The following is a 107,521-nucleotide window of genomic DNA, read 5'->3' as shown; positions in this document are numbered from 1 at the left end:
TGAGCACTAGGAAGGGATTTGCTTCGTTCACGGCAACAAAATAATTTAATTATTAATGTACTTCTTTAATAATTTAGGCTGATCAGGCGCCTTTATTCATGTTTGAAGATTAACGCCTCAGGCTGGAGGACTCTCAGTAGACACACACACCTCTGGTTGGCTGTTTTTTTTTAAACCTCAGGCATAGCAGCTGTGAGGCGTTACCTGTCCTGTCTGGTTATTCGCTGGGATTTAGTGTTGGTGGGCAAGGAGGGTTATTGTTCAGCTTCCACTCCAAGGGGTGTCACCTCTGAATCACAGAGTGACCCAATCCGGCATCATAAATGCTGTCAAAAGGAGAAACTTGTATCCAGAGTTGCAGGACAGTAATAACAGAAAACATGATGGAAAATACTGAAGTCTTACAGTAGCGGTTTTTGACAAGTGCATTCCTTCCTCTGTGAATCTTAAAGGTCTTGTTACGTTATGCTCCATGTGTTATGAGGAGATGGAAGCTGGTTTATCATCTCTTACAGCATTTGCTGTGCTGCTGAGGTCTCCCTTCAGGAGTACCCGTCAGCAGGCGGGACCTGTCCATGGAGGGTGTGTGACAGGTCTCCAGCACAGGTCGGTGGTAGCTGATAGATATCGCTTTGGCTGTTTACTGGAAAAGTTATTTCTCCTAACACAGACCGGCGCGGGGAAGGCAGGCAGCACCGCAGCAGGAGGGACTGCTGCCCATGGCAGGTGAGGCATTGGCATTGGCAGAGAGAAGGCAGCAGCGTGCTGGCCTTCTCCGAAGGAAACTGTCTCTACTGGAAAGCCAAGCAGGAACTGAAGCAGGATGAGAACAGAAATTACCCATGTAAAACTCCTGGGAAGGAAAGAACAGGCAATTCCTTAGATTCCCACAGCAAAGCACTCACTCCTCCTGCTTCCCAGTGTAATACTTCAGTATTTGTAATAGTTCCTTCTCACATTGTTAAATTATGATTGCCTGTTTTCTAAAGCTTAAAGACAATTAGTTAATTGCAAAGACAGTCTTAATTGAGCTTGCAGTAATACAGCTAATTTTACAGGGTTTCTTGCCTCTGTCTATTGCCCATTAAGGTTCTGACTCAATGGAACAGCGCAGAACGTTGAACACCTCACGGTGCTGTTTGGCTATGCCACCCCTTTGTTTCCAGTGCCCAACCTCAGCAGCACCCTGCAGTATGTGCCAAGCTCGCGGCATGGCGCCGCCGCGGTGGAGGTCTGTGTGCTCCAGACCATGAGCTGGTTCCTCCCGCCGTCGGCTAGGTGGGCAGCAAGCAGTGCTGCTGCTTCGGTCCAAACCCCTCTTAGTGCTGGTGTCTGCGAGCAGAGGTGCTGTCCGCTGAGAAGGCTGCCAAGCCGCAGCGTAGTGAATCTGTGGATGAGTTGCTCCTCAAATAAAGGAGGGCAAGACAGCAGCATTAGAATTAGTCTCGCGTTAGAGTGCAACGAAGGCTGGCTCTGGAGTGGCACCTTTGGAGTGCTAAAGCTGCCCTTTCAATGTCAGCCACAGCTTTCAGTTGGAAAACCTTGCTGTCGCTTCACTCCTTTGGCTCACCTTGTGTTCTCCACAGAGAACCATCCCTGTATGGCACTGCTGGTTTGAGAAGTGGAGCTCTGTGTGGATTCAAGGACAAGTACAGCTACGTGAAGAGGTGAGCTGAGGTACTCGAGCTTGCCAAGTCTCCTGTTTCTGTCAGTGATGGGGCAACAACTTACACAAACGCAGAGTCCTCCACTGTCCTTATTAAATAGCTCATGGCTGAGTGTAGCTGAGCCTCGGTTACTCTCTGAATTGTGGCTTTACTGCACCTTTTGAGTGGAAAAAGCATTTGAAAGAGAGTGGAGCAACTTTCCTAAATTAAAAAATTGTAGGTATGACTAATCTGTAATTAAAGCTCTTGGGGAGCTTCCCATCAGAGCCCTGGTGTCTGGGGCGGCTGTGCCCCAGCACAGTGGCAAACTACAGAACTCAAATATTTACAATATGATCACTGGGAATTTTGTATGTTTATTAGCTGATGATAAATTGATTGAGCAATTGTTATTCTTAGTCAACGAAAAGCTTCAGACCTCCCTGCAGTACTTTTTTCCTTTTGTTTCTAAGTAAACAAATTACCCCTTGGAAAGCAACAACCCAATACAAAAATCGTTACTGAGAATATCGCTGGTTTGTGCAATAATAATTTTCTTCCCCCCTCAGCCTCAGAGAGCAGCATTAGCTGTTCCCTCTGGCTACTCTCGGTGTCACTGCGCTCAGCATTACCAAAAGGTATACAGCATTTTTTCCTGCAGGCTGGAAATGGTTCCCTGCAGGTATCATACAGCTTGGTAAGGAATTCTGGAGCGCTAGCAATGACATCATTGTGCCTTTGGGTGGGTCAAAATTCATTCTGTGAAAATTCCTACTAGGAAGCCACATGCACCCTTACAGAGACCTTACGACACTCAGCCTTGCGTGCCCTGTACGCCATCAGCCTCAGCATGACCTGTCGCCATTCCTAAGCAGGGAAAATAGAACAATTAGCAAGGCAAGGCAAGGTGGCTGGTTTGTGAGCTGGTAATGAGCAAGGTGGCTGCGAGCCTTCAGTGGTGCTCAGGTCTGCCATCAGCCCGACGCGGCATGTGCCAGGAGGGATGAGCAGTACTTTGTCTAGTGTGTGGGGAAAGGCTGCTGCGCTTGAAGCCGTGGGGTTACAGAGCAGCGCTACCCCACTGCAATTGCTTTAGATTTCTCCAGGTCTTGGCCAAACTTTGACATTTCTCATTTCTCCTGCCGGCCCTGAGGGGGTCAGCGATACTGCATGGGGCCGTTTTGTTTGGGCTTGTTTGGTTTTTTGGTTGTTGTTGTTTTGGGATTTTTTTGTAGGACTTCAATGTCCCTTTGTCACACATGACTAAAATCAGTCTTTGGATTTAAAATTATTGAGGGAAAGGGGGAAGGAGGTTGCACAGGTAGATAGATACACCATCATCTGGCATGTGAACATCTGGAAATGAGCTTAACAGTCTTTGTTCTTGCCAGATGCCTGTCCACGCTACCTCACAGTAATGGTGGTAAATGCTGCCGCAGCAGGCAGAGTCCATGGCAGGCCCAGAGCCAGCTGAAAGGAGCTCAAGTGGCGCGCGGGGCCCTGCTCCAGCACAGCCATGCTGTGAGTAAAAACGATGCAATAAGAATATAATTTATGATCCTCATCAGTCTGTGCCAGGATACCGCTCTGCCCAGAGCCACTTCTGAACTGAAGTGGGTTGAAGAGGGATGAAGTACTGCACTTGCCCTTTCCTGCACCCCAGGGGGTTTCTTTGCCGGGGCGAAGGAGGCAGCCCGGCTCCGAGACACATGGTGTGTCCTACAGTGAATCAGCAGGGCTCAATTTTGCTCTGCACTCATCAGCGTGGTTTGTCCCTGTGGTTTAAATCACATGGAACTGGTGGAGATGGGCCGTTGCCAGGCTGGGCTGCAGTAAAGGAGGGCTCCTGCAGTAACGCATCTCGAGGCGGCACTGGGAGGATTCCCCCCCTGCAGGGGTGAGAGCCGGGAATTTGTCTGCCACTCAGGGCCAGAGCAGCTGCCAGCTTCAAAGCTTTCCTGCCTCCCTGGATCACGGCAAAGATGAGGAGTGTTTTACTTCACTTAGTGCCAGCTACGAGAAGGCCAAACCAGACCAAACATCTAAATCTAAAGCAAGAGCTGTTCTGAGAACCATCCCTGCTGTCCTCTGGTCTCTCTTGCTGCTTAGATCAACCACCAAGTGCCACAAAAGTGGCTACACCTGCAGTTTGCAGTGGGGACGGTACCCCAGCTGTATCTGCTGGTACTCACCTGTAACTCCTTATCACAAAGAGCTGGGAACCAGCATCCTTTAGCTCCAGCTCTCCTCCTCCCCTCCTCCCCAACAAAGACAGTAGACCTTAGGCAGAAATAGGTCTTTAATGAACTATACAAAAAATAGCCTGGGTGTTCCTTCTCCCCACCAGTTCTGGTGGGCTCAGCAGAAGAGGTGCAAGACTTTGCGGAAGAAGTTCCTGAACTCCGTGTTGAAAACGGTATAAATGATGGGGTTGAGAGCACTGTTGACGTAACCCAGCCAAGTGACAGTGCTGGTGACTTGAGTGGGAATGGTGCAGGACTTGCAGAGCGCCCTGGTAATATGGACCACAAAAAAAGGAGTCCAGCAGAAGAGGAAAGCACCTGCCAGAAGGACATGAAAGAGAGAAGGTGATGTGAATGTTAAAAGAGGGTTTAATTTAAGAAACACAGTCTGGGCCAAACGAGAAGGGAGACAGCTCGGAGTGCTTAGGGAAAAAGCAGCAGATGATGTGCTTACACCCAGACAAAAAAAATTACAATGTTTTTCTTGTTCTAAACGTTGATGTAAAGGGAGTTATGTATTGTTTTGGATTCGCATTTAAGATATCAAGAGTCACAGGTTTACCTTTGAAGAAAAGGTTGGATTATAAACACAGTATGTATGTTCTTTCCCAAGCGTGGTGTTTGTTGGCACTACTCTGTCGCAAAGGGACACCGAGAGGTTCACTGGATAAACCTCCTCTCAGCGTGACGGCTCTCATCGCTGCCTGAGCACAGGGCAGTGTGGCTCCTGGTAGGGCAGTCAGCAAAGCGTGCGTTCCCTTCGCCAGGTTCAAACAAGTCCTGCCAGACCGACCCCTGCTGCAGGACAACGCAGCATGTTTCCACCCTTCCCCAGCCGTCACCGACTGCTACTCACCGACAACGACAGGCAGCACCCGCATGGCCTTCCGCTCCCGGCCGTTGATCTTGGCCCGCTTCCGCCTGTGTCCTGGGTGTGGGTACTTGAGGTGTGGGTAGGAGACAGTCTGGATCCCATTGTTCATCACACAGTCCCCAGGGTGGTCAGAGCGGGCGTAAGGGTTGCACTCCTCTGGCTCCAGTCCAGTCTGCTCTCGGTCAACGAAGGTAGAGGGGTGATAGAGCTTCCTGTTGGCCCCATAGATGCTGCCCCTCAGCTTGGATTTCCTGGCTTCTTCCCAACGCTTGAGTCCTTGGAACATGGCGCAGTAGAGCACCAGCATGACGGGGCAAGGGATGAAGAAGGAGCAGATGGAGGAGTACACGATGTAGTTGTCATCCTCCAGCTGACACAAGCTGGGGTCCCGGTTTGGGACGTTGTTGAGGCCAAATATGACTGGGGATGCTACAGCAAAGGCGAATATCCAGGTGGTGGATATAAGGATCAACGGCCGCAGGTCGACTTGTCGCCGGTTGTAGTTCAGTGGGATTGAAACAGCGATAAACCTGCCAATACAGGCCCCAGGTGAGTCAGTCCTAGTGGTCTCAAAACTGCTTGCCACTGTCCTTCCCCCTTATTAATTTACTGACATGGCCAAGGCCAGGGCTACAATCAGACTCCCCCCCCCCCCCAAAGAGCACCCAAAGGGACAGCTGAGACCCAACTGTCACACAACTGTGCTTTCAGCTTGGCCACCGTGAGCGTACTGATGGGACACACAAAGGCGATGATGGGGGAGGACAGTAGGGCAGAACACCCTCCTGAGAGGGAGCAGGATCCGGCCTCCCTGCACAGGAGCCTTGTGAGGGCATGTGTGGAAGCAGCTTGATGCCAGGACAGAGTGCTCCCTCCTCTGGCACGAGGAGGAGGAAGGCACTTACCGATCCACGCTGATAGCACAGAGGTTGAAGATGGAGGCCGTGCACAGCATCACGTCCATGGTCATCAGGGCATCGCACAGCACCGTGCTGAGGGACCACACACCTCCCTGGAACTGAAAAGATGCACACGGTAAGCAGATGCCATCTCCCACTGCCTTTAAGATGATGCGGAACAACACCATGCCTGGGAGCCTCAGCCACTTGCGTTTCCCTCCAAACAAGCAGCCTGAGTCGAGCAGTCCTGCCCATGACATGCTACTCCCCTCCCAGCAAAGCAGTGGCACATGGGAATTAGCCCCACGCAAGTGCTCACAGCTTGCCTGGGGCTTTGTGGTTCTTGCCTGGCTGAAGAACTGACCCCACCAACCATCCGCATCGCCAAGCAAGTCATGCTGGGCAGAATAACAGCCGCAAGGCAGCCCGCTGCCTTGGTTAGTGCAGAGTGACAGCCAGCAGGCACCAAACCCCCAAACTCATCAAACTCACCGCCCCAAAACCTCCTCAGTAACTCAGGGCTGAGCATTTGTGGCGCAGCATCGCTCACTGTTGGTCACTGCAGTGACAGAGCATGAAGCTCCTCTTCCATTTTTCATGTCTGAACTGCTCAATGTCCTGTTTGCAGACACTGTGACTAGTTTCTGTGTGTTATACAACTGTTTCATTTGGTCACGCTAAGCACAAGGCCAGCCTCTTCAGACTGTGTTCAACCTACTTGGGTATAATCTCTTGTTCGCTCTCTCTACAATTGCAGGCACCCAGGGCAAAGCAGAAACGCTGCCAGCAAGAGGACGTGACCAGACATGTGTCATTGGTCTGTATTACTTGGACGTGCTGACCCTGCTATACAAAAAATATCAGTTAAAAATCTACGCTACTGCATCCCAAATAATGCTCAGAAAAAAAAAAAAACAGCAAAGCCAGAAAATGCCCACGGGTTTGCGGTTTGTCAATATCAGCTTGTGGAACAGGAACATTTGCTCAGCAGTGTGCTGTGAACCTGGCTGTTGGAAAATGGAAATGGAAGGAAAAGCTCAAGGAGCACAGAAAAAAGTGAGGATTCATTAAAACCTTCTTCAGCACATGGCACCAAACACTTGGCCCGACCCCCGCGAATCCAAAGCTGCTGCACTGGATTCAGCTTCCTTTCCTCAAACCAGGACAACTACCTCTAGGACAAGACCATAAACAATTTTTATAAAAATTTTAATTTTAGTGCAACAGGAGAGGGTGCCTTTTTGTTTTTCCCTGACAGTAAAAGAGGACTCAAAACCCCGTTCAGCTCAAGCTGACCCCCTCCATCCCAGTTCAGCAGTTGAGAGGAAGAACGTCTCCCTTGCTCCCGCATATCAAACTCCTATAAAGCTCCATCATCCCACACTGCTGTGTGCGCTCTGCAAGCACTGACTCCAAATTAAGTTCCTGTAAAAACCACTCAGTTCCAGGCACAGCAAACCGAGCCTCTTGTATCTGTTGCAACCATGTCTTGGGCCTGCGTGCTCCTCCTGTAAGGAGCAGGGCACAGAGCGGTAGGGCTGCCAGGGAAGGGGGAGAGGTTATGATTCTGGCTTGAAAACGAGCAGTCAGTAGCAGAGGCCACTCGTCATGTCTGACTCCAACACAGGGCTTTTACTAGCAGCTTGCAGATCTGTTCTTGATTACACTAATTCTTTGCCATTCAGCTATTTTATATGGATTTTATACACATACATACCTATATGTATTTTTCCTTTAGCTCATACTCCTTCACAGTCATACTAACCCAGAAGCTTGTGGTCATCCCCTAAACAGGCCTACAGCAGAATTCAAGGAGCTGAGCTGTTGTACAAAGCACCACCGGCTTGCAGGAACACCTCTGCCCAGGGCCAGGAGCACCCCAGCTCTCGTTCCTGTCCCCTCCCAGCAGCCCCGTTATCTCCAGCCTTACCCAACAGCTCAGCGCTGCTTCCCGGGGGAGAAGAGCCACACTGGTGTCACCGAACCACTGCCAGGTAGGGTCAGAGCACAGCCGCAGAGCTCAGTCCCGTTGCAAACTCCCATATACATAGAATATGTGTATATTCTTTACATATTATATAGAATACACACATGTATAAAATTATATATACTATACATATATTATACTACTAATAAGCTATATATTATATATTGCTCTAATATAAGATATAGAATATTGTAAACATTTATACATGTGGATAAATGGGGCTTTGAAATGTTTTTCTATAGTACGTATTATATATCAATGCAATATGTAACATTTTATACATTATATATAACTTATAGAGCATATATTATATAGACATATATTGGATATGTAATATATGTATATTTATAAATTAAAGTTATTATATTTATTATTAAAATTAGATTGTATCTAAATAAATATAAATATAAGATCCCCCTGGGACTTTGCAAAATATCAAACACTATATATACACTTACTATTATAATTATATATATTTTATATATAGTAAATATTACTATAATATATATTGCTACATGTAATATATATAATTTAGGATATATTTATATCTATATATAATGTGCTATATTAAAATTATTTATATAGATAGAAATCTATATAAATCCCAGGGACTATTTTATATACATATGTTTTTACCCATATAATTTATCAATGTATTAATATTATGTATTATACAGTGCATTAATATATAACAATATAATATAGAACATATATAAATAATGTCTATATTACATATCCTATATTATGGTAATACGTAGTAAAATACATAAGCCATATGTAATATATTATTATATACTATGTATTCATGTTTACGAAATAGCTGTTACACACATACAGGTGAAGCTGCTCGGAGGCCGCGCAGGATGTCCCCAGCCCAGGATGTCCCCAGCACACCACAGGGCTGTGGGCAGAGCCGTCCCCAGGGGCTGCCCTGGTCTCCCGTCACGACCCCACTGTGGAGCACAACCACCACCACCCCCTCCTGAGTCAGCTCCCTAACAACCGCTTTGGTATCAGCAAAACACTGACCAGCCGGGGAGGCGGTGGTTAAGAAATGAGAGCGGGGAGCCAAAAAAAGCAATTCAGCACCTCAGGAGAGCGAGCGAAATGCCTGGGACCCACATGGGGACAGCGGAGGAGCTGCCAAGGGTGCGGAGAGGAGTTCGACCCATATGCCAGTGCAAAGTAAGGAGCAATGGGATGAAGGTGAGACAAGAAATAATTAGACCAGGAGAAACTGGAAAAAGGGATTAGTTTAGTCTAACCCAAAAGAAAGGCACCCAGGGAAGCAGGTGTCACCTCCCAGCACCTACATGTGAGTAACATGACTGAGGCTGAAGAGCAGATGAGGCACATCTTCGGTGCCACGCATGGAGGCAGCCAGCCAGGGCACTCCAGGGGTGAGCCAGGCACCTCCACGGCTGTGCCACAGCCACTCTCCAGGCCCCACGCTGCCCTACAGCAACAGTCAGCCGGTGCTCACACAGCCTCGCTGCGTGGCCCTGGTGCACGGTCCAGGGAGTGGGTATAGATTTGTTCATGAACAGATGCTAAACAGCGGGGTCTGGTTTTATTCATCCCAGCACCCAAAATGTAGGTAACGCTTGCCACGTAACGCTGGGCAGGTGCAGAAAGCCCTGCCAGGAACAGGGGCAGGCAGCTCTGCAAGGATTATTATCAGGCAGTAATGATGTCACGCATGGGATTATGATTAGTGGAGCTGTAAAGCCAAAGTAGACTGAAGAAACTGGCTATTTTTATATAGCCATCTCCTTGAGAGGTAGCCCGAACCTCCAGGGGAGGGCTGGACTCAGACCGGAATGCTTCATTCACCCTTTAGCACAGATCAGCCATCCCAAACTGAATTTGGGATCCAAATCGGAAAAAACAACCCTCAAAATTTTGCCAAGCTCACTGGGATCCTGACAAGTTCAGTTCAGATTATGAGAGAAAAAATTTGATTCTGGGCTACAGTTTTCAAAACCTGTTTGTGATTTTAGGGAATTAATTGATTCTGAAAAGGACAAGAGCTCTCAGGCTGCAGCACCTTCACAGGACACAGCCTTTGCCATGAGATTCAAGTTGGGCACTCAGAAAATGCTACAAACTCTTCCCTTTCCCCACCAACCCCCAAGACTCTGACTCTGGGGAAAATGCTGGGAGAGGACTTGCCATTATACCATGTTTTTGCCCACCCACTGTAACAAAATGTGCCAAGAACCTCTCTGATGGGTGAGTGACTTTGGATTAGAGGCATAGCTGGTTTTGCTGGGTCATGTGATTAAGCGGTACCTAATTACAGGAGGTTGCAGAAGATTAGCCCATCAAGGTACAACAGTGTAAAGCTTTAGGGATCATAAACAGCTCAAGCTGCCTTTAAGAAGTGCTCCAGAGCAACTCCCATCGGCTTTTTTGCGTTCTCTGCTTTTTCAGCACAAGGCCCCATGTTTTCCTACAGCGATGTGCGACCAGTGGTGCTGGTGCTGAGGACACAGACAGCTATAGCTGCACAGCAAAACAGATGCTCTCCAGGTAAACTGTCTCCCTTAACAAAATAAAACAAACAAAGCTGCAAATATAACCCCACAAGCCAGCCTACCTGCTAACCACTTTTCTAAGGCTGATGATCTGCTCTGCACAGCTCTGGCAAGAGTATAGTCAGCCTTCGGTACGTGAGTTTGGGCATGTTAACCACCACGCTCAAAACATCCAGGCATTACCTCTTGGAAGAAGATGGAAAACTCTGTGTGTGTGGCAGGGAGGGTCATGCTCTGCCCTTCTCTCAGCACTCTGTGGCAGACAAGGAGGGTTTATAGGAAGGTGATAATGATCGCTCCTCTGGCCACAAGCCAGACCCCTTCCAAAGCAATATTCCAGGTGCAGTCTGGCTGCTTTGTTTAACTGACCAAGGTTGGCAACGCCAGTAAATTTACATGCGGCCACTGTGGTCTCTTACAAGATACCAGTATCTCACTACAAATGGCACTTGCTTTCGGGATCAACCACTATGTGCAAAGGAGAAACAAATCCAACTGCTTCCTACAAAGAACACAGAGATGTTATTGAAAAGATTTTATAGGCTGGTGGATGGTGGGAGACAGACATGACTTCTCAAACACCCTTTCAGGCTGCCTTTCTTGTCAGGTCATTCTGATGTCCTTATTCCTAAGAACAGCTGATTTGTAAGAAAAAATCTGCTTTCTCGCAAACATGCATGATGCTAGAAGAGCTCTTACACCACCAGTGCTCCTGAGGGCACGAGCCAGGACAGGGACAAAGGTTTCGGTGTCATTCCCTATGATAACAGCTCTTGTCTCAGTCCTGCCACATGCTTCTGCGCAGCACCACATGGCAGCTTCGTACCCGCCTCTCTTGCCAGCCCTGCAAACAGGCTCGCTAAGAAGCACAGCGCACAAAGCGATCCTTCGGTCTTTGGTGGTGATGGCATCTGAAATAAGATACCCAGGCAACAGCAGCCCAAAGGTGAGTTAGGAGATGCCCAGGTGAATTTCTGAACAAGCCCTCTGCAAGGCCACAGCTCAAGTGCATAGTACAGAGAAACTGAAAGAGCTAATCCAAAGAGTCCAGGCCTGCTAAGAAGGCTACAACACCAATCAGAAGAGTAATAATCCTTGCAAGTGGGCAAAGTCCAGCATCAGAGTCAAAGAATTGTCCAAATGCCCGCAAGCTGACTCTGGGCCTTTTTTCATGAGCCGTGACGACTGCTGCGTTCTCCAGAAGACAATGCAGCCTGCAAGGGAAGAGGGAGTGGGACGCAAGACAAAGGTGGCCTCACGTCTGCTTTAATGTCCTTTCTTCACTTAAATCATTGAGGTCAAGGTTTTTCAGAAATCACAAGCAAGTCTGAAACACTACGAGGGCCCGAAGACACTTTCCCATGGTTACTGGTCACTGAAAATGAGGTCCTTAGCACTGGTATCTAATTGCCTGTTTCGCCTCCCCAGTGTTCTGTGCAGAAACTCTGTGGCTCAACCTTCAGTCAGGCCTAGAAGAACATCTATTTCCAGTTAAGCTGTAAGATTCCAGGAAAGGCTAATCTTGAATACTGCTGCAAAAAGGATGACAGGCGTTCACAGAGAGCCACAGAAAATGTGGAGGAGGATAGAGGTCTCTCATCAGAAGAGCCCCATTGCAGGCACACAACACGCTGCAAAAAAGAGATCTTTCTATACCAGGGGTACACTGACAGCCTGAAAGTTTTCTGCAGAACAGCATCATCCCCACCAAGAAAACAGCTTGTGTCATTCGTACTGGCTGCTCTATCACTCTGAGGATCTGTGAGGCAGAGTGCCTGCTTGGAAAGACTCATCTTCCCTGACCTGTAGAAGGAGCCAGGTAAACACGCAGATCTGCTAAAACTGTTTTCCTCTTTTTCGTAATGAATTACACAGATCTTAGAGGCAAAGATGTTTACGTAACGATGCCTTCCATGGCTCCTGCCCGCAGCTCAGCGCCCTTTCACAGCTCGGGCACTCAGCCTGGATTAAGGAGAGCTGATCAGAGAAGCAGTTTGCAGAGCAAGGCAGGTCGGAGGTGTGCTCTACAACAGAGTACAAGAGTGGAAGTTGCTCAGCCTGGCGCCTGCCCTAATTGCTGAGAATGCCTCCAGTTAATGAGGACTATATAACCTGCTGCAGCAGGTTATATAGTGGCTCCTGCCATTGTCACAGTCTTTGGTTAAACACAAAGACAAGCCTTTGTAGCCACGCCGCTCCCTCCCTCCCTCCAGATTTCTAGTGGGCAAAGCCACTCGGAGACTAAAGATATCTGCAGTACCTCCACGGCATCTTGTAGCTCTGCTTTCTCATGTGTCCTCACTGCCTCAGGGGAGCGATAACCCCCCTTTTCAGTGCTATCGATGCTCCAGGCAGATTCTGGTATCTTCTCCTGGCCTCTCTTCACACAAAAGTAAGTCTTTGCTCCTGGGGAATTATCGTGGACCCCTGGGAGTGCCCCAGGCCACCTCCTTCCCCTTGCTTCCCATCATCCTTGCTTTACTGGCACTGGATTGATTGCCAGGAGAGAGCGTCACACTCTCATCCGAGAGACAAGGCTGCTGAAGAGCAGTCTACCTTCCCCATGGATTTTTACCTCTCCCTGTCATACAGCTAGGAGCTGAGATTCCTGAGCAAGTTGGAAGATAAATGCCTTCTGCATATGAGGGCAGCCTGCTGTGTGACAACCAGTAAACACGAAAACATGTCTTTGTTCTGTGTTTGAACATGTTCAGTGGAAAGCGCTGGGCACATCTTCATCACCACGCTAAGATTTGGCACATGATTGCCTGTGTACATACTGATACCTGCATCTGGCTCAGTCACCACTGTGTAGCAGCAGCTAACAAGACAAATGGCAAACAGCACTAATCCACCTCCAACCTCAAACCAGCACTCCAAACAGAATGAGGAATGATCAGGGTACAGAAGTTCATCTGGTTTTCTTTAAAGATGGCGTATTTCTGCAAAAGAGGAACTGGCTGTAAACACTGCCCTGTCAGGAATTCACTTCACGTCCACAGTCCCAGGAGCTGTTCAGCTTGGAAACAGATGCTCTAAGCCAGTGAAAAGCGGATGTTTCTTCCCTTCCCATCCACAGGGTGCTTCTTGGTTACATCAGGTTGTGGAGGACCAGAACTGACAAATGACAGCAACAGTTGCGTTTATGGAAGGCCAGCTTTATCCCATCAGTTTTAACGCTCTTTCTCATTAAGGCTCCAAGCATTAATTTGAGCTGCTAAGGTAGGTAAATTTGACAGGACAAATTAATGAGGAAAGACATACAGCCTGAAGAACTCCCAACAATGCACAGTGAACACTAGAGAGAGATTTAGGCCAGGGCAGGACGCAGGGGAAAATATCCATCTCGCAGAGAGAAGGCTGGTCTGTGGGGAGAAGAGGTCTACAGGCTTTCCCACACGCCTGGAGAGAGCCACAGTTCAGTGGGAGATACTGATTTCCTACAACAATGCCCTATTTCCAAAGAAAGTCCGCTCAGCCAAGGACTGTCTGGTTTTATATTGGTTGAGGGAGCCTAACGCAATAGGACCACAACTGGCCAGGAGTAATAGACACCATCTCCTGCTCATCGTCAGAAAGCCATCGCACCACTGTGGTGCTTCTCCCCTAAGCTGCACGTGCAAGGAGAGGGCTACGGGAGGTTTGGAGGGGGTGGCCCTATTTCCCTGCCCTTCTGCCAAGCTCTGGTTCCAGTCAAGACCGCAGGGATTGTGAAATAGTACAGGAAAGAGAGTTGTGACCGTACACGCCAATTTCCTCCTCGTCTAGCACCTGCTTTCAGCAATCCTGCAACCCTGCAGGTACAAACAAGGGACATCCAGCGAGAACTAACACACTATCTGGCTTCCTACAGCCAAGACCTCCAAATCCTCACCATGGAGTAAGAGTTTAGCTATGACAAAAAAGTTGTGCTGGCTCTTTCAGAAGTACAAAAGGAGAGTATGTGTCAACAAATGCTGCTAACACATCAGAATAAGCTTTCTTAACAACTAGAAATAACAGTCAAGATCAAGGCCTCTCCCACTGTGCTCAGGCTTCTGTGAACAGCAGCAAAAGATAATCCACATCTCAACAGGAAGGAATCCCATCCCCACTGAAGCTTGTGGGAGACCTGTTGTTTTGTGGGGATGTTAGATGTCACCTCGAAAGTTAAATCACTCCAGCTGTCTTCTAAAGCCCTAACTAGGAGGGATGTTTCTAAAAACCTTTTAGAACAAAATGAGCTGCAAATCCTGCACCAACATACAGGAGATTATTAAAAATGAGCATGGGCACTAGGGACTGAGCCCACACAGAAACTTCCAGGCACAAAGTGGGTACTTCTTCAACACAAACCACCTCAGCTGCCCTACGTTTCCACACGCCGTTGTCTGCTTGAGGAGGCTGACTGCTGCACAGTGCTGCCTTCCTCTCCGTACCTGCACAGCACCTTCCACACCCACGCTGTGCGTGACCGCAGTGGGTGGAATGCAGACCCTGCTGCATACTCTTTTTACAGGGTCTCATGCCTCTGAAACCCTTCCTTCTTGCAGGACCTGCAGAAGTTGGAGCGAAAGACAATTCTATCATATGCCACTTTCATTCCCTGTTGTTTAATACCCTGGGGGTAGAGACACAGAATTTTACCACTTAACTGATGTTTATGAACAGCCTTGGAAGCAAATGCACGAAGTATGATGCTAGCTAAGGCACAGGCTGGACAGCCCAGCTTTTCAAAGCTCGTACAGGGCTGAATACCCATTGCCTGAGCATCCAAAATTTATGGGATGTCTGTGGTACCCAAGGAAAGCCCTGCAATGCTCATGCCCAATTGGAAACATTTTCAGAGGTGTCCCAGAGTATGTTAAACTGCATTTTACATATGCCAGCAAAACTCAAGCCTGCAGGCTAGAGGAAACCACATGGGAGTGTGTGTGTCTGCCCACAGAATCAGGAACTGGAGGCCTGGAGATTAAACAGAAAGAGCAAAAAAAAAAAGGGAATGCCAATTAACAAGAAGTAGCAGAGAAGAATCATGAAGACAGAGGCTTTCTAACCACCAAAACTGATTTAACAAGGGAAAAGCAAAACCACTAAATCCAAACAGCACGAGAGGGCTCCTGTCAGCGCAGTGGGAAGAGTGGGGAATCTAATGCTCCTCTTCTTCACTGGTTCTTCTTATGGCAACCCAGATGAACCCGTCCCTCCAGAATACCTCTGTCTCCAGAGAGGTCACAGTGTCCTGCAAAATCCTAGGACCAGGTAGAGAGGCTAAAAGCATCCTAAGCTCTAATCCGCAGCCTGCAGTGCTTAAGAAAGCATAGGCCCATCCCAGTCAGGCGCTGAGCGGCAGCCCGGGCACTGGAGAGAAGGGGAGATGCTGAGGCCTGAACACTGCTGGTATGGTCTTGTGTTAGCCTTCAAGGGTGGGAACACCACCCGGACTCACACACGGAGACAGCCACTTTCACTCCCCAAGGAAGCGCTTAAGCCACCACCTTACAAATCATGGGGCTATCAGAAAACGCAAGGTCTGTCTGACACACCCCCCAAGTCCCCAGACTGCAGCTTGCTGGGGCTGCTCACTGCGCACAAGGCTGCATCCTGGCTCTCCCCACATCTGGGAAGAGAACTCCTCTTTCTTCCACACCACCAGCTACCACTAGGGCAGGTCCAACACAGCTGCTATTTTGGCCTGTGGGTGCTTTCATCCACTTGAGCAGGGAAAGAGCCACTGCCTGGTACTAACGGGCAGGCTCTAGTGAGCCTCCTCACCCCAGTCCAACAAATCCCCCCGCAATCTCAAGGTGTTATCAATCCCTTGGCAGTAAACATTTATCTCCCTTTTACAGAGAGGCAGAGAAACATGCAAAACCAGTCAACCTCAGGAGCTCCTGTTTTGCTTTCCCTCAGCTGTCACAGTCTCAGAGGTGAACAGGTTTTGGAGGTAAACAGAAAGCGTGATCCAAAGTCCCCCAAGGTGGCTCTCCATGACCACCATTGCACGTAGGGTCAGGTCTGTGAGAACCTGAGAACCTGCCAGGAGGAGCCCTGCCAAGCCAACCAAAGCCACCTTGATGTAGGCTGACAAAATCCCATCTAGCTCCCTAAGAAAACTGCTTCCCCTACTCAGCTCGACATGGAAACCTGTTTCCCGGCTAAAGATCTCTCTTATCACCAAAGAGCGCAGCACAGGAGCTCTCGGTACCTTTTTAACCATTTGCTGATGGCAACCTGGGAAGTGTGCCACGCAAGGGCTCCCCAGAGTTGCTGACCCAGCCTGGGGCAGACACCCCGGGGCATCATCTCCACTCTCCGTTTGCAGCTCGGTAATCGCCCAGGCCAACGACGGGGGAGCCCCCGAACTTGCACTAAAGCGGCTGCCGCTTCTGTCACTCGCGGTCCTGCAGGGGTTTTGCGCCGCAGACAGCAGCGATGCCACGGGGGACTAAGAAGGAAAAGCCGCGGTGGTTTGAAAGGCGCATCCCTGCAGCGGAGCGGGGGGCCGGGGCAGGAGCTGCCCCGAGGGCAAGGATCCCGGATGGGAGGGATGGAGGTGGGGAACAAACCCGCAGAGGGGCATTAAACCCTCGATACCAGGTCTCTTGCCGATCGCACCCCGCAGCCTTGGAGCTTTCAGGATCCCCGGGCACAAAAGCCACAACCCTCAGTCCCACCGGTGACCCCCGCCGCCCTCCCGGGCAGCCTCACCTCGGAGTAGACGTAGAGGGGCAGGACGAGGAGGGCGAGCAGCAGGTCGGCGACGGCCAGGCTGACGATGAAGTAGTTGGTGGTGGTCTTCAGCGCCCGCTCCGTGCAGACGCTGAGGCACACCAGCCCGTTGCCTCCCACGATGAGCAGGATGAGGACGATACCCAGCACCAGGGCGGCGATGTTGTGGCCTCCCACGGCCGGCGGCGGTGGCGGCGGCGGCGGCGGCGGCAGCGCGGTGCCGTTGCAGGGCGCGGGCCCGGCGCTGCCGTTCCCCATGGCGCCGCGCCGCTGCCCCGGCAGCCCGGCGCATGGGAGCTGCCCCGGCCCCGGCCGCCCGGCTCAGCTCCCGGCGCCGCCGGCCCTGCTCAGCCCCGCGGCGAGGCTCCGGCGACGGGCCGGCCGGCCCCAAACTTTCCGCCGAGCGGGGAGGAGTCTCCGCCGCTCGCCCGTCCGTCCGCCCGCCCCACCCGGCGGCGGCCCCCGCGGCTCCAACTGGGTCACCAAGCGGCTTATGGGGCGGCGACGAGGAGGGGGGGGATGGAGGGGGCAATGCTCCCGGTGTCCCCTCCTCGTTCCCCCCCCGCCGAGCCCCGGGGGGAGCTGCCGCCACGGGGGAGACCCACCCTCACACACTCGCCCCCGGCCCGGAGGTGAGGGGCGCGTCGTGGTGGCACGTCTAGCCTCGGAGGACCCCCCCTTTCCTCCCCCTTGGGGGATGCTCTTCGTGGGACCCACCCCTGCTCGTAACCGAGCTCTCCCCGTGGCCAAGGTGAGTGCTGTCAGTCCGGGGCTTTACCTTAAAAAAAAAACCCAACCGGGGATTAACGCCTCGAAGTCAGCCCAGCCCCCACCTCCCGTTCGGGAGGCTCCTTCTCTCGGGGTAGGGCTCGGTGCCGTCTCTGGAGCAGCAGGAAAAGAACAGCTCTGCACTGACACAGTTAGCATCTCCTCCTTGATTAGCCACCTGCTTCCAGGTACCGCAGCAATCGGTTGGTATTCTGTATTCGGTGCTTCCCACCCCAAAGCAGCGGTCGGTGGCTCTGTGAGTGAGAAAGAAACAAAACATTTAATTCAAAGCTAAAAATTACAATAAAACCAAAAGACTTTGCAGTGGCATGGTTTAGGGTTGGTTTGGGTTTTTTGGGTTTTTTTTTTGGTTTTATGTTTTGTTCTTTTATTTGGGCTTACGATTTGCTTGACTTATTTGCATGGCACATATGGGGCCATTGAGTGACTCCTGTTGTAAAAGTGGCATAGTAGGAAGATAAAAACAAGGACCGGGTCTCCTACAGTGAGATTGCTGTATGTTGGACATAATGTCTTTCTCCGTGTGAGCCTGACCACGTGTATGTGACTCAGAAATAGCAGAGGCACTGGCCCCACAAGCGCTGTATTGCAAATGTTGTGGTAGAGCAAAGGACTCAGGTCTTGGCTGGGCCCTCATGAAGAGGGAAGAATCCCTCTTTGTGAGCAATGTGTTTAGAGTAAGTAAACTTTAGGGTAAGCAAGTGTTTAAAGTAGAAGGTTGTTTTAAGTCAGCTTGACCTGAAGGAGGCTGGGGGAACATGAACAGGGATTAAAGAAATCAGTGCCATTAGCTTTGATCTCCAAGAGCATTTGAAGGACTGTAAAGTCTTCAGAAGTCCAGAAAATGGCAAACACTGCCTATTTTTAAATAGAGACAAAAAATCAGGGCACTAAAGAGCAACCTGAGTTGCTTCAATCCCTAGAAAGTAACAGAGCTTGTTTGTTTCTGTGTTAGACCTAGGAGCACTTGTAGATATGGGGAGAAATAGTAAATATCACGTATCTCGACTTTAGCTCTAGCTGCAGTCTCACATGGCATTCTCTTAAGCAATGTAAGAGGAAAGACTAGGTGAAATTATTACAGGTTGGGTGACTAACTGGAAAGCTGTATTCCAAGATCTGTGCAGCATCTGGTAATATTTAGTGTTTACATAATTGACCTGAGTGAGGGTCCAGTGAGCTCATTAATTAAATTTGAAGATACTACCAAGACCGGAGAGGCTGTGAGCATCTTGGAGCACAGAGTTAGAATTCAAAATGGTCTTGATAAGTTGGAGAAACTGTCTGGCAACTGCAGGATGCATTTCAAAAGGAATTTTGCATCTGCCCTGTGCTTGGTCAGGAATAATCAACTGCAAAAATGCAGGATTGAGGATGCAAGTGGATAGGCAGCAGGTGTTGGAGCAAAGGTGGTGCAGCAGGTCACAAGCTGAACACAGGGTTAGGATGTCTTACTGTTGAAAATGAAAGAACAAAAATAAGTCAATGGTCCACTGGGATGCTGCTGTTTGTGAGGTACCTGTGCACCTGCTGTTCCAGGCAGCCTTCACTCCGTTAGCCACACTCAGGGTCGCTTTTCACATTATTTATCATAGTTATGTCAACTAAAATAAGAGACTTTATTATTATTCCTAAAGGTAGGGTTTAGGGTAGCATTTCTCATTCCCTGGGACAAACGCTTCCCCACTGCAATGCTATAAGCAGCAAGGCAGACACTGCATCTGCTTTGCTGATGCTGCTTACTGTGCCTTTTTTACTGATTAACAACTGGTGCGACTGGTATGGGGAACCATGGTGCCACTACCTGACCCCTTTGTATGTGGCCCCTGCCATGGTGAAGGCACGTCACTGCATTCGCACCTGCACAGATGGAAATGAGCTCGGTGCAGTCTAGCAGAGACGGATCCTGAGGCTTAGGAAGGACAGGGGAGCTGTGACCCCCCATTTCTAGCCCAGATGGCTTGGGAGATAGTGGGACCTGATCCGGACTCAGTGGGTGCCTTTCCAGACATGCCATCAAACCTCAGATCAGACTTTAAGGGCCAGCTAACCATTCAGATCAGCCTGGTGTTTATGGAAGGCAGTGGGAAGAGAAGGCTTAGCAGGAAAGGATCATTTACACTATGCGGAGGGGGAAAACTACATTATTGGCAGCTTTTTATAAGACAAGAAGCTTTTCAGAGCTGCTTATAGGCTCCAGCTATCAGTGTTTCATCTAATCTATTAAGAGACTGGTGGAAGAAAACGTCCCTCCACCCCCCTCCTCTCCCTGCTCCCCCCAATTCCCTTACTCTTTTTTGAAAAAGGACATGATTAATCCTCAGCATGCACGGCATGGTAAAGCCAGAGCTCTGCTTTCAGCCTTGGGGACGTAGTCAGATCTAGGTACCATCCTTTCCCCAGAGTGGATTAACAGCAGTTGATCCACACAGTCTGTTTTATGCAGCTGCCTTGGGCTCCACAATTTCATACGTGAGTAGGAAAAAATTACCTTGGTTTAAGCACTTGTCTGGCAATCTGGTTTGCCAAATATTGATTCCAGAGATGCAGCTTCCAAGTCTTTTCTAAAGCCAGCAGGAATGCCATCCCTTTAGTAGCTACTGAGTTGTATTACCCCTCTCTCCCATCCCCAGCATATGTTTGCCATCCTCACATTGATCCCAATACCCATGGTTTTGTCTACTCATTTCCCTCTTCCCAGCAGACCCAGCTTTGACATGCACTTAAATCACTATGCAAAGACAAAGCTCTGTCCTACACAGCACAGGAGAGACACTTCCATCTGCTCTGAATGGGACCAATCAAGTCTTTTTCCAAATCTGGCGCTCTCAGCCACCAGCACAAGAGTGGGTACTCACACGCCTTCGGCTCTGTCTGTACTTAATTCCTTCGGAAACAGTTTGGGTTGGACTCAGGTGGGCACAAGCACGGCTGTGCGTCTGTGAGGTTAAGGAGAGCTGGTTTGGCCATACCTTCATCTGCTGGGAAGTTCAGACAAGGAAGATACATGTTACCCAGCACAGCAAACTAGGACAAAACTACCCCACGAGTGTTTTTAAGCCCTTATGTCTTGGCAGTGCGACTTTGCTCAGTGGTTTCTATCACCTGGTCACAGCTTTTATGGTCTGGCGGTTGGTCCCTAAAACCTAACTGCTGTCACAGCCTTTACTCAGTGAGGAGCTGGTACAGTGGAACCACTTTTACTAGAGCCCTTTTACTCCAAGAAAACAACTCAAATTAGTCAAAGGAGGCCCTGAAGTGCATTAATGAAACTGCACTGAAATCCTGTGTGGACAGGATATCCTTAATTTATTTATGTTTAAACTATCTGAGCCGCAAAGAGAGCAGGATTGAATTGGGGCTGCAGGCCTTCTGCCTTCCCACAAGGATTAATGCCATTTATCTAATCCACTTAACAGTTAATTTATGTTCATTATCTTGATTTTCCCTGTGGGTTAGTGCAGAATGACTCTTAATTCTCAGTGTGAAAACCCTTATTCCAGACTAACAGTGCCTTAATCCAAAACTAGTTTAATCCTGGGGTGGATTAAACTAACGTGAAATAAGGCTTTTGACTTCCAAAAAAGAGCAGCCATGCAAAGCACTAATTAGGACAGCTCTTCAATTGCAAACTCACAGGCTACAGTAATTCTTGCTCAGTGTTGCTGAATCCTATGGTTCCTCTCTGCCTGCCTGCTGCCACTCTGCCCGTAGTGCATCCCTCGGCAGATACAGCCGTTGTAAACCACATCCTGCTAGGCCAGCTCCTAGCTGGCCAACTAACATGGGCTGACTCATTTGGCTTTGCTGTGCGACAGCATCTCCAGGAGAGCAGTGAATCCTGGACAGCAAAGGCTAGCAGAAAAGCACCTTTTTTTTTTTCTGTTGGCAGGTATAAACATTAGACACAATCCCTTTCTTGGATAAGAGGAACTGTCCTCCTAGCAAAGGAGAAGGAAGTTCTGTAATACATCAGCATATCCAAAGAAATCATCTCATTTCACTGCAAGAAAGAAAAGATGACAAGGGACAGAGTCATTTGTCACCCCTGTGGAAAGCAAGAAGAATTATGTGTCAAAGTGATGGAGTACCTTTGGAGAGTGATGTGGTCAGTGGTTTTGAACAACCCTTTTTTGCTTGGATGCGCAGCTTGCAGAGTGTCCTGGTTCCCCTGTCACACTGACAGCCTGCTGGCTCAGGGCAGGTGGGTGGAGAGGCTGTGAAAGCCTCCTGCAGCTGCTCTTTTTGTCAGAAAAAAATGTTTTATTCTGTCCTAAGTAGGTGCTATGAAGGACACAATGTATGAAGTGCAGCACCTTCTGCCAGCATGCACACCCCAGCCTCACATAAGACCGTGCCTCAGTTTCCCCCTTATAAACTGGCACAGTGGTCCCCCAGCCACTTCATCAAAGAAACGTCTGTCCGTACACCAGGGATGGAGTCTGTATATAAACCCACATCAGTGCTTCTCAAATACGGGGAAATGAGACTCTGGTACCCAGTACCTCTCAGGACCTGTGCCTTGCCTTCTATGCCGAGCATCTGTGACTGCAGCCTGTGGCATGCAAAGACTTTGCTTGCGAGCGCTGTCATCGTCATTGCCCTCCAGCCACCTACAAACTCAGCTGCCAGACCAGCTCATGGCAGCACCAGGAAAGCACCGATTTCTTATGCAAACCAACAAGAGAGTGGGAGATCTGCCTTTTAGATTGTTTTGGAGTGTGTTTTTAATAGAAACTTAGGAAAATGAGCAGTGCGGTTGGGTTAGTTTTCAGCAAGCCTCTGCTTGCTGAAAGTGGCTGTGGTGGAGCTGGTCCCCAACAGCCAGCCAAGGAGCAGGGAGGAGTCCCCCAGAGAGTCCCCCAGGGTAAGTTAATGGAGGATTTGATTGCAAGCCAGTTCAAAGGACCAAGAAAGTCGAAAAGTGAGACATCTGTCAGAGTCTCCCAAAAGACGCCGAACTTTTATCACTGTGGTTTTTCACACTTCAGGTACTGAATTTTTAAATAGAAAAGGAGAACAAAATTACCTGCCAAAGTTTCAGCACAAATGTGCCTAAACTCAACTGTTGAATAGTACCCTGATAGCTGGGCAACAGATCACTGGGGCTATCTTCAGGTTCAGAACAAAAGGAGGAAAATAAAGAGCTTTTAAAGCCAATCCTGTTCCTTTTATTTGACATATTTAGCTGAGCAATTCTCTGTGAAAGAATCATCCCTGGCAAAGCCGTTCTGCTTTACAATCTGCCTGTAATGCATTTCCGAGAAAAGAGACAGAGGCAGCATCCTGCCTTTGAGGTTAACCTTTGCAAGAGAGGGAAGGGGATGGCACGGCTCTCTTGGCTTTCCAGACTCTCTGAGTTCCCCTCCAATAAGCTGCAGGGATTTATGTACACACTGAATAGATCTTTTGACATTTAACATTCTGGCAAGTCATGATAAATCCATGTAAGATGTAAAAACTCATGCATTTTTAATGGTGATTAGCTGTGGGGATGAAACTACAGAGAAAATGTCTGGATTTTCTGTCTCTGTTAGTTTAGAGTCAAAACTAGATGTTTTTGTGGATGCCTGGTTTCAGACTAAGCCACTTAATTGATCTCACGCAGGGGTAACCTGGTGAAATACAAGGGTTTGTGTCATAGGGCAGATCAAATTAATATGCTTCAAGAGCCCCTACTGGTTTTACAACATCAGTGAGCTTATTAGAGCCACTTGCTATGAAAAACCTCCTGGGGAGGAGAAGTGCAAGGCAACGCAGGCAGGGAAAGGCATGTCTGTGAGCAGCAAGCACCTATAAGTGCACCTCCTTCCACTCTCATCTTTACAAAGCCTGTTCTTTTTCACCTGGAAGGGATGTCCTTTCAGGTCCCTGACAAAGTCCAAAGAGGGACACAGCCAAAATGAAGCTCAAGCAGCTGCGTAGCTCTCAGGAGCTGCTGTGTTCATTGCTGGCACTGCACACCTGGAACAGCTGGGCCAAGCCTGCCTGCCAGCCAGGACACAAAGCATGTCGTCCTTATAATTAAAATTAATTCCCTGAAGTGCTTTCTCTTCTTCCCCAGACACAGCAAACAGCTGGAGGCTGAGATTACGGATGCTGATGCCAATTAGAGCTGTGTTAAGGCCAGACGCACGGGGAGCATTAGCACACTGCTCTGCTGTGGAGAGACGGCACTTGGAGCTCCTCTGTGTCAAGGTACAAGGTAATTTCCAGCTGGGCAGAGAGCAATGCTGGGGCAGGAAGGCAAGGATGTCCAGAGCAGCCCCGGGGGAGGAAGCCACCCAGTCCTGTCCCGTCATGTCCCTGCAGTGGTATGTGTATCCCACGCTGTGGAGACTACCTGGAGGCAGGCAGAGTGCACCCGCTTTGGCAGTCCTCAAAGGAGATTTGGAAGAAGGCCCATAGGGTGCAAAAAACCAGCAAGTCATTGGTGGAGGTAGCAGCTTGTCTTTGCAGGTCGTTAAAAAGCTCTTTGTGTTTCCTTTGTGACAGAGAGACAGCCACAACATGCGTATCAGTTGGGAAAACAGAGTTCCCCTCTTTCCCTGAAAACTAGACTGTGCCCCAAGCCTGGATTTTGCGTTTCTGGGTCACAGTGCCAGCCATGGTAAAACCAACCCTTGTTTCTCTCCACCATGTCCATTCCCAAGCAGGGAGGAAGATGTGCTCACAGGAGAGAAGTGCCTCATTGTAGCCTTTCCAAATTCAAGGCTGTCTTCTGCTTGCCACAGGTGTACCTGCCTCTGCAGGACGAGCCTGGCTCAATCTCAACATCCCAAGGCAGAGTATCTCTGGGGAGGCAAACTCACACCTTTGGGGACCCTCTGGCTTAGCAGCCGTCCCTACTCCATAGCAGGGGGATAAGGGATGTTCTGGCTTGCTTCCAAAGCGCCTCTCTCATCCCATACCATGGAGAACCAAGGCACTCTGCCAGCACCCAAGGTACCACTCACGCACCAATGGAGTCCTTTTCCCCCTTCTCTTCCCAATTCTTAGTGGTTTGGTTTTTTCCAGTGTGAGCCAAACACCTAATATTTTTCTTAATCTCTTCTCTCAAAAGAGCTAGGTTTACTGCAGATTTCACCCAAGGATTTGGCTGGAAGCCAATACAACTTTGATCAAAATGACTGAGGTCTTCTCTAGCACAGCCCAGAGCTTCTAACCCAAAGACTTTGCTGTCCTTGCCCCTGGGTAGTGCTGCCAACCACAGAGATAACTAGCAAGTCCAGCATCTTCCTTTCAGACTTCAGAGTCTTATAGGGAGTGATATAGCCCATTTGCACACATGGAGGCACTGGGAAGCCAGCAAAACAGAGCAAACATGGCTTTTACCTCTGCGTATTGCTTTAAGCACAGACCTCCAAAAGGAACCATGAGGGGCTGGAATGCTTCTGTGACACTGGATTTATTCCAAGATAAGGATTGTTCCCTAGATTGTTCAGGGTTTGAGAATAATATCTGAGTCCACCTTGGGGCTAGGGAGTGGGATAGGTGTTTTTCTGAGGTCCCACGGCCATATGGGACTGTGATTTTCCTTCTCCCTTCCTCTCCCAAGCCCAGCTACAGCTGCCCCTGCTCACCCCTTCTTCCCATCCCACTCTTCCCTTTTGCAGCCAGAATTACAAAATCAGGTGGTAAAGATTAAAACCACTCCTGAAACCATCCTGTGCAAGAAAGGAGCATTTAGAAGGCTAAATCCTCCAATCCCCTTATTCCAATTAGGGTCCTTTCTCTTACAGACCTGGAAGTGGTGGAAAAAAATTCCTCCAATCTGCTCTCAGTAGATAGCAGCGTCACAGCCAGCTCCTTGGCATGGGGAAGGTTCATCTGCAAGCATACAAGAGAAAATCCTCACTATACACATGGACTCACACACATACATATTAAGAAAGGAAAAAAAGAATGGGGGAGGTAGAAGTTCCTGAACACCCCGTAAGCTGATTAAAGGGTATTTTACTTTTACGTAGGAAGGATTTAGCCATGCAGTTCCTAGTACCATCTGACCTCAATAAACTCCCATGCCATCGGCGGGTGCTGCCATTGGATGGGGTCACAGCCTGTGCCTGCGCTCCTCAAAGGTCAGCTGCACCTAGACAGCTTCATCAGAACTTGTGACAGCATTGCTGGACATGTGTGGAGAATGAGATGAACCTGCCCCAACCTTCTCAGCTTGTCCTAACCCTTGTGCACTCAGCCACCTCAAAGACATGGACCTCAAAGACAGCAGTGCAGAGGCTGTAGGAGCATTTCAGGATGCGTGTTTTGGCCAAACAAGGCGTCTCCATGAAGAAGAGCAGCCCCAGCAGATCCTGAGTTGCTGCAGTAACAAGCTGGGATCTGGACAGCGGACAATCTGGTAAGGGATGCTACCTTGTAAGGGTTGCCCTGGATAAACAGCAACCCCAAAGGATGGATGGACTTTCCTGGTCCAAGGCAGGAACAACAATGTCCACATGACACTGTAGGAGCATTTATCCAGCCTGTTCTTAAAGCTGTCTGGAGATGGGGTCTGAATGCATCCACACTACTCCTCCAACCAGAAGGTCTTTTCTGATATCCTGTATCAATTTCTTTGAAGTGTGAATGGGAATTTGTCCCCTTCAAAACTCAGAATGAACCCCCAGAGCTTTGTAGACTGATTTTTGAGAGTCTGCCTGCACCCTTTTTGCGGTGTGGGGTCAGGATACCTAGCTTTGTGATAAAACCCTCTCTTTTTCAAAATGCAATTTCTTGTGTCTTTTCTGCCATCATAGAAAAAGGCCAGGCTCGCGCTCTTCTTAAATATTGCGAAATTTGGGGCTAATAGATTTAACATAGTTCTAAGATGCTGCATTTCACACTGCAGGTTTGGTGACCCCTCCCTCCCACTGTAAAGAGGAGAAAAAAGACCTTCCTCTATGCCACTTGCAGCTTTGATGCCTTCAGGATAGGTCAGCTTGTGCATACTAGCTGTTAGGTACCCTTTAATGCAGAGCCTTGGTGTCGAAGTGGGAATGGTCCCTCTGTTTAACCTTTGCTCACTGCCATGCACAAGGGTGTCCCCAGCCAACAGCGTGGCTGCTGTGAATAGCCCTTGCACCCGTGGCAACTGGATTTACTTAATGCAGCTCACCACAGGTCACTCCATGCTGCGCATGTCAGTCGGTGTCAAGCCTAAGCACAAGTGACCACACAAAGATCCTGCTGGCTTTACACCTGGCGTGTGTCCTCAGGGCAGCTCACCTCCTGCTCAGGGATGGCCCCAAGGCTCACAGACCCCTTTTTCCTCCCACCCTGGGGCGTCTCTCCCTGCCCTCTCCAAGGAGTGTTGATGCACAGCCTCAGCGCTCCTCAGTGTTACCTGTTTGTGGCACTTTGCTATACATCCTGTAAATGCAGTGTTGCATTCTATAAACAGGTAAGTCACTGGCAGCTGGTGGCAAGGATCAGTTCAGCCCTGACTTCTTGCAGCTTCGGGTATGACAGCTGTGCAAGGAGCAGGGATCAGATGAGGGCAATAATTTCCTTTTCCTTTGTCATTCTTAGAGTCAATGATGGGGAGCTTTTCTCTGCAGTGATGATGCACAGAGATGATGGGTTAGATTACAGTGATTAATGGATGATTTAATCACGCTTTGTGCCTGCTGGATGCAGGCAAGGGGAATCTCCACTCCCACTTCGAATGCTCACAGAAATGGAGAATGGGAAAAGCAAGGTGCAAATTCACAAAGCTCCATTCAGCTGATATTGCTAAGCAGTATTGTTTATCACTCCTGTTTCCATAATGTCTCCTGATGAGAGTTTGATGCTAATTCTGGTTAAAGGAGAATCAGATGTTGTTTCAGGACTGGGAATTTGGTTTGAGCTCCAGTTTATTCAGGTATGATTTTCAGCTTGCAAAAGCTTTTGAGTTTCCATGCATGAGTTTCCTCACCGGGGCCTCAGGAGCTGCATTTAAGCTCAAGCCCATGGTTGCCACCTGCATTATATTGCAGCAGCACTTGGCATGGCCACACTCTTTTCTACTGTATCACCTTTTCACTCTCTGACACAGTTGCTGCAAGGCAAACCCAATTTTTTATTGCAAAGTAGATAATTCAGGTTACTTAGTTCATGTTCTTCCAGTCCCAAGAACGTTTTACTCTCCTGTTAATTCACCCTCTGCTGCCATCATGGGGCTACCTCGTCATTGCAACCTCTTCTGTGTACCTCTCATCTACACCCGTTTAGATTCTCATAGCAAACTCAGTTTCCCCCAGAGCTTGTGGGCATTTCAGACCCATTGAGGTTGATTGCAAAGAAAAGGAAATCACATTAGTAATTTTCAGCTCCCTATGTGTTGTTTAGCAGCTTTTTATATAAACTTTTTTTCCTCCTTGCCTTGTTCCTATGTGGTCTTTCTCAGTTGCAGATGTTTGGCAACACCACAAGCCCAAGCTGAAGCCAGCCACCACCGACACAGACATAAAATATGAATACAGAAAATATGAAGATTTAAATGCAAAGAACAAAAATACAAGAATTGCAGATGTCACTAATGTCACTGGGGGCTCTCAAAGCAGGGCTGGGTGCCCAGAAGAGCTTTCAGCTGCCATGGGAGAAGGACGTGACTCACAATGCATCCGCACCTCGTTGTATAGAGAGGAAATGCATTGAATGAGGCCATAACACTACAGCAAGTTGTATCAGAGTGATGGCGGGAGGGCTGCAGGAGGAATGCCAGCACAAACGCAGCTGAAGGAAGGAGTCGTTACAGAAAGGAGAGGAAAATGTTTGGAAAATCCCTGGATATGTGCAGGACTGACCTGCACTGTCTCAAAGGAGGAAATGGGCTCCCCTGTCCAAGCGGTGGCCATGGCACCTCTTGGTCCTCCAGTCCTGGAGTGGGAACTGAAATGTCCCTGCTGTTTCTTCCCCTCCCTTTGCAGGGGTCCGCCTGCAGCCAGCAGTCACATCCAGTAGTGCTGAGGCTTGCTGCCATTACTGTGTTGGTTATCCTTCCAAGGGAAAGATGACAGGGAAAATTAGGACAGTCCCAGCCCTCTAGTCATGGGGATGCCCTCTGCTTTTCCAAAGAAAAAAAGATACGTAGACAAGAAAAAGTGTAATATAGGCTCCTATTTCTCCAGTTGGAAGATAAGAAGATTTATTTATAATGATTAATCCTTCCAAGCTACTTCATACAACATAAAGAAGGAGAGAAAGGACATAATCCTATTTTCTCCCTCCATTTCCATGCCACCTTTAGTATCAGTATTCGAGACCAACCAGCTCCAAACCCCAGCAAAGGCAGGGAATATATTCAGGATGTGTTCTATGCATGTATAAGTATGCTTCTTTCTTTGAAGTTCTGATATAGTCTGTTCTCAGTGGACCCTTCCCAGACACGGCTGTGAAACCACAGCTTGAAAGGCATTGTCCCCTCATGCAAAAGTCAGCCCTCATCCTACTGATCAGACAATGTTGGCCCTAAAAAAGTGACATGTTGTTTAGCCAAATCGCAGGCACACACATACACTCACCGGCAGTTCCTGGCAATTGCAAACAAAACCCAAGCCAGGATTAAAAAAGAAGAACAGAAGATTAAGCTCCTATCAAGAGGTAATTAAAACCAGGAGGAGAGATAATGATGACAATCATAATGAATCAATCTGTACAGGGATGTTTGCCCAACAAATTACTGTCATTATAGACAGAAGCAGGAATTATTACCCATCAGCAGAAATACAGCCCATCAAACTGCTGTGAATGACCTGATCAGGTTTAGAGTAATTAAAGGACATTCCAGCCTAGATGCATTATTTGCTGTTAATCATGATTAGTCATATTCATATCTTTACCCAAATAATTGCTTTCTGATAAGGGCTGCATATTTATAGGGGGCCATGGAGAGGAGCGGGCCAGTGGTACATCGTAGCCAGCTGAGAGCCTGGAGTGACCACGGTTTGGTGAGTACCACTGTGCTGACATGATCAGGCTGCCTCCTCCCCTCTTTCAGTTTTGGGGTGGTAGATTTCAGGCTTCTGTGATGCTTTGCTGAGCCATTGCCATGAAGCCATCCATCTCTTGAACAGCAATGCTGGTAATATGTAGGATTTTCCTCCTCTGGAGCAACCAGAGGAAAGAATGGAGCCCAAACAGCCGCTGGACCAGACGGCTTCCAGAATTACATGGTTTTTAGTTTTAGGTAGAGTACAATGGATGGGCAGGAGCAAGAAGGTGTGCAAACTGGCTGTGTATCAGCCTTTTTGGAAGCTCTCCTAGCGGTAGTGCTCCTGCAGGGTGATGAGAGCCTGGATTCAGCAAAGTCTTTGCATGCAATGTGACATTTTAGCAGTAGGATTTGTCTGCTGGAGAGATCTGAGACGTGCCCAGGTCCTGGGCTGGCTTGGTGCACACTTCTTTCAGCTAAAGGTCCCAGCTAGCTACCTAAGAAGTTTGCATTTATTGAAAGCCAGCATAACTGGGGAGGGCAATAAAAAGCTCAGAAGTATCTTTAAACACCTCTACTGTGATGACACTGAAGACCTACCTTGTTCCTGGGGTCTGACTGATTAAAAAAAACCAATGCAATACATCATTATTGATACACAGAAGTTCCCCACCAGCCATTACTGTCGTAGCAACTTCAGCAAGCAAATATGATCTGCGCAGGGAAGACAAAATTATGTCCAGAAAAGGAGAAACCAAGTTGATCCACTTGATTAGCAGCTAGAAAGGTTATGAAGAGAGGGGAAACTGGAGCTAGGGATGGGGTTTAAAATGGGCTGTTAAGTGTGGTGCTCCAAGACAAACGACAGCCCAGGTTTGGCACAAGGAAGGCCAAAATGCTGTGGTGACATCCTGGCTGGGGGTCAAGGCATTGCATGGCAGGTATTGTGTAGTCTGAAGGACAGGCTCAGGATCCAGGTTTCCCTTCCCTGAAGGGTGGTGTGCTCTGGTTTTGGTGGCTGTTTTCAGCTCTTTCGCATCAATCAGTTGGGAAGCAGTACTGTGGAGTCTGTTTTGTTTGGACTCTACTAAGAAACTGATCTTTGAAGTGTCCTTCTTGTTTTACTTATTCCATCCCCCTCAAAGCCCAAATCAGGCAGGAAAACACAGCACTAAAGCACCAGAAGTGTGTGTGAGATGAAGCTTATGGCTCCTTAATCATGCAAAACTTCTCACCTGTCTGCGCTGCAACCCCCATTAAATATTTGTGTTGTGACTTACAGCGAATAAATTTCTGTATAAATCCCCCACTCTTCTCCTTCCTCCTCTTGTCTCTTCTCATCTTGAGCCATCTCTAGAGTACCAAACAGTCCCAGGCGGCTAGAAAGTGTTCAGGAAACTCTGACAGCCCTTTAATGCTCCTTGTACTGCCTAGTTTCAGACTAAAATAAAACCAAAGTGGGAAGACTTTGATTTTGGGTTAGCGAGAACTATCTGAGAGTTTCCAGGACAGCAACTAAGAAAGCAAGGTTTGCTTCTTTGCAGGAGGAAGGCAGGTATATTATAAATTATAGATATGGCTCCTGTGTAATCCTTGGGGAGATGTGAGCACCCTCTTATAAAGGTACATACGCATCCCTGCAGGCATAGGGCTGCAAAAAGAGCCTGGAGATAAAAGGAGAAAACGTGCAATGGCTTGTGATAAACAAAATGTGCTTTTCATTTCAGTAACAAAACAAAAGACAAGGTTCTGCTGCTACTGAAAATGTGTGTTATTTCTTTTTTCTTTCTTGAAAGATTGGAAAATAGGCAGATATTGGCACACACAAGAGCCCTTCCCTTCCCCTGTGTGTAGATGAACTTTTATTTGGTACATGCAATTTTTTTTGTCTGAAAAAAAACCAAATGGGTTTCTCCTGGGCATCCTCTAGGTATACTAATAACTGGCTATATGGGATGTTTTCATAGGTGCTTTAAATCCTCTCTCTGAGAACTCAGCTCAGAGACTTACAGTGGAATGGGGTTTATTCCACGGTGTTGTGCCACTGATGGATTAACTCACATGATACCTCCCTTTGTATTCAAGGCATATTATACTGACTCACAGCAAAACTCCAGCACAAATGTTTCACACAGCCAACCTCAGAGCTGTGCTCTGGGACTGCATGGTGGTGGTGATGGGATAACAACTACAAACAACTTCCAACTAACTGGCAACATGATGGATTTTAATTGTTCATCTTTTGTATTTTAAAGAAATACTGTCTTTGCTGGCAGGAATTCCTGCCTAATTTAGTTATAGTGGTGGTATTTATATAGCTATGTCTTCTGTGTGGCATGTGAACTGTACCAGACAAAGACCAAGGTCATTTGTTCTGCTGCTCATGAAACCTTGTGCTTTAATTTAGGAGAAAACATGGTTGCCAGGATGACTGGTCTGTGGCAACTAATTCTTCCCATGATTGTCCTATCACACTTCTCAGCATCTCTTCCATCCCGGGAGAGGTAAGCATTTCTTGTGTCTCTGCTTCCTTTTTCTCTGTGGCTTTTTGTTCAAAGAGCCTGCTAGCTGTAAAGTCAGCCTTTTATCTTCCAGAACTTGCATCTGCTTGGCTGTTGGATTTTTTTTTTTTCTGCCCAAAATTGATTTAGTTAAATGAGTGCAAATGTTGTAAACATTTTTCTTGCTTAAGAATGGAAATGTTGATTTGATTTAATTCAGGAGAAAAATCAGGACCCCAAACAGATCAAACTACAGTAAAACAAGACACTCTTGAGTCTGTTTTCCTGGTAGGTACTTATACAGGCTGATAGAGGTAAAAGTTTCAGTTTCAAATAGTCTGATCCCATGAAAACATAACCAAAAATAGTCAGTCTTGTAAGTTTAGCAGTTCACGGTCTTGCATGTAAGACTTCAGCAGGGTCGTCTCTCTTCCCACTTGTACACGGGCAATTAAAGCAGAGAGACTAAAGGACTTAGGTTGGAAGAGGACAGAGCTGAGACTCCCGTGGAGCCCTTCCATGGTCACAACTGGTGCCTGGCCCGGCTTCCTTGACACTGCGCTAGCATAGAGACACATGCATGCGTACACACAGAGTCTCTCTCCAGAAGTTGGACCCCCGACCTTTTATCCTACCCACTGGCTAGTCCGGTTTGAAGTTTTATAGCTCTGGTTGAACCTCACTGAGGCTTTGAGCACTTCTTTTAATGGCTTGTCAATCAGTCACCTGTGAGTGCTGGTCTTTGGTACCACCACCGTTATCTACCTGGTCCTCCAGGTTTGTGTATCCGGGTCTTTATTACTTCTCCAGTCTCTTGTCCTACTATTCTGTGCTGAATCAGTGATAAGCTCACATTCCCATATCCTTATGGTAAGGTGATTATATTAGTAAGAAGCAAGTGCAGGTAGTTTTTCTGTGTGATGGTTAACAAAGATATGTCTTTTAAACTTCTATAAGATTTGCCCTCTTTTGTGAAACTTTGCCAAATTAGCAGAAATTTTTGCCCCTCTTTCTTTGAGGCACTCTCTCCTCGAGGGAGCAGTTTTAAATCCCCATTTTTCTCTGGTCTTAAAATCATGCCTTTTCACCTCTTTTTTCTCTTCTAACCTCCCAGGACTGAGAGACATGCTGATGGGCTCTTCCACAGTGAGCTCAGCAAGATGAATGGCAATGCATACGTGCGGCAGCTAGTCAAACACCTGGTGGGCCTCAAGGAGAGGTAAGGACCAGCCCAAACCACCTTCCTGGGGCATGGAAGTCTCCAGCAGGAGATGGGTCCCCAGCAATGAGGGGGGGATGCCTATGGGGCTGAGCTGTCTGCAGCTTGGCTCCAGAGCCAAGCATTGGTCTCATTCAGAAGATGCCCAAGATGAAAGGAGACAGGAGAAGGGGAGGGATACAGGGCTCCTTGATGGTGGGAAGAGAGAAATTTCTGTGTTTTGTGATAAGTCCCACATCACATGGCTGGGAGGAGCAGCCGTTGTACTCTATTTTCCCTGACACAGGTCCCAGAGGCACTCAGATGGACTGTTTACCAGTGAATACAGCAAGATGAGAGGAAACGCTCAGGTTCAGAAATTCATTCAAAATCTCATGGGCCGCAAGCGCAGGTAAAAGCTCTGCTTCCTGGGGAATGGAAAGGCAGCTTGGGCCATGCAGGCTGCAGAGAGGCAGGTCTCAGCTCCAAGGAAAGGCAGGTGGCATGACCACTGGTTTGGAAAACTCCAGACAAGGGCAAGCAGGCTGGGGCTTGGTCTCCTCCCACTAGGCTGTGCCTGGAGCTGCTCTGCAATAGCAGAGAAATCCCATCAGCCTGCCCTGCCTGTCACAGCAGGCAGAGCAGGACACAAACCTCACTCAGGCCATTTCTAAGCATAGAAAACATTTATTGCATATGCATATCAAGCTTAATCCATAGGACACAAAACTTTACATCAGATCACAGTCTGGGATTTTTTTGTTTGCATTTTGATTTAGCCTTTTGGGGAAAATTGTAGGTGATCTACCTACGTCAAATAAAGCACCAGAGAAAATGTTTGTAGATAAATGGGCTCTGTAGCAGAATGAGGAAGGCTTGTGGGTTTCATAGTCCCCACCCATGGCTCTGACTGCCAAACTGGTCAGAATTTAGACATAATCATGTATATGGCCAATATGAGGTCCTTCATCCAGCCGAAATACAGGGCCACTAGTTTCCACTGAAGCCACGTATATGAGCACATCATCAGTTACAATATGTGGCACACTGTGATACAATTCACAACTGCTGCTGCCCTTGCTGCTGGTATGCTATGAAGGGACAACATTGCCTGGACAGATTTCCTTCAAGCTGGGTACTTTCTTCAAGGCAGAGACATAGCACGTTGATTCTTTCCCATCTGTTCAGGGTGCTTTGATATTTTCTGGGCCACGCACCACTAACAAAATCCTGACAGATGCAATGGATTTTTAATTTCCAAATGCTGGAAAAAGGTATATATCCATGGGCGCAAGGACGTGCTGGTACTGCATAAAGAGGCAGAGTGCAAGTGCATATTAAAACCTGTCCGTTTGCCAGTTAGAAAGCATCTGAGCCTGATTTGAAGAGGATACTTCTTTTTCTTCCTGTACATCTACAGTGACAGCAGATTAACAAAGCATGGACCATGGGGCAGGTCGGTGGGGGGGCGAACCTGCCTTCCAGACAGCAGTGCTGCTTTACAGCTCTGGTGGTTACACTATTTGCTTGGGTTTTTTTTTAATTATTATTATTTATCTAAACCAGCTCTCCAGGCCCAGTCAACACAGACTTGCAGGGGAGAGAGGAAGAAAACAGCCATGAGGAACTTTGCTTTATGTGGTTGTACCAGAGCTTTCTAAACGACAGGTAGGTAGGACAGATTTGTCACCTCTGTGGCCGTGATCAACACAGTCCTGAAGCCGAAAGAGGACTTTTGGTAACTTGTAAATGCCCAGTTCTTACCCCAGGCACAGAAGTCTGATGTAATGCAGCAGATCAGAAGGGCTCAGCTGATATCCTCAAAAATGGAAGGGTGGAAGATTTATTAAATTGTCCATATTAAAATCACTTCTGCCTCATTCCCCACCAGCTTGTGAGGCACTGTCTCGGGGACTGTCATTGCTGAATTGCAGCCCTCCATCACACACTTTTGTACCTCATGTCACTCTGCCAACAACCACACTCCCAGGGCTGGTTTGCAGAGCTTGGAAAACAAATACTTTAGTCTAAACTGCAAGGTGGCATGTGGCTGTGTGCAATCTCAATTGATTTCCATGCCTACGTTCACGGTAATCTCTATTTCTACGTGCCAAGCCCACCTGGCAGTCAGTTTTGCCTTACCTAAAGCAAAGCTGGCATTAAGATTTACAACTAATAAGTGCCATATAAAAGACAGTTATTAAAAATAATAAAAGCCAAGGAAATGAAATAATCTTTTTCTAATCATAGAGTTATCATCCTGGGCTGAAACAATTGTTCATTTCATTAGGAAACCTGATCTAACAGTTAAAATAGAAAGCTTTTGCTACCCTGGCTTAATTCAATTATTGATTCAAACACACACCTCAGGATGGGCTGTCCCAGCATCTGGACATTGTCTCTTGCTAGTGAGCAACCACTTTTAATTAGACATCTCACTGTTAAATCACTAAAATTAGGAGCAATAAGCTGGCCCTTAGTACCTCTTGTCCACATTGCCTAGAATAAATGGGGATGATAACACCAACAGGCTTGCCGGTGCATTTGTGGGGTGCCTGGTTGCAGGCAGCCACGATCTGGGTCCCTCTGGCATTCATCTGCTCCTTGGAGTAATCTTTGAATTTTACAAGGTGGCCTGGTCACACTTCCTGCAGTCTGTGCCCCCAGAAATAACAAACTATCACTAATTTTTTCCCTTTCAACAGCCGCTCGGACAGTGATGCCAGGGAAGCTGCTGCAGTTACCAGCCAATATGTTTGCCCCATCTCTAAGCAGCTCGTTGCAGACATGAAGGAATATACAGACAATTTTGACTGAAGGTGAAGGAAAAGAAATGCCCAAGGAGACAGCTTTGCATGTATATAGCCTTGAAAATAAACAAGGAAGCTATTGAATTTACTTAGGAAAAACTCTTGAGATCAGCAAATAAAAAAAAAAATCTGGAAAGCAGCCAAAACTCAATAAAACATCTTAGATTATCAAGAGTGAAGTACATGTCAGTGTGAATTGTTGTCAGTAGATGGAGCCTGAATGAAGCACATCACTTCCACTTTGTGATAACATCTGGCTGCCTGCTTCTGAAGTTAAATAAAGATTTATTAGCTCCGCCTGTGCTTTGGCTGTTTTTTGGGAAACAGTAATAAGGGTGGTACCATTACTAGGTTTTGGACCACTAAGAATGCAGGGTGAGGGGGAAAAGTATTTTGCCAGTCTTCTCCCACGTGAGGCTTGTTGGGACTAGCTGGAATCCATGGCCACATCTTCTGTGGCTGGGACTCAGGACTGCTCACAATCCAACTGTACAAAGAGGCCAGTATCAGGGCCACCGTTTAGCAGAAATTTAGCCAGGTGCTAGATGTTATTACAAAGAAATGTACTAACAGCTATGCAACATAGACACACACTGTAAATATTATTTCCGATTCATTCTGCCTCTATATTTACTGGCCCAGCTTTCTCACTGCCACTAAAGACAAAGCTCCACTAGGAGGCATTTGTTCCCACCATTTAATGAGGTTTACATGTTATCCCTGCACCACACTGCATGGCAGATTCCCTCCTCTGTTAGAACAGCAGCTCCACCTTTCCTGTAAAACTAACAGATTTTTAAAAGGAGCTCTAAAATAAGGCATCCTTAGCTGCAATCATGTGTGCCTACTGCAAAACTGTTCAGTCCATCCTGTGCCATCAGTTTTCACTGTTTATGATGTACCTGACACCTGCAAAGAAGCAAGTCACTCTCAAATGTTCATCTAAGCACCCATTGCCTTACAGTGATGCTGAAATACTGCTCTTGCAGACCTTGATGTTTGTTTATTTTGGTCCATAGGAAAGTGACCTTTTGGGAGGATTTTTGGAAGGAGTGTTGAGGGTCTGTATTTCGTTAAGCCACTAATGGCCACCTGGCTAAAATACAGCATCTGAGAGCTTTCTGAAATCAATTTGGATTTTAAAAGGAGAAGTCAGAGCAGCTGCCCCCTTTCTCCTACACAATGGGCGAGTTGAAAACAATGGTGTTTCTTTGCATAAGTGGCCAAACACCTTGCCATGTGATTTTAGCTTGGAAAAATTTACACACGCTCAAAAAAAGATAGGACAAGACAGCAGAATAGCATGCTATTGAAGCTTCAGGAAGCCATTGAGATGTAAATAATTGGAGCCTGGATGAAGATTCTGGTGAACATCCCTGCAAAGAACCACGGCTGGCATCTGGTAGAAGGGGCCATGCATTGTCCCTACAAAGTTGTTGGGTAATCACTGGGCTGCAGCTGAGCCCAGTTGCTGTCTCTGGATCCACTCTGCTCACCTCTGCTCACCTTGTGAGGGTACTGTAGGGTGGCTGGGAATAGCAAGATCGTCTCAGAAACACAACTGGTTATCTCAACCCAAGGACTTACACAGAGCCAAGCTCATTCCTTTACCATCCAACCAAAAGAACAGCAAAGATGACTTTGTCTTCACTGAAACCTTTGCATTTTCCAGAAGTAAAGATAAGACATTTGAAAGCTGGCTTTTTAATATATTTTTTAAAAAATCCATTTTTCAGGATCAACACAACAGACTGCACCTAGAAGACAGAAACTGTAAGTCATGGGCTGGAGAACAAAACCTGTTATAAAAGGGAATGTGAGTGTCATGGTTTCAGTTGGGATAGAGTTAACTTTCTTACTAGCAGCTGGTGTAGTGCTATGTTTTGGACTTGGGATGAAAGCAATGTTGGTATCGCACTGATGTTTTTAGTTGTTGCCAAGCAGTCAAGCCCTTTTCTGCTCCTCATGCCACCCCACCAGCGAGTAGGCTGGGGGTGCAAAAGAAGCTGGGATGGGATAAAGCTGGGGCAGCTGACCCCAACTGACCAAAGGGATATTCCATGCCATATGACGTCATGGTCAGTATATAAAGCTGAGAAAAGAAGAAGCAGTAAGGGGGGATGTTTGCAGTGATGGTGTTTGTCTTCCCAAGTAACTTACTCTTGATGGAGCCCTGCTTTCCTGGAGGTGGCTGAACACCTGCCAGATAATTGGCAAGCAGTGAATGAATTCCTTCTTTTGCTTTGCTTGGGTGTGTGGCTTTTGCTTTACTTATTAAACTCTCATTAGCTCAACCCCTGAGTTTCTTCTCACTTTTACTCTTCTAATTCTCTCCCCCAGTCCAACTGAGGAAGTGAGCAAGCGGCTGCATGGTCCTAGCTGCCAGCTGGGGTTAAACCACGAGAGTGGGCGATGATGAAAAAGACTGGCTAAAATAAATAAAATATAGGCGGTATAGTAGCATTGTTATGCCTTTTTCCAGGAAATGATCTGATCAAAACAGCTTCTGGCACATCAGAAACATAAATTTGCCCACTTCCTCCCCACTGGGAGAGGTTGGAGTATACAGACAGCTTCCCAAGTGTCAGCCCTTTTCCTCCTTCATGTTCATGCTCATCTGAGGCGGCTTGGCTCTGAATTCTGAAATGCTTCAAATAAAAAAAAAAAAAAAAAAAAAAAAAGCTTCCTTGTTGCTACAGAGAGTTTAGGATAGGAAAGACCCAGGAACAAAGTAGAAACAGGAATTTATGTGTTATCATGTTCCATGAGTGGTAAATATCCTTCAATAAGTCATCCAATGAGGCAAAGGTTGAACTGCAGCAATCTACTCCAGCCAGCCAGTGCTTTTTGCCTTCATGAAGCAGTGAACGCAGAAGACGGTACTGGGAGAAACAAGGAGAGAAGAGGATCAACTTAACCAGAAATGGATTTTTTCAACAACTGGCAGCTCACTATGGCAGTTTCTCACTGGCTCCTCGCTTCTGTACTCTTTCTGCTGCCCTTCATAACAGAGGTTTCAGCACAGAAACAAGGTAAGATCTTGCAGGAGGTCCATGACCACAGAGGAATAACCCCAGCTGCAGCAGGTTGCACCATTATAGGTGGGAGATTTTTACACTCCTACTCTGAGACAGCTTTGTTCAACGACCTTCTCTCCAACGATAACCAGAGGGGTCTCGGGTCTCACCCAACTCTGTCGCAATGTGAATCCCTGGGCAATTTTGTGTGTCATTTGTGTGTTTTTCCAGGATGTTCTGTCGATAATACCAGACCAAGTGTTTATGAAAATAACCGTCCTGGCTATGTGGTGACTACTATCCATTTGGAACCAGGCTTCACTGTAATGATTAATCCTAATTTGCTCGATGCCAGTTTTTTCACTATACAGGGGACTGACCTGCAGCTGAGCCAAAGTGTGGACTATGAGGTAAGCCTTTAGCTGACAGGCTACAAGGATGAGATGGATAATGCTGGGATGCAATGAGTTTCAAGCTGGGGTCTTGGACTTCCAGGGATTCAGAACCTGCTTCTAAAGGATCTAGGAAATAACTTTGAAAAATAAACCTATTTCAATTGGTTTGGGGTTCATTGCTTGGGGGGTCAGCCTTCCACAAGCAGAGTATAGGGAGGAGGGGGATGCATGGTATGCCTGCTGTCACCTTTCTTCAATGAATCTCTACAAATTAAAGCAAGGGAAAGATTTAAAACCAAAACTGTGACAACTGTAGTGTTCAGAGCTCTCCAGGGACTCATGTAAAATGATCCCTGTTTGCCTGTAGAAAACGCAGCTCTGAGCAGTGAGGTGATATTATGTGAAGCATAAAGGCAGTATAAAAGGTCAGTATGTTTAGTTAGGTTGCTGCTAAATTATTTTGCCTTCCTGTAACACTCTGTACACAGCCACAAGGATCCTTAAGCTGCCTTTCCCCTACTGTAAAAACCCACATTTATTTGAGCAAAGAACAGCAGAGTTAGCACCCTGCAGGTGATACTGTACTAGCTGCATGGTACATTTCTGTTTCATTCAATTAAAAAAGAAATCTCTGTTTGACTTCACCTAAAGTGCAAGAAAATGGCCAATTAGCTCTGCTGACGTGTTGCAGGAATCACAGGGAAAGAAGCTGGAAGACTGGTCTGCTTTGATTCCGTCATAAACAAGATCCCAGCACTGATGGGTGGCTGTATAGGAAACAAAGGAAAAGTTAGATATGCCTGAAAATAAGATAAAGCCCAGCAGCATTTCTGATTCAGCAATGCGTGTATTTGTCTCATTTACTTTAGAAAGAGTTAGTATATTTTGGCTTGTTTCTACAATGGCTGTGGTTTTGTTTTTGCATACAGAAAATCACCTTGCTGATGGTGTCCCTGATTTGTTGGAATGCTACTTGGCAGGTGAGTGCTCTTCCAAACACTCAGCCCTGTTACAAGGTACTGCAGGGCAGCACGTACTTCCCTCTGCTCTTCTAGTTCACAGACCAGGGTGAGGAGATGTCCTTTTCTTTTCAGACATATACACTCCTCTCACAGCCAAAGAGAGTGCCCAAGGCTCTGCGAATGGGGAGGGGGCAGGAACAAACCCAGAAATGCCGCACACAGTATGGGCTAGCTGCAAGCCCCAGCCCCATCCAGTCCCCATCCATCTGTGCTCCTTACACCATCCCCTCTGGTAACTCTGCAACTCAGGATCAGTCCCTAACGATCTTATTTTTGTCTTTGAAACTCTCACTTTACCCTTTCTGCAGAGCGATTTGGAAATTCATGTGTCCATTCTCAACATGAATGACAACAGCCCAGTCTTTATGCAAACAAATCTCACTAAAGTTGTTCCTGAGGTAAGCATTTTATGGAAGTGAAGAAGGCACTGAGCCACCCAGTGCTGTGGGACTAAGGGTTAGCAGGGAGAAGTCTTCAGCCCATTTCACAGAGAGAATAACCACAACAACTTTGTTTCAGGATACAAAAGTGAATGCAACCATATTAGCCCGTGAAAATTTAAGCGCTAGCGATGCTGACCTGGACATCATATTTTACGAACTCACAACAATAGTGCCGGTGAGCATCTTTGCTCTTTGGGGGAAAAAAATGGTAGCTCTGGAGAAGTCTTTGTGTTTCATTCAGAAGAGCTCCAGCTCTCCAGCTAAGGCTAAGGTCACCGTATTGTATTTAGTTCTCTGACAGCTTCTGGAAGAGGTATGTCTTTTGCAAAAACCAACCATTGCTTTGGTTAGCAAAACAGAGCCATCAACATTGCAGGTATTGAATTCTTTTACTGCTCACACTTTTATTACGCTGTACAGATTAAACTTTCATCTAGGATATTCTGAGCCATATGATCCAGGGAAGTCTTGTTGGGATGGTCTGTAAACATATCAGGAGAGACCTTTGTACCTCAGAGTTCAGAATTGCACTGAGTCACATAAGGAAAGAAGGAGTTATTGTCCTGTTTGCCAACAGCGTCCATGCAGAGTGGAAATAAGATGAGCTGCCCAGGACCACACAAAGAGTCTTTGGCAAAGCCAAAGGCAGACTCTACCTTCCCCAGGTCCCAGTTTAGTGCCTTATTTGCTCTTAAGGAGTTTACTTGATAATTAGGGAAGTGAATTGTCTGCACAGTCAAATGGATGCCAGCCTAGAGTGCGAGGGCTAGAAACCAAAAAAAAAAAAAAAAGTAAATTCAAGAGAAAAACAAAATGTGTATTTGCATTTTTAAAAAGCATTGTGGAGTGAGCAGGCAGTGTCAGACATTCTGCTTCCATTACCTCCATAATCCCAGGGATTTTAAGGGTTGTGAAGAGAAACCACAAATTTTTGAATTTCAGCTATGGGACCAAACTTTGCACTTGCATCAGTGTAAATCCAGAAGGATTTAGAAATCCAGAGGAATTATAGTCAAGACATAAGATTAAAGGAGAATCAAAGCAAGTGCAGAAGGTTATAGAGTAAAATGCAACCTATGTTATTTCTATTTAGCTTTACAGTTACTTCCGAAGTTCAGCTGTGCTAGGCTAAGTCAAGTGATCTTGCCAACTCTCAGATGCTGAGACATCTTTGACCTGTTTTGTGCATGGATGTGAGATTGCTTGGCTGTCATGGACCCAAAATCAAGGATTGTTGGCAACCTGTTGAGTGTAGGAAATAAATGAGGTAAAAGATTTCATCCGGTACCTGCTGAGCAGGTGGGCAGGGAAAGCAAGGGACCTTGGAGAAGAAAACTCACAGAAACATGAACAAACCTTCCTGACAAGCCAGGCAACTCCAGCGTGATACCAAAGATTAAATAGATCTGGCATTCTCACACTGTGCCCCCCCCCCCCCCAGGTCCTCAGGCTAAAAGGTCTGATGGGGATGACAAACACAGCAATAAGCAGTATTTTGAACATTGAACGGTCTGTGATTGAGTCTGCTAGTAGAGTTTTTCCTTTTTCCCCCCCAGGACACAAATGGTTATTTTGCCATAAAAGGAGTTAATAACCCAGAAATTTATTTACAAAAAGCATTGAACTATGAGAAATTTAATTCGACAACGTTGGTCTTGTATGCAAGGGTAAGTTCTTTAGGAGGAACAAAATGCCTTGTTTGCCCCAGTCTCTCTTAACTGAAGGGCAAGTGTGAATGGGAGATCTCTAGGATGGCAGGAGGGAGGGTCAATACTGGGGATGGTTATTTCGGAGCAGCCTTCCACCCTCCATAATTACACAGTGACTGTGTCCAGCCTTGCATTCAGTCCACGTTTGTCAGTAGAATGAGATAATTCACTGGTTTAGCTAATCTCACATAAACTGCTAAACGTTAGACAAAATGAAGTTACAAGAGCTAAAAGTCCTTGCGCCAAAGGCTTTTGCAGATCGGTTCTTCTTTTAGCAGTGAAACTTGCATCTCATAAGTATGCTTTGCCTTTGGGAACAGGACAGGCCTGTGGGCAGCACCGACACAACCAACACAGCTACCGCAACAATAAACATATTTATTGAACAAGCTGACAACAGATCACCCAGGTTCCTACCCTGTAACTTCATTAACATGGACAAAAGCATTTGCATCAGCAGCCCCTATATTGGGAGGGTCAATATCTCCGAGATGTCGGTAAGCAGGCATGATCAAACAGTAGTATCCTTGATGCTATTCTCAAACAATATCCAGATGCTATTCCCAGTGGGTAGCGCCTAATAATTTCCATGAGCTCGTGCTGATCTCCAGTCATAAATGCAGATGATTCAGCATGACAGGGAGCCTTCATCATCCTGGAAAGTAGAGGTTCCTCCACCCCAAGCAGCACTGCTTGTCCTTGGTCCTGCAGCACATCACAGGAGAGGCCAGAACTGTAACACCCTTTGCTCTAGGCTGTCTCACCTCTGCCCTGTTACAGCCATCTCCCAGTAATAAATGCCATTCTGCCCAGACAAAACTACCAGAGTCATGCTGGGACCAGAGAATGCTGCAAATGCTAATTTGGTGCTCTAGTGTGGTATGTAACGCTTTGCCTTGTTATTGCAGACGGAACCACTCATCCTGGAGCCAGGGCCTATCTATGCTATTGATCCTGACTACTCTTTAAATGAAAAAATTGTGTACAGTATTGTTGATGGTGAGTAGATGTTAACACCTTCCACAAACTGCATTGCTCATACGTTCCCTACGTTGCCTGCTAAGAGGAGATACCCTCCATGGCACTCGAGACCTGAGAGCCTGGGGATTTCCCCCTCTGTTACTGCCACAGAAACATAACTAGGTCCACAAAACACTGTGGATTAAGTAGAAGAAACAGACTGTACAGAGAGAAAGAAAATGGGAATTACAGTCCCACAAACCGATCTCCATGAAATCTGTTTCAAAAGGGCTTTTTTTGGAAGGAGGTAAGAAATGTTTTATCTTTAAGCTTTTAGACTTAATTTTGCCAGTCTGGTCACACCACTTTCATTCAGTCTTTGAGCGGAAGCTAAAATTCTGACATCATCAGCCTAATTTTCATTCATTGCCAAGAATTATGTTTTTATTCCTCAGCACACTGCCACTACCTAATCTGCCCTATTTTAGTCTTGATTTAAAAAAGATTACTTGAATACAGTCAACTGATTGCCCAGTCATTGACTGGGCTATTTATTTAATTCAAAGGCTTTTTTTTTTTTTTTTATACAATACGGGGAGTTTGAATAACTATCAAGGCAAAGGTAGATCATACTAGTCAGGTGCAGTGATCACTTGTTACCTATGCCAAATGGCACCACATCTATGAATATCCTCCTAATAATAAATACATTAAAGAACCTTAAATTCCAATGGCATTTTGGATGCAATGTGGCCTCCCTACCCCACAGTCAATAGGGAACCCCAGACTGGGGACGCACGGTATCTCGGAGTGAGGAAGAGAATTAAAATTTTTGCTTGTATTTTAACATATATCCAACATAGATGCTTTTATGATTCAAACACAGATTAGAGATGTAGGAAGCTGATTTCTACCCCCACATCAATACAGGAAGGTTTCTGTGTCTAGGCTCCTTTGGTAGTCAGTAGAGAGAAATAAGCATTTCCAGAGCAGAATGCAGCTCACATTGAGGCCAATGTTCACAGTAAGTTGGATAAATCATGCACTGAGATGCCATTTTCTCTTCACAATATAGGTAACAAGGTCAGGTAGAGATGTCTTCCCTTTAGATGCCTAGAGCTATTCGAGACAAATCCCCACCCAACTATTCTTTGTAGATTGGTTTCTTGCCTTTAAAAAAAGGAATAATCCTTCCCTTATCTCTCCTGAAGTGCAGTTTGGATTCAGTTTAGGGTTAGAGAACTGGAGACCTTCAGTCCTCAAATTGCAGCAGAGCCTCTAGGCTCTAGGCATTTAGCAGAATTTAAGACGGCTGTATCTGGGCCTAAGCACTGGACATGCAAAGCTTTGCTGTCCTGCCTCATCTAGTTGGGTTCACGCACATCTTCTCGATGCTTTTTGTCTGTTGAGTCCCTTTGAATCCCTGGCCATCAGTTCCACCCTTGGAGCAACCAGGCAGGCAAGGAAAACAGCATTATGCCCTTGGGGTATTGTCACTAAGATGTGTAAAAATGAGTCAATGAGCTCCAAGTCACTTTATGAAGGTATCTGATGATTTAATAGTTTTTCCTTTTTCTTTAGGGGATGCAGACCAAGTATTCTCAGTGGATGCAGACACAGGGAATCTAACTATGAACAAACCAGCAACTTCCCTAGACTCATACCTACTGCAAGTCATGGTAAGTCTGATAACATTGTAGACAACAACCCGGTATAGCTGGCTTTCTAGGAAACAGCAGTCTGGATGTGACAGGAGTCAATTACATTTATAATTACAGCTAACTTGGTTACACTGTTTCTTTTGGAAGGGCCTAGTATTTAACCAGTCTCTTATACCAGCTTCATACAAAGCTCTTGCAGAAGAGAGCATTTCCCTTATATGTGGATTGCAACATCAAAGCAAGTTAACTGAAAGGGAACATCCTGCTGAGTTGAAAGTATGGAGGAGCATAACTGTAAGGCTTTCTTTAGGCATGACTGGAGCTTGTGTTACCGTAGTTAACCCTAGAAACAAGCTCCTCTTTTGGCTACATCTCAAGAGGAAAGGAATAAGTTGAAAAGCACTCCCTGTACATACATACTCAGGAAGATGTGGACTCTCAGGCAGTAACTGAACTGACCCAAACCCTCATGAAGATGAGCAGACTCTACCTGTTGGTGCTGGAATCTCACTGCTTTGTACTGAAGCATGGCAATTTGTCCAGACGTGGCCCTTACAGAGGGTGATATCTAGACTTCGGAGCTAGACCAAGGCTGTGGAGGGCCAGCAGCAGAAGCAAGCTAAAACACAGGGACTCCAAACCATAAGGCCACTTGTGACTTGTACCTGGCACAAAGCTCACTGAAAATCATGGAAAGAACCCCATGGGTTGCAATGGGCTTCAGATCAAGCCTATCCTTTTACATGTCATCAGTAATAGGAAAAGGCTAAAATCTCTCTCTCTCTTTCTTTCTCTCTCTCCAGGCAACCCAGGTCAATGACATACAGAAATACTCCATAGCCAGTGTACAGATTAAGGTCATCAAGAAAAGTAATTATCCACCGTACTTTGAGAACAGGAGCTACAATGGGAGTGTATTTGCTGGTCTGGATAAAGGAAGCTTTGTCTTCCAAGCTGGTGGTGATCCTTCAACACCCCTGAGGATAACAGCAGTGGATAATGATTTCCCTAATGTAAGAAACTGAAAATGCACTGCATTCTTTCTCACTGTTTCAGGCTTAAAGCAGGATCAGAAACCATGAGGAAGGGGAGGTGGGGAGAGGCAAACACATGTTTTCTTCTAGTGTTCTGTATTATATTTCCCTGGAAATTCCACTTAGAACTGTTTATGGTATGATGTAATGTGGAAAAGCTGTTGGACTCCTTTCTTCCAAAAGACAGTCCCATCTAGATCTACGTAGGTGAGCTGATCTACTTCAAAACAGCACGCTGAGTAAAGTGCAGGGTTAGCAAATGCTGTGGATGAGGGCAGATCTGAATTAGGGCTGGGTGAAGTGTTTCCTTGATGAGTTGAGGGTGGCAGGATCCCAGGCAGAGGTGGCCTTTCTCTGTCAGGTCAAAGAGAGATATTTGTGGACTGGCCTGGGAAGAGGAGCCAGTCCAAAGACAAGAGATTAGCAAGGACCTGCAGTCCTGGACTGGAAATTGTTAACCTCTCTGTAAGGGCTCATTTTGAGAGAGCCATTCCTGAACAGTGTACTGGGGGAAGGAAATTTATTCCCATCCTGCCCTATTAAATAAAGAAAAAAGTGCTAGTTTTACTGATGCCAAAGCTTCCATAACAAGATTAGGTATCTGGTAGAGGACTAACAGCCTAGACATAAAGGAAAAACTTGGGCAGACCTCAGCAGAGGGATTATTCTCCATGCACATCCCCCTTTGGCACTGTATTAAAGGCAAAACTGATCAAATTTACAAGGTCCCTTGCATAGATGTGTTTTGCTTGGGCAAATACTAAAGATACCAACACCAGCTGGGTAAGACTTAGGCTTTTTCTGGAGGCAATGCTTTTAGAATACATTCTTGAACTCTGAGCAACAGGGTTAACACACTTGAGTTCAACACTTCTCACCTCCTCAGTCCAGACTTATTGCACTATACACCTGCTCATACTTCAGGTGTATTTGACAAGCCCTGCCAATGGGTTGTTATGAAGATGCATGCAAAGCACAAACAGTGTAGTTTAATCATTCACTCTTCTGGCTTTTCAGAAAGTCAATCCAAACATTGAGTACTACATAAAAAACAGCACTGATTTCATTGTAACCAGAGATGGACTCATCTTGACAAACGTGATGCTGCAGTCACCAAAAACTGTAACCATTCAGGTAGGACAATCTTCATTATCTTGCCAGGGTCATGTAAGGAAGGAGTAATTTCTAGTAGAGAAGCACCAAGGGTGGAATTCCATTAGGTAAGGGATATAATGAAAGGACAGTCCTTGCCCCAACCATTTGCATCATAAATGTATATGGATGGAGGGAGATGAAGTGATAGCAGATTTACTCTGTGTGATACAGGCTACATCTGGGGCTAGGTGTAAAATTGTTTCTCCGATCCTGTGGAAAACATCACTGGAGACAAGCAAAAAGTCATCTGGGGAGATTTTAGGAGCCCCCATCCCACACTCTGATTCTGATTAACAAAAAAAGGAGGGTGAGCAAGTCGGTAGGAGGTTGATGTGTAGGTAGGGATAGTGTATGATTGCTGACATATATCCCAGCTCTAAAGGCTATAGCCCCAAACTTGGAAATCCTTTGGTAAATCCAGTAGGTATTTTTGCTCAGGTCAAAGGAAGCAGTTGATAACTTTAGACTTTCTAAGAAATTAGATGTTCACTTTGTCCATCTGCCTGCCAGTGACAACTGGCTTCCTAAGACTTGCCTAGCACAATGCCATGCCCTATGGAACTATCTGAACCAGCTTGACTATAGCATTGTTTTAGCTACACAACAGGGCAGAGAGAGGTGCCAACACGGGCTGCTGCCTGCCCCAAACTACCTTGTTATCTGCATACTGCACTGTGCTTCAAAGCTGTACACAAACAATGCACCTGGTTCTGGCCCAGGACAGGGACTCTTCAGACCTCTTCTTCCTCTGACTAGACTGTCCAGCTACAATGTAGTGATATCGAGAGGATGTGGTGAGGATACGGACAAGGTACTTTGTCTACAAAGGGCCCACCACATAGCTTGAGAGTGAGTTGGAGATCTAGGAAGTCCCTAAGCTATCTCTTTCCCATGTTCACATAGGCTATTGGAAAAGATATGGAGAGCCTGCAGGAGGCGAGCACTGTAATCATGGTGAATGTAATCCTTCCCACAGGTAGGCTGGGTGTCTCTTTGTTTTCTGCTTTGGGGAGTCTTTTCGACTTCTGTGGGCAAACTGGCAATGACAGGTCACCCACTGAAGTCTGGGGACCTGGGCTGAGGAGAACCCCATACCTACAGGAGGTTTTACAATGGCTATAAGAGAGAAAACACTCAAATTACATTCTTATGATGTGGTCACAACATGCCTCAAACAGCCTCCTGAGAGTATCCATAAATGGATAAAAATGTATATGGATGGAGAGAGATGAAGCGATAGCAAATTTACTTTGTGTGACACCGGCTATATCTGGGGCTAGCTGTAAAATTGGTTTCTACATGATGATGCATGACTGAAGTTCCCAGTTAGGCTCTTCTGTTACTTCACCCTCTGAACCACAACCATCGTGGGGATTTCTGAAGGAAAAAAAAAAAAAAAGTGGGCTCCTGGGCCTAAATTTGGATTCCCTAAAGGTAGTTCCACTTCACAGCTAAAAACATGGGCTGTGTAAAAACTACCTAAACCAAATTTAAGGGCACAGTCTAGCTCAGCAGAAAGCTAATTCAGGTGTCAGTACACGGAGCTGCGAGCCCTCCAAACATATGTACCAACACTTCAAAGCAACTTTTATTAAATGTTGCCCTTGGTATTTAAACCCCACAAAATAATGATGTTCGTGACTATGCAAAAAAGTAGACTGGAATTACACGGAATGACTCCAAACCTATGGGAGGAATTGTGCTTTATTCTATACTATAGCCAGCACCCAGGAGTGGCCTAAACAGAGCTGAAATTGCCATTTGCCTGGCCAATCTGTAGGGTATTTAACCCTCAACTCTAAAAGGTGGTGTTAAGGGATGTGCATGCAACAGGTTGGAGAGCGCTTTACTGAGCGTTCCGATATCCAGGGAGAAACTAGAGTTGTAACTGTACATTGGCCTCTGGTTTCTGAGACACCAGTGCTGGAGCCACCTCACATGGATCTCAGAGTGAGTCATTCCACCAAGCCAAGCTAGCTTTTACAGAGGCACTGTGCGCTGCACCGCACAGAAGGAGTTAAGGGTAGTGGAGTTTCACATCAGCCCTGTGGGCTGTGGCTCCCGAGACGTGATTAAGAAGCAGCAATTCACTGACGTCCTAAACCCTCACCAGTGTATTAATGATAAACTGAGGATGCAATCAAATGTGGAGGGAATAATCAAAGTCCATTGTCATAAACAGGTCAGCAGGAGAACAAAACTGTGTTTCATTAATCATTAAACTTTAAAGAGACTAATTTACACTACAGAATGAAGCTGGAAAACTTAAAAATAAAGAACCCCCAAAACAACAAGAAGTAAAGCTGCTTAACCTGGAGAAAGTTACTGTCTTTCCACTGTAATGTTGATGTCTATACAAATATGCTTACTCTGACCAGTGGTGAAAGCATAAGCCTCTCCTGAGAAGGCTGGTGTATATTGCTACAGCTACAGAAGGGCAGGAAAGCATTTCCTGTCCTAGGGACCTTCTAATGTTTTTCATATTTCCTATTATACTTTTTTATTTCTTATTTTAATGTGCTCGTTGGTATCAGAGGTGATGTCCCAGCTTTGCATTTTCACGCACATATGTACAAACATACCTCATTTTTGCATGCTGGTGTAAATGGGTGAAGTGTGAAAGTAAAAGCTTTACTTCACCATGTAACATCTGATTGCCTAATACAGTCAGGTATATATTAGCTTAATTAAATCATGGGGTATAAGTCATTGTCCTGTAAATGGATGCTATTTCCACTTCATGTAACTTATTTAAAGTTATAATATTCTGTGAGTGGTCACCTTAAAAAAACCCTCTGCTTTTAGAAGAGCAAACAAATGGCTTTCTGTGACATTAAATATATCGCTGTCACATTCTGCAGCACAGGATGCTTCTTTGCCCTTCAAAAATTGCTTGGAGCTTCTCCCACAATGAAGTATCGCATTAAAAGAGCTAGCTGCCATTTTTAGGCTTCATAACACTGGTTTGTTTTTCTCGTAGTTGTAACCCCCTCTGATAAGATATACACTGCTCAGGATATGGCTATCTTAGGTGGTACATTAGCAGCACTGCTATTAATTGCCTTAGTCTTCCTTGGAGTGATGATATATAAGCAGTATGGAAAACCAGTCAAATACCTAATAAGGAAAAAGGTAAGTGCCTTTTTTGTACCTGAATTTCTTAGAGTTAAAAAGTGGGATCTTAGGAGGTTTTAAAGTATGGATGGGCTGTCCAAATACTACACATGTTTGGGTGAAGGTGATGAATCACTCCTGAGACAAAGTTTGCAAAGGTAGTATCACTTTGGTGGTGTTTGCTGCTGTTCTTTTCTGCCCCCTGAGGCTGGAGCTATATGGTAGATGATGAGCAGACATAGCAAGGAGGGGATTATAGCTCCATGGAGCACAAAGTCTGGGATGAACATGACACATATCACAGGTAGTCTCTGAAAAACATGTGTCTGTAGTATAAACCACTGTTCATCCTCTCTATATAGTCAATGGAGACAAAGGTCTCCTCATATCCTATGCTAAAGCCTGGGCTTAGTTTTCTGCACCTGAGCTATTTGCCTTTTGCTCTGTCAAGACCCTGGCAGTCTGGTTACTTTGAAGTTTAGGATGTAATTAATCATTCAGGTTGGTCTCTGCCTTAGGATGGGACTGTCAGGAGCCTAGACTCCACTGACTACAACATGAGTCCAGAGCACATAGCTCAGGTGAATAACAACAGTCTTTCACCCTGAGTGAGGTAAATCCCACTCCAGAGCAATACCTCAAATGGATGGGTACAAATCAGTATACATTGCTGCTGCTCAGAGCTCCTGGAAAGCATGCCCATGCTTATCTGAAAACATCCAGAAAGGGAGTAAATAGAAAATAGCTGTGCTAAGGAGCTGTATCTTTCCCAGGCTTCAAATAGGCCTAACTCCAAAATAAGCTGAAGCTTTCCTGAGCAGCAGCTCAGTCACTTCAGCCACCCCTTCCCCACCCCCACCCCCCCCGTTTTCCTTTCACTGCAATCACAAGGTATCTCTCCTCCTGTAGTTCTCCAAGAAAGTCTCTGGGGGTTACCAGAACCAATCTTACAATCAAGATGAACATGAAAATCTGAGCACCAAACAGCACAAGACATTAGAAAATGGCAGTGTCCAGTCGCTGACACATGTGCTAGAGCAGCCAGCACCTTCCTTGCCCTCTTCCAATACAGAAGAAATTGATAGCCTCCCAAAGGCTTCTATAGCTTCCACTATCATCTTTGACCAGCAAGAGAAAGAGGAAGAAATGGAAGAAGAGAACGAGCATGAGAAAGAAGTGAAGTCTATCCTCAAGACAGACAGGAACATAGCAGATGATGGCTACAAAGCTGTGTGGTTTAAGACTGATGTGGATCCAGATGCTGGAGAGAGGGTTGAAGTGATTGAGGACAACACAGCAGACGACGATGATGACAGTGACCAAGATCTGCAGAAGAATGAGGAGGAGGAAGAGGAGGAGGAGGAGGAGGAGGAGGAGGAGGAGGAAGAGGAAGATTATGACAAGGACAATCACCACAGAGGGCTGGGAATGCCCTTTGCCTCAGAGAACTCATCACTCCCAGCTGCAGAAGTGATAGTTGACTTTTCTCACACAGATGCAGTGATAGAAGATGAAAGTGGCATATAATAGGAATAGGCCTGCATCTACACCCCAAAAACTGAGAGGATTTCAGCTGCTTTGCTGACATGAAGTCCATCTTTCTGCTCAGGGGGGAAACTGGATTGCAGGAGGATGAGGCTGCCTGTCCTGCTTGTCTAAATGCAGAGATTAAAGCCGGAAGAGATTACAGCTAATTCAAACTTTTAGTGTGACCTTGAAATATCACTTAGGATTTTGAGTGGGGGGAACACATGTCCCATCTCTCCACTTTCCTGCCTGTTCCCCCTGGGGTCCCTCACATCACATTTTCCAAAGTGGCTGCAGGTACAGCAGAGATGTAGCTGAACTGACTTGGAAGCAGGTAGCCCAGCTCACGATAGCAATTTAGTTACAAAACCCAGTGTTCATCTCCTCTTGGTGGGTAAATAAGCCAGCACTGACTGCTTGGCTGTTCCCTTTAGGGTGTTACAGTTTGATGCCAGCTGCAGGCATAAACCAGCGCAAGTCACCCTCACACTGCAGTTCCTCATTTGACTATCCAGGAGCTCGCTTCAGGGCTTGGCTCTGCTCTCCGCTATGCCAGACTGTGCTCCCAGCACAAGCAGCTGGCATGTGCCACTATGGTCCTCGTCCTGCCAGCAGCCAGGAGTTTACATGCTCAGGAGCTGCTGTTTCTTCTATCACTGGTAAGCAAAGACTGACCATATGTTCCTTACTGAAGGACTTTGTCATGAATTTTTCTAGTCATAAACCCACTAATTGTGCAGTACATCTTTAGCTGTCTGTCTCCAATCTGTCAGGGGAAAAAAAAGCTCCTGCCAGGACCTACCTACAAAATGGCAGGGGGATTTCCAGCTCTCTGGGCTTTTGGCAGCAATGGGTATCATTCCAGGGGTGCTGGATGTGTGGTCAGCATGTTGCTTCCCGTTGTTTCCCTTGTCCAACAGGGCTCAAAGTGTCCCTTTTATCATTGCTGCTGAAGGTGGAGGTCAGCATTGCCTCCAAGTGCCAGATGGCACCGCCATTTCTCTGCTCCTCTCGTCTTAGATGCCAACCCCTTTGTATACCACCTTTCTCCACTCATGAGGAGTCCAGCACTGTTTGCTGGTAAAATACTATCTTTCAAGCTTCACCTAGAGCCGAGCTGCAGCCTGAGAGAAGAGGTGGTTCCTCAGCTCTGCTGGCTTGGCTGGAGTCCAGGCTTGAGGTAGAAAGCCTCCTGACCTCTGGATTGAGTTCATGGGGTGACAGCACCATAGCACGTTGGACCCTTCCTCCATCAATCCTCCCTCATCTTTCAGCAATATTGTCTTCAATTATGGTCCTGTCATAAAGCCCCAATTCAGCAAAATGAGCACAAAATTTCCAGGTAGTATGGGGAGTAGTGTTTGATGCTCTGGTCTAGATTTACACCTCCCATCAACCAATCTCTTTGCCCAGCTGGCAACCAAAAGCTGTGGTGATTTCCACTGGCTGAGAATATGGCTGCGTGCAATTGCACCTTCTCATCTACCTGCACAAAATTTGTGCTGCTCCTGGTTTTCTCATTTTGGGGCTAGCTACAGAGCAGACATAGGATGGTGAGTACTTAACTTCCAGTAAAAAGCTCAGGAGTGTCTAAGACAGGGATGCAGCAGAAGGACCTTGGGTCACTAATGTTTATCTCACATTCTCAGCTTAGCACAACAGCACAGGATTGCAACAAGATACATCTCATGGTAGAGAAGCAAACCCAATAATCCTGCCTTTTCCCTACAAGCCCATCTCCACATTGCTGCCATTACTCCAGATAAACCTTTGAGAGAGAGAAAACAAAGTATGGCTTCTGGAATCCATGTGCGCACTAAAGCACAAATGATTTCCAAGCAGCCTTTTATCCTCTTGCTCCATGCTTTATTTCTGTACATTTCCCTGTCCCAGTGTTGCCATCACTCAGTTCTGCTCTCCTTTATCTGTGGAGAGCTGCCCTTGCTGTGTGGACTTCAGGAGCTGCACTTTTGCTGGAGGTGGACACTGAGATGTGGAAAGCTTTCCTCCTTACTGTAATTTGCCCAGAAATTACAACTGTGGTTTGTCTGGTAACAGAGGGTGGGGAGTGTGCCCTGTGTTTGCCATGTAAACATGGTTCCTCCAGTAGCTTAGGGTTATCTCCAGCAAACATTTCCCACAGGACTGTGAGAACTCTCTAGTAGATGCTAATTGCTAGCCCAACACTTTCATCCATCAGCAAGGGTGAGGGTAGAGCCCAGCCTGCCCTCCATGCTGATGCTACCCATAGAAGGATTGCTGATGGGTGGGTGAAGCTAGAGTGTTTCTACTCTGACCTTCTCCAGGCATTTGCTTTTCTGATCTCTGACTAAAGGTCCAAAAATATGCCACCAGCTTGCTGTGCACCAAGAATCAGCGTTTACAGTAGTTCAGGGGTGCTAAGTGCCCAGCTGATTAGGGATCGTTTTGGCAATGCAGGATAGTGTCTCAGGTCAGTGGCTGACATAACCCATCTTACCTGCAACAAGGGATGACCTCTGTGGAAGCAAAGCAGAAAGCTGAACGAAGAAGCAGATGTTGCACTAACACAGCAGCGAGTGCTCCCCATCAGATGGGCAAAGAGAACGGACACAGCACTGTGCTATCTAACCCATGTGGAAAGGACAGAGGAGGTTTGAGAGAAGGAACAAAATGCAGATAAAAGCAATCTGATGTTCACCAGACCCTCTGCCCTAGTTTTCTGCAATTGGGACCAGTGCTTATCAGAACCCAGTTATTGTTACCCACAGGTCTGTTACATGGGTTGCAATTGGCTGTTCCTGCCTCAGGAGCTTTGAGTTATTTTAAAGCATAATGACCTGAAAAGTGACTGACTGGCACTGGGAAGAACAGCTGATTGCCAGGTCCCATCTGCCTTTAATGAACCAGGAAAAATATTTCTGAGAGAAATGCTGACACAGACAGATCTGTTTATTGAAAGCAAGGGACAGGCTCAAACCAGTCCTGGTGCAGCTGGATGCATGCAGTCTGGTAATGTTGGTCTGGTATCTATAGCAGCATGGTGAATTTGGCCCCACCAGCTGTTACCAAAGATGATACCACCACAGTGATGAAGGGACACAGACATTCGCACACACAACTCCCCTAGACCAGCTGCTCCCTACGTGTGCTAGAGCAGAAATACCTCCTCGTTTCCTGCAGCATTTTGCTAGCCTCAGGATTACTTGAGGCACAACTTTCCTCTCGCTTTTACATTTGGAGATTGTTTTCCTGTGGACTATCCTTCTCTAACTCTTCCTTTCTACACACTTGGTGAAAGGAAAAATCCTTTTCTGTTTCTTCAGAAAACTGTTTCATGATACCTGTGACCAATGACTGAACTGAATGGTTTCTAGTAGAAGGCAGTTTGTGTGGGCTGACACAGCGTAGCTGCTCCGTTTCCCTCATTTCTGGGCCATATGTAATCTATTCCTGTTTGTTGGCACACTGTTGTCAGTCTGTCTTCCCTCTGCTGCTGTATTGTTTGGGGTTCTGGGCACATGCTTTGGCACACTGATTTATGAGCTCCCTCGTTTTGCAATCTGTACTCATCTGTTGGTGCTTCACCTTCCCCTCATTGATGTGCTTCTCATGCTTTTGGCCTTTTGTGTTGGCATGCTTTTTGAATCGAGGCACCCTCAGTTTGCAATCTGTTGGCTGTTGGTGCTCTGGCTCCCCTTTGCTGGTGTGCGATTGAAATCCTGTCAACGTGCCACTCACCTGCCAGGCTCCCTGTTGGCAGTTCGTTCTTCTACAGCCCCTGCTGCTCAGTCTGTTCTCCCACAAGCTTTTATGTTCTTGTTCTTTTATCCTGCAAAATTCGTACTGGAAACACCCAGAAGTTTGTGCTTGTTAAGACAAAAGTTAAACTGCAGCACTCGGAAGGGAAAAAGCATGTTCAAATAGTGCCATCACATGGCCAGCAAAGGCATCTGTCTTTTATTCTACACGGCTTGAACAAGAAAACATTAAGTGAAGGCAGCTTCTGCCAACTCCTTCCTGCACTCGACCTTTCCTTCAGAACCTTGTGGTGAATTGGGGTGTCCTGTCACCAGTAAGGTTTCACTGACCCTTCCTCCCTTGGGATAACAGCCCCACAGAAAGACAGCATGCATTTGCGGAACTTAATTATGATTTGTACAGTGAGTATATGAATTACAGGGCTGGCTGCGGCCCTGGAACAAGGGTGTTGAGATGCCACCAGTGCTGTGACTTCACTGATGTGCCATATCAGATCTCACTGGGCATGGCAGGGAGAGGTAAGTGTGGCTGCTGGTCCTCTTTATGTCATTTTTAAGGTACTGAAGCTAGGGCTGCCAAGGCTAGGATGGTGCTGAGAGAGGGGGACAGCAGGAGGTTGGGAGCTGTCTTCCTTTGTCTGTACCTGGATGGGCAGGACTGACCAAGGGAAAATGTTCTTGCGCCATCACTTATGATGCTGATCCTCACCACCACTCCCCTGACCCCACATCTTGTTTCCAAACTTGGGCCTCAAAAGAGTTTTGAGTTCCTCTTTCTTTTGTTCTCTCTGTTGTAATGATGTCCAAGGACCCCTATTCATTCTGCAGCCTCTTCCCTGCAGGTACACTGTAAGCCATCAGTGCCATGCTCAGCTTGAGAGCCATCTTCACACCCTGCCACACGGTTTCTGTTGTTCTATCCCTCCAGGAGACTGTGGGAGACCCTGCTGTTCGGATGGGGTGCAGGCAGGGAATTAGAGTCTTCTTCCCTCTTCCCTTCAATAAGTTCCAAGTATATCTTTAAGATTCATCTTTCAAACACAGAAATTGGACAGGTTCAATTAAACCAGTCTTTTCATTATGTTATTCCATTTCTGACATCAGTACATACAGGCACAGAATTTCGTATTTTTCAGGGTTATGCTTGTATCCATTCAAAGGAGAAGATGTTTTGTAAATATTATGTCTAATGTAGTGGTGGTTGTTGTTGTGAGGAGAGCTAATAGAACTTGGCAGCAGACAGAGCTCAGCCTCTTCAAGCTATTGCCTGTTAAAGCCTCCAGATCCTCTGTTCTTGTCTCCTGTCTTGGGCCTGCCTGGACAGTATTTTTGGTTTGAGAAAATAATTGGAACTGGATGAAAAAATAGCAATAAGTGTGGGAAAATGGCAAGCAAAACCTTTCATTTTTATCTTACTTCTAATGTTTTATGGCTCTTTCTGATTTGTTTGGGTTATTTTTTAATAGAAATAATATACAATAAAGAAAATTACTGATTTTAAAGAGGTAGAATCTTATTGCCCTTTCAATCTCACATTACTTTTGAAAGGAAGAAAAATGTGAAGGAACAAGATGAAAAAGTAATCTCTTAAATTCAAACCCATCTGAGATTACACTAAATCTGGTTGGATTTGTTTGTCTGTTTAGGCTTGGAAGGTTGACTAACTTTTTGCGTTATTGTACAACAATCGTTCATTTATAAACATTTGTATGACAAAGAAAAATATACTAAGGGATATAAATGTTTTTATAAAATTGTTTGGATCAGTTGGAAGACTTGATAACGCAAAGTAAAAAAAAAATGTTTCAGTAAGCTTTTAAATAAATATTGTAGGTTCAGATATGAATATTGGGGGGAGACTTTTAACTTTTCTGAGACAGACATAAAATTTCGTGAACTGGTTTCTACATGGACCTGTCTCTGTGCAGGACTGAAAATCATGTAAGTGCTTAAGCTGAAATGTTTTTTTTTGATGGCAAATAAGCATCTAAGTACCTTTCAAAGCTCATCCTTAAACTCCAAAGACATTAAAATGTTTTTGAAAGTTTAACTCCACAGGTAGATTTCAGAAATCTCTTTCACCCCATCCACTTCTTTACCAGCTTAGAATAATATTTGTTTAATATCTGTAATGCAGATCTATAAAAAGTCAAATCTGGACTTTGACTTGGGCTTTACAGATGACTGCCTTTTTCTACTGATTATTTTATCTGATTGTTTTAGTGATGCAAAGATCAACCAGGGCAGTCTCTCTGATAGACGCAAGCCACTAAGGAACAAATTACACAGAACTAGGAATCTTCAAATGCTTACTTGCTGGAGTTAAAACCTAGAAAAACCAAACCAAACCAAAACAAAACAAAAAACCAACCAAACAAAAAAAAACCCCACCCCAACTTCTAATGATCTTACTGCAGTTTTTCTCCATAGGTTCAAAATATTATCTCACAAACTCACATTAATATTAGCTAAAAGACAGAGAAACAGGAGTGAAAAACTGTCACATAGCTTGCATTATGAAAATAAGCATTAATTCAAGAATCTGTATTCTCTAAACGTGTGTCAGACTTAAAATATACTAACATACTGCATGTAACATGGGAATTTGGCTCAGATAAGTTCTTGTTTTTCTTCTAATCCAATGCCAGTTCTAAGATCTTGGAAAAAATATGTTGCAAGGTAAGATGTGCAATTATTATATTTCTTTTCCCTGCAACAGCCTGGAGTAACACTTTGTGATCTACAATGAATGACCATGCAGGGCACAATTCTAAGGAATTTGGTCCACCGTTAGTATAACTCTGGCTTAACAGGGTCCAGAAATATGTTCACAGTTGCCAACAAATCTGCAGGGGGAAAAATAACACTTTCAGTGTGTCAGTGGTAGGTCTGGATTTGAGATTACAGATGGAAGCTGAAGGGAGACTGAAATGTGTTGCAGAGATGATGCAGCTGCCAAGGGAGATGATGTCCATGATGTTTTTGAGCTTTGAGCACCCTCTTCTGGAGTAATACACACCTAAGAAGTGGCCATTTCATTTTCATTCTTGGCCTCTGCAGAGAAAAGCAACATGTTTCTTGGCTGCCAGGGAAAATTGTAAAGCTGAATTGAGATCAGGAGGAAATCAGCAGGAAATTTGAAAAATCAAGTAAAATACAAGCATTTTACCTTCACAAAGTAACAAAAACAAACAAAAAATTTCCCACGTCTGAAAATTCATTTCTGCTAGCCCCAATTCTGTCCCCATTTAGAACTGAATAACCTCACAGATTTCATCAAGTCTTCATTGGCGTAGCTGACAGCATCCTTTCACCTTTTTTTTTTCTCTCTCCAAGAGAAAAATGGCTTTGGTACATGGCTAATTAGAGTGCAGACGACACCTCTTGGTTTAGTTTTGAAGGGATGGAAGATAACTGGAGACCTGTTCTGTTTGTATGTAGGATAGCAGAAGTATCTAGCATTTATCTGAAGCAATAATGAACCCTGGTCTCTTCAATCAAATAATCCAGAGAAAATTATTCTTGATCTCAAGGAACAACTTCCAAAGGATAAATAGTCAACTGTAGAAAACCTGTTTTAAACTGATTTGCCTTGGATATACAGTATCTTTAGCTCTGAAAGGGATTCGTTTTCCTTTTAAAAAAAGTCAATTCTATTGTATTCTGGTTTGTACAATTTATCTTTTCATTAGTTAGTTACTAATTCCTCATAAAACTGACCTCAGTAGACCCATAAATGGAAACTTAAAGAAATGGGATCAACTCCATCACGTGGACTTTAAGCAAATTATGGCCTTTAGTTTTTATGGACACACATTTTATCCAATCAATAAAAACAAAGCAGTCACCAAACAGATTCAAAGGAACGGATTTGGAACTATAATAAAAACTGAGGCTGCAGAAATGACCCATGGAGAGCAGTGACCCAATAGTAATACTTAGATAGAAATTGTATTTCAGAGACTACAGTCCCATCTTTTGCTCCTAAAAGATGGAACGATCCAAAAGATGGTGGTGTTTACAGCAGCAAAGGCAGTGGCTGAAGCAGAGTGAAAACAAGCACAGTAATCTGGCGGAGGTAGGAAATCTGTATTCCTCAATAGAAATTGCCTGTGTTCTGCATACATGCAAGTTTTCCTCCTAAAGCCTCCTCCCAATGCCTCTTTCCTCTGCTTGTGGCTCAGCACAGTCACATTTTACATTATAAAATCAGGTCACACAAACTCAGTCACTCGCTTTCAAGATTTCACAAGATTTCCTTCACTACTATCTGACTAGACAAAAATACTGTGTTCTAAGACTTGTGTGTATATATGATTAAAAAAAGAAAAGTCAAACTTGGAAGACTGTTGTCCAAGGCAATATTCAACATGTTCAGGGCAATATTCAACAAGTGATTCACCACACAATTCCATAGTTTTATAAACACATGCTGACCACAACATCCTGATACAAAAGTTCTACTTATAACAATGGCAATACTCATCATATGAAAGTCCTACAGAAAAATGTACATGGAAGGATTGAAATTCAGATTTAAATAATAATCTGAAAACAACAAGGATTTAGCATTCAGTCTAAACGTGTTATATTTTAATGTGTTGTACCTTGTCCCCAAGAGCTGCTCAAGATCTCTGCTTTCATTCCTTGTCTTTTCCTCTTCAAACAGCTTAGATAACAGACTGTTCTCGAGCTTGGAAACTGGTTATTATAACATGGGTTAGTCCTCTTTGAAACTCCATGAGATTAAGGTTTTGGAGTGCTCCTGTAACACATCAAACATAAGATGTGTTAGAGAAAAAGAAGTTGCACCCTCACAAAGATCTCAGCACTAGATGGATTTTCCTAGCTCCTGAATGTTGTGAGGCACCCAGCTTAGGCTAAACCTCTGGTGGTCTCTTTTGCACCCAGCAGTGTCAGCTCTGTTACCAGATTCCTACCAGCACCCTACATTGTTCCTTGTGTGTAGAATACTAATGAAGATAGATTAATGGTATTAGGCATCATGTTAAAATACTCCATATTCGTAGAAACAGAAAGGTTAAGAGATTGTGATATGTGTCATCCTCTATTTCTTCACAGGCTGTCAAAGGAGCCCAAGAAGAACGAGAAAGAGGCTTTTGTTATTACTCTGGGCATTTCTGAGTTTTCGTTCATGGACAAGACCTTAGACATTGAAAGTTCAGTTGTGCTGTTGTTGTAAGGGCACAAGCAGTTCCGTGACAACTTATGTACAAGCCATTCATTCCCACAATAGCACACAGCATCTAATTTATGTTAAATAAGGCACAGAGAGGTTGCTGTGATGAATGATAGAGACTGCAGTTCTGTGTTTCACCTTGATATTGTGTAAATTGAGATAAACACTTGTACAGTAAGTCTTACTAGAACAGCTGAAAAATTTAAGAGACCATACTAAATCTGATGTTATGCTTGGATGTATATATCTTTATCCATACATTACGTATTTTATTGTAGATAAGTATGTTAACTGTCCAGGTATATAAGTAACAGATTTATTAGGGAGATGTAAGGCCATCTATTCCTTTTGGGTATGTCATGTATTGCTTGCCCGTGGAGTGAAGAAGCAATCACCCATCAATTACATGATCCCAGTTTACCTTTAATATAGGCGCCTTTTCTCAAAAAAAAAAAAACAAATCCAAACCAACCCAAAACAAATATAGGCTGTGATTATCCTATGTGCTTACTTTGCTTACGTGCAGTCACAAGAGGACTCATGCCTTTTATTGATATTATACAAATGCAATGAAATATCTAAACAGTGAAAGGTGATTATTAAATTTTTTCTGTGGTTGTGGAAGTTTCATAACTCACAGGCATCAAAACGCCTTCAGAGTCTGTGAGGTTAGTTGTGAAGAAAGAAAATCACTTTTTACTCATGAAATATTCCATTTTCTTTGTGAGATTTTTTTTTTATTGATTACCTTTCTGATAACAGCAAGCAGTTAATCTACATTACTTAGAGGAAATTTCTGTCCATGCCTAAGGGAATATTTTCCAGCTGCGTCATATTTCAGTTTTTGCAGATATAGGATGCAGAAGGGAGCAATGCATCTGTACACTTAAGACGCTGAAGATACTGGATTTTATCTAGCTCTCAACTTTCACTTAAAGAGAGGTAAACAACTACTCCTAACTCGTATCAGTTAGCCTACAGGAACACCAGCCAGTGCTGAAGAACAACTTGAAACTAGTGTGGGGAGCTGTAAAGTACTTCATAGAATCACAGAATCATAGAATGGTTAGAGTTGGAAGGGACCTGTCTATGCGCCCTTTTGTTCAAACCAAAGTAGTTACCTGGAGCCAGCCTGGGCAGCTCAAACGCTGCAGTGTATTTGACGCGGAGACCCTAAAAGCGAGGTTTTCTGGGATAACAAAGCCGAGCTAATGGCTAGTTGCATGCCGAAAGGAGTGCTCCCCTCAGAGAAAACAACAGAATTATTTTCTCTCTTTTTTTTTTTCTTTTTTTTTTTCTGGCAGAGAAATAACCTGGAGAAATCAGCAGATTTCGGTCGTCAGCAGAGCTCCTATCAGGTCAGACGAGCACCAGAGCTGGGCGAGTTAAACCGACGGGAATGCATGCCAGCAGGAAAAGGAGGACGCAGGGACAGCTGCCTGTCAGATTAGATCAATTATAAGCTCATTAATCATAAAATTAATCATGCCATTTCCCCCTGTCGGCACGCGGCGGCGCGAGCCCCCTGAGGGAAACCTTATTTCCCATGATGCACCGGGCCGGCCGGGCCGGCTGAGGGGCGGAGCCACTCAGGCAGGGCGTGGTGGCGGGAGCGGCCAATGGGGAGGCGGCTGGCGGCGGTTGGAGTTTAAATTTTTGAAGGGGGCTCACGTGCGGCTGCCGTTGGGGTGTGGGGCTTGCACGCACTCGCTCGCCACGGACCGGGGACCCCTTGCGCTTGGTGCGTGTGGCTGGGGGTTTTGGCGGGCGGCGCGGGCTGAGGGGAGCTCTGCCCTCCGGCCGCTGCCTGGGGAGCGCGGGGCTCGGTGTGAGGGGAGAGCGGCGCGGGCGCGTCCCGGGGTCGAGCAGCCATTCGGGAGCCGCGTAGCCAACGGCTTCTCCTCGCGCTCCGTGGTAGCCTGCTCGCTTGCGGGGGCTGAGGGAGAGGCTCCGCCGCACCCCTCGTCCCCTCCGGGCGTCGCCTCAGGGAGGCAGGGGTCTAGGCTCGCCCGTACTGCTCAGCCCGCTACAGCCCCTCGCGGGTGAGGCGCCGGCGGGGCCCGGCGCAGGTTGCGGTGATGCCCGGGCTCGCCTCGGCCGGGGTTCGCCGCTCGCCAGCCTCGGAGAGGCGGTAACCTCGGGGGAAGGAAGGGAGCACGCAGGTGGGGAGGGAAACAGCTTCATCTCAGTAGCCTTTGCTGCTAGCATCACCTGCCTGAGATTCTTGGTTGTAAATAAGTGCTTAGCTCTTGTTTCATATAATTCACGTGGAGGGTAGTTAAATGCCCAATTCCCTCTAAAAGTTTGGGATCTAAACGGTGTGCTTATAGCTACACAGAAAGTGTGGTAGGTCTAGAGGAGGTCACCGAGATGCTGGGAGGGCTGGAGCCCCTCTGCTGGGAGGAGAGGCTGGGAGAGGTGTGGAGGGGGTCAGCCTGGAGAAGAGAAGGCTCCGGGGGGACCTCGGAGCCCCTTCCAGTGCCTAAAGGTGCTCCAGGAGAGCTGGGGAGGGACTCTTGATCAGGGAGCGGAGCCATAGGACGAGGGGGAACGGTTTTAAACTGGAAGAGGGGAGATTTAGATGAGATATTAGGAAGAAATTTTTCACTGTGAGTGTGGTGAGCCCCTGGCGCAGGGTGCCCAGGGAAGCTGTGGCTGCCCCATCCCTAGAGGTGTTCAAGGCCAGGTTGCACGGGGCTGGGAGCAACCTGGGCTGGTGGGAGGTGTCCCTACCCAGGGCAGGGGGGTGGCACGAGATGAACTTTGAGGTCCATTCCAACTCTAACCATTCTATGATTAGCTAATGATAGTCAGATCTGTCAGGTTTCAGTTTACTATCCTATCTAACAAATCAACTCCTTACTGTTTTTTGTTAATGCAGAGTTTAAAGGAGAGGCTGTCATGTCACAGGACTGCAATGATGAGTGGGAGCTGAGCAAAGAGAATGTGCAGCCCCTCCGGCAGGGCCGTGTCATGTCCACCTTGCAGGAAGCACTGGCTCAGCAGGATACCTCTATCCACACTGCTGTTCAGCAAAAAAGACAGTGAGCGATGTTTTGATACCTTCGTTCTCCTTATCTTCCTGCCTCCTCATCAGCTTTTCTAGGTGTTATTTAATTGTACTAATCTCATAGGCATTGAAAAAAGCATAGAAGAACGGAAGTTTAGTAACTGATGTCTGTGGTACTATCACAGTCCAGGAATTTAGGACTACTTGCTGTGGGTGCTGTACAGTATAGACTACTATTTTTAGGTTTGCAATGGAGCATTTAAACAACAAACAGTTGTGCTTTTAAATGTACTCTTTAAGAAAAATACATAAAGGTCACAAGGAGGAGAGCCTTTTTGTCTTTCCTACTATAACCTATTGAAGCAGAGTATTTTTTAGGAGACACTGCTCAACAATAACGTTCTTTATATTTTCAACACTGTTTTCAGCACAAATCCAAAACATAGCCCTATGTTAGCTACTATGAAGAAAACTAACTCTATCGCAGCCAAAACCAGCACATCTGTCAAGGCCAAGCTGACTTTGTGAAGAGTCTGCATAGTTGTGTCTGTACTTCAGAACTGGAAGTATTGGTGTTTGTCATTTTGAACCATCTGGGTGGTTTCATGTGAAGTTAGCAAAGTCTATGAACATCTAGTCAGTACTTACTGAACTGGTGCTTATCAGCTGGATCTGGATTTTTTTCATGGAAAAGTATGGAATTGTTATTGTACTGGGGTCTGCAAGAGGGTTTGTCGTACTTGACTCACTATGTTTATGAGGTGTTACACTTGAGCGGAGCCTTCCGTGAGCAAGGGACTGCCTGGGGAGCTTTACAGGGTCAAGCAACTGCTAAACACAAGCTAATGTTCCTGTCTAACTCAAGCTGCAAGGTGGTTTTCTTTCTTGATGTGCTGCCTGAGGCTGAAGTCATCATGTTGTAGGGATGGAATGATGCACAGGAGTTGAAGAATGAGACGAGATGATGACTGTCAGTGTAGCCACTTAGATGTGTCTGGTGCAGTTCTGTAGCTGTCTGATCACCAGGCTTTTCCATCATCACTCCAACCTTCTTCTATACTTAATTTTTGTATGAAACATCCCTTGTTTAAACTTCACAATAGATCTGTTTGCTAGTAACTCTTCACAACAAAACAGGCATTCTGGCAAGGGAGACCATCTAAGCTTTGGGGTCATAGAAATTCTTGGAAATATCCGTTGGAAAGATGCATATCTGTTCTTGGTAAATAATGATACATTGCCCAGTGCTTTCATGTTGAAGAACAGTCAAAAGCTTATTTTTTGATTCTTCTGGTCTCAGTAAAAGCACAAGTCTAAATATATGGTAACTTAGCCTTTTTTTTTTTTATAGACCTACAAAATGGTATGAGTGAGAGTGAAGGTCTTAATTTACAGTGCAGAAATCATCTTTACAGTTCTACACATGTATTTATTGGTTGGATAATTTTTTTCTTTAGGGAGTTTGAATCTGAGATCCGATTCTACTCTGGAGATGATCCACTAGATGTCTGGGACCGGTAAGTTTCCTTTTATTTCAGAAGAAAGAATAGAAAGGTCAGATATCCTTTTAAAAGCTTGGGAAAGAATAGTCTAATAAGAAACTCATGAAAAGATAAATTCTATAACATTTTTTTTTGAGTAATATGTTGTGTTTCAATAATATGCCCTTTTTTTTCTAAATCTCCTTACATTGTATCAAACAGAAGCCTTGTATCATATTCAGAACTGACTTCCTATGAATATATTCCATCTCTAGGTACATCAAGTGGACAGAGCAAACCTTCCCCCAAGGTGGAAAGGAGAGCAATCTCGCAGCAATATTGGAAAGGGCAGTGAAAGCACTCAATGAACAGCGGCAATACTACAAAGATCCCCGCTATCTTAATCTCTGGCTCAAGTTTGTGAGTGTTTTGTGAATATCTCTTGGGTGCTGCTTTTTCTTGGTACTTGTCATGTCGTTTGGACACAGTTAAGCTGATTTTTGTAATAACAGAGTAAAAGTATATATTGTGCAACTGGTGCAGTATAAGAAGTATTGCTCTGCAAACATGTTACCTACTCTTGAATTACACTTTTCATTTTCAATAGGATCTTCACACCTTTTTTAGGATCATTCAGTTTGGCCAGCTACAAATTTCTTAAGTTTTGTTTTGCAAAAGCTAGTTTGAATAGGTAGAGCTCAATAGTTTAAGAAGAAAGAGTGATTTAAAGACACGTTTTAGATGTTATATCTGTCATGGCAGTTATTTTAACTTCTGTCTTTTATCCACATCCTGCGTTTAAGAAAAACCGAGCCGCATGTGTTCTGGGTGTGCCCTGTCTCTCCATTGCTATAGTTTTTGTTGTTCTCGTTGTCTCAAAGCAGCTTTTCTCCAGGTTTAGCTTCCTGAGCTGATTTACTAGTTCTGAAACTGGCAAGAAATATGTTGTTTTTTATCTAAAGATAAAAAAAAAATCAGTCTCAGGAACACTAATGTGACATAGTTCAATCATTTAATTATCTCAGATAAAAAAAATAAATCTAAAGTGACTGAATATGTAGGCTAGAATTAAGGGATTGGTAATAATATTAACAAATATATACATGCAGTCAGAGGTTTTTCTTGTTATTCTTCTCCTACTGATTTCCTTTCCTTTACTTTGTGCACTGTGACATGAATCAATTTTATGTCCTGGCCTTACAACTGCTCCTCTAAGACTTGTGTTGAAATCAATGCGGTCTTGCAGGAGGCATCAAAATGCAGACGTCAACTTGGAATCCTTTATAGTCCAATGCAATTACTGAAGTAATTTGATTGTTTCAGGGAAATTTGTGTAATGAGCCTCTGGATCTGTACAGTTATCTACACAGCCAGGAAATTGGCACAACACTGGCACTACTCTACATCACTTGGGCTGAAGTACTTGAGGCTAGAGGAAGCTTTAAGAAAGCAGACCTGGTATTCCAGGAAGGTCTTCAGCGCAAGGCTGAGCCTTTGGACAAACTCCAGTCCCATCACAGGTAAGCTTCTAGCTCAAGTGAAGAACTTAAAGTAGTCTTATGTGATTCAGTGCATGCCTAGTACAGTGAAGTTTATGCTGACTTCTCCAATATTTTTCTCAGGCAGTTTCAGACCCGTGTTTCTCGTCAGACGCTACTGGGGCTTGAGGAAACTTGTGATGAAAGAGACCCGGGACTTCTGGGAGATGTCGAACCTCAGAGAAGTTCACTAGCAGATCTAAAAGGCAGGGGGAAGAAAAAAGTGAGAGCCCCAATTAGTCGTGTAGGAGATGCACTTAAAGGTACATCCAGTTGCTGGAACCACATATTGTTGGAAGTCCACATCTTTTTGTTGTGGAATTTGCACTGGAGTGTGCTACTTAAATGTTAATTTGCACAAATCTTTTTGCTTCTAGCCACAAACCAAACCAGAAGCTTCCAGACTCTAACTTCTCAGCAGCTTTCAAATAATCCGGGTTTTGCTGTATTTGATGAAAATTCAGCTTCTGGACCTGAGATTCCTGTACTTACACCACAGCCATGGACAGCACCTCCAGCTCCAAGGGCCAAGGAGAATGAACTAAGTGCAGGACCTTGGAACTCTGGCAGGGTAAGGAGTCTCAAAATAGACTGGCAAAAACGAGGAAGTTGTGTGTAAGCTGATGACTACTTCTGATGCTTGAGACAAAGGTCATACTTTTTTTTTCCCTTGCCTGGGATTTGTATCTATTTAACTACAGATCTTCCTAGCCTCTTTCTAAAGAGGCTCTGGCTATGCATAACCTGTTCCAGTGTAGCAAGTTGATCTTGCTAGAATAAGTTAAAAAACACTCTGTAGAGTTCTTAAATCAAGAAATTATAATTCTTGCTAACCAGGAAAATTGGTATAGATGGCCTACCAAACTGTTGGGAGGGCAGAAAAGGAATATAAGGGGGGAAAACACTAGGCAAAGAAAGGGAGAGGAGCCAGGTATTAGCTATTAATGTAAGAAAGAAGAGAGAGTTAAATTGGTATCCTACAATACCACCTGAAGGAAGAACTTGTTGCCTATCTCCTTATGAAAATAAGGTGTGTACAGCATTCTGCAAGTCTGTTTTGAAGTGCTTGTGAGGAAGACAGAAGAGTGGAGATCAAAAGAATTGAAGAACTACTGTATCAATGGAATATTTATCCTGACAACAGGATGACAAAAAGTAGGCTGCAATGGTTTAAACTAGTGCTGGAGACAGAGAAATAAACAGCCAAGCTACAGGTGTTTAAGATGTTCTAGAGAAATGATCCAAGATGCTATCTGAAGGAAACTAATCCTGTGGAATCGAGTTTGTTTCATAGGTCCTTAGATAACTCCCAGTGTTCCCCTGTTCTTTGTAGATAAGAGTGGAAGAATAGAAAGTAATCAGATGATAAAAATATTTAGACTTCTCAATATAGAAGTCGTTATAAGCGAAGCTTAGAAACAAAAACTAGGAGAGGAGCGAAGCAAATGGGCTGAAATTCATGGAAACTCCAGGAATAATTACTACCAGATATGAAGCAATTTTAAGTGAATGGAAAAGTTCAGTAAATCACAGGTTTCATTTGGCTGAGAAGAATGAGAAGGAGGAAATACTAATGTAAAACTTTTATCAGTTGCCTTGCTTTAGGCTGCTTAACATTCACTCTGGTCCCCAAAGGCTTCCATATTCTTTTAATGTCTGTCCTTAGAGTTCTCTCTGTTCCCCCTTTAATGAAATTTTTTAGATTTAATTAAAAAAAAAAATAAAAAACCCTGCAACTAACAGAAGAGTTGAGAATGTTTATTTTCCCTTCACTGAAGTGTGATGCTCATTCTGGCTTGTATTACAGTGAAAGAATAACCTTTTGTGAATGTTTGGAGATAGTAAAAGCTACACAGAGGAAAGAGGCTTTTCTCTTATTGCAGTGTGAAGACGGCCAAGTAAACAGTTTGAAAAATGGTGGAAAAGAGATGTTACTTTGAAGTATCCCCACCATCTAACTCTTTGTGCTTGAGAGTCTAGGGAAATTTCGAATAGGCAGATGAGAGCAGCGTGTTGTCAGACTAAATTCCATCTGTCTTCTCTTAAATAATGGCCCCCAGAAGCAGTTAAGGGATTTTTGTGGTGTTGGAATGGCCTCTGAGAGGAAAATTGAGAAGTCTGGAAGTTCTTGGTGGACAGCAGAAGGAATGCTGTCATAGAATTGGATCAGTCTTGGTTGAAAAATGAGGACTATAGCATTTCTGGGAAACAAACAAAAAGGAGAAACAACTGGAATACCCTGCTTGACCAGCATTCCCTCAGAATAACAGAAACTAGGTACTGATGAGGACATGCAGGAGGAGAGTCTTGCTTTTTTTAGGTGCTAGTGCTCAGCTGATGGTCTGTAACGGACTTGATCTTGTAAATTAATCTTGGAAAAGTCTATCAGGCTTAATTTTTTTAAATAACAAAAACTACAAATAAGCCAAACACTGTGAAAAGGGAGATTAAGAGTATAGAAGAATGTAGAGTCTAAAATTGAACCTTTAAGCTGTTAACATTGTCTTCCTTTATCAGCGTCCTCGCAGCAGTGCAAGTTCTGGTACAGAAGTGCCCTGCCCACTGCCCAGTTTCACCCCGTATGTGGAAGAGACAGCTCAGCAACAAGTCATGTGAGTCTTCAGTTTGAAATGGGGATTGCATTTGAAATTATCAAAGCTGCTTCATAAGAGTGACTTGTTTTGCCAAATAGTCAAGCCTCTGGATCTACAAGAATGTAAAATCTGTCAACCTGGAAGCTCTTTGTGCTTTAGCTTAATGGCTGAGGGTGCATAAGGACATGGGAAGTATTTGACTATCACTGCTCATTTTGTGGGAGCCTATATCATATTTATATATGCTAATTAATTTAATAGCTTAACTCAGTGTATTTACACAAAAACAGTTACCTCTCAGGATGCTGTTTGCTGTGAAGCAGCCCTGAATTGAGAGAGGCTTATTGCTGTTTTCCTCTATCTTGGGAACTCTGTACTCGATCTGGTTTGGTTTTTTTTTTTTTTAATTCTGAAACAAGCTATCAAAGTTTCCATGACGACAGTGTTGCTTAGGTCACAGAGGAGTATGCTATTTTGCCTGAAATTACCTTCTTGCTTGTACAGTGCTTACTGAAATGCTGAAAAATCCCAGGAGATGGGGTTGCTCTGTCTTGTTAGAGCAGAGGAAAATACATTATTTTGCAAAGCTGCTTACCTTTCTTTTTCTGTGGCTAATGGTGGCCATAGAATCCATAGGCTCTTGTAAGAGAGAAGTGGGAAAGAATGCTTGATATTACAGATGGCTTCCATGGCTCTGAATTGCATATAACCAAAGAACGCTGAAAGGTGGCTCACAGCATGTTGTTTTTTTTTTCCTGTGGGCTTGGTATGTTGCATGTAGATTGCAGAATAGCTCTGATCAAGGACATGTCATAGCTTACTTTAAGAACACATGAAAAATTAAGTTTCTGTCTAAGCTATAAGACTATTTCTTCCTCCTGAAAGTCAGTGATGCCATAGAATTAAATCTCTTGACATGCTGGTTTCTAGGATGAAGGCTTACTTACAGAAGGCAGAATCTTTTTATACCAGGGAAAAAGGAATGGGTGGGAACTGAACATAATGCTGAATCTGCTGTAAGCACCTTGAGCAGGGAGTTTGTACGTAGTTTTATGCAATGTAGTTGAATGTTTAAAAGCAGATTTATTTTTTTTTTCTGCCTTTGAGTCCATTTCCTCATGATGCCATGGTCGTCAACCAAATCGAGTCTGAAAGTGTGTTGAAACTGTAAACAGGATGCAAATCATGCCATCAGTTCTCATCCAGAGGTCTGGGTAGAACCTGTAGTGATCTTGGTAATAAGCCCTTACCCCCACAAAAAAAGCTTAAAAAACCCCCCAACCATTAGGAGCACTTGTGTGTCTCATAATCTCCCAGATAGTTTCAGGGTTGTGAGTCCATTCACATGCAAAACAAACCAGACTTGTTGGAGCTGTGCACTGTGTTTTCTTTTGAACTATTTACCCAGACCACAATTAACACTTTTTTTAAGGTCAGTTGCTCAGATCTCTTTTATTGAGGTACAGATAATTACTGGAGCCATCTGGATTACTGGTATCTGTAAAACTGTACAAATTCTGGTTCCTCTCTCCTGAAATTAGCATGTAGCGCTTTCAGAAATCACTTTCAAGCTAAGAAATTGACTGCTACTGTCTCCTTTCACTGCACAGCAATGGGGTTTTTTTTGTGACTTTTTTCTTTGTAATGGGGCACTTCATTTCTGTCACTCAGCATGCAAAACGTTCTCCTGGAGCAAATTCCCTTCTTATTGCATCTTAAATCTTCCCCCCCCCCCTTTTTTTTTTTCTTGACCTAAAAATGAAAGATCTTGGACTAGATTAAGCCTGGCATTTTAAGTCCTGCTCATTCTCCACCCCGTGGTGCCACCCCCTGCCACCCCCAATCCTGCCTGATAAATTCTGTTTTGTAGGATGATTGGGGACTTGTTCATTGATCTGTGTGACCACACAGGTGACCTAAAGTAAACATAGATCCTGCTCCAGAATGCACACCAATTCAGAGTATCATTTATTTGCTCTTGACTGGGCCTTATTAACACTTTGGGGGTGGGGGATGTTTTTCTGATTACACAATTCCAAGTTGGTATGCTTGGCTTATGTGCTATTGTTCCATTTTTCTTGTTTTTTTTTTTTCTATCAACATAACAGAATACTTTTACACTATTGTACAACTAGATTCTGAAATTAGCTATTTTCTCTCCCATGCTTGCTTTTCTGTGTTACTGCAAAGTACATATAATCAAAGTAATAACTATGTGGGTTTTTTCAGGACTCCCTGCAAAATTGAGCCCAGCATAAACCATGTTTTAAGTGCTCGCAAACCTGAGAAAGAGGAGGACCCACTACAGCGAGTGCAAAATCGTCAGCAGGATACTCGAGAAAAGAAAGAGGTGGTGATGTACTGTAAAGATAAAATTTACGCTGGAGTCGAAGAATTTTCTTTGGAAGAGATCCGAGCTGAAATCTACAGAAAGAAAGCAAAAAAGAAAACTGAAGGTGTGCTTCATAACGGGATGACATAAGACATTCTGAGATGGAATTATAAAATTATACTTACTACTTACCAGCATACATCTATCTGTTATAGCAGCTGCTTTTCTTTTTCCACTGGAATAGTTATTTAACTGCTCTGAGGTGTAGAAAGTAACATATCTGACAGCTTTGCATGTAAGCTGTGAAATGGGGAAAGAAGACCAGAGGTTTTAGCCCCTTTAAAAATAATTTAGCCTTTAGCCACAGATTGCATGTGAAATATGCATTGTGCCTTATAAGCTTTCTTCCTTAGAGGAGATGCAGGCCATAGCACAGAAGAAGGAAGAAATACAAAGGAAAATTGAGGAGCTGGAGAAGAAATTAAAGAAGAAAGAAGATGACAAACAGCAACAACCATGTGAACAAGTATTGTCCTCATTTAACTGTTCTTTTACAAATAGCTACTATTTTAAGAAAAAGTACCAAAGGAGGAACAGTCTCTAATACATTTCTTTTTGGCTAACACTTTTAAAACTTTTTGAAAGAATACTTCAGGATATTGTATGCATACATCACTTGGTAAATGAATGCTCAGAGGAATATTTCTGTTCTCCCCCACTTGTCCCCAACCCATATCCTTTCACTATAGGAGTGTAAATCAAAGACTTGAAGTTTTGTAGTATTACTTTACAAGTATTGTTAAGTTATTTAACAATAGGACAAGATACCTTTACTTAAGAAAATGTAGAAGTTTATACCTTAATGCAAGGTATGCCAAATGCTTATGGGAAAATTACTCTTTCTGAAGTTCTTCTCATGTGCGGTTTCCTTTTATACAGAGAATTTGTAGTGCAAAATAAGACAGGAGAAGAAGCTGGAAATAGGGAAAGAAGTGAAGGGTTGCAAAGTGGTGTGGGCTAACCCTGGTAGGCAACTAAGCACCACACACCTGCTTGCTCATTCCCCCTCAGTGGGGTGGGGGAGAGAGTCAGAAGGGTAAAAGTGAGAAAACTCATGGGTTGAGATAAGATAGGTTCAATAGGCAAACCAAAAGCTGTGCGTGCAAGCAAAGCAAAATAAAATTAATTCACTACTTCCCATTGGCAACCAGATGTTTAGCCATTTCCAGGAAAGCAGGCTGTCATGCGTAATGGTTACTTGAGAAGACAAATGCCATAATTCTGAATCTCCCCTTTCCTCCATATTTTGTTGCTGAGCCTGATGTAGTATGGTATGGAATATCGTTTTGGTCATTTTGGGTCAGCTGCAGAGCTGTGTACCCTCCCAACTTGTTGTGCGCCCCCAGCCTACTCACTGGGGTGGCAGCATGAAGAACAGAAGACCTTGATGCTGTGTGACCACTGTTCAGCAATAGCTGAAACACCAGTGTGTTATCAACATTGTTTTGGTCAAAAATCTACAACGTAGCACCATACCAGCTACTATGAAGAAAATTAACTCCATTCCAGCCAAGACCAGTACACAGAGCTATATCTGATTCATTTCTAAGTTTTATAGACAGTAGTATGCTCTACTATGTTAGATTCCTTTCTTTCCCTTGTCTATGCAGACAAGTCTTGAGCAGAATATCTTTCAGGCAAGTATACTTTGGTCTGTCATTGCTAGCTAGTGTTTAAACCTCAGTTTTCTTATAGGTTGCAAATAAGTAAAAGTTAATTATTTTAAAGGTTTTCCTTTTCCCAACTTCCTCTGTTTGGCTAATAAAGTATGTTTTCTCTTCCTCTCTCTCTCCCCTCCTTCCCTATTTCATAAATAATGCCTTAATAGTAAATATTTTAAATAACGAAATACAAAGTGTTGTGAATTTGGTGTAGGCTATGTGACTGCTTACATATGTCTTTAATAATTGCAGTATAACTAAAATCTCCTGTTAAAGTTATGTACGGTTGCAAAGAATAAAATGATGCTTAACTGCACTAAGAAAAAAAAATTGACTTTTTTCATTCGAGTAAATTAAGTACAAATGAAAATGGCTAAAGACAACTATTAATCCATCAGGGCTTTAACAGCCTACACAGGATTATCATAATGTTCTTGGAGCCTTGTGATTCCATTGCTGTAGAACCAAAATATAGTTTTGTTTCTACAGCCAACAGAGATAATAGAAGCTTCACCACCTTTGGGACCACAAGGGTTTGCTTTTTCCAGTGCAGCAGAAGTTGGGGAGAAACAGCCTCAGTTGCAAAGGTAATAATTTTCTTTGCCAGCAACAAGAAAATTTGTGGGGATAATTAGTTATGAGTAACATGGATCACTAACAGATAGCCTGTTTCTACAGGCAGAATGGAATATACTCCTAGGCATCAGCCTCTAACCAGGATCTGTAATTTGTCTTTATTTTCAATTATTTGTCTGAAGGATCTTAACTTCTTAAAAGTAGCATATATCAGCTTGGGTTGCCTTTTCTACAAAGTTCATTTGTGTTTTGTGAAGGTGTGTAAAATATAAGAAACAAGTTTGTATCTTCTTCACAGTGAATTCCAGGCCTCTGAAGATACTCAGCTATGTAAACCATCTTGTTCTGAGGGTAAGTATTTGAATTCTTTACCATTAAGGAGAAGGCTGTGTTAAAAGGCAGTGTTCTCTTATACGAATGGCAAGACTGCAACGAAATGGAAAAAAAGAAGTCTAGGTGGATTAAAAGAATGAAAATGAGAACGTGCCAGTAGTGCCGTTAGCCATATTCAGCAAAAGACTGAGCATCTGAGGTCTGAGAACTGTCACTGTTTGAAAGGACTTTCAAGCAGAAGAGCATTTTTCTTTTAATAGCTGAAGAGTTTTCTTCACACTTTCGTATATGAGGTCTTACTAAAATCTGTAAGAGCTTAACGTTAACATTGATACTATTTTAAGTCCTTCTTTTTCCTCAGAGGATTTGGTAGAGGAATACAATAAAATATTGCATATTCAGTTTTGTTGTTGGGAAGGGTGTGTGCTGAGGAAATTTACTTTTGACCTGAATTGACTACTGTTATTGTTGACAGAGTCTATGCAGTCTCCTGACATATGCCCAGATACACAAAGGGAAAATGTGTTTTCAGACTCAGAGGATGAACGGGAGAAACAGAGAGATGAGGCCAGAATTGCAAAAAAAGGTACAAATTCTGAAGCATGTTCTGAAAAGAGCAAGCTAGCTAACACAATATGGTGGTAAAAGTGTGGTTCATTAACGTGACAAAACCAAGCCTTTTTAATATGTTTCTTTAAATGTCAGTTTTGTAACTTCCTGCTAGGACTGGTATTTTTAAGACTGTGTATTAAATGTTTTAAGTAGCATTGGATACACTGTTGATATAATAAAGCCTCTTGGTTTTAATTTACAGATGCAGGTCTCCTTCCCCAGCTGGATTCTCTTACGTTTTTCTCCATATTTGATGAATCCTCTACTTTGGCAAATCAGAATATAAGGTAGAATTATGTAAGACCTAGGTTTCAGAGGGAGGGAAAACTGAAGTGTCAAACCATTCCCTGTAGCATCTGAAATACAGTACTGTTTCTTGTATGGATGTGGGGTGGTTTTTTGTTTTGTTTATATTTGTAATTTTTTATTTCTTTACTTGGGAAGTCCATGATGATGAAATACTCTCCTGTTGTTCCTCCTCAATCTACTACTATTTAAGCTGCTTTATGAACTTTCCTCATTCTGGAGAGCTGTATATATAGCAGTTTACTGGTAGTTCTGTAGTAGACAGTGGTAGATTGAAATTGTCAGTAGACTTAACCTCTTGAGAGGAATCTCTGTTGAAGATCGGAAGCTACTCTAACAAATATTTAATGGAATGTAACTTTATCTTAGTTGTTCTGCAGATCATATGCAGAAAAGTGCCCGGCGCCCTCTTGCTGTTCGGAAACCTTCAGATTCTCTAACTGCAAAGGAAAACATACCACCAGAAGCCTGTGTAAGGAAACAATTTACCCTAGAGCAGTTTTTGTCAAGGAGAAACCAACATGAAATGTCCTGCTGTTAAACTGAGTGAGATTGACATGATGTGCAATAAGCAGGGATTCTAAACTTTTGTCTGGCATGGCAATACTTGAATTGGGTGATGTTAAGGTTACACTGGAAATTTCATGTTTCTGTTAGGCTTTAAGGTGGCCAATATGGAGGTGATGGTAAGGAGTCTTCCAAATTTTAAGCAACTGATTAATGGCCAGGATTGTTCCTGCTGAAACTTTGTGTGATGAAGTGTTGCACTCTTAAACACAGTCTCCTGTTCCATCCACTTTCTTGCCATGCATCCAAACAAGCATCTCTGCTCCTGTGTTCTTCACCCAGAGTACCATGTGCTTGACTCCCTTAAACCTTTGTATCTTGTTTCCTAAGCTGTGTGTCTTTATGTGGCAGTTTTGCAGGTGTTTGTAAAGCTTTCAGTAGAGGTGGTAGTTGCTGTTGCACTAAAGGATTTAGTTACTGCATCCTGCAATAGACCTTTAGACTGGTTGAGTTGAGGATTTTATTCTGAGCTGAGAAGGATTTTATGTACAGTTACAATATGAAATACTTATCAGGGTTACGCATGGTAAACATCATGCTGGTTTTGGTTCTAGAGTCAGTCTGGATAACTGCATAGTTCTGCTTTACACGTTCTATGTGTCTTCAATGCCAAACATTTTACTAAACACTTTAATAATGTACTTATAACTGAACTGAAATACACTTCTGGGGTGGTAGATAATAATAGCCTTTAACAGTTCATGGCAGCTCTGCAGCACTCTAGAGGATAACAAAGCTACCCTTTCTAGTTGGAAAAAATGCAACTATACTACAGTTAGGGTTCAATTACTCAATTTGGGCAAAATAAGTAGACTACATGAATACTGAGTGTCAGAGTCATGTTGGAAGGTGGTGGCGTGGAAGAAATGGGAGAGAGAAACATTCAGCTTTCAAACACACTTAACAAAAATTTGACATAAAATCTACAGGCTTTTCACTGTCTCTTCCTACTTTTTTCAGGATGAGCTGAATGGAATTGAACCTTTGACTGAAGATGCAATTGTGACAGGCTCCTACAAGCACAAAACCCTTTGTGCCAATCCAGAAGACACGTGTGACTTTGTTAGGGCTGCCCATCTGGCCTCAACGCCCTTTCATGGTGTGATAGCTCAGAGAATCCCAGATCCTGCTTTTCCACAGAGTGTCCTGAAGGAAGACTGTCCAGAATCTAAGAGCGTGCCTCTAAATCAGGAAACGCTAGTTTGTGAGGGAGTGTACAGTGAAGCTCTCTGTGTAAAAAAGCTGAGGTAATTAACAGCAATGCATCTGAAGCCCCTTTTCCTGTGTGTCTTTCATTTCTTGTGGTTTTACTATTCTGTTGCTGAAAAAAACAATTTTCTGAAGAGATTAGAATATACTGAAGACAGCTGTTTTTCTAGCTTGGGGTCCATTTTGCCTTGGGCAGATTTCAGTGGTAATGGCAAGCCCACTTGGCTTTTCAGCATTACTGCTGCAGGACTTAACCCCATGTTTTTTCTAACAAATAACTTGCATATAAATTAATAAACACATTTGGTCTTTGTAACCAGAGATTAAAAGTAGAATCATCAGTTCCTTTTATATTTGTATGCTTCTGTAGTTATTTTAGCATATGAAACGTATCTGTGATTATAGCTTAGATTTGTTCTACAGAGGATAAAAGCTAGAGAGAAGAAAACTGGCAAACCACCTGCTGTTTCTTATCATTGTAAAGAAAAAAGCATCTGTTGTATGGTGTTGTCTTAATTTAGAACTGAGTTTGATTTGCTAGCTGTTAGTATGTAAACTTGTATACCATGCTGAAGGTGTTTGTTTACTTGGCAAGTTTCCTGGGAAACCATGCTGATTATAATTAGGAAGGAAGAGCAAGAGTTATTTTCCACCCAACCCTCTGCTTTAAAAGCACTCTAGGTCTGAATTTTGATAGCTAATGAAGTAATAAACATTCAGTATGTCTTCTGTTGTAGCAGCCATAGTTAATGGAAGAGAAGATAAAGTTAATCTGTAGACTAAGATTCCGAGTATAAACAATCATTGAAGCTAAAATGAAGCTCTGACATAACTATTGGTTTTCTACTAAGGATGGGAAAGGATTTCTTTAACACGAAGTAGTCTGGGAGTGCACAGTATCCTTTTGTAGTCACTAGGCTGGCACTATCTATGCACTGTATCTTCTGAAAGTCTGAACAGTTGATGACTTCATTTACAGCCCAATCATGGAAGCAAGCGTTGAAGATACTCGCTCATCAGGTTCTTCCGTCTCCTCAGGATCTTCTCTTTCCTCTGTTACACAAATATCTACTATTAAATACCTGCATATCCCTGAGAAATTGGAACTTGCTCAGAGCTTGCCTGCTGAAATGGTTCCTGATTCTGGAGGTATCAGTGAAAACATTACTGGTTAGTACTAAGTTTCACTCACAGCAAATAACTTGCAGCTGACACTAAACTATGGTGCTTTTTCTGTACTTCCTATGTTCTACTCTGCTTTCTGTGTATTTCCCATTACTTTGACTTGTGACTAAACTTGTCTGCCTTGTCAGAAGTAGTAGTGAGGTATGCATTATAGCATGCTTGTCAGCATCCAAAAGATGTAAATATTAAGGTGATGGAGAAGTTATTTAGGGTTTTAAAGCAGGGATTGTGTAGGAGTAATGAGGTCAAATTCTGAAATGAAAAATTCTATGGATGGTAGTGAGAGCTTCTAAGCTTTGTTTTGTTATTTTTTTCTCTATAATCATACTGTGTGCTCCTGATGTGCTGATAAGTGCTATGTTGGAAAAGGTGAATATAATTTGAAATCTAGTGAAAGTTGCATAATTTTGGTTTTAAAGTTGCGCTCTTAACTTAGCAGCACAATAGTTTACAGCATCACAGTACATTTCTTTTTCCTATTGATGGAAAACAATACCAGTACATAAATAGATAACTTATTTTTTTTCTTAGCCAAAAACCTTTTGTTTCTCTCTGTTACAAATCTTTATATTACAGTTAGAACAGGAATGGTCACAAAAAGCCTTCAAAATCTGGCCTATAGAATTATGTTTGTGTTGTGTTGACAGCTTTCAAGGTGTTTAACCTGCTTTAACTCCTTTGATTTTGGTTTATTAACTAAAATAGTTAAAACCGTGTATCTGAAAATTCTCAGTGTATCTACTCTAGAGAAGACTGTTACTGTTATTGTGTGTCTGCAGACTATTTTATGATGAAGCCGGCTCAGGACCTGAAATGAAAATACAATTAGAGTGTTGTCACTGAAAGAACTGAAATATTTTGGCTAGATCTTACACTTGTTTTTTATCATATACGCTAATCTTTAGAGCAAGATGAATCTTTATGGCTTCTGCTCAGAAAAAAAGGCATTTGTTCAGATGTTTTAGTCATACTTTCTTGAACTTTTGATCATTCCTGTTGCTTTTTTCTCCCTTGAACTGCAGTTCTCGACCTGGATGCAGTAACTCTACTGAGGATTCCTTAATGCTGCATAGAGCAGAAAAATTGCTTCAGATGTCTGTCAGTTTATTCCTGTAAAATATGTCAGTAAATTTCATAGGTTTGCTATAGTGAAATATTGGAACACCTATTTAGCTTTAAACTTACAATATTTCTTGGATCTACTGTCATGGAACTACTTCCTGAGCAATATCTTGCTGCATAGCTCTTCAAATAAATATAACAGTAGAAATGAGACTCGGATTCTTACCTTTGTACTGAGAAAGTTTAAAATGCTGTCACCCGCTACTAGTCTTAGTCTTTGGGAGAGGAAATCAGTAGAAGCCATCTAGTTCTGCTGTGTTTTACTCTGATCATTTGAGATCCACACTTCTCAGGCTACCTTGGTTTTGTACAGATAAACTCATTTGTTGAATGATTTGTCTCTCTGTCCCATGCAGGAGAATAAACCCAGACTTATATGTAATTATCTTGTGTGTCCTCAGGAGGTAAAAGTCATTAAATTCTTAATATTGCAATGAGCAGCAGAGTTGGAGTCCAGCTTTGCTTTGTTTTCTTACTTAAAGCCCCTGCTGTATTCAAAGGAGTGAATTTCAATAAAACCCTTCATTTAGAAATCACAAACAGATCACTTACTCTGGACATAGATTTTAAAAAAGGAGTGTTAATTTGAAGAAGAGTTTGAATTTGGCCATGGCTGAGCAGATGTACCTACTCTAATTCAGAGCTTTGTCTCTTGCGAAAGATACATTTCACATGACACTGCAGTAGAATTATTGAGACCTCATGATGAGATAGTCTGTAAGGTAGTTTCAAAGATGAGTGTTATGTTCACTTCACAGAACAAGAGACTATTGGAAAGAGATTAATTGACTTGCTGAAAGCTGATGCAGTAAATCAGGATGCTGATAGAAAGCTTCTAATATCCAGGTTACTTTTTCTTGACAGATATAACCAAGTCACAGACACACAACACCTACTTTCAGCTCATCTGTCTCTATTACTTGTCTTCCTAGGTGATGATGTAACTCAGTTCTTGTGGAACACTGAACAGCGTAAAAAGCTTTTAGATCCTATGCCAGAATCATTGACTGCTTCTCCAGACTTTAATTTGGAGACTGGCACTCTGCCTGTCATGGAGCTTGAGAAAGATGTTGAGCTAGGTAGGTATGCCAGACACCCTTCAGTGCAAGGGATCTATTTATGTTCTAATTGGTTTGAAATATGCTTCATATTCACCCTTGCTAGTTTTATATGGTGTAGATGGGGAACAACTTGAACCGCCTGGGTATGTATATGTGCTGTGACAGCTCATGAATGTAAACTTTCATAACAGGAAATGAGACTTACTCTATCAAATGGGAATATTGGACCAATGAAGAATACAAGATGTTTTTTGCCGTTCCAGCTAACTTTCCCCAGTTGGATGCAAAGGGATTTGCAATAAAGGTAACATATATGATGTTTGTTATACAAGAAGTGTGAAATGTTAAAATCTCCTCAGCTGATATAAAGTAAAATGTAGTAAGTTTGGTCTTAATTCCTGAATTCTGTGCATGAAGTTTGCTACTTCAAGTCCTCTTTCTAATTGTTGATATAGATTAAAAAGTTTCTGACTGTGGAAAATGTCTTCATAAAGTGGGGGGAAAGAAAGAGGATGAGAAGAATATAAAGAGGAGCAATTTTTGCTATGTTCCAAAAATAAATGTTCTTATGTACCTTCTTGTAGGTGTATTCTCAGCCTGTGCCTTGGGATTTTTATATCACGCTTCAGTTACGGGAACGTTTGAATACTGACTTTGACCAAAGCTTCAGTGAGAATTGCAGCTGTTACATGTATCAAGATGGTTGTGCTATTCTGCACAGGGATATAAATCACTTCACACTTGGGGTCAGTACTGGTAAACAAAGTACAATTGTAGAAGACATGAACGCTTGCATAGGTACTATTAGTGAGTTCTGTTTGTCATTATGCTACTGCTGAAGATAGTTTCACACATTTAATCCTGCAATCTAGATCTGGTTTTTTGTTTTATCTATATAGAAATTAAGACTGTATTATAGCCTTAGAGCTGCTTTCTCTTTCATAGATCACATGCTTCTCAGAGACAAACTCGAACCAAATTTTCACATTTTCTTTAGTCATGAGTAATAAATGGCCTGAGCCAAGAACCACGTGTTATTCCACAACAAGGCTTGCATCTGAAACCTTTGTTTAACTAGACATCTTTCAATGAGTTCCAGTCTCCCAGTCAGCTATAGCAAGGTCATAGCATTTAGTATCTTGCTGAAGGATTAACACTTTAAATAGTCTTGTAAGTGTATTTTGAATTGGTGCATATAAATAGGACACAAATTAAATAGTGATTTCAGTCTTCAGTTCAATTTCCTCCTCCTGATCTTTTGTCCACTTCTAAATAATAGTGTCTCCTAAGAGCTCATGGTTCTTTTAATTCTGGCTGGGCTGATGGTGAGCAAAATCTGATTATACTAAATTTAGGGTAGGACTGTTATCTCTGTACAGTTGAATAAGGGAAAAAAAGGTGAGCTATAAATATTTCACTTAATCTAAGGTAAGATGTCATACAGATACATGTTTATTCCCTGTTTTCAGGATGCCATTCGTGACTGTAAGTCCATCACAGAGGAAATTATCCTACTGGTGGTTTATAATCTTCTGGGTGTAGTAGAGAAGCTCCACAGAGCAGAGATTGTCCATGGAGATCTGAGTCCAGAGGTGTTCTTTCTGGGAGACAGGTTCGTCTCTGTATGAATATGGGAGGATATATAATACTCAGTTTCAGCTACAGTGCTCATGCTTTTGTAATTTCCCCTCTTTAGTTGGGATACTGATATTGCAGTCCCATTTTTTTTTTCTAGGCTACAGTGTATTCTGAAAATAGTGAAAACACTTTGTTTAAGAATAAACCTTTCTTTTCTTTATTTCTGTAGAAGCAGTGTACAATTATGTTGTAAAACTTAGCAAAAACATTTTCTTTAGTATATTGCCCGTGTGCACAAGTTTCTACTTTACAATGTACTGGACAGCTAACTGGATATTGTGTCTACTGGTCTTATGTATCTGAAAAACTGGAAATTAAAAGACAAAGGACAGGTGGGACTGGAATATCCAGCCTCTGCTACAGTCCAGCTTGTAACTTGATTCACGGATCTAGTTTTTCTCTTCAAGCGTTTTCCCATATTATGTTAACAAAGTCACATATGACTTGGAATGTGATCTGTGAACTAAGTGTGGGAAGATGGGAACTTTGGAATGTCTAATGATTTGGATATAATTCCATTAGAATAAATTCACTGAGGCTGTTCTTAGTCTTCACTGATGTTAAAAATAGCTGTTAACTTTAAATTTATTTTGAACATACAGTAATCAACATGCACAGCCCAATATTTTATTTATAGTTTCTTTATATTTTATGTATAACTTATTAATATAATTTATTTATAAAGTACATACATGTACTACTGAAGTTCTAATATTTTCTTCACACACCCCAATGGATTGCTTTGCACATCCCTTAGGGTGTACACATCCTGTTTTGGATGTTGCTGATCTAACAGTGGTTTCATGGACTTGGATATCTCCTGCTGGATTTCTCTGTGGAGATTACAAACTAAACTGTCAAAGTTAGGATAACATTTTTGGAGGTTTTTTTAGATAGCAAAAGCTACCCTAGGACGTGTGTAGTATAAATCACAAAATATGCGCATAGCATACAAGTATGTAAGAACAATAGTAATGAGAAGTGTAATCTGTTTATATTGGCTTGGCAGTACAGCATCATCTATACAGATACTCCTGACTGCCCTTTCTGTTTGTCCTCCCTAGTGTGCGAACTTGGAAAGGTTTATTTAAGTATTACGAAACTTAATTCTTTCTTGTATAAGTATTCTTAGAACTTGAAGGAGAGGGAGAAGTGCTAAACGTTACGCTATTCTTCCATTCCACCAACGATGTTTCAGATAACTGTGACATATCAAAACAGTGTCATCCTTAACCCTTTAGTGTTTCCCATTGCTTACTGTGGAGATACCGGTATCATCTCTAACCTTCAGGCTGCCAGCTGGTACCCCATCCGGGGGCAGTCCTTTCAGCAGTAGTTCTTAAACTAACCATCAGAGGGGAGCATTGACATAGCTAAGACTCACCTTCACTATGCTGTTAAATGTCATTTAAAAAAAGAAGCTTCTTGGATTGTCTTATACTTCATTTGCTTCCTCTGCCCAGGATCTGTGATCCATTTGCTAACGATGAGATGACAAGAGCTCTGAAGATAGTGGACTTCTCTCATAGTCTAGATTTGAGATTACAGTCTCAAGTAAGTTTGCCTAACAGCTTTCCAATATCTCAGACCCCTCATGGACAACAGCTTCTGGCGAAAGGTTCTTTTCCGTATCAGGTGAGTATCTATTTAGCAGGACATCTTAGTTTCTGTGTTTCCTTTACAAAATCTTATTTTCTGAAGTTATATTTTGCGAACTCTGTGGAAATCTCTGAATAAATAATAAAGAGAATTTTTCATCTGAGTAAATTGCTGGCATTAAGTGAAGGGACTAGCCATGCTGTTGAGTGGCTGTGACTACTGTATTTGTTTAGAAACCTACAACAAAACCAGAATTTTACTTTTTGAAATTTTCTTGCTTAGCAGGTCTCTGGAAGATTCTGATATAAAGACCAATGCAGACTTAAATGCGTTAAAAAAAAAAAAAAAACACAAAACAAAACCAAAAAAACCACAAACAGTAGAAAACTGCAGTGGATTGCAAAAGTTGACAGAAGTTGAATTTTCTGATGTCTGTTGTGATTGCAGGTAGACTTGGTTGGCATTGCAGATATCGTCCATTTGATGCTGTTTGGGGATCATGTCCAGGTCTATCAAGAGAATGCCATCTGGAAAATCAGCCAAAATATATCAAAGTAAGTCCTTTTGCAGAGAAGGCTGCTGGGAAAGAACAGACTTCTAACTTCACTTCCCTTTCTTCACAGTGGTACCATCTTCAAAGCTTAGAACACAGAACTTAGTGCTGCTGTTGCCAAAAGCATTTGTTCTGTGGGGATGTAAATTTTGAGCTACTAGACTTGTTCATTGCATAGTAGCCTAGTGCTGTGTAGGAGACAACTTTAAGCTCAATATGAGCCTAACAGTCCAGTTAAGATTTTGCTTTTTCTAGTCATTCAGACCAGACTGCTTTAGTCTCTCTTTTTACTTGATAGACCAAGCATGGAGAACTTTATAAGTGGTGGTGGTCAGGAAAAAAACAAATCCATGAGCACATTGCTTTAGAAATGGAGATTATCTGGGTTTTTTGCCTTTTTCATTCTAGGCTCTGTTGAAGGGCTACTAAGACTTTGATGCCAGGATTCTGTCTGTAACAGTTGCAGAAACAGTATACCTGCACAAGAAGGAAAATAATTTCAAATTATAATTTAAGGTGCATTGTCCTCAGCTATTAATTTCTACTGCTCTCTTTTAGCCACATGTTTTGGCTATAGGACTTCTTGGCTTTCATCTACCCTTTGTTCTTAGACTAAACACTTGTTCACTTTGTGAGTCACATTGTGCAGAATTTTATGCCTTAGCATTTCATAAGGATTTTCCAGAGCACTCTGCTCATGACAGAAATTACTTAAGATATCTGCATTCAAGATCATGGTATATTAGCTACACTTGCTCTGGGGATATACTTCCATAACCATTGCTTTAAGAAAAACTACTACCAGTCTGGGAGTTGTCCAGTTCCCTAGCAACCTGCATTACTTATACCTCCCAGTTTGTTGTATTCAACCTTTGGAAAAAAAAATCTCATCACCTTAAGCTGTGTATAGGGGAAAAATGCCTTTTTCTTTACACGGTGTATATCTGGTTTTCTCTATTATTTTAGACTGATACCAGTAGTTACAAGGCTGTAGCAGGCTTCTGAGTACTTGCTATGCATGCCATACTGTGCCCGGTAGCTTTTGGTTTTTCTTCAGAGGATCGCTTAAAGGACTAAGCTGTGAAGAACAAAGTCACCAAGGGTGATTGTTCTCTGAAGAGATGAATGTCAATGATTTATAGGTTGGCAGTAAATACATATATTATACTGCCTTTGTTTCAGAAATACTAAAAAAAAAGAGGCAACTAAATCATTGATGGAGATTGGCTTTTGCTCTCTACTGACAGATATTCTAACATTGCATGTCTTTGAGCTAAGTAAATCTGACCTGCTCTGAAAAATAGGACTCCTGTAGCTTAATTTCTATCAGAACATGTGTGTTTAACAATATTCTGTTGGGATAGAGGGACAGATTTCTGACAAGTGTTGTCTTTTTTAAATTTAATTTTTTATTATTTATTTAACTAATTCTACAAGAGATTAAATTGAGCTACTGCAGATGAAGTCACACAGGGCCTGAGTTGAGAAAGTGGGAAGAGGGTGTTGGGGACCTGATCAGGATGTGGGTATGAGGAAAAATAGCAATAACTGGAGCAGGAGGAGCTGAGTAGCAGGTATAGTAAGTCTGAGTTTGGAAGGATGGGGCTGGCTGTTATGGGGAGGGGTCAATTGGAAAGGAATTTCAGTCAAGGCTGGGGACACTGGATTGAAAGAAGTAGGATTCTGCATAGAGGTAGAACTTGGAGGTAGACGTGGGTAGAAGGGGAGTGAGACCTGTGAAGGGCTAGAGGAGACTAAGGAGGCAGAAGCTAAAGCCTGGGCATGAGTTCTGTGTAACTGGAACCAGGCTATAACGGCTCATCGCTTGCTTGGGTACATCAGTTTATAACTCTGCTTTGGAGTTGGGAGTACAAATAAGGAATTTCCATTTTCCATCCTGTCTTCTGCTTTGCTTCTGAAAGCGTTATAGACTTGTTATTCATCTATACTTATTTTTCAATATCTCAAATTCCAAGAAATATTTGCATAGGTGCTTTAGTTACATATTATACTGCAGTCTTATCAACAATGTAAACAGGGCATTTCATTATGCAGGAATAAGGAATCTGCACTGAATTTTTTTCACCATTCACAAATAGATCTCTTAGTATACCTCACTCTTCATTGATGATACTTCCTGCCGTCAATTGAGCTTTCAATAAATTCTCAAGTAATTTCTGACAAGCAAGTTTACTGCTTCAGGGAATCTTCATCCACCAAAAGAGGCCGTACAATTAAGCACTTCCCTGTGAGAAGAGTCGGCTGATTGATATTAATCTTGTGCTTTATCCTTTGAATACAGCCACGCGTGGCAATGACACTTGCAACACCCATAAAGACACAGGATTATTTTTCCTGTTGCTTTCAGTAATTCTGTTTTTCATTTGTAAAGATCATGTTACTTCTGTGCTTTCTGCTAGAAGCTGGAAGTTCTGTAAGTGACTTGGAAGGTGTGGTGTTTTGTTTTGTTTTTTTTTTCTATAACCTCCTTATCTTAGGAAAGCTTTTTAAAAAGGACTTAATTATTTTTAAGTATTAAACAAACTTAAAGATAGTGGAATGACTGATAGAGCCACTAATTTTATTACCAGTTCAACAAAATAGCAAAGCAGCGGAGAATTGCAAGGCAAAGCACAAAAATGGTTCTTCTAAGGCCAATGACACTCAATAAAGCAGAACCAAATTAAAAGCTGAGAGAATGAATGCAAAGCACTTAAGTCAGTGTTGCAGTAAAGACTCCTGGAAAGGTAGAATGTGAATTCTGATCAAGTGTTGGTTGTTTTTTTTCTTAGTCTTCGAGTATTACTAAATGTTTGACAACTTGTGTTTTTTTTTTTTCAGGGGAGGGGGTTTTAGCATGTTACCATTATTAAAAAATGGATTTGAAGATTTTTTTTTTTTTTTCACTTCCAGGAGTGTTTTTAGTTTTTCTGTTTTCTCTGTGCTATTTTAGGAAACTTCATCTGTGCAGGCTTATGTGAGGTAGTATATAGAAGCTGTGTTTGAATTTTTAGGACTATTTTTATCTCTCATAACTCTAGACATCCTTACCAACATTTAGCCTCCTCCACTATGCCTCTTACTTGTCTAAGTCCAGGAAGGAAATGGCCTCAAGTCTTGCTTTTGTGTTTTTTTGTTTTTTTTTTTGTTAGGTTCTGTATGACTTAACTATTACATTTTTAAAAATAATTACTAGTGTAACAGTGCGGGCCAGATTCCTTCTGAGACTGCAGTTGCTGCTGTTCTGTGAGTCACTTGCACAAAGCAGAGGCAGATAAGTTGTTCAAAAGCCAATGTAACTCCTAGCTTGAGGGAGAAAAGTGCTGCAGTAGTCAGAAGCAGTGCAGTCTATGGACTCCAGTGAAAGACAAAAGAACAAAGTTAGCTCTGATATCAGTTTTCTGAGACTTTAATGAGTCAGTTAACCTTTTTATTCATGTTATGTGGGTATATCTGTGAGAGTGGGGATTTACTACTATTCATTGTCTTTGAGACATTATCTATAAGAGAATTCTAGCAGTTGGAAGGCAAGGAAAAAGGAAAGTAAAACTGGCTGTAAATGACTTTTTTATATCTCTTGCGGCTTTCCTTTAATATTGACTTGTGAACTTAACTTGCAAATGGTGGAATAAGAATTGCATCTGCCCTCTATTCATTAAAGGAATCTGCCAACTTTGGCTCAAAGAATACTCTTTAACTCCTTTAATTTAAAAGTGCTGTGGCTCAATGTGTATGGTGATAGTGGTAGGGTACACTAGAAGAGGCAACTGTAAAAATAGTGTTTTTCATAGACCTGTGAAACAGCCTGTCTAGTTACTATCCAGAAGCCTACTGGAGAAAGACGAGGGGGCCCACACATAAAGTCAACAAAACATTCCTAGTTTTCCTTTACATCTACTCATGTGAGTGAAATTTATTATTTCAGGCTTGGCTTTCGCAGGGCATTTAGTCCTGAATGTAAACGGAAACCTTGACAGACGTGTCATGTATGCGTTACTGTTTCACTGAAAACTGCTCTATTTGTTTTAGGACTGTTGTCAATGATTTCTGGAGTAAACTTTTTGGGAGAATTCTGAATGCAGATGGTAAGTCCACAGTGCCTCTGCTGAGGGAGTTAAGAGAGGAAATAAGTGACATGTTTGACAGCTCTTTCCAAGAACGTCTTTGTGAATCCTTAGCTGCACTGGGAGAAACTTTCCTCATGGAGAACTTTCTGTGATTTTGTAGAGGACAAGTACACTTTGTATTATAGAGAGCAATTTGTTGTTAACTTTATTTTTTTCTTCAAACATAAATGTGAACTGTGATTATAGCCATTTCTGCAATACTTCACACTGGAGTCACTAAAGCATCTGGATATTGCATCAGTGCATGGGTAGCTCCTAAGCCTGCTACGTGAACAAGTCTGTCTGAGCAGCTTGCCAGAGAAAATTGGTTGTCGTAACTGCCCCTTCCCCTTTTTGTATAGCTCCTTAAAGATATGTTTCATACCAAGTTCACACTGCAGTCTCCGAAACGTCTTTTGTCCTGTGTTTAGTTGGTCATGTTTCATCAATAAAGTTGTATTTTGATAGCAACTGTCATATTAAACATTACTGTCAGATGGTTTCTAGTGCTTGAGTTAGTATCCATGCTGGAGTGCTTCTGCCTGACTAGGAATTGTTCTTGACTGCTAGATACAAAAGCCCCTCATTTGGTGGCAGCTTTCCTAACCACACAGGACTTCCTGGACTCTTGAGCACAACTTGAATGACTCTACTTGGAATGTGGATGACAGTCATAAGAAAAAGTTGATGAAGTCATGAGTGAGAAAGATGGATACTTAAATTTTTGTTTCTCAATGCAAGTGTTTTATTTATTCTTGCAAGGGCTAGAATTACTGACTTTCAGAAATCTCACTGAAGTCTAAATTTGTCATATGTTCTGAAGTGTTTGCAGGCTGTTGTGGGAGGTTTTGTGGATAGATATGTGTTAACCTTTTATGCACTGTATTATTGAAACCAATACAAAGGCCTCATTTTATCCAAGACACCAGGCAACAGAAGAACTCTCAGCAGAAGGAAATTTGTTCCTTAGGTCTTAAAATCTGCAACTGAATCTATTTGTCTTTACTCTAATGAGGTCTACTTTAAAGCTGAAACACTTCCTTATTACTCTTATGTTGACTTGGCATGCTTTCCAAGCAATAAGTGTGCTGATCCTTCTCCATCTAGTAAGACCACCCTTGCTCAATTGCATGAGAGCATGTCTCATTACTCTGTGTGTCCCAGACAATACAAGGACCTTATCATAACTAGAAAATTATTGAAACTATCATTTTACAATATTGGGGAAGAGGGGAAACAGTAATGTCACTACATACTTCTCCATAAAAAACCAAACAGAAATAATGAAAAGGAACTAGCAGCTATGAAAAGAAAGCACGGACATCTCTCTTCTGCTGCTTGTTCTACTCCCATGGAACTCTGCATCTATTCCACACAGGTCAGTCTGTGCTTACCCTATGAGTTGATTGCACCAATATGTAAAGCTCAGGGAGGTCTTTCAGACATCCCTGTTGTGTCTCTGTTCAAGTTTTGTGGTTTGTTTTTTTTTGTTTTTTTTTTCTCCAAGCAACTGAGTGCAACTGTGTTTCATTACATTCCTTGAACTTGTTTTCATATATATGTTTTCATATAATAAACAGCATATTAAAATTTGCCATCGCTCAGATTCCATCACCATATTTTTTAGCGATAACCTCATGAGGACTTCTAGACCTGGACATCAGACATTATTTTATCCTATCCTCTACTCCCTGTGGCACTTCTTGGCATCTATATGTGCCTCTTTCCTCTGAAGATGTTAGGAGAATTTTGATCTCCAAGCAGCTTGTGGGTAAGGCTGGTCTCTCTTCTCTGTCATGACTGGACTGTTACTATGCCAGCCTGTGGGGACTTGGAGTGAGTCTGGCTTTTACACAATGATTCAAAAAGTGATGCTTAGGAAAAACTTGTCTAAGGTTAGAGGCAGACAGTTACTTTAAAAGAAAAAAAAAAAAACAAAAACCAAACAACACAACATGGTGTTATGCCTGCTAATGTGTGCTTAATAACAGAGGGTAAACAGGTCTGATCATGTTCAGTTACAGGAAGTAATGCCACTGGCATCTGGAGAGGAAGGTGCCAGGTTGACTAATGTGTGCTGGGGGAAATGCCACATGCTTGAAATCTTACACATCCATTCTGCTTGTCTTTGGTTCTTCTGCATCTGATGGAAAAACATCAAGCTCTTATTTTAATAAAAGAGGTTAACTTGCTGACGTAAACTGCTCTAGAAGTTTTCAGCAGAATGACATTCCCTTAATCATATAGTTGGTGGATATTACACAAGTTGTGTGATGTTTGTCAATATGAATGTTAGTCAAAGTGCCTTACTGAATTTGGCAAACCTGTAGTTAAATTTCAGAGTTGGAAGAGCTCTATTGTACATGTAGATGACAGAATTGTAGAAGATATGCTGTTTCAGTGTCCTAGAAAATCAATTATTATTTAAAAAAAAGAAAGGGGAGACCTTCTAATATTTTTTTTAGATTGCAAAATGGAATAAATTTCATGTAGCTGAGAGAAGAAAAAATTGTATCTATGATGTCTGAGATGTTGCTGTTCTTCCTCAGCCTGCTTTCCATTTGAACACGAAGTTGGGTGTGCATGTGTATTAACTGGAGATACAGTAACATCCTGCTCTTTGGCTACTGTGTCAGGAGTAAATTTTCTTTACTGAAATTACTAATTAGATGCAATTCAAGTACAGTCTAAATGCTACACTTTGGATAATATCATCATCTAGATGATGCTTTTTCTCATACCTGGGTAACTTGCAGTAGGAAGGTGGATTTGTTTGTTTTTTTTTTTTTTTTTATGCACAGCTTATTTCCCTGCTTCTAAAATGTTTCAGCAGTATCACAGGTGTTTGACAAGAAAGGTCAGAAGAATAGAAGTGATTTGTAATGTTGGACGCTACTAGAAAATACATATGGATACTGCTTCTAAAGCCTAAGAATCTTGGGTTTTGCCGTTTTTCTGATAATCCATGTGCTAGCAGCAGCACTCTGAGCTTTAGATCTGTCCCTAGAGCTCTGGCTGGCCAGAGAGTGGGAGGAGAAGAGGAGGCAGGGCCTGCTCCTATTTCGTTCTTATTCCTTGCTAGGACAGTACTACAGTGAAAGGTTCTTCGAAGGCTACAGAAAAGGGTAAGTGTACAGAAGAGCTAAGTTTTTAACTTTTTCAGAAATTAAAAGCAATTTGACTGATGCACTGGCTGCCTTGAATGCGCACGACACAGAATAGCCCCGGATACTTTCACCCAAGATAGGGAATGCTTGTCTGCTGCTGAGCGTCTGGAATGTTTGTTCTTTGAAACAATTTGTTGGTATTCATAGGCACCCCCACCCAGTCCTCTGCATCCCTATAAACTTCTGCTTTGCTTCAGAAACAGTAAAAGAGTTCAGGCAATAATGTTGCCCACTTTGTTACATGAAGTGGAAAGGGGTGTAGAAATAATGACAGAAAGTCATTGAGTCCCAACAAATGCTACAGGTAAATCTAGGATGATCAAATGCGTATGAAATGTACGTACAGTGTGAATTGGGCAAAACCTGCAGGTCTGAGCCATCTTCTGCTTGTTAAGCTCTGGTAGCAGCATCTGGGTTCGAAAGAGTTGCTTCCACTGTTTCTAGGGCTCATCACGATCACACTCTACACCTGTGACACACACAGTACTGATTATCTCGTTAGTGTTGATGCCTTGTAATGACCAGCAATGTTACATAACCTTGTTAATTCTGCTTGACTGTGTCGGTGCAAAGGATAAGAAAAAGCAGATCTTGATAGCGAAGAACAGAAAAGTGATTAAAAGAATCTGCAGAAGCCAACAATAAGACTCAGAGTTCTGAAACAATCATACTAAAACAGAACTTACTTTTTAAAGCACATCTACAGATATTTACAAAAAGTCTATTGCAAGCTCTGAAACTAACTTGCTAATACTTTACATCTTAACAGATCACTTTAAGGAAACGTGTCAGCTGATGGTACTCATCACCTGCTGTCCTAAAAAGGTATTTAATTTGTAGGAGATTCAAAATCCTAAAACTGAGATAACTGTTAAGAGTATTTATCAGCTCAGATAGATATATCCCGAATGCATTCCTGCCTGAGGCTTCTCCTGGCCTGGGGTCTGGGTTAAATAGAAAGATAATGAAAACCACATGGTAGTAGTAAGCCCCTGTTGACTCATCCATTATCAAGGGTGCAAGCTGCTACTTGTGCTAGCAGGTGAGGTCACTTAGCAGACAATTTCCAGAATGATCTAGAAACAGCAGCTTGCACTCTACCTTAATGTATTACCCCTGTAATACTTAAATTAGATGTTTCTGTATAAATTCAACTGATGAATAAGGAGAATGCATTTCATGTGGCTGGTGCATGAAATCCCGCACTTGTATTTACAGCTTTTGATATGAAATCATACAACTGTATAATATTTTGATTATAGTCTATGTTATAGATTCATATAAATTCAGGAATTCTTAAAATAACAAAAAATTGGCAACACATAAAGGTAATTATGTTGGATTACATCAGTGGCCTTAATTTTACCTGAGACAGTAGTTGCATAGTTTCAAGACTAAGCAAAACTATTATGTTTATGACTTTTGTCAAGCTTTCATTCCACAAAATATTTAAGAACTTGCCAAGTTTTAGACATGTATGGAACCTGCATCTTGAGGGCTACACCATGTCTGTGCAGCAGTGTTTGTCCCCTAGTCTTCCAGACTAGCAAATCCCAGAACTCTTCTTCCATCTGACAGAGAACAAGGCATGAAGATGGGCACAAGGACCTTCTCCCTGCAGCCAGCACAGGGACAGAGCATGCCCCCAGTAAGCAGGAATGCTCCCTAGGCCCATGTGGTGGAGGCAGCCAAGGCATTTTTGGTTTTATGGCTCCCCTAAGTGTAGGGTTCTTCTCTGAAAATTGCATTCTGGATACTGTGAACAACTGATGTGGTTTGAATCTGAATGTTTGGAAGGTTTTGAACTATTTCAATAAGCTGAATTATTCCAGTTACTAATATCTTTATATTAATTTGGAAATTGACTTCCATTATTTTCCACCTATTAGATGTGACACATTCCTTGGTACAGTATAACATGGTCTCGCATAAGAAAACAAACTGTAGGTTCATCAACCTCAGTGAAGTTTTGCAGAGTGGAGAACAGACGGTACAATCACATTTTAAAAGAAAATTTTAAAAAGCCATAGGCAAGCTATTTCTCCTATCTTTAGTCTAAAATTGAAAGAATTCTACAAGAAAAAAATGCTAATTATTTTTTATGAAGAACACCATCATTGCACATTTTGTGTCATTCTGACTGACCCACTAGATTGGGGATTCCATCCACTCATTAATTCCGCTTCAGTTCTACCAAACCTACTACTAATCAGATCCAACTGTTTTTTAGTTAATGAAATTTATGAATACTTTTAAAAGTAGACAAATTATACCTCCTGCATGCGCATCAGCAAATAATTCTAAATCTTTCTTCTGTGCTGCTGCTGATTTCCCAAATAATAAATATTCCAAAATGGCTTTGGGCTAAACTGTAGCTTCTGAGGTGTTGCGCTCCATGCTGTGCACTAGTGATTTCCCCAGCGATGCTTGGGTGTACAAAAGCTTAGTGTTCTTATTCTAAGTGAGTTATTTGACTGTGGTCTTGAGAATTGGTGGTTAGAGTCTCTCATTTAGCCTTGGGCTATGGGCACTGCAGTTACATTAATGTGCATGTGCTTAAAAAGATTGCCCTTAAAGATTGCTGAAGGAAGACTGAAGCTCCTTTAACAGTTTCGTTCTCTTGGTTCTTATTATTTCACACTCGTTGCCCCTCTGCTTGGTTAATCTAGCAGAATGCCACTTTAATAAACTTAGAATTAAGGAGGTTTAATTTCCATTCATTCCTTATCTGATAGAAGATTTTAAATTATTAAACAAACATGTAAACATTGAGGTCAGTCAGTAAGACCAGGGAAAAAAGTTGTTCCTTTTGTCAATTCTAGAAATATTTGTTCCCTGCTTCCCTTTTGTAATAAGTACCATCCACAGCTATTTAGTTATTGATCCCGTGGCTCTAGCTGGTATGGAAGTGTGATTTACAAAGCAGGATCAGCAGTTAAGTGACACAATGCTGATGAAAGACAAATGTTAGGCTTCTATTCTGTTTCTGTACCTGAGCTGATGTTTGTTTTTCCAGTACTTTGGATCCTCTTGGTGCACAGTTCTTCAGTATTTTGAATAGTATAGTTCCTTTCTTGGAAATAAACTAGTAATGTGTTTTGATGTAGTGTAATACTTCAAATAATCATTCACTCAGGAATCATTTTGTAGGGAAAAAGTTGTTGGGAATATTGCAAAATTCAGAGTTCATACATTTCCTCGGTATCCAGTCAAAACAGATGCAGGAAGGGACCATCCTGCTCACACCATTAGATTTGCATTTACTCCTGGGTTAGTGCTGTACCTGTACTGTGAACTGGACTGGCTACAACTTGTCCTTTCATTACTCTGTTCCCATGGCTTCACAGTCCCGATGAGCTGACAGCCTGTTGGACAAGAGAAGTACATCAGGGATTAAATCCAAGTTTAACCCAAGCGGGCACCTATTATTTAGTGGCACATCGTCTGCTCCTGGTTCATAGGAGAACCATGGAAGACTTTTCATATAGCTTTAGTGGAGTGTGCTGTATTCTTATATCCTGGAAACTATTGCTTCAATCCTGTGCAACTAAAAGCAGCAGTTTTTATATCAAGATGTAAAAACATGAGTGTCAGCTGAAAGTAGTCTTGCCTAGCCTGAAACAGAAAACACTGCTGGCAACTGGTGTGGGCAGCTGTAAAGATAGTCTCTCATTTGCTTAGCATATGGGGAATGTGTAACAGGAATAGTCCATTTTTATGCAACTAAAAAAGTTGTTATTCCTACTCATCTCCTGGGAAAGCATATTTTTCACTTGGTCAGCAAGACAACAGTGGGGAAACTCACTGTGATCCTGTTCGCAGTCCTGTCAACAGATAATTCCCGCATAATTGAACATTGGAGCCATCTTTGTCGTTGCTTGTTTATGAGCATTCATTTCTGCTGCACATGTGCTCCATGCACCAAGATCAAAATGGTGTTTTGCTTCCTATCGGCTAAACTGAGATTTTTATCAGAGTGAGCAGTATATTTCTGTACTTTTAGACTCTCTGCAAATTGCTTCATAACTTTCTCGGTTACAAGCTTACGTGTCTGTGGTCTTTGGCTATATGGCATATTCTTCACTTTCTTAAACTTTATCGTGGTTGCCACAGGGATCTTTCCTGATGTATCAATATCCCTTCCAGAAACAGGCACATAGCAATAGAGGTGGAGGGGCAAATGCAGAACAACTGCCATGGGACAGCAAACACACTTGCGCTGGATGAGGCTCATGGGGAAGAGTTACAGCTTTCCCTGCTTCCCCAGTAAATTTACGCTGGTCCTCTTAAAATGGGAGACAGCAAATTTGGAAACGGTGTTTGAGTAGTTGGATTTGCTGTAAAGGAGAGGGAAGAAAACTACACTTCTCCTGCGTCTTGTTGCATATTTCATAACTTCCTATTTTACTAAATTCAAGCTGTTGGGTACTGTGCTGCAGAAGCTGTGGATGTTTTGGCAAAGCCCTGTTAACATTTCTGGCATTTGTGGTTTTGTTAAACTTCTGTTACTGAGACAAACAGGGTTCCAGACTGACGATCTACCTTCCACTGTCAGCACTGCTCCTGGCTTTGCCTGTGATACTGCACAAATCGTTTGAGTCCTGGGGTTTTCTTGTTTATAAAACTGGTATTATACTTTTATGTATATTTTCATACCTAAATATAAGTATTTATAAATGTTTCACTTCTGTGGAGGCAAAATGGTTCATGAAAACAAGGTAACACTTTGATATATTTAGTTGCTGTTTTCCTAACCTGTATTTGGATTAGTAATTTCTGTTGCTCCATCACTGTAGTGCTTCTGGGCAGCTGAAATGCACAACTCAGCCAGTAACATTTCACCAAAACTGGTTTTGGCTTTGATGTTTGTATCCTGGGAGTGAAATAGGGGAACTGTTGCTCTGACGGATACTGTTGTTTAAACTGGAGAGTAGTTGTTCTACCAGCTGTTGAGATCCAAGCTATTTTCTTTGAAAACTAAGCTTTTTTTTTTTTTTTTTTTTTAACCCAAAATTGAATTTTGGACCTTGACCTGTATCTTGGTGAAATAATTCTTCTTAGCATGCAGCTTTTAGGAATGTCACTGTCCTGTCAGATTTTGGTGTGATAGATAGTGGCATGTTTGGTTTAGGTGCCATACACATAAATAATACTCTTTTGACATCTACGATAGCTTCCCTGTCATGTTCTTAAACCACCCTTTGTTTCTCCCAATTTATTCCAAAGGCATTCTAACATTCTTTTTTTTTTTTGTTCATGTTTAAGTTTATCTCCCCTTTTCTATCTCTTCTGTTTTGCAACGTTACACGTGCTAATGTTTCATTATATGAGGGCTGCATTAATGTGCAATGGCACCCCACATAGTCAAGGCAAAACCAAGTCACAGTTGTTATTCAAAGTGATTATAAGCAGTAGGAAGCCTTTACAGAAAAAAAGGCTTCTGTCCCCTCTCTTTTTGTGACATGCTATTGTCTTTCCTTTCAGAAGCAGCTGTATTTCAGTAATGCTGCATAGATTTTCCAAGGTAGAAGTTACTATACAAACAGTGTTATATGACCTCAAAAATAGCTATGAGCTGGAAAGCTAAATCCAGCTCTAATGAATGAAGTCCGAAAGCTGACAGCATTCAGCAATTTCACGGGCTCAGGATATTTTCTAACAGGAAAATTCATTTCTGAGACTTGTTGGCAAAAACATCAAGAATGGAACTGCTGCCTTTGCCTCCACCCACCCCAGCAAAGAGTGGGGGGAGAAAAAGCAGCTCTTTATAAATAGCTCTGTTCCTGTCGTATTTGTAAATTCAGTGCTTTTTGTGTCAATGACATCACTCTCTTCTCCATGGCAACTCCCTACGATGTCAAAACTGCAGGGCACCATCAGAGAAACTTAAACCAGCAAATGAACAGGTTGATTCAAGATGATTTAATTGAGAAATAGTGCAGGGGGTGAGAGGAGGGGGTGGAAACATGAGCAAACAGGCTACTGTCAGCTCTGCAGAGCTTGCATCTGGAACCTTTGTCTCCTAAAATTCTGCCCTGTCTCTGCTTTTTTGTAAGCCCTTGTCAGGAGGAGGAGGAGGTGGGTGGAAAGCAGGCAGGCAGCTCATTCTCCATCTCCGGTGTGTCTGGAGAGAAGCACTACAGGTGACTAAGCAGGAGGAGCATGACTGACTCACTCCTCAGTTATTTTCTCACTCCCCTTCTTTCCCCCCTCCCATCTTTTCTGTTTGTTTTTTAGTTTTCACCCAACAGCTTGTATTTTTCCCCAGGCCCTGATGAGAAAGAATTAGCAGCAGGCTTTCTTGTTACCTAATGTTCACAAAAATGTGCTTGTGGTTATCCAGGTGAGGAAATAAAAGCCAACTCTAAAAGCAAGAAGAATGAATTGTCTCTTAGATACAACACCTTTATCTTGAAAAAGAAAAAAAGGAAAAAATGTTTTTCCTTTCTGAATGTTGTCCAGGAAATACTAAAGTAACTGACATGCCAGGAAGCTGTAAATAACTGCCTTCTTTATCAGACTACCTATGGAAAACACCTGATTGCCTCATTGGCAGCCCTGCTGGTTTTGACTTGATTTCTAAACCGACTGCAGGGGGGGGGGAAACTATTTCACTTGCTGTCTTGATTACAGAATTGGATTCTGCTGGGTTCCATTTGGGACTCCAGTAGCAGGAACATAATGGTTACATCTGCAGAGTTGCAGCCAGTGTAAACTGTCACTGCTTCAATCAGCTTAATAAATCTGTCCTCATTTACATCGCTATGAAGTCTAAAGCCCTAGAACAGTTTACTTTCCTCCTTCTGCAGGGTGCCGTGAGATCTGTTGTTGAAATTTAGCCTGCAGAAGTGTCAACTTGATATTATATTTTGCATTTCTGAAATTGCATGGCAGGGATGCAGGCAAGTTGTGCAAGATCAGCACAACGCCCACAGAGTTCTTGTATCCAGCAAGGGACACAGAACGCTTCCCAGATTGATAAGTAGCACTTTGGTTTGCCTGAGCGATGGAATAACACTGTATATAACGCTCACGGTCTGCAGTTGATTCCTCTACAGGGCACAGGAGTCTAATGACAGTCTCAAAGTGTGAGGCTTCGCTATGTCTGTTAGCTGCCTCCCTGCCCTGGAGTGCAGCCCAGGCACCCTGCCTGTGATTTCAAGGCTTAACTGAGGAGAGATGCATGTATAATCTTTATACGCTGGAGTCTTGGTTAGCATCTTGTCTTTTGTGCAAAATGTCACTCAGCGCACAGTCCCATCCTCTTTGCTGAGATCACAGCATCAGCCCACGGTGAAAAAGGTCCCGGAAAACATTGATTTGCCGCGTTACAGACTCTTGCGAGTGGTGTGTGTCTGCAATGAGACCTCAGCGGGTTTAACCCCAAGGTTTTCATGCCATTTCTGCACCCTCGTGGTCTTCTCTATCCCGCACCCGCCGCTGCCCGCCCGAGGGAGGGGGCGTGAGCCGCCCGCCGCCCGCCCCCCGCGGCGCCGGCTCGGAGGGGCTGGAGCTGCCCGGTGGGGCGGATCGGGCTGCCTGTGTCTGCTCGGTGTGCTGAGCTCGACCGGGACCTGCCCGAAGAAGCTCTAAGACGCAGTGGCTGAGGATTTTTGCCTGAAGCAAGGGATGTTTCCCGTGGCTGAGACAAGCAGCGACCTGCAGTCAGGAGGAAGAAGGGACTGAATTCGCTCCAGAAGTGTTTCTCGGAGAGCTTTTTTTCAAGGTAAGGCTGCTGTTGTGGGAGGTGGAATGGGGCAACAGGGTCCAGCGTTCTGAAGACTAAAATTGGGATGACTTCTAACATTTTTTTACCTTCCTAAGCTGCAGAAGTGAGATGAATCTCTGATGTCTGTGCCACTCCCTTTCTAGGCTGGAAATTTAGATCAACCAATAAGAACTAAATTTCTGAGGTCTGAAGCCATAAGAAAGGGGTGAGGGGGAATGCTTTGAACACTGCCTTTTGCCTGCCTGTGTTCTAGTGGTGAATAAATGCTATTGACTGTGCTTCTAAACCATGTACTTAAATAGTAGAATGATGGGCGTTGTAGGAACAGTGGGTGAATAAAAGTGAAATTTGCTAAATAGGTATGAGCTTATGGTTTATTAACTTTGTTTAGTGCTTTTAAACATTGATGGAGTATTTGTTGTTCTGTAGGAGACAAAATGAAGATGGTTCCTGCTTTAGGAACTTGCACTCAAAGGTTTTTAATAGGCTTGGCTTGAAAAACTGCTATTGAAACAAGACCAAGGAGATAGGATAATTTTTTAAAGCATCTATTTGAATTACACCTGAAAAAGCAGTTTATCACTGTTGAAAACTATCTGTGGAGAAGCCAGGAAGTAGTAGAGAGCTCCTTGTCCCAGCTGCAGGCAATACCTTGAATGTAGAGAGATGGCTCTGGAAACAACTGGTGAGTAACATCTAAAAAATCTTTTATCATCAGTATCCCCTCCTCCCCGGGATAAACCAAAACCTGAAACTCCTCCTAGTTGGGAATCCTCCAGACTGAGAATTGTACGCTTAGGTTGTGGTGTATAAATTAAAGTACAGCTGGGCACAGATCTTATAAAGGTGCTGGAGCCGTTAAGGAATGCACTTGCTGAGTCTGGAAGTGCAGGGGAGACTGTAGGCACAAGTCTATGCTTTCTCTTTGCACTCTTTGATCTAATACTCGTATGCAGTTCCATTTTGCTCTCGGAAAAGGAGTAAAATGTGCTCATAAAAGCAAAACCATCTTGTGTTTAGGGAAATAAGTGTAGCTATAAACTTTTGCACCTAAAGCTGAGAAGGAAAAAGCCTTGTCACGTCTGGGAGAAGTGAAATCAAAATGATCTCTGACTTGTTGCCTCCCCTCCCCTTTCCTGTGCCAGGTTAGGAGTGGAGGGTGCCTAGTGAGGAGGCTGTGCTCTGTGAAGCCTGCGGAGCGGTTAGGTGAGACTGCCTGGGGAAGGGTACCTGTGCCCGGTGTTCGGGCAGGGGACGATGGCCAGGAGGGTGCTTGGTGCCAGCAGTCACTGCGTAACTTTGTGCTGTCTCCGCAGTGGGCTTTGCCAGGCGCTGGAGCAGTTAATGCAGTTGGATGCTGTTGCTGCAGTTTGATTCCACTTTGCAGAAATAGTTGAGATGAAGAAACTCCTGCCAACTTCACAGTCAGGAGTCATCAGTTCTGCCTCTGACACTTGGGGAACATGAATGAATAACTCTTAAAACATTAATCTAGGGCAGCTTCCAAGAATCCTGTGTACTAGAGTCTAGAATACATTGTGATCTGATTCATTATCCCGGGACACCAAAGGCTTTGAAGAGGTGTTTACCCAGTGTGCAGACACACTGGACTGTAAACTCCCAAAGAAAACCTGCTTTGGCAACTTTCAGTAGTGTATTTGGAGAGGATAGATGCCACATCAGAGGGTAGGGGAGCACTGGACATGCAATCAAGGCTCCAGAGGAGCAGGGAAAACAAAGAGGGACAGCAGGAGCACCGTGCTGTGGGCTGGTGCGCAGGACGGAGCAGCAGACAGAGTGGCTTTGAGGGGGGTGGAAGATGCTGCTGCTTTTGGCAGTGTCACTTGACATCAGTTTAAACTGGAATTCTGCATAACCAGTGTTAAGCACCATATTATCTACCACATGATGGTTCTTTACTGAAGTGAAGTCTTGTATTTCTTTTTGCTGAGAGGGTTTGGTGGGAGAGGGGGCTTTTGCAGTTCCTGAGGGAGCTGTGGAGGGAGGGATAAATGGGAGGAAGCAAATGATACTGCTGGAGAATACAAAGCATAGTGAGCTAGATAAAGGTGATCCTAATTGAGGAGGAGGATTGGTATTTAATTAAAACTGCTGCTAAAATCCAGGCTCTTAGTAGTAAAATAAATAATAGCAGGACATGAGTAATTCCTCTTTGGGGAATGTTAGAGACAAAATTACGCTAATGTAATAATAAAAGGGGCGTGTGTGCAATTGCTCAGAGGAATAGTAACAGGATAGAGTGATTTTTCACTGCTCAGAAGTTCAAATGTGGTTCAAGTCAAAAGGGACTGAAACCTGTTAAAGCACACGCTCCTCGGGGCTCTCGGGCCATTTCAGAAGGCAGAGTTGTCTTAGTTGAACCCGCCTTTGATGCTTTACTTGGCAATCCCAGCAGAGAGGCGGGAGACTGAGCTCCTTCTCTGCTTTAGCCAATGATGGGGAGTTAAGTGTGTCGCTTGCACTCCTGCTGCTCAGGCAGTGTGTTTTCAGTGACTTAAAAATAAGTATTTCAGGCCCAGACTTAGGACAACTGAGCCATGTGTCATGCATCTGGAGGCAAGAAAGGACATTAAACTATCTTTTGCTTCTTTATTTCCCTCCCACCCCTCATTTCTAATCGTGAAATCATTTCAGAGCTCTGTCTGCATTCCTCAAGCTGTGATGCCCATTCTGGTAAGGTGGTTAAATAGTGTAAGCTCGTTAACCAGTCTCAACTGAGTAATGTACAGTGACATAACATAATTTCCATAGCTGGCTTGCATAATGCTGCACTTCAGTTTTTGTTACTCTTTCCATTTCATCCTTTTTATTTCTATGACGTCCATCTGTTTACCAGACAAGGTTTAGAAAAAACTGGAAAAAAAAATAATCCCAGAATACAAAAAGAAAAAAACACACAATTGAGTGTGAAGGGGATTTAACAAAGAACAGAGGTATTGGGACACTGGAATGAGAACTGCTGTTGCCCCAGGCAGGAAAGTGAGAGAAGATCCTGGATACCTGGGGACCAGAAAAGCAGGTAGTAGAACAGTTTTCTTTATTTTCTTCCTCCTTGCCCCAAATTGGAAAAAGAACCCAACCAATCCTCTCCCCTCTCCCCCCTGAAAAAAAAAAAAAAAGAAAAAAAAAAAAAAAAAAAACAAACCCAGCCATCTGGAAAGAGCTGGCATTCCGGCTGTTGGAAAGCTGTTTTGGTTAGAGAGACTGGCATGCATTGCTGTAGGTGGTTATTGGTCAAAAAAGTCTCTAAGAAGAATTACAAGAATTCATGTTCCTCTGGACTTGCTTAAAGTCTAACAAGAAATCATGCTGCTTCAACCAAAGAGCGCTTTGGAAATGGTTGAGTGATGTATTTTTCCTCCCGCAGGTTGCCAAGGGGAAGGGAGAAGGCCTTGGGAATCTCTGAGATGCTCAGGTTGCCATTTGCAACAGCAGTGCTTTGCAGGAAACAAGCACAGCCCAAAAAAAACCAAGTTTAGTCAAAGGAAAGAGTAAGGTAATAGTGGTTTGTGGTAGATACAGAAGGTAATTCATAGTCTACTCCAAAGAATTGGGGTGTAGCCAAACTACAGCTCTGAGCAGCATCATTTCTAGAGGAGACCTAGCTGAGGTCCTGTGGGCAGGGGCCGGGGCAGGTATCCTGCTGATGTGACGTGGAGATACTGGAAACACTGTTGTATAAAAAAGATGTTTTAGTTGTTAAAATGAAACATACCGTTTCAAACTAGAAAGCAAACATAGCCGTCAGTTTCTGTGGAGGCAAGTGTCTCTATGAACTGATAATGTCAACTTGACGGGTCTGAGCTCAATTGTTTTTCCCCTGAGAATCTGTTTAAATTGGCCTGTCTGTAGTGTCAGTGTTATCTTACCAATGGCCTTCTAGTTTCCTGACTTTCCTCTCTGCAGTGCCTTATAAATGGCTATATTTCATTTAGTTTTTCTTATACTCTTGCCTTTTTCATTGAGATGAAAATGTTCATAGATCTCACTTGCTAATCTCTTCTAATTGTGATCGTATTCCTGTTACTGTGTTCAGAAGATGGCACTAAATAGGCTGCAGAGCCTTGGTTGTGTGGTTGTGTTACTAAAAGAGTATGGATCAGGCCACTGCCCTCCCTGATGTGCTGCGGGTACGTTTTTTTCTTACTGGTGTCAACCTTTGAGTCTTCTTTCAAAGCTGTGACTTCTCAAGGCAGACCAGGGGCTGAGGGTGTTCCCCAGCTGAGCTGAAGAGCTGTGTTGAGATGGGGAGAACTGGTATGAAAGTCTTCCCTTAATCTGGACCAGGAACAGAGGGGTTAATGCGTGTAGTGGCCAGAAGGCACTACACAGAGCTTAAAATAACCAAGATCAGGATAATTTGGCTTTAAAAACCATCTGGGGTTTGATTCAGTGCTCATTAAAATTCATAGTAGCCTTATGATTGGCTTTTGGAAGAATTAAGCAGGGTGTTACACCATATAATGAGTACTTTGGGCCTTGGCCAAGAAAGTACATAAATGCATACAATAATGTCAGAAATTAACTTCTTTCCTGTAACATCCAGCTTAGAATAAGAATCTTTCTAGCGCTTGTGGCAGTCAGTGAAAAAAACCTCTGGTTTCCAAGGGACTTTGGATTGGATCTGAAGAACAGATGTTACAGCTGACTCTGGAAAGAAGTCTCTCCGGGCAAGTCATCTCTGAGCTGTTCATGCTGCAGCAAGCTGTCCAGTTTGGGTACACGCATAATTAATTTGCAGAAATCAGAGCTCCTGAGCGTGCAGTGAGAGGTGTAGAAATCAGATTGCAAGCCTAGATGCTGTTACGGAATATTTGGGCCATGAAATGAAAAATGCATGCTGTGTTTATTCCATTAGAAACCTCAATGTATAAAGTAGTGTCACAAGTAGTTTAGATCTGGTACCACCTCATCAATGGTAGGTGATGTTGGTAAACAAGGTGCTCCTGTTTGTGACTGCTACTGAGGAAACTTCCTGGTTTCTAACACTTTATTATAAAATATGCACTGTTTGGTGTTAACAGAGGAGAAAATACTAATTCTGCTGCTTGCTCCCGAATCAAGAATTTGCAGAGCTCTTCAGGCTTTTGTGTTCTCTTCCAAGTTCTAAATGTGTTCTCTCTGAGCTTCTGCAAAATAGCAGCCTGAGTGATGTAAAGCTGAGCCAATAACTTATTTAAAGAACATTGCCATTTATTTCTGTGTCATTTAAAGGCATGTTTTTAAAACAGTCTCTTGGAACTCGGGGTCACCTAAATTATCTGGCTACTTCTAATTTGTGGTCTGTGATCACCTTCACAATGGGTTATGGCTGTACTTGGACTGAGATACTGTTTGTTGAAGGAAGGAAATGAAAGAATTTTCCAGATAACTACCCAAGTGTTTTCTGTAGGGAATCTTTGCTTAAGCACTTGGGCACAACTGTTATCCAGGCTTTTAGTTTTCATCAAAGTTTTGAACAACAAAATAAGAAAATGCTCGTTTTGAGTCTTAACGAGCATTTGTTTTTAAAGGTCGCATGTGGAAATGAACTAAGTTAATACTTTTTTAATGTGAACACATTTCTCTGAATTCATTTATTTATAGAATTTATTTGGCACTCCAGAGAGCACACCAACAAGAAATATGGCTTTGAATGAGTAGTCTGATGAATGATGATTAAGTAGAAGGTTAACAGAATTTTTTCACTTATTTATGATGCCATCTTCACAATGTCTAGATCTGCAGGATAGGAGACATACAGTTTAAATGGCTGCGTCTTATGTTGCTCCTTTCTTAACTTCTTTAATTATTATTATTGTTCAGAATCTGGATAGTTCCTTTAATTATATATATATTTGTGTGAGCGTATGTGTGTGTGTTTATATATCAGTGGATTAGTCTCTGGTGTTACCTTGTGGAGGATTCTGGTTCAGCTGTTCCCTGTGGTTTCGCTCCTCAGAGCAGGCAGCAGGACTGAGACTTGCTCCAAAGGCAGGACATTTGTTATGGTTGCAGCCAAACGCCTGCAGGGCGGTGTGCCCAGGTAGACTGCGTGACTGTGCTCCAGCTGGACTCCACTAATCAGGTGGTGGGGCTTTGGTGTAAAAATGTTCTTACAGTACCAGAAACAGCCAGCATGTTTCAGTCCTTTGTAATGCACATTGGCTGACTGTGTGCACGTTTCAGTTTCTTATTGTGGAATCTGACAGCATTAATAGTTGCACCAATGTTTTGGGTAGTTTGAGGGTTTTTTAGTGGAGAAAATGGTGGTTGGAAGCTTTATCGTGTGCCCACCAGCCTGTGTTCTGCTGAAACAGTGTGCCCCAGAGCAAACAGCATCTTATTCTGTCTTACTGTGCTAGTATTTAGGCTATTATAAATTGCAGCCTGAATGAAGACTGGAGGGGAGCTGAGGATAAAGAAAGTAAAAGGCTTCTCTGCTGTCAGGAAAGACCAAAAATCACTCTTAGAGGAGGTAGCAATTAACAACTTTTTCTCTTTCCTCTGTTGTAGCAGTTAGTGCACAAGACAAGGACATCACAGCTAAAGTATTTCGCTACACTATATAAATAAATCTTAAGTGGTGATTATAACCATTTAGTCTTTGCACCTTATCCTGTGGACTCTAGTGCATTCCCAGCTCATGGAGATCTGGGAAACTGAGGCTACAGTGTTATGATGGGCTCGTTTCAGTGGCAAAACAAGACCCAGTTCCTGCTTTGCAGGTTGCTGGTTTCTGGGTTGCGGTGGCATGACAGCATGGCTGAGCGGTGTGCCAGGCTGCTGAAATAATCCGAGTTTAAAAAGAAATTAAATATTAATTAAAAAAAAAAAGAAATAACCAGGTTTAACCCTTCATCTACTTCCTATTCCCATTAAAAGCAAAGTTTTTTTGGTGCAAGTAGTTGTATTGATTAGCTGCATGGTATGGTCGGTGGGCAGCTGTACAGTTACACCAGCACAACTGAGGGAAATGAGCTGCAAGATAAAAGTATGAACGAGTGGTGTGCAGCCGTGTTGCATGCTGAGGGGAGAGCACATGCTCGGCCCAGCCTCAGCAGCTGAAGGGGTTGAGATAAATTCTAGATACTCATCCCCATTGCAATGGTCAACCCTTCCCTTCTTCGCTTCCTCGGACTCCATTCAAAGAGCTGCTCCTTGCCTCTCCCAGCCTTCCCCCAAAATAAGCTACCCATCCACCACCCTCCTGCGCTCGCTGTGGGGTGACATGCTGCTGGGAGGGTGACTGTGACGCCCATTCCCTGGCAGGGGATGAACAGTGCTGCTCTGGGAGCCGGGTTGCGTGCGTGCCGCCCCTCGGGGCGGTGGGGTCTGCCGGGGCCGTTGTTCCCAACCTCCGCAAGGCAGTGAGTGGGATGGAGCCTCCTCTGCCGCACAGAGCTATGTGCCTGGAGTTTGACAAGCATAAACTCCAGCCTTCAAATTATTCTGGGCTCTTGAGAGTTGGGTTTGAATGTACCCAGAGGTAGAGAGTGACTAATAACAGCAAATGGTGTTAGACTTTTGCTACCGTTATTTTAGCCACTAGGAATTCTCTGGATTCTGGTTAATGCTTTTGCGATAGCTGACTGACCTAGTTATTCTGAACAGAAGCTGTAGTCTGTATTCCTCTGATGTCAGCCAGGGATTTCAATCTGCATTTCTATAGCATCTTTAAGGATCGCAGCATGCTTGAAAAAACAAGATTAAGCCGCCTCTGTTCTGTGGGAGTTAAGCATTGTCACAGTCATTTTCCCAGTGTGCAGAGTGACTTTCCCAAGGTGACCTGGTGAAGTTGTGGAAAAGGTGGGCTCCCCTGACCTTCTGCTGCAGTGTTGCCATCGCAGCACCCATCGCACCGACTCTTGTGGGAAGCAGCAGATAACACCTTTTGTAGATTGTGGCACAGACTTGTCTGGTGGAGCATGATGTTACTTCTATTATAACCTTATACGTCTGTGAATTTTTGCAAGTAAAAGATCTGGAAGAAGCG

General features: G+C 43.5%; 4 protein-coding genes across 4 annotated transcripts; 3 read left to right on the top strand and 1 right to left on the bottom strand.

Annotated features, from left to right (window-relative positions):
- Positions 1-4,004: 4,004 nt before the first annotated feature.
- Positions 4,005-17,155, bottom strand: DRD4 (dopamine receptor D4; the record flags this gene model as incomplete). The annotated part of the gene is made up of 4 exons (XM_082485095.1): positions 4,005-4,207; positions 4,746-5,293; positions 5,669-5,781; positions 16,877-17,155. The coding sequence occupies 4 exons, from the start codon at positions 17,153-17,155 to the stop codon at positions 4,005-4,007; spliced, it is 1,143 nt and encodes a 380-aa protein (XP_082341221.1).
- Positions 17,156-32,015: 14,860 nt separating this feature from the next.
- SCT (secretin) lies at positions 32,016-36,116 on the top strand (the record flags this gene model as incomplete). The annotated part of the gene is made up of 5 exons (XM_082485014.1): positions 32,016-32,104; positions 33,216-33,320; positions 33,607-33,711; positions 34,866-34,967; positions 36,005-36,116. The coding sequence occupies 5 exons, from the start codon at positions 32,016-32,018 to the stop codon at positions 36,114-36,116; spliced, it is 513 nt and encodes a 170-aa protein (XP_082341140.1).
- A 2,946-nt stretch (positions 36,117-39,062) lies between these two features.
- CDHR5 (cadherin related family member 5) lies at positions 39,063-52,146 on the top strand (the record flags this gene model as incomplete). The annotated part of the gene is made up of 14 exons (XM_082485013.1): positions 39,063-39,141; positions 39,358-39,536; positions 40,451-40,501; positions 40,852-40,941; positions 41,063-41,155; positions 42,543-42,653; positions 43,016-43,192; positions 43,604-43,694; positions 45,237-45,334; positions 46,120-46,329; positions 47,368-47,484; positions 48,409-48,481; positions 50,486-50,637; positions 51,529-52,146. The coding sequence occupies 14 exons, from the start codon at positions 39,063-39,065 to the stop codon at positions 52,144-52,146; spliced, it is 2,139 nt and encodes a 712-aa protein (XP_082341139.1).
- Positions 52,147-63,987: 11,841 nt separating this feature from the next.
- On the top strand, positions 63,988-88,869 carry BUB1B (BUB1 mitotic checkpoint serine/threonine kinase B; the record flags this gene model as incomplete). The annotated part of the gene is made up of 23 exons (XM_082485671.1): positions 63,988-64,130; positions 65,554-65,613; positions 65,853-65,997; positions 66,901-67,097; positions 67,200-67,378; positions 67,493-67,686; positions 69,633-69,727; positions 71,939-72,165; positions 72,455-72,567; positions 74,252-74,349; positions 74,637-74,689; positions 75,147-75,257; positions 75,486-75,570; positions 75,959-76,061; positions 77,117-77,403; positions 78,345-78,535; positions 80,605-80,751; positions 80,925-81,037; positions 81,318-81,479; positions 82,203-82,345; positions 83,835-84,006; positions 84,418-84,524; positions 88,553-88,869. 23 exons carry the CDS (start codon positions 63,988-63,990, stop codon positions 88,740-88,742), a joined length of 3,315 nt encoding a protein of 1,104 aa, XP_082341797.1. The 3' UTR covers positions 88,743-88,869.
- Between the last annotated feature and the right edge of the window lie 18,652 nt (positions 88,870-107,521).

The sequence above is a fragment of the Vanellus vanellus genome (genome assembly GCF_965231255.1).
Source record: "Vanellus vanellus genome assembly, chromosome: 6".
Classification (NCBI taxonomy): Eukaryota; Metazoa; Chordata; class Aves; order Charadriiformes; family Charadriidae; genus Vanellus; species Vanellus vanellus.
Note: the sequence above shows the minus strand (reverse complement) of the source record. Positions and strands in the feature narration are given on the sequence as shown.